General features: G+C 49.4%; 1 protein-coding gene across 1 annotated transcript; it reads right to left on the bottom strand.

The window, feature by feature from the left end:
• Positions 1-210: 210 nt before the first annotated feature.
• On the bottom strand, positions 211-88,799 carry ARK2C (arkadia (RNF111) C-terminal like ring finger ubiquitin ligase 2C; the record flags this gene model as incomplete). Its single annotated transcript, XM_084252599.1, has 8 exons — positions 88,326-88,799; positions 9,355-9,670; positions 7,695-7,805; positions 4,127-4,256; positions 3,003-3,107; positions 2,589-2,684; positions 1,185-1,291; positions 211-328 (listed from the first exon to the last, which is right to left on the bottom strand). The coding sequence occupies exons 1-8, from the start codon at positions 88,384-88,386 to the stop codon at positions 211-213; spliced, it is 1,044 nt and encodes a 347-aa protein (XP_084108725.1). The 5' UTR covers positions 88,387-88,799.
• Between the last annotated feature and the right edge of the window lie 33,097 nt (positions 88,800-121,896).

Raw genomic sequence — 121,896 nt, 5'->3', positions numbered from 1 at the left:
AAGGGGCCCTGACCATTCCCGATGGCGCGTCCTCCCCGGCCCCTCCTCTCCCTCCGACACTGACACCACCAACTCCTCTTTCCACAAAATGTGCTTGCAGGCTTTTCCTCTACATCAAATGGCTCAGAAGGCAAAGTTTGGCTGCAAGGGCTATGGCCGTGGGGGGGACCTGGTGAAGGAAAACGGGGCGTCCACTGGCTAACTCCTCCCTCAGCTGTCGGCTCCCAGTTGTGTCTCAATGTCCACTCGGCAGATGGGGCATTTCTTGCTCATGGCGAGCCACTGGTCCACGCACAGCTGGTGGAAGAGATGCATACAGGGGAGACGCCTGGAAGAGAGAAACACACTCAGAGGAACGGCATGGGGACTTCCTGGAGCTGCACCAGGAGCCAAGGGATGCTGGCTACACTGCAGCCAGGAGACACACAGCCGGGACCCCTGGGGGATCGTCCAAAGAGGATCTTGGCAAGAGTGTGGATGGGAAGGGAGCTGGTGACAGGAAGGAGGTCCCCAAGGCCCCCTCCTCCAGGAAGCCCTTTCATATCAACCTGAAACAAAGTCATGGCGATTTTAGACCCACTCAAGAAAAATACTACACTGTTCTCTATGCTTTGCATGCATAAGTTCAACTGCCTGGCCACCACACATCTAGAACATCCCATATCTCACCTCCCTAGTGCAACCAAGAAGCACACTACGGCACACTAAGCACACACACTCAGCACAGGCATACACAAGTCACAAGCACTCTCACACCAGACATATTGCTCATAAATGATTGCCAGTGGGGGCCTCCCCGGTGGCGCAGCGGTTGAGCGCTGGGTTGCGAAGCTGCCCGCGGCATCTGCGGCGCCGGTTCGATCCCCGGCTGCTCCCCGGCCACCAGAGGAGGGTCCCACATGGCGCGCAGACCTCTCCTGCCGCCCGCTGCTCCCCTCAGCAGTGTACCTCGGTCCTTCTGCCTGCTCTGCTCCCCGCTCTGGCTCTGGTGAATTCTCTCACCCTCCCATGCTTCTGACTGTACCCAGTGCATGTATAAACAAAACAAACAAACAAACAAACAAACAAACAAATAAATAAATAAATAAATAAAATGCCTCTAAAATAAATAAATAAATAAATAAATAAATGATTGCCAGTGCCTGCGAGGGAAGGGAGAGGGACCGAAGAGGCCGGCCTCCTACCTCACATCTTCTCCGTCTTCCAGCATAGACAGGCAGATCGTGCACTTCTCATCTGTGTCTGACTCCTCCCCGTCTTCCTTCTTGCCCTTGCCATCCTGCGGTCTTCGCTGGGAGAAGCAGAGGAGCATTGATCACCTGGTGGCCATGTCTTTCATCCACAGCCTCCACTCCGCCCCTTGCAGCCCCTTCCCCAATGAGTCAATCTCTTTTAAGCTCCTAATAATGCTCAGACTTCTGTGCTCTTCTCAGATCTTCTCCCTGACTCTCCCCAAGTCCTCCACATTCCAGCAGGAAAGAGAGCTTGTCAAGTGAGGAAGAGACCAACTGGACTTTATTTTTGCTTCCAAGCATAAACTTACACTTTCCCAAGGGCTAGAATTTGGGAAAGAATTGGGTACCAAAAGCAACAATCCTTTGCAAAACAATGGCTCTGCATAAACTGCTTCCCCCCACTTTTGTTCACTCTTCCTTATACCCCTTCCAGCCTAAATCCCTGCCTCCAGGCTTCTCCCTCGCTCCATTTGCAGGCCCAGGTGCTTCTTTCTGCCTTTCTGCCTCCCTCTCTCCCAGCTTTCCCCCCCTCCACTTCCTTCCTCTCAACTATTGTCTATTCATTGATTCACGCATTTTTAGATGAAGGCAAAACTCCTCAACCTGTCATTAACTTTCGTAATTTGTATCACACTGTTGCTTTATATGGTTGGATATCTCTTTCTGTCCAAAAGTTTCTTTTACGATAGGTACTAGTTCCAACATGAGGTCAGACATCAATGCAGGCACTCTGTTAATATTTATTGGTTTTAATTGTCCTGTTATAAATTCTACAATAATTATTTGAAAAGTTTACCACTATGTAGAAAGTTTCAAGTTCCATGATGGTGTGAAGTGTGGCTTACTCTTCTTTAGGGTACAAAGCACATCAGTGATGCTTAATTAGTGTTCTGGTTGGGGGTCGGAGGTTGGGGGAGAGATGGAATCAGGGAATGAAATTAGTCTACCTTTCTTGTTCCCATCTCCACACCGTGCAGAGAACAGTCTGGTGATACCCATGGGAGAGACAGTTACTTACTGTTCCCTCTTCCGGCATAAGCAGACTTAAACGTCATTTTGCTAAAAGATAACCTGAAGAGTCACAAAATGAAGACCACCAGGGAATGACCTTGACCTGAGGGCCAGCCCAACATGGAAGGTCTCCCCACTCTTGTCCCTGATCCTAAGTCCTGGAGTTCCTTGGCAGCAGCAAAGGAGAGGCCCTGGGAGGTATCCTAGCTCTGCAGCATCTAACCAGAGCAAAGCCATTCAGATTTTGGTCTGAGTCCTCAGTGGACAATGGAGCCAAGGTCAGTTAGATGGTCTGAACCCTCTAGCCCCCAACTATGCAGATTGACCTGCTGGCAGACTCACCTTCTTATACTTATGGGGGAAGGTGAACCGCTCAATGGTGTTCTGTACAGCTCCCCGAGTCACATTTCCCAACCTGTCCTCAAGCTGCAGCAGCTCCTGAAAAAGAAAAACATGGATATTCACACACACACACACACACACACACACACACACACACACACACACCCCAAAGATGAGGGACCCTGAAAGGTGTTAGCAGCAAGCATTCACAGGGCCATTGGGAAGAACTGGTCTGAGCAAAGCACCAAGATATCTCTACTCCCTGACTTTTTCTCTCTTACTGTCAACTCTGGGGCTCCCCACACCCACCTATGCTCGCCCTAGCCGTGGAGGAGGAAAATGAGCAACTCTGGTACCTCTCCCAAACAGGTGGGAACCAGGCTGGCAGGAGGAGTCCCAGACAGGGAGGCCTACCTCATAGCTCTCCCGCACAGCGGAGGTGTGTCTGCTGGGGTTCAGACCCTGGAGAGCAAGGAAGTGAAGCTGAGGGTAAGGGTAGTTTCGGATTTCATGGACGACCTGTTGGGGAGAAAATGCTTCAGGCTGGATTCAAAGTTCATAAATGTCGTTGCTTCCTCTTCTAACCACCCTGCAGCTTTCTTATCCCCATGTCTCTCTCTTTCATCCTCATCCTCAGCCCCAGAAAGAATAACAGTATCAATAAAGTAACAGCTAATCTGACTGGGCTTTCTTCCCTGGCTGGTGCTGCTCTAAGTCAATTATCTGATGTATAATGTGGGTACAACTACTATCCTCATGTTGCTGACAGGATAAATAAGACATAACTAGATTAAGCAAAGGGCTCAAGTTATACAAGCAAGTGGCAGATGCAGGATCTCAAAGCCACACTGGGTGGCAGAGTTCACTCCTTGCTCTACTCTGTGCTACCCCAGAGCTGGGGCTGGGGCCTGGATAGGGCATATGAGGGCATTAAACTAAAAGACTCAAGGTAAAGTATTTTACACAATTAAAGAAAAGATTAATGCAAATAATCCCTAACAAATAAAATATGATGATTTTTAAATAAAGTGAAGGATCTGACCTGTACTGACTAGCCTGGCCCAGACCTGGCTCTGCATCACAGGGGACAGATTTTCCCCTTTGCTCCTCAATTTACTCATTGCATGACTGAGCCAGTTAGTTAAACTTTCCATGCTTCATTTTGCAGATTCTCAAGATGAGGGTAATCATCTTTCATGTGGGGTTATGAGAAGCTTAAACGTGCATATCTTAGATATGCAAACTATTTGACAGTGCCTGGTATGCATTAAGTGCTCAATAACTGCTAACTTAATTTCTTAGGAGATGGTGCTTTATAATGCAAACCGCATACCCTTAGAGCTGATAAGAACTTCAGAGATTTCTCTCATTTTACAAATAAGGAGATGAGGGTACATGGGGGTTTGGACACAGGCACAGGGGAATAGGACACAGGGGAGCCCCGACTCGGGATTAGGAAAAAACGCAGGCCTCAGCCTGCTGTTGGCACCCAACAGGCAAAAATTGAGGAGGCTTCCTGGCAGAGCCTTTTCACTCACCATCTGCGTGGAGGAGGAGTTTCTGGGAAAGTGGTGCATTCGAGGAGTCGCTAGGTAATGCTGATAGTGCTGGGGGAGGGGCCGCACCTGGAACTGGGCAGGACTCAAGCCAGCGTCCACGCTGAGATCCCTGCAGGAACAGGCCACGTGAATCACAGGCTGAGGTGACTCAGCTGTCAACCGACAGCAGGACCTCAGGCTCCCAGCCCACACATTGGCATGAGGGTCACAGCTGCCAGTGCCTCACTGACTCGACCCCTAAGCCTCCCTGTCTTTAGAGCAAAGGAAACAGAGACTTGAAGAGATAGGCCTCTGCAAGGTCTAGGCCCCATAAAACTTCTGGAAACTACTGCACCAAAGCTCCATGCCAAGACAAAGCCCATCCCTAAAACACCGGATGGAGCGGGTCAGGAGATAGCCACCAGAGGCTAACCAGCAAGACACAGATGAGAGGAAACTGCAGAATAAACCACCCTATTTCTTCAACAAATACATTTAAATATAATTACATGGATAGAATTATGTTTATATGTTTCACAATTATATTTATGAACTATAGATCTAAATAGAGCAGTAGGGTTATATATTTCCTATTATTTATGGGAATTTCTGTTTCCAACCATGATGCCATGATATATGTATATTGCTATTTCTTAGATATGTTAACCTGAGTCCCTGAAAATACTCTGATGAGTCTGTCATTAAGGAAAGACAAAAACTCTTGAAGCCAGTTGGAAACACATCTGGAAATCCACTAGCTTAGCCCCTTGGCAGGCATAGCAGAGGCCTCCCCTTGTCCTGCCTTGGAGAAAGGACCACTGGGTGGGGGGGGGGGGCACCTGCATGTGGCAGATGCTCTGATTCTTAACATTTACTCAGGAGCCTCAGGGAAAAATTCGAAGCAAAAGAGATGTTTAAGGAACTCTTTGAAAAGCGAAGTCCCAAGGAACGTGAGCAGTGGGCCCTGAATCTAAGCATGCTGCTTTGGGAAGCAAAGCACCTTGGTCCTCAGAGGTGAGGGATGGTCTGGCCCACTGGAGGGGAGTTGGGCTCTGGGGTCACGTCTGAGCATGTCATCAGCATATTCCTTCCTGAACAAGGATCCTTACTAGGGGATGCTGCACTGAACCTAAAGAAAGAAGCCTGGGGGGTGGGGGGCGGGGTGTTGCCCCGAGGACACATTTACCCCTGGAGAAGCAGCAGCTCCCACTTGTCTGCTGTTGCCACCAACCCATGAGAACCTGGAGGAGTTTCCAAAGGGGTCACAGAAATGCTCCCCAGACCTAAAGATACAGGGTTACCCAGAACACTGCCTGGAGATTTCTCATGGATTGCCTCAGTGCACAATTTGTATCCATTGTGTCTCATCATCAAACTGAACCTGATTTTCCCCTGGCAGTGGTCTTGAAGGGGTGGGGGTCTGATTGTTCCATAGACCCTTACATTCTTCCAGGGAAGCTGGCCCCCAAAATGCCCACTGCCTTGTGGCCTTCAGCTCCATTTCTGGAACGACTTAGGACAGAATTTAGTGGTTTCCAGTGGTTCTCAAAAGAAAAGGGAGGAGGGGCACAGACACACTCTCCCCTCCCCCTTCCTCCTAGAGCTCTTTGCAGAGGGTGAGGGCAGCCCATCAGTCATGCATCCCCTGTAATCTAATTTCCAGACTGCCTGTCTCCTGGCTGAAGAGTCCTCTTTGGAAAAGAGGGGTGGGGAATAGTATGCATCATCACAATTAGAAATGTTCCCTTCCTTGTCGCTGCTAGGCTGGCCCTTGCTGGAACAGAGCTAATTACAAGGGAGGAGAAATTGTCACCTCCTCCTCTGCAAAGAGCTTCTTACTTGGAAAGTGGGGACAGGACAGGCAGGAAGGGCCCTGGGTGTACCCTGACAGGACTCAGGGTAGGGGCCTCTTAGGGTAGGGACCTCCCAGCACCCCCAGGTGGGGCACAGTCCAGTTCCTGGGGTCTCTCTGTGTAAGCAGGGGTCAGGTACACCGTGCTTGAAATGATCAAGGAGGAGGATATTGACCAAAGAAAGAAAGGTGAGGCAGGGCTAACACCGGCACCACTCCTCCTGGCATCTCTCCAGGGCGACTTTCACCTATGTCACCTGTGCAGTCCCATTTGCCGCGATGCCCGTGTTTATTCAAATCACTCAGCCGAGTGCCAGGGCCCTGGTGCTCTGATGTGCTGAACTGAATTAAATTAGATTGACTTGACTGCTGAGGGACAGATTTCAAATCCAAACCGCAATTAAATCTTCTTAATTTGAATCTGCTAATTAGAAAAAGGCTGGGCTGAAGTTGGCTGTAGTGCATTCTCTCTTTTAAGGGACTGTTCAATCTAACAGGGAGTGTACCTGAGAACCAGCAGAGGAGACATCGGAATGTGTTAAAATGGCTATTTCCCCAACTAGTAGCATCTTTAGCATCCAATCAAGCAGAACTATCCGATTGAGTCATTCCTAGGTATCCAGTCCAGGGCTGTTTCCAAAGCAATCCTCAACTAAACCAGTTGCTGAAAAATAATTGCACTGCATGTCTGTCCTCTTAAACAGTCCATCCGTTACCACTGAGGTTTTTTGTTGGTTTGTTTCTACATTCTTAAAAAAATCTGCCTGACCTCTAAGTTGCAAGGACTGCATAAAAATTCCTGGATACCCTTCACCCACAGTCCCCAAGTATAAATGTTTTCCTATTTTACTGCATTTCTATTTCCTTCTCTCTCTCTCTTTCTCCAGATACCTACACACGCACTTCCCCCCTGGATAATTTTTCTGAACTATTTAAAATTAGCTGCAGGCATGATGCCCTTTACTTCTAAACACTTCAGAAACTGGCAAGTCTTTTTCGCATGTTAGAGTGCTCACATCTGACCCTAGTTTATAGATCAGCCTCTCCCGAGCTAGAACCAGTGAGTTAGGTGGGACAAAGGGTCTAAAACCCAGCAACACTGCATCCCAGAGCACCAAAGACCTCTGCCCTGAGTGCAAGAGATTGTGGGCCTGATGCCTACAACAACACCACAACGAAACCCTCATTTTACCTCCCCAGCTGCTCTCCCGAGTCCTTACCTCCAACCCAGCCAGCTCTGTCTACATTCTTTAGGTTTCTCTTGAGGTGTTTACACTACCCCAACCCCACCTGACACTGCCCTGCCTGCATGCCCAGACTCTTCTCCGTGAACTCTTGAGATGCACCACCTCCAGGAAGCCTTCATTGACTACCCTAGCTCCTGAGGCCCTCCTGTCTGCCCTCCCCCCAGGGGCTGACCACTGGTTCCCACACCTCATTGAACTTGGGAGGTGTTTGTATACCTGTTCCCTCTCCCCTTGCAGGATCATGCATACTGAGCCACAGATTGGACACATGAGGACACCCAGACACATTTGAATTCACTGCAGGAACCACAGCCAGTAGGGGCCTTTTCGGGGCATGGGGTTTAGCTGAGGGAAGAGGCTTAAAGACTAGGCCTCTTGCACATTCAAGTGAAGGAAACAGGAACTCCATGGGTCAGGCAAGACCCTCCTCCTTTCTCCCCTCCCTTCCATAGGGACCCCATAGACTCACCAGTCAGTACCCTCAGCCAGATACCTGGGCTGAGGTGTCTGGAGTTGGTGGCCGAAGTCAAAGCTGGGGTGGAGGCGGTGGGGGTGGACAGACACACGCTCCTGACTCCGCCTGCTCAGAGAGAAGGAGGGTCCATGGGTTCAGGGGCTCCCAGGAGCACCGAACAACCCCAGCCAGTGTGAGCCCAGAGCCTACAGAGTTGTGGGTTTTGCCCCTCTTCCCAAACTCCAAAGAAGTTATGCTCCAAGATTATTGGGCAACCGCCAATAATGCATATATTCCTGCTGTCGTGGGACTGCCTCTATACTGAGGCCTCTCCCTGGTGTGTCTGCATCAGGTCTTACCCTGTGTCTTACCCAAACTGTCTCACCTGCTCTGCTCCTTCTCCTATTACTTCCCTTCTGTCCTGGGTAGACTGTCTTCAAGTCACACAGGTCTGCTGCCTGCAGGCTCTCCCACCTCTGTGCAGCCCCTCTGCTCCTACCGTGCTCGTCTCTACCTTTCTCCACACTCTTCCCAGCTTTTGTGGCTCAGTTCAAAGTCCACCTCCTCCAAGAAGACCTCCATGAACATTCCAGATCATAACTTCTCCACTCTCTGACCTACAATCCTCACCTTCTATCCCAACCTCTACAGTCATGAATGCCTAAGTCTTAGGGATTATTTAGACTGGTGATTATGAAAGTGTGCCCCAAGAACTCCTGTAAATCCCCAGGCCCCTTCATGGGGCTTGTGGGGTCAAGACTATTTCCCTAATAATACCATGGTTTTATTTGATCATTCTCTCACAAGTGAACTGTGCAGTTTTCCAGAAAAATGTGACATGTGATCTTGCAACTGACTGGCTGCAGAAGCAGGCATGAGAACTCTGTTGTCTTATTAAGCCAAGCATTAGAGATTTGCAAATGTTTTTTTTTTTTTAAGTTCCTACTGCATTTATATATAACTATTTTTTTTTTAAATGTATTATTGGTGTTAACATATAATGAGCTTATAACCATTTTAAAATGAACTGACAGATATATTTTAAATTTCTCAGTTTTAATTTCTAATAGTCATAATCCACATAAATAGAGACTACTATAGTCCTCATAATTTTTGAGAATAGAAAGAGTCCCAAGACAAAAAGTTTGAGAAGCACTGATCTAGTTCGATTTCATTTCTTGACAGTTGAGAGTCAGGGAAGTGAAGTGACTTGCTCAGGGCCCCACAGCTGCTCCAGATCCATCTGATCAGCATCAGTTTTGCCTACTTTTGTTCCCCATTTGCTTCATAGCTGGTGTCCCCAACCAGCCTGGGCTCTTTGAGGGCCGGGTGACCCACTCATGTCTTTAGTATCCCTTAGGGATCTTGGATGTTAGAACACGGTCATCAGGAGGCTAGAAAGGAGATGAGGGACCCTTTACTCAAATCTCCCACACTCTGCTAAAGTGCAGGGTGAGCATCCTAGACCGCCAGATACCCTGCCCCTTTCCTGCACTGCAGGACAGGGACTTCCCTTAGATCCGGAAAGGCCCCCTTGGGGCAAGGCAGCGCTCACTGCCTGGAAAGGGTTGTCATTAACTGGAGCAAAAGCTGCCCCCTGCAGAGACTCACTTGGTGACCGCTGACCCTGCCGCTGGACAGAGACAAGCACTGACCCCACCCTGGCCGCACTCACCTGGGGTGCGAGACAAGCCTGCGGTGCTGGGCTTCCAGGAGCTGCTGCTGCAGGAGGTATTGCTGGTGCAGGGCCTGAGGTAGGAAGGAGGGACCTGTGACATCCTGGAACTGCAGGGTGGGCAGCGGAGTCAGCGACTGGTGCAGGGTGCCGCTGTGCTGGTGGGCCGGGGCCATGTGGGCGCTGAGGCCTGGCTGCGACTGCACCGGGTGGGCCAGGGGGAAGTCGGGAGTGAGCTGCTGCGGCTGCGGGGGGCCCAGGTGGAAGTGGCGGCAGGAGGTAGCGTGAGGATGCTGAGACCTTTGAAAGGGGGCACCTGGAGAGGTAAGGGCAGAGAAGACCGCCTTGAGGACCAGCACTGCTCCCATCCCCTAAGGTCACCCCCAGGGCCCCGTCCCTGCCCCACCCTCCCTGGGTGTGTGTGTGGGGGGCAGCCAGCAGCTGCTGAAACTCAAGACCTTTCGTGGAGCATGGAAATGTTATCACTTTTATGCCTGTGGTCATCTTTACTACTGCCAAGGAAAAGCTCTGCGTCTGTGAGTGTGTGAGTGTGTGTGTGTGTGTGTTGGAGGGCAGGGAGTGATTCCTTTAATGAAAAGATAAGTTTCTTTCTTAAAAATTAACACACTTGTTGGGGGAGATTTAAGGTTCAGGAAGGCAATTTGGTTTTCTGGAGTCGGACTCCTCCCTTGCAACTTCATTGGCCCTTATCCCTGTTCATATAGATGTTTCTAGAGAAAACCGAATTCAGCCTGGCCAAGTCCTAAACTTGACTGAAGCCCTCGGTAGCCAGAACCTAGACCATAGGATAGATCCCACGCCCTAATTTCCAGAGAGAAAACAATCAGAAGGGGTTTTCTGTGAAGCTTTAAAAAAATTAATTATATAAAGTAATTTTTATTTAAATAAAAGAATAGCTTATTATAATATATATAATTATAAATTATATATAATTATATTATAATATATAATATATAAAGCAAATATTTCCAGGAATATGTTGAGCTCAGGCTAGATTTAATCTAGTCTCCACTACGTTTGGAAATAAAATTGATCTTGATGACAAGAAAGCCTTACAAATTCTCCATGAAGAAGATCCAGCTCTCAGCACTGCAGCCCTTTAATAAGGCAGGAAAGTGGACTCAGAAAATTTTGCAGGGGCTTTTTGCTAAACATGAGTGCTTCAACACATATATTCTCCTTCCCAAACCCCATCAAAATGAGGGTAAAGAAATAAGAAGATAAACAGACAAGGACAGAGAGAGAGAGCAGGAAAGGTGACATCAGCAGGCAACAGATGTCAACAGATTTTTGGAAGATGGAAAGCAGATGGAGAAATTAGCAGAGCTGAGAAATAAGAAACCAAGAGCCTGTGGAAGGGGTGGTCAACAAAAGTGGATAGACCTTGCCACACATGTTAGAAGGGTCAGGAGTTAGAGCTGCTTTGGAAGACAGGAGAGAGGGTGGAGCTGACAGCATGATCACAAGTCTATAGAAGTGATCGCGTCTGTAGAAGGAGCAATTTGCTTCTCCCCTTTCCCATTGCAGGCAGTGACTACTCCTCTCTCCCCCTGGAATTTTTGCAGGGAAACTCAGCCACAGACTCTAGTAGAGGAGGTCAGGGGTGTGACACCAGGTTCAAACAAGGGGGTTCAATCAAAGCCTGTACATGGGGCTTTGGAAATTCCTGTCACCTTTTGCCCCTTGGTTCTGAAAATGCTGTCATTCAGATGTCCTTCCCTGCATCCTACAGAGTCCTGCACTGGAAACTAACTCTGGGCAGAGCTCTTCTGTTGGGAGTCCCCCACCCCAAATGTTTAGGTGCCTGACTGGCCACTTTCTAATGAAGCCCATAAATTGAAAAGTACACACACACACACACACACACACAGACACACACAGCTTTTGGACAGCTTTGAGTGACTTGCTTTTCAATATGTACAGACAGCCCAAGGGTGACCAGTCTCTTGAGGAAGATTACAATGATGAGAGAATATACAAAGTTTTAAATAAGAAAAGAAGAAAAAGGTAATGCAAGGACCAGGAGAAAATAAGCCTCAAAGCACTATAGTTAAAACTCTCAGAGACATAAGATGTTGGATCCATGAAACAGCAAGAAACTCCTTGAAAAGGCAAGGTGAAAACACAAGAAATTGAACTCTTGGAAATATCAAAATGAAAAAGGTGAAATCTGAAATCCCCTAGAAGATTTGGAAGACAAAACTGGAGACAGTTCCCAGGAAGCAGGAAAGAAGACAAAGAGATGGAAAAGAGGGGAGAAAAAATGCAAAACACCAGACAGAAGATTCCACATTTGATGACTAAGAGAGGAAGAATGGAGGAAGCAATAGGGAGGAAATTATGGGAAAAAAAAAAGTAAAGAAATGTTTCCCATAACTGAAAGACTGAGTTTTTTTTTGGATTGAAAAGGCCCTCTGAATATGCAGCAAAATACTAGAAGGGAAGAAGCCCAAGCTGTGGCATCTCACAGTGAAATGTCCAAACACTGGGGGCAAAGAGATGATTCTGACACCTTCCAGAGAGAAAGCAGGCAGGGGCCAGCCAAGGGTCAGGACACAGAAGAGCAGCAGTTTTCTCAAGAGCGGTATCAGAAACTTGGAAACAGTAGAACAACTGCCTTCAAGGTACTGAGGGAGGAAAATGACTTTCAATCTAGTATTCTGTGCCTAGCCAAGCTATTAAGAAAGGCAGAGGACAGAAAGGGAAAAAAGGGGGCGAGGATAGGAAAAAAAAAAATTTTTAAATATGCATGCAGGGTCTCAAAAAAATGGAACTTCTCAATTCTCGTTCTCAAAGAGGCACCAACATAAACCATGAAAGAGAAAGCAAAGAAAAAGGTGGGGTTTCTCGAGCACCCCCAGTAGCCATTTTAAGAGGATCAGGAAGGTGGGTGCTGCAAGGGTATCTGGGACAAGGGTAGGGGTGGAAAAGCTGAGATTACCTATAGACTTGCCACATGACAATAGCATTTGAAGCAATTTGAAGCATTTGAACCAGTCGTCCACACTGGTTTACTCACAGCCCAGATACAGCTCTTTACTAAAAATAATTTAGTAAAGAATTTGTAAAAATGTTATAGGAAGAAAGGCAACCCCCAAAATGAGGCAATTATTACTTCCAGAAGAGTAAGTTTTGTGCAAGAATGTATAGTTATTATACACAACTTGGTTCAGTGGGGCAATATTTATACACTGCAAATAAAACACTAATAAACTATATTAGAAAAGGACACGTCTTCCATACTGAGATGAAAATAGACAATGTTATAATTGAAAAACCAACAAGTAGCAGCTTAATAATTTATTTAGAAATGTATGTGTTTCCTGAAGTACACACCCAAAGAAGAGCTGGAAATGTTGATTTGGGCGTATGATGGGAAGAGCAAAGGACAGAAAATCTGTTTCATTAAATGTGTCTTACGTTGGTGCTATTTGAATTTGTAAATGGCGTGCATGTCATTGATAATTTTTTTAATCTTCTAAGTATAAATATTTGCAAAACCAGGTGAAAATAAAGAGCGTTTCTGACTCTGTGCAGCTTGGATGCCACTAGCTACAGTGAGCCAGAAAAGAATGACCTAGAACCTCATTTCCCACAAGCATTCTGGGACGAGGCCCTCTCTGCTTGGTGAATTCTGGCTTTGATAAGTCCAGGAGCTGTGGCAAGGCAAGTGGGCCGAATTCCCCTTCTCCCTGACTGCACCACCCATGGTCACAAATGATCATAAAAAGAAAGGAGAAGGCCAGCATGGCTGAAGGCAAGAAGAGAAGAGGGAAGCCACTGAAATCTAAAAAGAAGAACAGAATGGGGTAAAAATGAGATGTTGCAAATTTTCTAAATCAGCTCTGTCCCATAGGCTTATCATGCAAGCCGCACCTGTAATTTTATTTTTTTCTAGTAGCCACCTTTAAAGAAGTGAAAAGAGAGAGGTGAAATCAATTTTCGTAAGATAGGTGGCATAACTTAATATATTCAGAATGCTATTATTTCAACACACACTCAATAAAAAAAATTATTGAGATATTTTACATTGTTTCTCTACTAGAGATAAAAAACTTTAAAGCCCACGGACCCATGGACAACACATCTCCGTGCAGACTGGCCTAGTTCCAAGTGCTTCATGGCCACCGTAGCTAGTGGCATCCAAGCTGCACAGAGCTCCTCTGCAGGGAGAAATCCAGCTTCAGACATGGAGCAAAACACATAGCTAAGTCTCAGAACTGGTGTGTCTTCCAGTGAGGTGTGCCTGTTGTTTCCAGGTGAGATGCACGCCCCTCAGCCGTTCCCCACTGACACAAACAAGCCTACCCCAGCCGTCCACGCTGGTTTACTCACAGCGCAGACACACCTCACACATTCTCACCCAGGGACCGTTGCTTGTGCCTTCCCCATCTTTAAAGGTCACCTCCCAGCTCCTCCAAAAATGTCTCCCCTGCCCACAGCCCCCAGTGGCCTTCCTCCTCTGAGTTCCTGTAGAACGGCCTGCCTCTACCGCTCATTTGGCACCTGGCAGTAGCTACCTTGAGCTGTTTCTTCACACTCGCCGCCCCCAGCTGGCAGAGCTTCGTGCCTTACTGTCTCAGGATCCCCACGCACCTCGCTGGGAGCTGAGTTCATTAAGTACCTGGCTGGTTGGCTGTCGGAAGGACTGAGGGGAAAAGAGAGGTTCAAGTGGACTGAGGCCCTGAGGCTGGTAGAAGCCGAGTTAGTTTGACATAGGGTGGCAAGGAGGGTGGCAGTTGGGCCTGGGTGAACTCTGGGTTGAAGCTGCAGTGCGGCAGGGTGGGTCAGGCAAGGCTGGCCATATCCTCCCCCTCAGCGCTGGTGGAGCCTCTCCCACCGCCAGGAATAGCATCTGTCTCCTCCCACCAGCCTCTCCTGCCACACGGTGCTCACCCTGCTGGGGGTGTGTTCAGGTTTCTATGGAAGCCTATTGGGGAGGGGACTGATGCCCTGGCCTGGGGGATTTGTGCTCTCCCACAGCCTGTGCCTCTGCTTCATGGGCTGGGTGGTTAGAGCTGGTGTCGCTCCAGAGTGGGCCTCAGAGAAAGGTGAACAATTCAGGCAGTCTCCACCACTGACTTCCGTTCTGGGGTTGTGTTGTCAATGACCCCCCAGAGGGTGCTCAGCCTCTTCTCCCCCATCCCCTCAGAAGGGAAGTGAATTCAGGAACCAGCCAGTCTGAAGCCCCCAGGCCCCTCCTCACCTTGAGGGATCTGAACATACCAGGGAATAGCCGTCTATTTGGCCTCTCGAGGGGCAGATGCATCTCAGGGTAGAATATCTGAGTGCATGACAAGTCAATGGTCAGTGATGTCTGAATGACATCTCCACACCCCAAAGGCCCGGTCAATAGAGACAACCTAAATTTTTCCCTTTAGAGTCACTCCTTTGGGTTAAAAAATAATCTCCAGATGTCCCTGATGATACTCTCCATTTATCATATGTCTCCAGAGCTGAAATGCCATCAATTGACACACTCATCATGAGCTCAGTAACAGTTTTAAGAAGTGGTGAGAATGAAGGATCTCACAGAAATGAAAAAAGAAAGCACCACTCTATTTATTTTTTTGTTTTGTTTTGTTTTAAGATTTATTTATTTGTTTATGCAAGCACTGGGTACAGTTAGAAGTGCGGGAGGGTGAGAGAATTCACCAGAGCCAGAGAGGAGAACAGAGCAGGCAGACTGGCTGAAATCCACTGCTGAGGGGAGCAGCAGGCGTGGCAGGAGAGGTCTGTCATGCCAAGTGGAACCCTTGCCGAGTGCCGGGGATGGAACCGGTGCTGCAGAGGCTGCAGGCAGCTTCGCAGCCCAGCGCTCAACCGCTGCACCACCAGGGAGGCCCGAAAACACCACTTTAAAGAAGCACAAGTGGGTCCTCCCTGGTGGCGTAAGGGGTTAAGATACAGCCTGTGAAGCTGTCTGCAGCCTCTGCAGTGGCCAGGGAGCAACCCACGTGGCACAACAGACCTTTCCTGACTTGCCCACCGCTCCCCTCAGCAGTGTACTTCAGTCGATCTGCCTGTTCTGTTCCCCCCTCTGTCTCTGGTGAATTCTCTCCCTCCCCACACCTCTGGCCTGTACCCCAGCTCTTGTATGCATAAATAAATAAATCTTAAAAAAAAACAACAACAAATAAAGAAGCACAAGTAAGGGGCCTCCTTGAGGGCACAAGAGGTTAAGTCTCAGCACTATGAAGCTATCCGCAGCCACTGCAGCACAAGTTCAATTCCTGGAGCTCACCCACATGGCACAGCAGACCTCTCCTGTCTCATTCACGGCTCCCCTCAGCAGTGTATTTCAGTGGATCTGCCTGTTCTGCTCCCCATTCTCTCTGGTGGGGAACACCTCTGGCCTATACCCCAGCTCCTGTATGCATAAATAAATAAATATTTTTAAAAAATAAAGAAGCACAAGTAAGATGAAATTAGTTTTGGAAATGGGAAGGAAAAGTGTGCATCTTGTAATCCTGGAAATCGGTGCTGTTACCCCCTGAGAGCTGACTGGGGCAGCACCTATGGACAAGGGGCTGAGGCATGAGTGGAGTGGAGCCCTGCATGGCCAGGGCAGGGGAACCCCAAGTGTGAGGCTGACCAGAGGCCCACCTGCACAAACAGGACTCACAGGTACCCCTCAAATGTGTGGGCACAGACATTCACGCCTCAAGGGTACACACAGCCCCAAACAGGCTGGTGGCCAAGAGTGGGTGGCTCGGAGTACAGAGAAACCACAGTCCTATGGGCAGGGAGACGAAAGGGATAGCAGAAGCTCAGGGGCCCTGGGCCATGGGCAGGTGACGAGGTTCTGAGTCTCTGAAAGGCTTGTTGACACCTGGTAAGTGATGGAGTGGAATTTGAGCTGACGTGGTGAGGGGAGAGCAAAGCTCAGGGAAATACAGGCTTTGGGAAGCAGACTCAGCAGTGAGGGACATTCTCAATCCCAGTCATAACACCCAGAGGACACACTGTAGATCCTCACAGCCTGAATGAAGGGAATTGAGTCCAGGGGACCTCAGGAGCTTCTCATTTTCCTAGAGTTGGGGCCTACATTTTCCTAGAGATGGGCCAGGCCACAAAGTAAGAACAGAGAGACAGCAGAGCCCTGAGGCCTAATAGGTGGGCAGCCTCCAGAGTGTGAGGAACAGTCTACCTGTAGTTCAGTCTGGTCCCACGTGGTCAACCAGAAGCAAAGGGGCTTCACCCTCCAGACTCAGAGGCTGAGATATGTGGCCTCCAAGCCCTCAGATGAAGAGGGAAGGCCAGGGTCAGCACCTGACACCCCAAACCAGTCAGGTCACCCACCAGGGCTGCCCCTGTGATAATTACCACCTCCCAGTAGACACCTTAGGCCCCAGGTCTTGCCCTGAGTCCCTATCACAGGCCCAGCATGGCCAGGACTAAATCTCCACACTCACCCCAGGGCTGTGGGCCCAGGAAAGGAGGGTGAGAACGACACCCTCCAGGTCTCCAGGGAAGCCAGTCTGGCATGCTCCAACACCCACCCCCCCCCCCCCCCCCCCGCCAGTTCCCAGGGTATCAGGTTCCCTGTGCTCAGCTCCAGGACAGCAGCCCTCTCCCTCAGAACTGGGAACAGAGCAGGCGAGGGAAGGGGGTGGGTGCTGGGCAGGGTCCACAGCAGAGTTAGAAGGAAGGGAGGGCCCCAAAGACCTCCAAAGCCCCCAGCATAGTGTTAGGAGGAAGGATGAAGGGAGGGCAGCCCGCAGGGATGGGCGGACTCAGGCTGCTCACTGCTGCGGCTTCCTCAGCGCAGGCGCTGACTAGAGTGGCTCCTTTCTGAAAAGCCAGCTCTCAAGCAGCAAACCAATAAAAATCCCGGCCCTCTGAAATACAGATTTCTGCCCACAAGAGAGTCAGGCAGGAAGGCCCCACCACCTACCGGACTTTAAAAGCCAGACAGTCAGACATAGAGGGGACACTGAGCTCTGATTCTCATTTTCCTAGAGTTGGGGCCTACATGATGACACCAGATCCCATGCACCTGCTAAAATCTCTCTTCTGGACGGGGCCTCAAATATCCGCTGATCAGACCTCTGGCCTCCCTCACAGGAAGTACACCACAAAGTCCAGGAAGATGTTTGAGAACTGATGTGACTGTCCCCAAGGTCACAGTTGGACAGCCCAGACCCAGGTGCCCTGCCCACCCCTGTTGAGACAGGCATGTGGTCATACCTCTGTGTGTGTGTGTGCGCGCACTTTCTCGTGGTGTCCAGTGTGCAGAGTGGACTGGAAGCAGAGAGAGGCAACATTGACCGTGCAGACCTTCAGAATGGTTGCCACATTAGCCTAACACCCAACTCTGGGCATTCCATTCCCAGCCCAGACTCTCCCACTGGCCTCTCTCTCTCTCTCTCTGTCTCTTAATCTCACTCTCCCTCTCTCTCTGCCCTCCCTTTCTGCCCAATGTGAAGATCCCTCTCACTTCTCCTAGATCGCCCAGGGCCTTGTCTGCCTCTGGGCCCTCGATGGCCATTCCCTGCCCCTGGCACACTACCCTACCTCATGGGCACTAGGTGGTTGGCCAGTCTCTGCCATGCAGGGCAGATGTTACCTGCCATGTCTTCTCAGCTGGATGAGCATCCCCTCTCTATTTGACTTCTGGCATTTGCCTATGATACTTGATATTTTATTATGTGCAAATTTGTCTTCAGTAATAAGCTTCAGAGTAAGTGTTTTCAGGGCAAATACCAGGCAGTAAATATCCTTTGTTCTTGGAACAAGCTCAGGAAACTTCCAAGAGAGGAAATAAGAGAAAATGAAAGAATAGGAGAAAGGAAAAGAGAAAGAGAGAAAAAGGTAGAAAGAGAGGAAAGAAAAGGTTAAGGCAGAAAAGGAAGAAAGACCTTTAAGCTCAGAAAGTTAAGTTTTAGATAATTAATTAGAAAGACATAAGGTGCTTCATGGAATTGTCAAGTATTCAAGCTGAGGGAGGCTGAGAGCTTCAGCCTTCCTTCTAGAGATGAGACCCAGAAATGCAGGTTGCATGTTGGAGGGCAGCTGCTGCAGAGCCAGGGCTGGAATTCAGGGTCCCAGACCCCCGTGCTCTCCCCCTTCAGTTTCAGAGCGCCCCTCTTCAGCACCCATATCCTCACATATGCTCCCAGAGAGGACCCACCTGCCCAGGAATGACAGGCCAAAACTCTGGTGGTCCCATCCCCTCCTCCCCCAGGGGGGAGTCTGATGCTGCCTAAGGAAGAAACAATGAAATGGCAGGGGATGGGGGCCAGGAAATCAAACCCATTGTTTCACAGGAGATGCTGAGGAATTCCCATGTGACTAAATAATGCATCCTTTTGGATGCATTTCTTAGAATGTCACTTTGTGCCCCCAAGTTTCTTATCACTGAGGATGTCCACACAGAGGTCAACTAATGGTCCAACAGAGGAATGTGAACACTGCAGCTCCTCCAGGACCCCTTCCAGCCACCCTCATAAGATGATGCCAATTCACTGCAGCATCTCCCCCTGCCCTACCCGACTTATGCCAAAAACGCATAAAAGCTGGCCTGGGAGGAAGGAGCAGGGCAGCAGGGAGGGAGATTGAATTCCCAGCAGCAAGAAGGAGTGGCAAGCCACATGGCTGGTGTCTGGAGACAGATACCCTGTTCTAGTCCACATGGTACCCCAGGAGCCACCCCTCCCTGCTGCACTGATAGTTCAGGTTCCCACTCCCTGCATCTTCAGGGTCTCCAGGTGGGCCCCACTGATTCCAGCCTGGGACATGTCAAGTTCCACGTGACTAGGCAGTGCATCCTTTGTGGTCCATTCAGAGGCAGGATGCTTGAGGAGGTGATACAGGAAAGATGGTGATACAGGAAAGATGGGGAAACTTGATTGGTAGGTCCGGGAGTCTGGGGTATACTTCAGGAGCTGACTGCTTGATTAAAACCAGATAATCATGGATGCAAAAAATGCAAATTGGGCCATGGGCACCAAACCCAACTGCCCAGGCTATTCCTTCTGGCCACCTTACCACTTACTCCATGCAAGTGGATTTAACCTCTTTTGCTCCACTATGATCACCCCCAAAAGCCTATTCCCTGGCTCAGCAACTTGGGCTGCCAGAGGTCTCTCTCTCCACAGTTTTGTTCCCTACCCAATGAGGGGCTCGGGGGCTTAGGAAGGAAATGATACACCGAAAGGGATCCTTTACAGCCGAGAGCAGCTTGGTGAATTCATCCCCAGGGTCAATCTTTGATCTCTAGTGAAATGCTCAGCCTCTTCCACTGATGGGTGGGGACTTTCTATCCTCAGGAAGCCTATTTGCTTGTGTGCGTGAGACACTTAAACAGCAAACTTGCAGCAAGCAGCAAAAGGACGAGTCTTTAGGTCCTTTTGCCCCCACAGACTGGGAGCAGGCTAGGGAGCCCAAGCGGGAGTGGTTGGCTGGAGACGGATGCAGCTGCAGAAGAAAGCCCTGTGGGAAGTGAGACAGTTTGCAGGCAACCTCCATGCCCGAAGATGCCGTTCCTCCATTTCCGGGAGACTGCTGCCCTAAAGGGAGCTGGAGATTTTTGGAGAATACCTGTTTACTCTGCATACAGAGTTCCAGGACATGTTAGAAGTTCTGCAAACAGAACTTCTTCCCAGAATTGACTCCTGCTCTCTGAGGACCTACTGGCTTGTTCACACGTTCCCCACTAACCAGGAAAACTTGTTTTCAGCAGTAACTTATTCATCTGTATAAGCAAAAACACAATTGCATGCTATTTTCTTGTTCCTTTGTTCATTTCTTCAATAAAAGCTTGGGCTGGGAGAGTGAAAGGCAGAGCTACTCTCTATGGCTCTCCCCCCAGCACCCCCCTCCACTGTAAATTCATTTAGACTCCGAGTCTTAGTTAATGGCAGAGAACTTCATCGGCTATGCTGTCTGCAGGTCTCCATCTAATGCCACGTTGGTAAGGTCGATATCAACAGGCCCTCCACCATCATAAAAGGGCATTTTGGGGGGCGTTGGAGGGGACACAGTGTGAGAAGCCCTCATTCCATGAGGACAGGTCTTGGCGCTATCTCACTCCCCTCTTTCCCTGGTGCCTGGCTTGGACCCTAAAACACAGCAAGAACTCGCTGAATGAATGAATGAATGAATGAATGAATGAATGAATGATAATGAATGGTTGGATATATAGGAAGTAGCAATTTGTCATTGCAAAACAGTTGCTCCCTGGCACTTTAGCACTGGGGGGTTTGTGTGGTGGCAGAGGAACAAAAGCAACTAGAGAAGGTGAAGTACAAGGTAGAAAGATCAGAGACTGGGGACCCTTTCAGTGAGTACAGGGGCCCGGCTGTAAGTCAACATGGACCGGGTGGCCCAGCCCCTGCTGGTGGTCATTGTGAGTCATAAACAAGTAATTCAGAAGTTTCAGACCCTGAAAAGAAAGCCTCCTCCTGCCCTCTGGCCAAGCAAGGAGGGGCCTGACTCCTGTAGCCGTTGGTTAGCGCTTGTAAACCATGAGCAGCCCCTCCTAGGCTGCGAGTTCAAATGTTGTCTTCATATTCTTGATGAGGACTCAAGTGAATAAACAAACAAGAATAACTCCCAAAGCCCAGCAACTTCCAAGCAGTGCCAGGGCAGCTACCTGGCGCCTCTCACATTGGCATTGTCTGGTGCCATAATGGGCAGACGTTCAGAAAGCTGCTGCGACAGGGACTCTCCTGGTGAGACTCAGAAGCCACACGTTCTGCTCCCACCAGGCCTGGCCCTACAAGTGGCGTGCACAGGACTGGCCACGTGTAGTTCTGTGGGTACCCAGGCCCCATCCCGCCTGGCCCTCAAGGCCCATTTCCTGTGAACTTCAAGGCCAAAGAACAGCTTGCATGAACTGGGGTCACGACTTTTCTCAGGCACAGTTGTGTTTGGGCAAGACCACATCATGAAGTTCTCCTGGTGGAATTTCAGATTGTAGTCAGTGGGCCTAGGCGCTGTGGGAGTCCCTGGCCTCCCCAGGCCCTTATAACCAAATCACAGCACTGGGTGGGTACCCACCTCCTTCAGGGGGAGCAGAGGCAATTAAATTAGATTCCCAACTGCTCATGGGCACTTCGGTCCAGCGTTTGTGTGTGTGTGTGTGTGAGACACAGAGAGAGAGAGAGAGAGACAGACAGACAGAGACAGAGAAGTTTATAAAAGAGAACGAGTAAGGAGATAAAAAGCAAGAGAGAAGAGGAAGGAGCAATAAAAGACACCTGGGAACTGGCAGATCCCAGAGGCCTAACCAGCAGTAAAGGCCCAGCTGAAGTCACCCCAAGTGACTGTCAGTCCCTTGGCTGCCCCCCGGCCTGTGACCACTCCTACCACCAGATTGGCCGTCCCCAAGCAGGCCAGGTCAAGCTGTGCCTTGCCCACTCAGCTCATCACTTGATACCCTGCAATTACCATTTCAGAGCAGTGTCCCTACAACCAGGTCACCCCAGTTGAACTGAGAGGCCCACAGGCCCAGACTGGACCTGCTCCCTAGAAGGAAGACCCTAGGCAAGCCCTCAGAAGAGCAACAGAGGCATCCCGCTTCCTAGCTCTGAGCTGCAGCTTTCTCATCTGCAAAATGAGCAGGGAGTCTCTTGCCTGGCACGTGGAGGGTGAGCCCTAGGGGAGGCAACTTTGAAGGACCCTCACAGAGAAACTCTACCCTCCACTGAGTCTGGCCCAGGTTTGGCTGTAGAGACGGGTCAGAGAAACCTACTCCTGCTCCTCCAATTCTCTTCTAATTTCATCAAGTCCCAAGGATGGGTCTATAGTGAAACTCCAGGCAGGGCAGAATGGCCAGGGCACCCAGCCACAGGCCACCCAAGGGCTCCCTGACAACTGAAACACCTTGGTTGGCATTCTACTCCTGGGGTGAGCCCAGGGCACCAGATAGTTATGATCCAGTAACTGCACTCCCACTGGAGCCAAGGCCTCCCCACCAGGGAGTCCATACTTCAGATTAAACCCTGTTCTCTCACTCCTGCTTTTATGCAGATGTCCCCAAGATGGAGATGCCGTGAGTCCTTAATGCTCAATGTTGATGAAATTGCAGGCCTCTGTCTGTCCAGGCAGTTTGGAAAGCCATGGATGAATGAGGTGGCCAGACATGAAAAGATTAACTTCACCCCTCACTGTTCTGCCCCAGCAGCCCCAAGAGTAAGGCTGGGTGGACAATACCTTTTTTCTGGGTCTGAAACTATGTGACACATAACTGCATTTGATTCAGAACTTGACTTACTCCCTCACCAAATATTCATTGCAGGCCTTTTACATGCCATGCACTGTTTTTGGTGTAAAGGATGCAGCCCTGAATAAAACAATCAAAAATCTTTGCCTTCATGGGACTGTGGCCTAGTTCTGCACTGTCCAGTGTGGTCACTATGTGTGACTGTCCAGCGTGTGGAATGGGCTGAGTTCAAGTTGATATAGGCTTCCAGGGTCAAATATATACCAGAATTTGAAGACTTAGCACAAGCAATAATAATGTAGACACTAACCATTTCTCAAATTACTTCTATGTTGAATGATAATTTTTGACATATTGGATTAAATAATATATTTTCTTAAAATTAATTTCACCAGGTTTTTTTACATTTTTAATGTGTCTGCTAAAACATTTAAATTATATATATGTGTGTGTCTTACATTACAATTCTACTGAACTGGGTTGGTCTAGACAAAAAGTAGATGTATAAAAAATAAGTCATTTATTGGTGGTGATGATGATGATGAATGAAAGCAGGGAGAGGATAAGTGGAGGAGTTTCCAGTTTTTATAGGTTGCCCAGGAGATTTCACGGAACAGGTGACTCTCACTTATAGACCTGAAGTGGGTGAACTAAATGGTAACTGAACATGAAGATATACAGGGGAACAGTTTTCTAGGTAGACAGAACTACAGGTGCAAAAGCCCTGTGGTGAGAGCATGCCTGACATTTTGAGAACCACCAGGAGGCCAGTGAGTTGGAGCAAAGTGAAATAGGGGAGACTAGGAAGACTTAGGTGAGCTAGGTATTGGGGGTGCAGGGAAACAGATCTTGTATGACCTCCCTCGCTGTGATAGGATGTTGGTTTTTACTCCAAATGAGATTAGGAGCCAAAGAGGAGAGTCTAAGTAAAGTGTCAGAATTTGAGTAGCTCTGGATGCTGTGTTGAGAACAGGCTACAGCAACAAAAGGGAAGAAACAGTGACCAAGAGGGTAGTTCCTTGGGCCAGGGTAGAAATGGGGTAGAAGGAGGAAGAGATAGTCGTATCCAGAAGATATGTGAAGGACAGTAACAACCAGATTTGCTGATGGATTGGACAGGGAACATAAGCGACAGCGGACAGGAAGGACTCCAGGTCTTTTGTCTTGAACAACTATGATGGTATGATTGACAATTTGTAAGTCACCCCAACTCCTCCCCTCCCCATATGTACACACCTTTTAAGGGCACTCTGCAGACCTCCCAATAAGAGACAGAGTCTAGTTGCCCACCCCTTGAATCTAGGCTTGGCCACGTCAACAGAACGCAGCGAAGGAGAGCATGCTGGTTCTGAGACATGACCTCCCCTTGGGTCCCTACCTCTGCATTCTGAACAAACCCAGACCAATCCACTGGAGGATGAGAGACCACTGAAGGCAGAGATAAACTGTCCTAGGTGAGATCGTCCTAGACAGGTCTGTCCCAGCTAACTGTAGATATGTGAGTGAACACAGACAAGACCAAAAGGACCTCCCAGCTGAGTCCAACCTAAATTATCAGTCCTCTGAATTGTGAGCTGACAAAATGGTGGTTGTTTTATAGCCAAATTTTGGAGTAGTGATTACATAAAAACAGCTAACCGATACAGATGAGGTTGCCATTTGTTGAATATTGAAGTGGGGATTCAGTTTTGAGTTATGCTGTAATTGTTTTGAATGTGAGTGTGGATGTTTTGAGAGCAAAATCCTGTCTTCTCTCCCTGAAACCTCCAGAACACCCTCGGGAAAGGGCAGGATATAATTTGGGGGTTCGATGCACTTACTGGGTGGATGGATGGATGAAAGATGATTTGCTAATTGGTTCCCAAAGCTCAAGCCAGCTCCCTGAGTCACCTTTCCCCTGACAAAGCCAGAAGCGCTTTAAATGCCTGCTCTGTCTCTGCCCGCTGCCCCTTGGAGAGTTAGCAGTTGAACCTCGACTTCCTAGAGCTTTCATCAGCGCTCACAACAGAGAATCGAAGTCACAGATCCATGTGTTTCCTTAAGAACACCCAGCAGTGATTTTTAGCCTCTGTTTTGACCTCCCACACCCAGCCTTTTCCCAGATGTGCTGGCAAATCGACAAATCAATTGTTTTGGGTTTTCTGCCTCTCCACCCCCATGACATGGTAATTAGCAGTGAAAATGCCAACAGCAAAGTCAAAAAGGCCGAGGACAATCCCCAGCCCTGCTAGCCAGCTGGTGCAGCGCCGGGTGTCCTGACTCTCCGTGCAAGGTTGCGACCACTTCCAGGGCCCAGGGCTTCTGGCCTGCAGGTTCTCTGCTCCCTGCTTACCTTCCCTCCAACCACAGATGCTCCAGATCCCTCAGGAACTCCATATCAGTCTCTCTGTGATGCTGACAGCAATGTCAGTGACTTGGGCATCTCTTACAAAGCATTTCCCAAGTTCAGCACTGCAGTCCTCCAGTGCAGTGAATTATGGAGACTATCCCAATTTTAGAGATGAAGAAACTGACTTTCGGGATAGAAGAGAGACTGATCCAACATCATGTGACCCAGGACTGGGAATTCAGAGCCTGTTTTCTGAGTCTAAGCCTGTCTTTCACTGTCAGCGTCATCAAAATATGTTCTAAATAAAGTGCCAAATACAAGAAGGGGCTCCCTACCCAAGTGGCTAATGGGGTTGCCATTTTAGGTGGCATTTCACTGACAGGTCATCCAAACGTAGGGGGGAGGATATTTTGAAGAAGTGCTTCTAGGTCCTAAAACTGCCCCTGCCCCCATCTCCTGGGCTCTAGCTGTCCTCTGAAGCTGGTGGGGTGTCCATGAGCGAAGTAGAAAGGCCCGTCTTGCCAAGTTCTTCAGAGGCCCCACGGGACTATGGCTCAGCTCAGGCCCTGGTGTCCCTGCATGCTCCCATTTGCAATGCTGCAACAGCACAAAAGGAAGGTACGTCTAGGGGGCCAAATGGCTCCAGTGAATCTATATGGACTCTTGCAGGCCCCTTCCCGCTCCCACTGCAACCCCTGCCCCCCACGAGGGTGAGAAGACACCATGAGGTGTTAGGAATTCCAGATGCTATGTTTACTCTCCTGGAGCGTGTGAGTATGTGTGTGAGTGTGCACATGGAAAGTAGCTGTGGCCTCTGCAGCTACAGTCTGTCCGCACCCTGCTGGGATAAGCCAGGCCTGCCTGTTAATGGTGGCTGCAGAGTCCTCACATGCCAGGTCCATTATTTTTTATGAAATCACTGCTCTAGACCCAACACAAGATGGGGGAGCTGGTGTACTTTACTTCGAGGAAGTAGTGCAATACACTTGCCTGGGGAATCAGGCAAATTGCATTCAAATCTCAGCTTCTTCACCCACTTGCTGTGTGACCTTAGGTAAGTAGCCTAGCCTCTCTGAACCTCAGCTTCCCATCCTAAAAAATTGGCATAAGGATATTGCCATCTCTACCTCCAAGAGTGCTATGGGTTCAGAGGATCCGCGCCAAAGTTAGGTGCTTTGAAAACTGTATGGAAACTTATACCTGCAAGGTCTGGTTTTAGGATGTTACCACAAACATTTATATGAGAGGAGCTCCATACAAGAATACTGCAATAGTTTGAACTAAAATGTGTTCTTTATAGCATATGGGCAGCAAAAATAAATATGCAGGTGATTTCTGGAAGGATCCATGAGGCCTGGCAATAGTAGTTTCTTATGAGGAAGGAACCTGGGTAGTTGGGGTCAGGGGAGGAGGGGAATATAGTTTTCTCTGTATAAATATTCTTTGGTACCATATGAATTTTATATAAGTGCACATATTTTGTGGGCTTTAAAATACATTGAATACTTTAAAAAATAAAATAATGAAAAATATCGGTAGAACAAAATGGCAACTGTGGAAAATGTCAGGGTTGCTGTGCCCCCTTTTCTCATACTCCCCCCACCTTCACCCCCAGTTCCCATGGCCAACTCAATGTTCCCCATGTTTCTCTGTGAATGTCAATGGTCCTTCTCCTCCCAATTAAAAGCCAAACAGACTGAAACGCAAAGAAAGTAGACAACCTGCTGTCTCCTCAGGGCAGGAGTAGCACAAAGGGATTAGGGTCCAGCCCCATTGGGTTCTGTGGGACTCCAAAGCCCAGAAATGTCTCCAACCCCACTCAGAACCTGTAACTCAGAACTGCTTAGAAAGCAAAGGTGGTTTAAGTCTGATTCTGTGGGATAGCACACACACTTTGGGGTGGAAAGGGTCTCCCCAGGGTCCCCTGAGGCCACCGCATATCTTCTCTAGATAAAGATGGCCTTGAGTGGTGCTGCTTTATAAGTGGGGCCTTGGGTATAAAGTTGATGCTCAAGCCCTTGGAGAGGGTTAGGCATCCCACCTTGTTCTAATTCCTCTCTGGAGAGAAGAGGTCCTGGCAGGGTTCCCAGCTCGCAGTGTTTTAACCCATCAAGTTTGAAAGTAGTTCAAGCCCTGTCATCTGTAGCAACAAACTTTAACAGAGTGCACAAGAGCCTAGCCTCTGGCCAAGAGGGGAAGACACTCTTCCAGCTTCTTACGGGGAGGAGGGCTGTGCAAGCTGAAGCTGCCCTTGTTCTTCCACTCCAAAAGGCTTTGCAAATTCTGGGGAGGTTTGAGGATCCTTGTGAGGGAGACAGGCCAGTGACCTTGGCCAGGGCCTCTTTGGGCCTCTGTACCCTCATCTATAACCAGGCGTCGTGATGCCCAGCCCACAGGTGTGGCATCTGCACATGCACATCTGTTAACAGCATCTCCATGTCCATGCCAGCTCCTGCCCGAGGTGGCCTTGTCTTCTCAGAGTAGGGGGGAGTCAAGACCACCAACAGCTGCCCTTCCTATCTGCCCTGCATTCTGGGGAGGAGGAACAGCCACCCTGTGGCTTGGAGGCCCCTCAACTACTGTCTGCCGCTGTTGAGGGGCCAGCCTTGGAGAGGAGCTGCAGCAAGTAAGAAGCAGCAGACACAGGAGGCAGCCTCAGCCGCAGCCTGACCGAGCACTAGCCTCCCTGGAGCCCCCCCAACACCCCCTGGTCTGTGCACAGTATGGGACTCATTTCCCAGGGGGGCCTTTGCCAGGGCTTGTCAGCTCTCTGCTGTGACTCCCGCTGTCTTGAAAGCCTGACAGGAAGCTGTGAGCAGCTACCAAGATGCAAAAAGCAGCAGACAGCAGAGTCATGTTTGCCTGCGGGCGTAGTGGTGAGCCTCGGGGGGCTGCCAGGCAACCAAGAGACCAGGGCTGCTGCGGGCTGCCAGTCCCAGCAGGATATGTCTCCTGGACCCCGCAGGCCTGGAGTCCACCGTCCCCAACCAGAACGGTGTAGCTGTGGTGGCAGCACTCAGGGGAGGTGGCCCACTGTGAGATTTGATTTGGAAGGATAGGGGTGAGGACACTAAATGTAGGGGGAAGGGGGCCCAGCTTTGATTCCCCATTCTCTCCCGCTGAGCTGGAGAGCTGCACTCGGGGAAGAGAGGGCGTTTAAAAATAGCACGACTGACTTGAATACCTCTGCTCCCTGCCTGCTCCAAGTCAGATCCAATTACTCTGCTGACAAGAGGCTTTCAGCCCAGGGAAACCAGCAACCTCATTGCTACTCCAGGGGGCTGGATGCCATGATCCCTCAGCCCCTCCTCTTCCCAGTGGACACCCCAGGGTCTGGGAGAAAGGAAACCAAGAGAAACAGGGAGATCACATTCACTTATGACCCAGCCCCAGGCCAACATCTGGGCACATTCAGCTACTGGGTGAATCTACTTCCCTTCAACATCACCCCTTCCTTTTGCTCCCCCATGGAGAACACCCTAAATATCTCACCCAGGCCTGAGATCTACTAGGAGAGCCCTGCCTTTTTGGAACATGAGGTTGTTTTCAAGATCTCCCAAGTGATATTGCCCAGATGGTTACTTGACCCCAGTTGGGGACCCACGTAGAATGTTAACTCCATGAGGCGGGCTCTGCTGCCGGGGCCACTGCTGGCACATAGTAGCTGCTTCCCAAATGTGTGTGGAAATACATGGAGGGTCTTGGTAACCAAATGCAAATGGCTCCATGCAGCCTTTCTCAGCTGCAAGGGTGAGAAATCTAGGGCTCTGGAAGCTATTAATGATGGCCACATGACATCATCACATCAGCAAAGGCCAAGTGCAGGGGGCCCTAGGAAATTTTTTTGCCTTTCTCTCTCCAGCCAAAGCCTGCTGTTACTTTTCAGCAAACTTGGCCAACCCAAAGCAACTTACCAGTGACCCTTTGAAATACGAGAGCCAAAACTCTCTTGCAAGGTCTCACCCCATCTACTCTCCCTTCATTAAACTCTCTCTCCCTTCATTAAACTCTCAAAATATTGGATGCTCAGGGAATACAAACTAGAACGCTGTCATTGCAGAGGGAAGGAGTTGCCTGAATCTGTGCAGCATGTTTTGCCTGTCTTGTCTATGACGCGTGTCACTTTCTACCTTAGGACTTGTCACAAGGAGCCCTGTCTAGGCAGATGCCCCAGGGTGGAGACAGGAACCTGGTCATCTGCCACCCATGCGCAGCCAGCACCTGGCACACACCGGTACCCAAGAGATGTTTGGTTAATGATTGTGTGGGGTGGGGGGTAGAGAAGGAGGGGTCTGTAAACATTACAAAGGCACATGCAAAGAACCCAGGGATTACTTGCTGACCATCTTCATTAGTCTTGACAATCAAAGAAATGATGCCCAAAGCACCATTTGCGGGGGGGACACACACAGCACCTCCCTTCACCAGGTCTGTTTACACTTCCTTTGTGGCGATTTTCTTTTGTCTGTTTGTCAGTTAAGCTGATGGAAGGTTATTGAGCACAGCTTTGAGTGTTTCCAGGCATGGTTCCAGGGCCCAATCAAGGTCTAAGCCCTGCCAACACCTTTCAGGGGTGCAATCACCATCAAGTATCAGGAGCCTTGGTAAGAAAAGGAATCATAATCATTCAGCTGAAGCCTGAGTGGTGAGTTTGCCCTTCTCACTGCCTGTGGGGCTCTGACCTTCACCATCACACACAAGGCTGGTTGGCCTCCTTCGCCCCCTCCACCCTGGGGGAAGCCAGGTGTGTCTACAGAGGTTGGATTGATGACAGTTGCTGTCATAGCCCAGAGAAGATGTTGAACACCTAGAACTCTCATTCATTTTCTCTCTCTCTCTCTCTCTCTCTCTCTCTCTCTCTCTCTGGGGTAGGGGCTAGCTGGAGAGCAGGGAAGCAAGACGTAAGGAAAGGAACAAGCACTTGGTGCCTTCGGAAATGGGAACAGCAACAAAGCAGGACCCTGCCACCTTGTAGCCAAGAGGTAGAAAGTGTATTGAGGGGCTCACCCGCCCACCACCCTCACCACTTGAGTGACAGGGCAGGGCCACAGCTTGGCAGTAGGATTATAATTTCGTACAACCACTATGGTGAGCGATTTGGCACAGATGATGAAATCACCAGTGCATGACCCCTCACAGCTGGCAACTCCTTTGGCATCCTGCAGGTAATGCACGGCCCATAAAGGTAAAGTGACCAAGTGTGGCCTGTAAGTGCAAAATACAGGGAACAACCAAATGTCTGTCAATAGGGGAATGTGAGTTTAAGGAATACTGTGCAATCATGAGAAACAATGACCGTGATCTCCACATTGCCTTGAAGTAAAGAAAGTGAGGAGCCTGAAAATCCCTCCCAATCCTTCATTTTGTAAATAGGGGGGCCAAGCCAGACACAGTGGAGAATGAGAAAGGCGCCCCCTGCTACTCAGAAGGTTGAGTGCTAGGACCCAGAGGTGGCTAGGACGCAGGCTACCTCCTTCCCAGCCCAGAGGCCCCTCCAGTGCATTTCTACCTCCACCCTACTCAGATGTGGCCTGGAACCAGCCATGTCCCAGTCCTTAGTAACCCAGGGGCAGACCAGTCTTCCTCTGTCCAAGCCAAGCTGCTGTAATGGCATTGCTCTCATCCATGTCCTGCTCTGTCTTTGGCTAAACTAACGGAAAGCTATCACCACCCATCACCTGAAGATGTGCCCCAAACCTCAAAGCACCCTCGAATCCTCTTCCTTCCCTCTATTGCAGAAGTTCACACCAGTTATACAGCACTTGCTTATTCCAGATCACAGTGGCTGCGCCGAGGACACCAGCCTGGATGGTCAAGACATCTCATATCACTGTGCCCTCTTTCCCCTCTTGAAGTGGAAAATAAACTTGCAGACTATCCCTTCTTTGGGCTCAGTGGAGGCATCAAAAGTCTTCTTGATCTAGGATAGGGAAACACACAGACCAGTGGGTCTGCACCTTCAGACCTTGTTGTTCGAGGGCCCGCTGCAGATATGATGATGGCTGACTTTGCATGGCACCCACAGTGTGCCAGCACTGTCAATACTTCACCCACGTTAACTCGTGAAATCCGAAGGATGACGTATTATCCTCACTTCTCCAATAAGTGAAACCCAAGCAGAGAGAGCAAGTAACTAGCCAGAGAAGGACTTGAAGTACAAGATGAATTTGGGGGCAGCCAGACAGTGAACTGGGAGCTGAGACTTGAACCAGAAACCTCAACAGGCAAGAAAGGTTGTGCAATGACTCGTAACTCAGAGGAATAGCCCCGACACGTTGAGCTCTGATTCCTTAGACAACAACTCATTCACACCCCTATGCTCCAGTGAGGCCACAGACCAAGGGATCTGCAGCGATTCCCAATAGGCATATGCATTCTAAAGATGACTTCAGATTGTTCCAGCAACCCACTAGTTTACAAAGTGTAATCAGGACCACGCTATAAGGAACACCAGCTCCTAGACGCCATAAGTACCCTTTGTCCACACCCTCTTTGAGATGCCCACACCTCCCATGACATGTGTTCTCCAGGCTGCAGCAGGCTCAGGTGTGTCATATTGTTTGGCTCCAGGGGTGTTCCAGGTGGTCTTGGCTGCTGGGCTTTACCAGGATGGAGCTGGAATCAGAGGCCACAACTCTGGGGCTGAATGAGACGTTCTGCAGTCTCCAGGGTGTCATCACAGCAACCATGAAGCAAGCTGAGATCAGCCAAACCAGCCTGAGACCCACTCTGGCTCTGGGTAGGAAGGAGGTTGAGCCAAGAGATGGCCAGCAAGAGCTGCTCCTTGGCAGGCCCCACTCCACTCAATGGCTTCTTCACTGTTCCATAGAGCAGACCTAAGATTCCTCCTGCTCACCTTCCTTCTTGGAATCAGCTGTCCTCTTGGTCCCCCACTCCCTCTAACTCAGATGCCCCCAATTCACTTCTAACTCCAGGCCAACTCCCTGCCTCCCTGAGCTGCTTCCAGACCTCCTAAGTTCCTGGGAGTTTTCCACCCACATCTCTCCAATATCTCCAGATATCACCCCAGATTGTTGCCCCAATCTGAAATATATCCCCCTCCCCAGCATGCACCTGTAAAGACTTCAAAGCTCAGCCCCCAACCATCTCCCCCAGGAAGGCTTCCCTGACCACCTCACTGGATCTTTGCCATCCGGGTTTCTAATGCATTGTTCTCTGTGTTTCTCAAGTAGCAAGTCTCCCCAAGCACTGGTGGACTTTGTGATGTAATTCTATGATGTCACCCAACTTTTTACCTGGGAAGGTAGATCTTGTCACCCCAACTGGAATGATGCTCCTTCCAAGCAGGAGTCACCTGATATGGCCCAAAGCACGAGCCCCCTGCCAGCCCCCAACCAGTGCTTCCCTGCTCTTCTTTTAAAAACCCATCTATGAATAACTACTGTGATTCGTTTTCCCCGAAGCAAGCCCCTGCTGGAACCACATGTCTGGAAATGACCTCTGCATTAGAAGAAATTAACCTTCAACTTCAAAAAAAAAAAAAAAAAGGCCCAAACTGAACAAGACCTCATCTGCTCAGAGAGAAAATCTAGAAGGAAGTACTCCAACAGGTGAGCAGGGTCTGGTGGGTGATGGGATTAGGAATAATGTTTTCCAAATTTCTTGCTATATGGCTTTTATAATGAGGGTAGAAATAAAGCCAGACAGTAATAATAAAGACAAGACGAATCCAGGAGATGAAGGCAAGAAGAACTAATGCCCTTGGTAGGCCTCTCGGGTGGCCTGTCAGGAGACCGGTTAGCAGGAGGGAAGCTATACCTTCAAAAGACTGGGTGGGTCTGACCCTCAGCGCCGAGGGCAGAGCCGGTCTCCCACCCTGTGGGATGAAGCTCACGTGGGCCCTCAAAAGAGAGGCTTTTGCCCTGTCACTGATTCCTGGAACTTCAAAGAGGTCTCAAACATAGGGAATTCAAGACAAATCAAAGCAAACGCAACTGGATGCGGTAGGATGCAGTTTATAGTCCTCTTTTTCCCCGAAGAAGAGGTAGAGGCAGAGGCGAAAGTCAGGTTGGAGAAGGTTTTAGATAACTCTTAAATAAAAGCTCCATAAATAGTCATTTTTAAAGGGAAACTAGGCTGTTCAAGGACAGAACAAGGGTGATGTCGGGAACGCCGGCTACTGGCTTCCCTCTGACTGTAGGACTAAACGGGCAGAGCCTGGAGTTGCCTGACCACACCCTCAATGCCCACTCCTGGCGCCAGCAGGACCCACCCTGGGTGGGACAGCTTCCGCTGAGACAGCACGATGTCCACGGGGCCCACAACACAATATCTGGCCTCCTTGCTGTCAGTGGATCCTCAAACCTCAGGCCTATCACCAGTGTCTCTGTGGTCACAGCATGCTGAGAGACCCGGGCCCACATCTTGGTGATGTAGCTCCAACCCACCTCCTCAGGGCAGTGACCCTGGGCTTGTCAGGTCAGCCTTGCTGGACAAGGAGCCAGAGAAATGGCTCGTTGAGTTCTAGTACTTTCTTCCACTCCAAGGACATCCTGGTCTCGTGTCTCCTGAAGCCCTGGATTTAAGAAGGACTGAGAGGCTTCAGTTCTTCAGAGAACAGGCTATCTAATCTAGTCAGCCATCCCCCGCATTAGTGGCAATTAGGGCTTAGGAGCCACGCCAAGTGTGGCCACCAGACTATGGAGACGTCACCCTAAGTGGGACATCATTCAGCAGCCACAGACCCAGGGGCTGAGAAGAGGCTGACTGTGAGCAGCAGGGGCTGTCAGTGAGTGGGAGTGGGTGACATGCCAGGTGCTTGTGTGCGTGAGTGAGCATAAGATGGTGCACAGTGTTGGAGGTGAGCATGGTGGGTGAGAGGCGTGTGCATGGTGGTGTGAGCTCATGAGTGAGGAAGGGAACAGAAACACTGCTTAACAAGATGATTCAAGAATGTGTGGTTAGGTGATTTCATTGTGATGTGAATGTCAAGAGACCCCTATGTTCTCTGTTATAAACCATAGTCCGGTGGCCCATGTATGTGTGGTCTATTGTTGACCGAGATGTTGCTAAACAGCTCACGACTGAACACACGTCTCTGTGAATGTGTATGCGTGCAAAAGTAGCCTCATGGGTGAACAGGTGTATAAGGACAGCATGTAGATATATATTGGTGAGTGTTACACCTATGTGCAAAGATGCACATGAGTGTGAATATATGTGAAGGGCGTATGTGAGTGTATATATGGGAGTGTGAGTGTGAATGTGTGAAAGGGTGCACATGATGTGTATGTGTGTGAATGTATAAGAGGGGAGTGTACCTGTGATAAGGGTGTGAGTGTGTGACTATATGCAAGTGTGTGACAGGAGTGGAGGCATATGTCAGGGTGCACATGTGTGTGCATGTCTGCATGTGCCTGTGTATATATGTGTGGGTGTATTGTGAAGGGAGTGTATAAGGGTGCACACGTCTGTGCACACCCAGGGAGACTCACTGCAGGTGGAGAAAGGGAATGCTGGTTCTGCAGGGAGGTTTATCTCAGGGAAGTTCTCACCTACAAATAACTCTAGAAAACGGCTACCCAACAGCAGCAACCCCATCTCTCCTGTCAGCCCCAGATATTAAGAAGCTCTTTACCTGAATGTCCCAAGTACACTTCTGACTCAATCTGTCCAAATCAAACATATTTCCCCTCCAACTTCCCCCACCAATTGCCTCATCCCTTGAGGGCTCATCTGGCCCTGGGGCCTGGGTCAGGACTCAGCCCTGGCACACTCCTTTGCACTCCCACCTTCACCCTGTCTGTCCTTTCTGTTGGCTGATCCTTCTTTGACCTGTTGTTTCCCCTGCCTCCTGCACCCTCTCCCAGCCTCCCACCACTGCTGCACCCTTCTGTTTAGCTGGGTCCACAGCTCTCATTTTCCTTGTCTGTCCCTGCCACCCTGTGCCCCTTACCACCCCCACCTCCTGTCTGGCCTCCAGGGACCTGCACCTTGGCATGCCAGCCCATCCTCTCCAGGGCTCTGTGGCTCCCAGAAGCTGTGCTGTCCACCACTCTGGCCTCAGCACTGCTCTTATGAACATGGAGGGGCGGTTCCTCAGAAATGACAATTGCTGACCCTGAGATTAAAAAAGGTCTTCTAGGGGATGCTCAGTCCCTCAACTTCCCTGTGTCCCAGAGAGCAACAACCCAGTCTGCCACACTGTGCACAGCAGAGGTGTGCAAAAAGAGCCAATTCATGTCAGGAATTGGCTGCATAAGGAGAAATTCTGTGATGACCCTCAAGACCCCCAGATGGGTTTGCATATCGTACTTGCTTTAGGTGTAGCTCAGTTCTGAACAGTGGAGAGAATGCAGACTTTGAAGCTAAATGGGGCCAGATGTGCATTCGGCACCAATCACACAGCCACGCCTCTGCCTGGCCCCGAGCACTTCACTTAACTTGTCTGAGCTCTGCACCCTTAGTTTCTCCTACTCAAAAGTGGAGACAATGATTGTGGTTCATCAGGTCTGGTGAAGGTGAGGGCATCATGAATACCCCAAGCATACAAAATAAGGGCATAATACTTGTTTCCTCCTGTCCCCCTTCCTCCTGCCCTTGACCTACATCCATCCAATTACTTAGTGAGAAGTCATTAGGTTATGTTAAAATGAGTAAGAGAGCCGTCCAGCACATTCGCTGAAGCCACAGCCACTCGGATGTTGAATGACAGTGGCGCCCAGGAAAGAACCCATTGTGACCCGAGGCTGCTGAGCAATTTCTCAGGAATCAAGAAGCACAGCAGAGGGATGGACATTTCCGACTGCACATTGTGTTTAAATTTTCCTTCCAGGAAAAGAGACAAAACCTGGAGACTTTAAATTGGGATATAAAACATCTTGATAATTTTTGTGGATTTTAAAATGGCTTGTGCCAAAAAGAAAAAGAAAAATACCGGATTGTCTCACTCATAGCAGGAATCTAGAAAACTTAAATAAGGGACCAGGAAAATGAATATAAGAAAGTGAAAATCAAAATCAACAAAAAACTATGAACCAGAGACACTTTTTGGGGGGTGGGGGGCGGGAGGGGAGGGATTGGGGTCAGAATGGGGCGTTCGCAATTGTATGGGGGAATATAAAAATAAAATTTATTATTTAAAAAAAAAGAATTATATTCTGTTTATACAAACAGATTTATTAGGAGAAGGTAATAAAAAGACATTTTTGAAAATAAACATTAAATAAATAAATAAATAAATAAATAAATAAATAAATAAATAAATAAATAAATAAAATGGCTTGTGGTCTCTGAGACAAGGAAAGGGAGGTATGAGAGGTGACTGATGATCACCGGGGGCCAGTAGAGTTCCCCAAAGAAGGAGCTTTTGTGGAGAGGTTACCGAGACTGGGAGATGAAGAACACTAGTGCAATGGACCTGATTTCCACCAGGCGCCTGGCACGCTGCAGGAGGAAGCATTAGCTGCAGTCGCTGAAATGAATGAATCAGACAACTGAAGAAGACTGTTATGAAATGTTTGTAGATAAAAATGAGAAGTGTCGTCTGGGTAAGAGACACCACACCGAGGTGATATGACAGACTATACGTGGCCCCACGGGTGTTGGTTAATGCCAACCTCCAGGAAGTGGGGGAGGGAGGCACGGCAGGACAGGGGCAGGCTCCGAGACACACACTAGATGTCTGTGCTCAGCCTTCACCAAGTCCGCATTTCCCCCAGTTATTTGATTAAAAATCTACACTCAGGCTCATCAGGTTTGAAAACATTCTAATCCAAGAGGGATAGACTTTTTTCTGGGTGACAGACTCTAGCTTCCATGAGATTCCAGTAGCCTAGAAGCGTGGACAAACCAGCATGATGAGATCTCACCAGCAATCTCGATAAGCCAAGGGTTAGTTCAAAACCTCTGTCTAAGGGCTGGAGGGGCGGTGAGGGCATTTCAATGGGTGTGGGCTGCAGGTTTTGAGTGTAACCAGTTCAAGAGGAAACACGGACAAGACTGGTATTAACAGTCTTGTAGTATTAACATCATGGATTTGAGACCAGAGGAGGTGCTGTCCAGCACCTTGAAATACCAGGAGGGTTCAGGGCAGGTGGGAGTGCTGAGCCTGTCTTGAACTCAGGACAGGAAGGCTGTCCCTTGGCCAGGGGAACACAGAATTCTATACAGCTCAAAAGGGTGGTGCTTGGGATTTGCAGCTAGCAGGGGGAAAAAAAAAAACAATACAGATACGTTTGAATATCAGATAAATAACAAATAATTTTTTAGTGTATGTCCACATACTATATGGGACATACTTATATGAAACAAAGAACAATGCATTCATTGTTTACCTATGATTCTAAATTAATTGAGCATCATGTATTTCATTTTGCAACCCTAGTGTAGCTGGGGTTGGAGAGTAAAATTTAGAAGAAGGCAGGTTTTAATTCAATATAGAATTATAACAGCCCATAGCATATATAGTTTGTGCTTAATAGTAGCTAATCTAATAAATGGTCCAGAGAAGTTAACCAAGAGAGAATAGATGTGTTCACAGGTATACCCATATGTCAAAACTCAGCAAATTGTACGCTGAAAATATGTGCATGAATTATACCTCAATAAATCTTTTTTATCTTTTAATGGAGGAGTGGATTGCTGCACAAACAATATAAGATGTTTCCCAGAGAACCTTCAGTCCAAGTCCTCTTGTTGGGTAGCCAGGAGAGGTTTTCTGAAGTTATATCAGATTTGTAGCTTCCAATTTCTTTTCTGTGTAAATAGGTCTTCCTCAGAGTCCCCTGTACAAAGTAGATAAAAACTGGTAGCACCCACCACAGTGGAGGAGATGTTGTCAGCTGGATGCCTGGACCCCCTGTCTGGGGCCATAGGAAGAGACTTGTCCAGGCCTCCTCAACGCCAAGGCCCCAGGATACCAGGAAGCTCCACGGAGAGGTTAGTGCTACCAGGGCTGTTGTGATGGTTTGGGTTCACCTAAAGAGCAGCCTAAAGGTGGCTAGTATTTGTTAGAGAGGTTTAGAGGAAAGGTTGAGGGCAGAATGAGGCCAGCACCCTAATTGTATGTGTTCCCTCACCCTGGCCTTTGTCCTGGATATATTCCAAGCCCAGCTCCAAGTAGTGACCATGGGTATGTCAGTCTGTCAAGAAGAGGGCAAGGGGTTTGCTAAGGTCCTTTAGCTCCCTCATGCTCTTGAATTCATTGTAGATTTTAAATACAAGGAGACTTCATTCTCCATTGAATGACTGAAATTTCTGAAGCATTCCACAATAAGAAAAAAAATGTCCTTGAATGCCATGCCTTGGTTGAAGAAAAGGTAGGTGGATGAAATGGTGTGAGACACCCTCTGACTTGAGTGTGATTTGGTCTGGGGGTCTGCGGAGTGTGGGATGGCTGCCCCAAGCTAGTGTAGCAGGTGAAATTGCTCCCTGGGATATGGACCCACGTCCCCAGGTGCCCTCTCTCAGATAGGCCCTGGTGGAACAGGCTTTGCCCTCACCTCTGAGCAGAACCCAGCAGGATGCTGAGGACCCAGGGCCAGGTCTGTGCCATCGCCACCACTCCAGGTTCCCAGCTCATGTTCCATGCCTGGGACTCCCAGCCTGGCACATCTCACCCTCATGGTCCTGTGGGCAGGTGGGGCCTCCCGGAATTTTCAGTATGAGGTTTTGCTTTGATGATGGTGGTCTTGGCCTCTTGCAGCTTCAGCCTCCCACCAGCTTCCTGTCCACCAGCCCATCTGCACTCCCCAGTAAGTCCAAAGGGAGGGAGTTCTAGGTGCCCCAAGAGCCCTCATCCTGAGCCCCTTACCTGCATATTTCATTCTAACAGAAGACCTAGGAAGCAACCATGCAAAGGGTGGGAGAGCAGGATTTAGTCCTCAGAAGCCCCATGACAGGGCTGCCGAAAAGTGGGCACAATTTGCAACGTGTTCAGACCCAAGGAGACAGCAGGACATCTAGTCCCATGCCCAGGGCACAGAGGTGCACCAGGGAGTGTCCTGAGCAGCCAGGGGCCTGTGAGATCAGGGGGAGTTCCGATGGCCTAGAAATGACATCATAAGGAGATGCTGACCCCTGATTTTCTTTCTCTACCCCTCAAAGCATTTTACATGGAAACAGAGGCAGGTCACACAATCTTACAAACTGCCCATTAGTGGACTGAGGGCCTCTGCGTGAGTCAGGGAGGACGAGGGCTGTAACACCACTTTTTTTTTTTTCATTTAATTGTTTGCTAACATTGATAGATGAAGAATTTATGAACTATGTCAGGTTGAGTAGAATGCCCTGTAGTTTCGGAATTTATTTTTTTCCCCACCACCATCTTTTATATCGCCTGCCACTTTCTCTCCCCCCCCCCCCGAGAAATGTCACTTCATGGATTAATTTAATAATGTCGTATCTATTTCTAGGAAACTCCTGGGTTCGCAGTCCTCCTGGACACAGAGAATCAGTGCCCTGACCTTTGATGCAGAAACTAGCCAAAGCCAAATACAAGCCAGCACCCACAGACTGCCCGCTGTCAGAATAATAGGCTCCAGGACAGGAGGTGGAGAGAGATAAACAGGGTGGGCGGGGGTGGGTCAGAAGGTTCCACCCATTCTTAAAAGCCAAGGAGAGCAGGACACCCTGAGCATTAGGAGTGAAACCAGGTGAAGGGAGAGAGAAGGAGAGAGGGCCCTGCCTGTGGCTGCCCGAGAGCAGAGTCCAGCCCTCCCCAAGATCAGAACCACCACCCCACATATGTGTCCCATATGGTGACTAGATACTGGTGACATGTCTCATTTGAGATGGGGATCTAAGGAGGAAAGACAGAAGCCAGAGGGAGAAAGGACAGTAAGCTCTCCACCCCACCCCGGTCCCCCTCCCTGCCCAGGAGTGCTGAGAGGCCAATATTTGGCCTCTCCTGTCACTAAGACCAGATCGAAGGTGGCAGCAGCTTCAAGGCTCAGGTCCCAAAGTGCCGGGACTGGACTCGGTGCGCTTGGTTCAACAGCAGGAGGCTGTGATGGGCACCAGCAATTCAAGGCTTGTCAGCACCACAGGGTCACCCCAGCCCAAACCCTCCTCTTCAAACTTCCCCCAAGCTCCCTCCTTGTGCCCCTCAAGTCCCTGAAGTCCCAGCCACACCACCTGACACTCCATGGGACACAGTCCACATTGCTGATCAGTTGTCTCACCTCTGCCAGATTTGTGTCCTAACCAGTGATGGGCACCTTGGGGTCGAACGGCTGAGTTTCTAGGCCTGGCCTGCCCACAGCTTGCGGCAAGGTCTCAGGCCTCCTGATGCTCACTTGACATTTAACACCTTGTCTCCTCATATCTGTTGTCCCTCTACCTGCCTCCTTCTTCCCACCCTGACGCCTCCCACACCCCTCTATTCTGCACACACACACCCTCCACACACACACATCCTTCAACACACCCTCCACATACACAACCCCTTCATACACCACACAGACTCCACACACACTCCCTCCAAACACACACAAATACTCTCTACACACACACCCTACACACAAAACACATACACACCCTACATACCACAAATACACTTTCTCTACACACACATTCCACATACCACAAACGCGCTCCACAACCTACCCCTGACTTAACATGATCAACACAGTGACCTTTGTTCTCTCACCACTGAGAACACTCACACATCTGCCTGGTATTTCCTACCTGGGAGGAATCCCTTAATCTCCTACCCCCAGACCCCTTTCCTGACCTTAGGAAAGGCTGAAGGGGAATTGAGAGAGAGGAATGCTACCTAATTGGAGCTCTTTCTCCTCCTCCAGGCCAGAGGGCAGGACAAAGGGACGCCTCCAGCACGGACCCCATTGGCCAACATGAAGCTGACTCCTGACAGAAGGCAGCTTCCTGTTTCTAAGAAACTGGGCCTTTGACAGCCTTCTCTCGTCGGGCCACCCTTACACAGACAGCATTGTGGTGAATCTCAAGCACTGTCTCAGATTTCCCTTCCAGGCGCTCCGGCTTTCAAAGGAAAAAGGAAGTCAGCAGGCTGCTGAGACACCCGCTGGATTTGGTGAAACTGAGCCAGTTGGAAAATCAGCAGAAAATCCACCCAACCCACATGGTGCCAAGAACTTGAGAAGAGTTTCCAAAGACCCAGCCTCCCCTGCGTGCTATCTTAGATAGCCCAGGGCGATGCGATACAGGTGTGGTTTGCAAGGCCAGCACTGCCACCACTGCCGGGCTCCTTCTCTGAAGTCACTCATGGACCACACCTGACCTTGGGTTTGGGGCCCTAACAACCAGGCTGAGAAATGAACAGTTTTCTGACTCATGGATTAAGAGATCAACAGACAATAGGCACTTAACAAAGACCACTGAATTCAACTTACTTTGAATTCCAGTTATTAACTGAATTTAGTTCATATTTAACAACTGTTAGCTGAGGACCTACTTGGTACCAGGCTCATGTTAGGTTCTCAGGACTCAAGGATGAACAAGGTCTATACCCTCAAGCGAATCTCCATCCTGAGAGGTGACACGTGACCTGCTCTGTCTCCAGGCAGCTGGAATCTCTCTGCAGATGTCTGAATCTACTAACCTTCCCTTTCTCTCACTCACTGATGGGACCTGGGCTTCCAGTGGCTAAGCCAGAGGTCAAACAAAAATGACCTCAGTTGTGCCCTCCTTGTCTCTATTCCTTACAATGTGGCTTTGCAGCTACCTCTCGTAAGAGGCAGAATCTGCTTCCCCACCCTTAAACCTAGGCTGGCTTTGTGACTGGTGTCGGCCAATAGAATGAGGCAGAAGGGACCATCCAGTGCCAAGTGCTTTTGCGAATTTCCTCTCTCTGTGTGTCTCTCAGCATCATGCAAGCCCATCTAACCTGCCAGACAATGAGACCACAGAGAGCAAAGCCAAGTGCAGCCAGTTGTCCTGCCCCAGCCAAGACCAGCAAAAACACACGGACACAAGTGAACCCCTGAGCCTACACAAGTCCAGACCACACTATCTGGCTTTCCTGGAGCTTCGTTAGTGATCCTGATTTTCCATCACTGGGTGTTGGTGACTTGTTTTGCAACGTGATCATCACACTAGACTTCAACGCAACTGCCAGCACCAGTCAACCTACAGTCAACCCACAGAAGGACAGCGGGTTTACCTCTCGGCTGCTTCGTCCCCTCTCCACCTGGCCGGGAGAGCCTCTGAAGGAAGCGAGTTCTCAGTTGGGACCCTGACTTGAACATGTCTGCCAAGCCCCAGCTGGGCATTTTCCCAGGAGAACGCCAGCTGAGATCCTGGGCTTCCTGGAGCCTCAGAGAGCTAATGAGAGCTCATCCTCTGTAGCAGGAGGTGTGGTGAGAATCATGGACTCTGGGGCCAGATACACTGGGAAGTGAGCCCTGGCTCTGGCCCTTTCTAAGTACAGGTATGTGACCTACTCACTCAGCCTCAGCAAATGCACCTGGGAAGTGGGGCTGGTAATGAAGTTGCTCCCTCAAAGGCCTTCTGTGAAGCTTACATGATGTGTATAAAACAGCAGTTCTCAAGTGGGAGCAATTTAGCCCCTGGGGGACAGTTGGTAATATCTGAAAGCATTTTGGCTTGTCACAGTGGTGGGCAGGGAGGGGGATATACTGCCACTCGCATCTAGTGGGGAGAGACCAGGGACTGCAAAGCATTCTACAACACACGGAATAGCCTCCACAATAACGGATTTTACAGCCCAAAATACCAATTCAGAGAAACCCTGAATTCTTTGTCCGGAGCCCCTGGCACTCAGCAAGTGGCAGAGATGGCCACACAGCCCTCCGGAAAAATGGCACCCAAGGTGCCAAGGTACCTCCCTTTCTGGGAGATTCAGGTCAAAGCAGCAATAGTGAACTGGGTGCTGACCGTAACCTTTGAGCCCATCTACCAGCTAGGGCTATGAAATGGGAGTGCAGGTTGTCCAAACTGATTTTAGATGTGAACCTGGGTTCCAACTGGGAATAGATTATATGACTTTCTGAGTTTCTGGCAGCTAAGAATTTATGACCGAAAAGTGGTCATCCCAAGTGAGGCTTTCATGGGTTTTACAGCATGCTTGGAGCAAAGCCTCACATTATAAAAGTGCACATTAATTGAATGTTGCAAGTTCACAGACTTATCCTGCATCTTCTACTAGGGTCTCTGTTTTCAAAGATTTAGCCTATAATAAAATGCACTGGGACCTTCCTTTGTTGATTCTGAAGGCCATTGGCCCCTGCAGAAACAACCAGGGTGGGAGCCCATCATCAGGACCCACGTTGACATTGTGCAGTGCTGGAGGTGTGAAGGGCAAGCTCAGGGTTCTTTGGATTTAAGGTAAGCTGTGGAGGGACTTATAGAGCCAAATTGGAAGTAATTAGGAAAAAAACTCACCAGGGTCATTAGAATATTATGAATATTCTTCAATCTGCTGAAACTGCACTCTGTTTGATCAACCTGGGTCTCAGCAGAAACCTCCCCTGTAGCTGTATGAGCAGAGGGGAGCAGAGAGCTAAATGAGAGGCTGGAGGAGAGCAGGGGCACATGGAGACTTAGGACCCACAGAACCAAGTCTCTGAGGACCACTTGGGTATCAGCCCAAGTCTGTGGGGGGAGGCAGGTGTGGCAGTGAGCATTCCAAGGTCAGAGGCACCTGGCAGGCTAGAGCGAGGGAGCGCTCCCAGCTTTGGATAGTGAGCTGGTGTCGGAGCTGGGACACAGATTCAACTTGGGATGCCCAGTCCAGGGCTCTTGCTTGTATCTCGGAAGGAGCAACTTCCATGGTGAAAACGGGACATGCACTTGATTTCTTCAGGTTCATGTCTTCGCCCTATTTAAGTCTGTCCTCCTGTAGGAGGCCCCCATCTGTCTCACCATCCCTAGTCTGTCTCAGTTGTCCCTGTGTGAGAAGGTTCTAGAGGAAGGGAATTACTGAGACCATGGTTTGTAGCTGGGGCTGCACCTTACAAGGATAGCAGGAAGGTAAAGAGAAAGTTTGAGACCTGTAAGACCAGCTCTTGCTGCTTCCCATAATGCCAGCAGCCAGCCCCCTCCGCTCAGGAGCAGCTAGATGCCTGCCAGCACTAGTTCCTTACTTCTTCTGAGCCTCGTCAGCCAAGATGCCTGAGGGTTGAGTAACTGCACAGCTATTAAGCAATGGAGACAGCTTTGAACCCAGCTCTGTCTGACTCCAGAGCCCAGCTGACAAGATGAGTTCTCATGACCTCCAGGCTCTCCAAGCTCTGAGTTTTTTCAACTCACTGCATGGTCTGTCTCCCCATGGCTTCTGCAGAATAGCCACTAGGGAAATTGCTCCCCTGGGGAGGGAGACTTTAGCATGTGGACAACATTTTGAGATTTGAGAAGCATTTGTGAGTGAGGGGACCACAGGTTGAGGACTGACACTATGATGCGTTAAGGGCGAACGCGAAGGGCCAACTGCAGTCCTGCCAGGAGCAGAGAAGTGGGGATCGTGAAGGGCAGGGCCAAGGGTTAGTGGGGAAAGATGACTTAGCTGGATGCTGTCAGGATGAAACCAGGCGGATATCCTCTTGACAAATATTAGATTCATAATGCAGTGCCCTTTCCTGGCGCTGTTTTTAAATACAACAACTCTGACTAGTGGAAAATCTGAATTTGTGAAGCCAGTACAGCAGAACAGGGCTCCCCGTGTTGTCAAGGGACTGCTCCTGCATTGGGTGACTGTACAGTGAGTCCCCAGACCCTGGGTCTCTGACCAGTGGCCTGGGAAGCCTTGTGGACTTCCACTAAGATCCGCTTGTGTTTCCAGGTTTGGAGCAGGACCCATAGGGAGGCAGGACCTGAGTCCCTCCCTAAAGGTCAAACTGCATCTGATTGCAGTTTCTTGCCTCCTACCCCCACCCCCACCCTGGGGGCTCAGTCCTAATCCTTGGCTGTGTGCCTGCAGGACACAACAAAGGATTGAATCAAAGGCCCTGGCCCCAGAAGGTAGAGAGTGACAAGCTAGGGACAGTGTCCCAGTCAGTCCTGGGCTGACTCAGCACCCACCAGCCTTGACCTCACTCTGTGATCTTCCCCGTGGCATGACTGTCATCCACACCTGGGCTCCCACAGCAGCCTCTGCTGAGGCCAGGTGCATGGAATCGGCAGCACAGGGGCACTAAGGGAGCATCACAGATGCCAGCGTGGCTCTCAAGGGCTGGCAAACAATGATCTCTGAATATTGTCCTCTCCTCCAGGTATGACAAGCAACTGCAGGAGGGTTTTAACCTAGGAGAGCTTATGGGGACACATAGGACCTTTCCAGACAGCAGAAATTGCCAAGTGCCCCACAGAGTTTGCAGGAAGGAGAGGGGTCAGCATGGGCTGGGATAATGCAAGCATCTGTAGGGGAGAGGATGGCTGACTGAAGGCCACAGAAGGTGGGGGTGAGAGAGGGAAAAGCATGGAGGGGGAGTGAGCACCAGTGGGCTTAAGTGTGACGTCTGCGTGTGAGTACTTGTGTATGTGCGCGCATGCAGTATCTTGTGGTGTCTTCGTTTGTGTGAAGTGTGTGTTGTGTGTGTGGTATCTGGTGTTTGCATGTGCTGTGCATGTGTGTGCACTATGTGTGTCATGTTAGCATGTGTGTATGGAGTATTGTAGGATGTGTATGCTGTGTGTTGGGGAGTGCAGTAGGCATATGTATTGTGTGTGTGATATCTACGTGCTGTATGTTGTGTGTGTGTGTGTATGTGTGTAATGAGGGCCAGACTTGGGCGGGGGGGTGAGCAGAGTCTGGAGATTGGCACGTTTTAAGGTCTTCACACCATGCAGCCTATAAAGAGCCCAGGTGACCGCTTGTCAGTGATGCATGAATTTACTATAACAGACCAGGCACAACAGCCTGGGTGGCTGTGCCAAGCTCTCCTATCCCTGCCCAGGGCCTGCCTCAGGGAGCCCCCAGAGCAGAGTTAAGGAAGCAAAGGGCACAGCCAACACACGTGACAAATGAGGACACTCATTTGATGAGGGTGGAGTAACGGCGATCACATCTGTATTGTCATCTGCACATAGGCTGAGAGCACACAATGAGCTAGTCCCCCTGAGTCAAGCCACTATTCTCCTGACAACTGGAAAGAACTCTAATGTCATTCAGGCCTGACAGGTAGAGAGACTCAACAGAGTGCTTAAAAGACTCAACACACGTCGGTGAAAACACTGAGTGAGAACCTTAATCTCCCTGCCAAAGACTAAATGAGATAACTCATGAGAAATATAGCCCATGGGGAAGTGCTCAGTTAAGAGTAAGCTAGAAAGGAAGAAGAGCTGGCCCCATTTATGAAGCCATGACTGGTGCCATTATGTCTTTAGCCCTAGGATGCAGGAAGGCTCACAGCCACCCAGCTGGCAAGAGCAGGGCCTGATCCAACCCAGCCTGTTTCAGATTTTTCCATTGAGCTTATGACTTTCAAGAATTTCAGGGATTACTCAGAAAGGGTGGTGGTGCAAGTCAATAAAAATCTCTTTCGGTAGAATCTTCTCTCCCAGTCACTGAGTTTCCTAAACGATTTGTATTCATTAGCTCACTTGCTGTTTTGTTTTTTTTTTTTAAGATACATTTATTTATGCACACAAGAGCTGGGATACAGCCCAGAGGTGTGGGGGGTGAGAGGATTCACCAGAGACAGAGTGGGGAACAGAACAGGCAGATTGACTGAAATACATTGAGGGGAGCAGCGGGTGAGACAGGAGAGGTCTGCTGCGCCATATAGGTAGCTCCCTGGCCCAGGATTGAACTCTTGCTGCAGTGGCTGCGGATAGCTTCATAGTGCTGCATCTTAACCCCTTGCACCACCAGGGAGGCCCTCGTTAGCTCATTTGATACCCACACCCCTATGAGGCCTTCCCAACCCCATTCTACAAAGGAGGAAAATGAGCCACCAAGACAATGGCTCATGAGTGGTGCAAGATGAAGCTGAGCCCAGGCCAGTGTGGGATTCTGAGCTCCATTTTCCCACCTTTCCTTTGTCTCTCCTTTGACTTAGATCCCACATATAAGTGCTCATGAATGGGGACTGATAGGCTCATTATCCTAGAGAGAAAACAAAAAAGAAACTGGCCTACTTCCATCACTTGGATGGGTCAGTGTCTGTTTCACAGGGAGTCGTAAGCCCACAAGCTTTGAGTTCCATGGACAATGGTTATATGCGCCAGGGCGCCTGCGAAGACAGCATGCCACCTGCAGACACAGAGCAGTGACCCATCTTCAACACCCTTCGGTGCCATCAGATCATGGATGGCTGATGGTGTGTGTTTCCTGAGAGCCCTACCCCCTGGCTTAATGTTCCACAAGCCCCGCACCTGCACCAACTCCACCCAGGAGATGGGGGAAGGAGGAAGAGAGAGTATCAGGGTCTGGATATGTTAGGTGGGCTGTGCCATTTAACCACGGCCCAGAGAGATGGCGGGGAAGGGACTTAAACTGATGGGGAAGAGGAGCAGGACTTTCTGCACAAGGGTCAGCACAGCCTGACTCCCTCCAACGGGAAGAGTCACAGGCAGTGGGGCAGGAAAGGAGCAGAAAGAGGAACCCCCTCTCCCTGCCTCCTGGAAGCTCGGCAGGGGCCAGAGAAGCTTCTGTGGTTTCTGAAGACCCAGGAGAGAAGCAGGGAACAGAGCAGCAGCCACTGCTTAGAAAGGGTTGTTTGCATCTGGTCTGAAGGAAATCTAAGAACCCAAGAAAGGTCCCTGGGTGAGCCAAGCCCTGCAGTCTGGAAGGCGACGTCTGGAGGGGCTTTGGCAGGTGTGATAATCCAGTTCCTATGGTTGCCTTGACAACAGGTGACTCCGGACCAGAATTGGGAGACTGTGCCTGCCTCTGTCCGTTTGGACCTCTTGCTCCCTCCTTCCCTTCCTCCTGCAAAAACCAGGGGCTTGAACCAGGTGACTCTGACATGCTTTGTTTCCTGTGATATCATGTGTCGGTCCCTGGGGGACTTTATCCGGTGTTTAGAACTTACGGTGATGTTTCATTTATTAGCTTTGTTGAGAAAGATTCACGTAAGTGAATTTTCCCCATAACAGAAACTTACCCATTTAATCACTGTCATTTAGTATGGAACCTTTCTACACTACTTCCTGCGCTCCTAAAAACACGGACTAAATACAACACATCCTTCCCTGCTACCTTGTGGACGTAACTACCTAGTGGTGAGTGTGACGTGGGCTAACCACGTACACACTCCCGTCTGCTGTCATTCCTGTCCCTAAGCCTCTCCTCCCCCCTCCCTGTGGTTGTTTCCAATCCATTCTGGACGAAGGGCTGATCAGTAGGACACTTTGTAAACTGAGAGTCAAACTCTGAAAGAAGCCCAAGAAACTGCTCCAGAGTTAAGTGTGCGACTGTACAATAATGACGTCAGTGTTCTGTCTTTACCCTCTGAGTTCTTCATTCTGTTTTTGAACCCCCCTCCCCTTAAGTAGGGTGTTAAACTTTCACTCACACCCACCTCTGCACAAACACATCGCGTAGAGTTCTCTAGATTTACTCCTCATGCTGGGAAATAGAACTGTCTTTGATTTAGCCTAAAATCACCTTTCAGATGAACTGCTTTTTCTTCTTGACTAGGACTGAGTGAGCAGGCCGACTCCCCACCTCCCCGCAAGCCCCTAGCACCCTCACGTGAGAAGCATAAAGCACCAGAGCAGAAAATGACCCCATGGACTCAACCGAGGGCTGCTTTCCTTAGGGCAGACCTGTGTGCAGCCCTGACCACACGGCGGCTGGGGCAACAGCGTATGGGCGGTCTTGCTGCTCAGACTCTCTGCTCATTCGGCAGGTCCCAAGGTGAGTTTCAGGAGCAAACTGCTCTATGGGAGCGAGACTCTTTCTATGCCACGAAAGAGACCTGGGACCAAATGCACGTAGGATGCAGCAGGTTGGAGTGCTCTGAGCCTGTAATCTACTCTGTGAGTGGTAAATTTCAAGGTAGAGGCAATATTCCTTACAGCATTTCTCAAACTCACATTGCCAGGAACCCACCCGCCTTGACCATGCCACCTTATGAGGAGGCTTCCTCCTCTCACCTCCCAGCTCTAATTCAAAACCATCCCTGAGCAAGTCACTTTCCCCCTCTCAGCCTCGGGGTTGTCACGTGGGAGGAGGTCGTCTATATGGAGAACGGCAGAGGGCTGTGTGGAAGTCATGTGCCAACTCCAGGCTTGGAAAGTCTCAGCCTGCGATGCTGTGTTAAGAATTCCAAGGCTGTTTCCAATGTTTGGGGGAAAAACTGCCCCAATCTCAGGAGCTGGGCTGGCAGTCTGTAGGCCCCATATTGGCTGACCCTGTCACTAACACCTAAGGTCACCCTCTGCTTCAAGAGTCAACTTTTGAGGGACCTGACTCTGGGGTTTCAGAAGTGCTTGATGGCGGGGATTGGAAACCTCTGTCCATCAGCCTTTGCCTCTGCAACTGAAGTTACCTGGTTTCTGGTCTGTTCCATAAAGTGGAATGGAACTTGCACACCTCACTCAGCTGCTTCTCTCCTCCAGGCCCCCTGTGTTTCTGTGTTCTTTCCCTGCCAGCCACCCTCCAAACCTATCCCCAAGGGAGTGTGAGGAAAGGAATGTCCACATCTCTACAGCCTTGAGACTTCGGCACCGAAGTTTGGACAAGCTTCTCCCCTGCAAGTCCTTAAATTACTGAAAGTCTGTGCTAATTCCATATCCCCATAGCTAAGTGGCATTTTTGTACAGGATTTTCCAAAGGATTCTTCTCCACTGTCTTGAGGAAGAGCTCCTAGACTTCAGGGAGGACCACAGCACTGTATCAAAATCCTGGGGGGCCAGAGAGGCAGAGGGAAGGCTTGTTTTAATGCAGGTCCTCTCCCTTCACCCCACTGTGGGGCACTCTAGGGTTGGGGCTGATTCTCTGTCTTTTTTTCACAAGTGTCTCAGCTGGACGCTGAGACGCTGGACGCTGAAATCGAGAACCACAGGTCATCAAGAAATGTGTCTGCTCAGCTGGCTAGACCAGGCCCTGTGCTAAGAAGCTGCCTTGGGATATCAGGGCTGTGAGGTCACTGCTTGCCTCTCCTGGCCTACTCTCCTGGGTCACATCACTACCCATTCCCTTGAGTAAAGTGTGAGGGAAAAATCTGATGAGAAGTGCTTGCAAGTTTTCCGATCAGCACTAGCACCCAGCAGTGACCATGAACATAAGTGTCCTTCCTCCCTTTGGCTAGTATTCAGCTGCTCCTTGACCCTTTAAATTCTGCCCACTTCTGTAGAAATCAGGAGATGAAGGACTCCAAAATTACCTAAATCTTGTCTGGTGTGGGTAGAAGGAAGGAGGAGATGGTGGGAAGGAAAACTGAATGTTCCTCTGAGAGTACCACGTCCAGGTTCCCGCTCCACACCCTGCTCTTTCTGACTCTAGAGAATACCACTTACCTGACAGTCCTGGGGGCAAAGAACTACTCTGCCCCACCCTCAAGCTTAGCATAAAATGGGCTCTTAGTAATGTGTCTGCTGGATGGATGGATGGATGGATGGATGGATGGATGGATGGATGGATGAGTGGATGGATGGGTGAATGGGTGGATGGATGGATGGATGGATAGATGGATGGATGGATGGATGGATGGATGGATGGATGGATGGATGGACAGACAGATGGAAGGATGGATGGATGGATGGGTGGATGGGTGGATGGATGGGTGGATGGATGGATATATGGGTGGGTGGGTGGATGGATGGATGGATGGATAGATGGGTGGATGGGTGGATGGGTGGGTGGATGGGTGGATGGATCTGAGATTAAGACATAAGATACCATATAATGAGACCTGGATTCTAGTTCTGGCCCCAGCATTACTGACAATAGAAGGCCATGTATAGTAACCCTTAGGACCGTTGCTTCTTTTCGAATAATGATGATCACGAATCTTCCTCAATTTCATCATTGTGGGAGTTTGTGTCTTAAACAGAATGATTACATATATGGTGATATTTGTACCATCATCAGATTGTACAGATGTCAAAGATGATGGTGATAATGAAGGTTTAATGATTAAGCAGTAGCCAGAGGTGTCCATCTTGTGCATGCCTGGGGAAGTCTTTTATTCAGCTTTCCTGGCCAGTGTGGACACTGAGGCAGCCAGAAGAAGTATGAGCCCTGGCACTGGGGACCTAGCAGCATCCCCTTATCACTCGTGCAAACATTCCTCCTGAGCTGATGGGCCAAGGCATTTGCTGCCAAGACCCATAAAACTACGGGTGGACCCCAATGCCTCCTTTTTGGCATACAACTGTAAGGGAGGTACAGATGGCCTGGAAACTGTCTCCTGTGGACATGGGTCCATGGAGCCAAGCAGCAGAGCTGGCAGACAACACCATGATGTCATCCGCCCCATCCTCTCATTTCCCTGAGACCAACATTACAGTCTTTTTGGCACATATTAATAAAAGTAACTCCTCCAGTCCCAGACACCTCGCTGGGTTCAGCTAAAACACTTATCACTTACAGAGGGAAAAAAAAAAATTTACTTTTCCAAGAGGAAGCCAAACACTGATTTATTAATTAATTGCCTCCAGGGGGTCCTGCCTGAGCTGCAGGAGTGGTGCAAGAGGCTGGGGGCTATTCAAAGGGGTGGGAATGCCTGGGAGGAGGTGGTGGGTGGGTACTCCGCTCACCCTCCGGGGGTGAGAGCTAATACTCTCAGAGGAGGGCTTGTGGGCCTGTATTTAGATTTTCTCACAGTGCATTTGAAAACAAGCCTTGGTCCTCTCCCACCCCTCAGCAGAGAGGAGCAGGATCTGGGGAACAAACCCAGGTCTCTGTCCACTCGGATCAACAGAGCCTACATGAAGGTTCCCAGTCTCAGCCTCAGGTCCTGCATATCACCTTCCTCTTCAGAACTGTACCCATGCTTGTGCGCGCACACACACACACACACACACAGAGTCTCCACGCCAGACAGTCTGTCATCAGTCATTTTGCACCCCACTGTGAAGATGTGCATCCACTTTCATCTTCCCAGACAACATACAACGTAAACCTCATTTCTGTGCAATTTGATTTAGGGCCCAGGAAACATCCCTCTAATTGGTGGCATAGAAGGAGCTTCTCCTGGCCCCTGGCATCACAGCACCTGGGTCAGCATGTCCTCCAGTTAAGAGACAAGAGCTGGCAAGAGCTTGTGAGTAGCATCAAGAAGAGCAGGTGCCGGTGTCGTTGGACTGTTACCCACCGGGACCTCAAAAGGTTTCAACCAAGAGGTTGAGGGGAGCCCTGGAAGCCATTCTAGAAATTTCTGAGGGGAAGAGAATGGGGCCATTCTATGTAGATGTGCAGTCTGTATGGGCAGGAGGGGGTGAGTGGGGCTGCAGCAGCCGTCCCTGTGCCCAGCTCAGCTGTATCTGCCAGGGGGAAGGAGAGCTATTTCTAATTCGTGTAAAGGGGCAGGGTGGGCTGACCTTGGTCCCAGGAGGAAGAGGAAGGGGGTGACAGGCCACTTTCTATCAGGCAGCTGTGCTGCTTCACCCGGCACCGGAGTGAGTGGGTGTGCTCACGGGGGAGCTGTGAGGCGTGGACCTGTGGGGTCAGAGGGAGGTTGCCCAGGTGCAAAGCTCAAGGGAAGAGGAATGGATTTAGGAGCAGACAGAAAAGAGGAGACAAGGTGTTTCAAGAAAAAGGGGTCTCCCAAGCCCCAGTCTGAAGGGGAGCACCCTGGGATGAAAAGGAAGTAGAGTGCCCCCCACACCTACACACCAGCCTGTAGGTCTGCAGGAAGACTGGGCACCTGTGGGGAGCACCAAATGTGGTCCTGGCACCCCACCCCTTTTCATACCAGAGCGCTGAGAGTCCTCTAGCTTCCCAGAGCAATACGATTGTATCTGACTAACTACTTACAGTTGGCAGAACCCAGTCTCTGTAAAGTTGTCATTAGGAAATTGATAGGGTGCAAATAATTTTTGTCCAGTGGAGAATCTAATACAAAAGTTTATATAGCTTTATTGCCCTGTTGGACATTAATCTTTTTTTTCAATCTAATTCAGCAATCCAGGATTTTTCCCCCATGAATGTGTGTGAATATATATTTTTATCCTTATTCTGATTTAGAAGCAGGTGTATATTCCGCTGGTTCCTTCATTAACAATTTCAAAAAACCTTTGCACTGCGTGTGTGAGTTACGTGTGTGTATATATATATATACACGTATGTGTATACGTGTGTGTGTATATGAATTATGTTTTTAACACTTTGAAAATTTGACTTTGAAACTAGCTTGGGAGACCCTTTGTCTTCAGCTCCTGAGACTGACTGCCTCCTGGCAGCTGGACAGGGTGTGACAGTGTCACCTCCTTGGCAGCCCCGGTCACCTGAGTCCATCTCTCCCAGTCAGCTCCCATCCTGGCCTGGATCAGATCTGAGTCCTGGCCCCAATCCAGAACATTGAGAAGAATCAGGGCAAAGCTGGGTCCTGAATCCTGGCAGGCTGGAATGTGTGTGAGGTTCCAGACCTAGGGGCCAAGGAGCAGGGACATCCCCAGCACTCCCCAGCTCTGCTGCCTCTTCACCAGGGGAAGCCTCAGGCCAGAGCTGGTGCTCCTTGAGTCTCCCTTTCTTGCCCTGCTCACAGAGGAAATCAAACCTGCGCCACCTCCAGGGGTGTAGTGGACATCAGAGGAGAAGGACAAGAGATGGAGTATGGTTGGAAAGCTGGAAACATAAGATATGCAAGTGTCAGTAAGAGCCTGCCAAGGTTCACCCACCCACCTATCCCACTTTGGGATAGGTGGAAGATTAATAGTGGAAGAGAGCTCACAGAGCATGTCCAGAGGGACAGATGTTCTAGGGGATGTGCCCTGGGCAGCTGGCTTCTAGCCCTGGCATTGACCCCCGCTGCTTAGTGGTCTTCCGCAGCCATCCATCCATCTGCTTTGTCATCTGTAGCCTGTGCTCAGGGAGAAATGATCATGGACTATGGTGTAGACTAAAACCTCACCACCCTGGAGAATGTGTGTGATCCTTATTGCATTTTTTAATACAAATTGATAAATGGCTGGGGATCCCTTGGGGGATTAATGAAGTCTGCATCAGCATCTGGCAGAGCAGTCAGCTAATTTGCAACCCCCAGGGCCATCTCCCTTTGGCCTCGTCTCTCAACTAGTGCAACTCCTCAGCTGCCGGGACCTACCACCCTCTTCCCAAACGCCTCTCGAACCTGCCTCACTTCTCCGGTCCTAAGCCATCTCTGTCCCACAGCCCATGACCTACTAGCAGCCCCAGCTCTTCATCTTGGACTCCTGGTCATGCCAAGTTTCTCACTTCTGTACTCCTTGCCCTAGATCTAGTGACCTGAAAATCATACTAAATATACTATGCATTTATTGGCGCCTGTCTCTCCCTCTGCCCAGAGTGCTGCTCTCAATCCTTGCTTGTCAAACTCCTACTCAAACCACAATACCCCACTCAAATGCCAAGCCTTCCCTGAAGCCTTTGTCTACCCCCCTCCATGCCTCTGCCCTTATGTAAAATTAACTACACCCACACCTGACCTCCCATACACTTAGTTTCTAGCCTTTTATATGCTTCTCTCAACCTGATCCTCTCTCCAACTCCCCACATCAACATCCACCCTTTCACCTGACAAAATACTGCTCTCCTTTCTAGTCACCTCCCTAACATTGCTTCTTCCTAGAAAATTTCCTCCAGCTGCTCTCAGCCCCACATCTGAGGGAAGGACACTCCTGTGATTTGGCCGCACCTCCATGCACAGACTTTTTGAGGCAATGCTGGTATTGTCTTGCTTTTTTAAATAGACATTTGTTGCATGTGGCTTTAAACACATACCAAAAGTCCAAAATCAAAGTGTCGACAGGTTGCTTCCTCCTTAGACTTTTTTAGGCTTGATATTGCTTTTTATTTGTCTGTCTCCCTCACCTCACTGAAAGCTCCTTATTCATTGTCTGTCTAGCACATAGCAGATTCCAGTAAATAACCTGGGGAAGGGAGGAGAGAGGAAAAGAGAGAGAAAGAAGGCGGGAGAGGAGGGATGACATTAACTATAAGTCTCAAATTTCCAGTGTCAATTTTTTTGAAACATGATTCTCTTCATTAAAAACTATTTACTAAAGATAGAATTAAATATGATGCATTTTATTCCTTCTCAAGATCTTTCATATAAATATATTCACAATTTAAAATAATCATTGTCAAACTGTGTGCTGATTTGGAGTTCAGCAGCAGTCACTGTGCTGCAACTTCTCTTAGTGTTTATCCAGTGTGTCGCCACCTCCTTCCCGCAGCCTCAACAGTCCCCAAGGGCAGGGACTGGGTTTTGCCTCTTTGAGTCTCTCCCACCCCTGCTCAGGAAAGATTCTTAACCAGTGTGTGCAGAATAACTTCAACTGAGCTGAATTGGGGCTCCAGAGGTCCCTTTCCAAGCCACAGGGCTATGATTTTGCAACATCTCATATTCTGGCCTAATTTTCCAGGGCACAGGTGAAAGCTGGAGTCCCACTGGGGAAGCTTCAAAAGACCCCTGACAAAATATGCCCCCAGAGGGCAGCCTCATCTGTTTCCTTCATGCCTGTGCTCCTCCTCTTCACCTGTTTGGAACAAAGTTCAGTGCTGGGCAGACCAAGGCTGGGCTGTGACTTCTACCACAGCCTGAGCGTGCTGTCCTGGGCATGCGCCTTAACTGCTTGAACCTCAGTTTTCTGAGTTTACAGTTGTCTGTAAAGTGGGTATTCTAACTAATACTGATATTCTTTTTTTTTTTTAAGATTTATTTATTTATCCAAGCACTGGGTACAGTCAGAAGTGCAGGAGGGTGAGAGAATTCACCAGAGCCAGAGCGGGGAGCAGAGCAGACAGACCGACGAAGTACACTGCTGAGCTGAGGGGAGCAGCGGGCGGCAGGAGAGGTCTGCGCGCCATGTGGGACCCTCATCCGGCGGCCAGGGATAGAACCGGGGCTACAGAGGCTGTGGGCAGCTTTGCAACCCAGCGCTCAACCGCTGCGCCACCAGGAAGGCCCTGATAGAGATTCTTGACACATAGAAATTCTTGACACCTACCTAATGTCAGTTGCCTCTTTGTGTGTTGACTTTAGAAGGACTTGAAGTGGACAGGAAGGACACACAACTGTTTTGCTGTTAAAAGCCAGGGGCCTGACAGTGGGCGCATCGAGGAGTTTGCTGGCCCTCAGCCACTGGGGCGGGGGATATTCAGAGAGGACATGTTTGCTGTGAATGTGCTTAGAATTTTAAGCACTCTACCTACTCAGTCCCCTAGGAGATATTATCATCCCATTTTCAGACAAGGAAGAAAAAAATGGAATAATTTCCCCCTCATCGCACAACCTTGGGGCCGGGGAAGAGACCTTTGAAGGCAGGGGCTCAGCCTGTTTTGTTGATCCTGGCACTTAGCCCTGGACCTGCTCATAGTGGATGATCAATACACATCTGTGTAATGTAGGTAGGGTCAAGGTTGTCATGATGTATTATGGGGCCCCCAAAAGGTCCACTACTCTATGTGCAGCTCCCACCCTAAAAAATATCACCCCCACCTTGCTTCTCATGGCGTCTGAAACTCTGTGTGTATTGGACCTTCACATAAAACTGCCAGGAGCCTAGAGTCATCAGGCAAATGCAGAACTCCCCAAAGTGCATAAACTCACGCAGCAACTAATACTGCTAAGCTGAAACTGTTAATACCGTGAATAACATTCCCAAGGCACTAAGGAAATGGAGCTCAGGACAAGCAATTTTTGATGAAAGGGGAAGGAACTTTCCAGAGCCGATATACGGAGATGAGGCTAGTGGGGTGAAGAGCTGTGTGGAGGCAACTCAAAGAGCAGGGAGAGATGGGAGAAGCAAAGAGGGGAGTGGGTGACAGTGGGAAGGGGACACCCGACTCCCAGAAGAGGCACAGATAGATGCAGATGAGCCCAGCCAGGTGAAGGCGTGTTTAATGTTCCCTGGCCCTTCGCTTGTGTTAGAAGGTGCGGGGGGTCCTGGCTGGGGCAGATAGCTGAGGTGGACATTGAGGAGGAGGCTAAGGAAGCGGGAGGGAAGTAGAGTGACAGAGGGAGGTCAGGCCCTCAGTGTCACCACAGGGACCCACCTTCAACAAAATTACTCACACCCACCCCCCACCGCCCCAGGGCTGTGCGGGTCCCCGGAGCAGAGCCCTCAGGAGCTCCCTGAAGGGTCTCCAGGGACACCAAAGTCGGATTATGGGGTCCCCAGCCCTCCTCCCAGTTCAGCCAGCACACCTCTGCTTTCGTGTGCCTTATTTACTGAACCTCTGGATAAGATTTTGTTTGGAAGGAAAGAAATTGGGAGAGGATTCCACTAATTATTTTTTTTAAGTGTAAAAACTAAAAAAAAATAGGGAAAGCATAGATTCACCTGCCCGGGGAAGGAAATTCTGACACAGGGTACACATGAAGGGACCCTGAAGACATTATTCTAGTGAAATAATCAGGACCCCAAAGGCCAAATACCGTATAATCCCACTTACATGAGATTTCTAGAATAGTCCAATTCACAGAGACAGAAGTAGAAAAAAGAGGATGCCAGGGGCTGGGAAAAGGGGGAATGAGGTGTTGGTGTTTACTGGAAGTAGTTTCAGTGGGGGAACAGATTCAGTATGGGGAGACAAAAACTTCTGGAAATAGATGGGGGCGATGGCTAAACAACAAAGTAAATGTACTTAATGCCACCAAACTATGCACCTAAAATGGTAAATTTTATGCTGTCTATTTTACCACAGTAAAAACTAACTAATTAAATAAAATAATTTTAAAAGGAAAGAAAAAGCCACCTGCCTGACCCCTGAGACTCTTAGTGACTTGCACAAGCCGCCCGGCCCTGAGCTCTTGTTTGTGAAGAGGACTCCACACGGGGACGCTTAGGTGGGGCGGGGAAGTGGGGGATGAGGAGGACAAGAAAGCCCCGGCCCGGCCCGTGTTCACAGTGCAGGAAGAAAAGAACACCAGGAGTAATTAGAAACACGAGGGGCCTAGTTTGCCATGGGAACCGCAACTCAGGCACCACACATCCCCTTTGTGGGAGCGGCTGTCCATCTGCTTCTGGGAGTGCAGGCAGCTGCCGGGAGCGCTCGAGGGCACTGGCTGGGGCTGGAGCCCAGCGAGCAGCCGGCCAGGCACCGAGCCACGGGGTCAGCTTCCCCACGTGCAGAGTGCAGACCACAGCCCCTCCCACCCCAGATCCTGGGGAGGGTCCAGGCCTGGGAAGGGCCATGAGGCCACCACGCATGTGCGGGTCTGTTCTGTCGTCACTGGCAGGCCCGCTGGAGCCTGTGGAACTTATGTGGAGGAATCCCAGCCCCTCTTTGGTGTCTGCAGGGACTTATTAAGTCTTCTGTGTCCCCAGCACTGAGCTCTCCCTTGTTACCGCATCATTTTCAATAGGATACGATCCCTAGCAAGACACCTTGGCAGTGACTAGGCCTCGGGGGCCTGGACAGAGCCCAGCACTCCTTTGACCCCCTGAACCTCACTTTCCTCCCCCACCAGTAGGCTGGCCACCTTCACAAGTAGTTGTTAGGATGAAAGAAGAATGAGCCTGAGAAAGGCCGTTTGTGACTCCGTGGACAGGGGCGTTGTTATTCCTGTCTTTAGGGATGACATTCCCTGAAGGCTGAACGTTTGCCTCTAGGCCAAGAGCAGGGATAGCTTCCATCCCTGGAGACCCTGGAGGAGAACACACCCTTGCAGAGGCCAGTGAGTGGGGCAGGAGGCTTGGGGTGCATGATGAGGAGTGGGAGCCCTGTATCTATTATTGCCTTTGGAGTTCTTAGCCCACCCTTACACACACACACACACACACACACACACGTGCACACACATGCACATGGACGTGTACACACACATGCTTCCTATTTCAGAGCAGGAGGCTCTCCCTCCCTCAGCAGGGCTCTGGTGCCACTAGGACACTGTGGGGAAAAGAAAGGAGAATTGGAGGGGGTGCAGAGGTGAGAAATCTCATTTTCCCTGTACCCCAGGAGGCTTCCTGGACACCAGGCAGTTCTTATGTAACTACACTGCAATGTGGTTTGAATAAAGGAAACATGGATTTTGTCCCTCTCCACATATGCAGGGCTTAGCAAGTGAGCATAAATCAGCCTGGCCAGAGGCAACAGAAGTGTTTGTTCTTGTAGCCAGAGCCCTATCTCCCCTCCACCTGAGTCCTTACAGGAGGAGCACCCCTTCACCCCTCAGGCGGCCCCTCCCAAGGCACCACTTGCCTGTTGCCATGGTAACGAGGGCAGGTTCTACAGATGGTGGCCCTCTCTTCCAGGCCCAAACAAGTGAGAATGTGGGATGAGCTGGGAGTGAGCAGAAGGTGGCCCCACACAGGGTATGGTAGAGATGCCAACGATCCCCTCGAAGCCACAGAGGCGGTGTCTACACTGTCCCATGCACTGTTTTATTGTGTCCTCACAGGGTTTCTGCGAGGGGCAATGGCAGGTTTGTGGCTTCCAGCAGAGGCAGGACAAAAGGAGGTGGCTTGTCTGGGGGTGCACAGCAAGCTGGCAGGGCCAGTCCTACTTAGCTCCTCCACTTCCCAACAAGGCTCTCCACAGAAAACTGTTGGTTCCTGATCACAGTGCTCTCATCCAGATGAGAGCTGACGGATGCCCAAATACCCCTGAGCTTGGCATTGCTGAGGCATGACAGACAACCCACCACCCACCACCCCTGCCCTGTGGTGCACTCTGTAGACACCAGCCACTTTGGCCTACCCCAGGGGATTTCCTTGCTCCTACCTCATCATCAGGACACCTAACATCCAGGACTCCAAACCCAGCTTTCAGAAATGTCTTGTGGCAAAGTGCCACTCATTGTGAGTCAGCATTTAATAAACACCTGTTGGCTACACAGATGTGAGTAGACAACACGAGGACATGGAGGCTCAAAGGGGTTCAGAGATGTGACCAAGGTCACACAGCCAGTGAACAGCTGAGGGGGCTGGCACCCAGGCATGCTCTCACCAGGCTGTAATCCCAACCATTGTGCTGGACTCTAAGCACAGACAGCCCACTTCTTTGTTCACTGCCAGGCCTTGATCCACAGTGAGCACTCCATGTCCCACCGTGCCACTAAAGACTCCATGGAGTTGTCCAGAAGAGACAAAAGATACAGACTTGACTTGCCTCAGGAAAGGATGCTGCTAGCTTTTCCAAAAGCTCAAGAGATAGGGACAAAGCCTGTGCCAAACATAACCAATGACACCCGGGTGCCTTTGGCCCACAAGGAATCCAGGGGCACCCATGAGCTTCTTCCTAATCCTCTACCCATGACTAAGCCTTGTCCCACCCACAGCCCTGAGGGTTCAGGGTGGTGTTGTATGTAGAGAGTGGGGGCAAGAAAGGAGGCATCTGGGGGAAGAGTGAAAGATTCAACCTACATGTTTTGTTCTGTTCAGTAGCCCACACCCCCAGTCAATCTCAGCCAACACCAGGCAGGTCCACCTACATCTCTAGGGGTGAAACTCCTAGAGCCTCCTCAGTGAACTTCCAATAATCTTCACCTAGGAAGGATTTCCTTGCACAAGGGCTCATGGAGGGTTGGGGAATGCTTCTCCACAGTTAGTGTGCACAGAATCAGCACATAAATGTTCTTTCAGTAGCTCTGGGGAGGGGCCCAGAAATCTATATGCTTAACAAGCTCCCTGAGTGAAGGAGCTGCCAAGGGGCCCACATTTGTGGCTCACTGGCCTCAGGTAGTGGTTCTCACCCTAGCTGGACAAGAGCATCACATAGGAAGGAGGCTAAAAGCATGCACGCCGGCCCCACTCCAGACCAATGCAATGAACACCAAGGAGCAGTGCCAGCGGTCTGCACTGTTTAAAACACAGGAGAAGTTCTGAAAGTCAAGAAGGCCTAAGACTCACACCCCTAATCTGATACTCAGGGAACCTGAGGTCTGATCTTGACTCAAGCACAAAGTCACAGGCCACTGGTGGGGAAACCAAGGCCAGCTTGGCAGTGAATGTTGCCAAAGGTTGCACAGGCACAGATTGTCACATGCCAGAGGCTTATGCCATGTGGATTTCAAGACCTGATAAAAGGGGCCCGCCTTTCCATGAACCTGCCTGTTTATGAATACCAGGTAATGGCTCCAGCGACCCATCTGTCCTTCAAAAACCAACTCTCCCCTGCCTCACGGTGTTGGCACAAGGCTTTGGCACAGACATATGAAAAACAAAAGGCCACTTTTCTCCCAAGTGGGAGCCCACTTCCTTCCAGGTCACTACAATGGACAAATGGCTCCCCACCACCTCCAATTTGAGTCCAGATCTTAAAATTCCTGAATTTTTGGATTTTAAGGCAGATGGAGACCTCAGGGGTCGTCTGGTCTACCCAATATCTGAGAGGACTGAACCAGTTGACTAAGAAGCTAAATCCCATAAGGCCCTTGGAAAACCTCCAAAACTCTGTGTCTGTAAGAAGAGATCCCACATCCCCTAACAGATGGGCAGCCTGGGAGGAGCCTTTCATCCACTCAACCCTGGTGTCTTCCTGTTGTGTTTGCTCTATAAGGTCTACAGTGTTGTTTTGCTTTGGTGATTTATTTCCTTTTACTTGGAAATTAAGTATATGATGAATTTCCTGTTGGTGTGAATCCCAGAAGCCCAACAGGACTGGGCCCCAAGCCAGTTTCAGAAAATCCATTCTTTCTAGTAAGACACAAAAAGGCTTTTGCTAGACTTATATTTTCACTCTTCAAAATTGTTTTGTCTGCTTACTCCCCTGGCCCTAGGAGAGCATGTGACATATAGCAGCAGACAATCCATATGCATGTTAAATAAATGAATGGTGAGTACATCAATGAATTCACCTAATTGAAGGAATAGGAAAGGTAGAGAAAGTTCTCAAAGCAGAGCTACACTTGAGCCATTCAAAAAGAAACACCCAGTTTAGAAACTTTTCAGGAACTCCATTCCTCTCAATGGTGAGTAGTGTTTAATAACCACTGTGCTATCAAGAAGTTCTGGGGCCTCCCCTGGTGGCGCAGGGGTTGAGCGCTGGGCTGCAAAGCTGCCCACAGCCTCTGCAGCTCCAGTTCAATCCCCGGCCACCAGGCAAGGGTCCCACATGGCACGCAGACCTCTCCTGCTGCCCGGTGCTCCCCTCAGCAGTGTATTTTGTCAGTCTGCCTGCTCTGCTCCCTGCTCTGGCTCTGGTGAATTCTCTCACCCTCCCGCGCTTCTGACTGTACCCAGTGCTTGTATAAATAAATAAATCTTTAAAAAAAAAAAATTACATGGGGAGCATTTAAAAAAAAAAAAAAGAAGAAGTTCCGGAGGGGCCTCCCTGGTGGTGCAAGGGGTTAAGCACAACACTGGAAGCTATCAGCAGCCTCTGCATCGAGTTCGATCCCTGGCCGGCCAAGGAACTACCCACTTGGCACAGCAGACCTCTCCTGTCTCGCCTGCTGCTCTCCTCAGCAGTGTATTTCTGTCAGTCTGCCTGTTCTGTTCCCTGCTCTGTCTCTGGTGAATCCTCTCACCCCTGCATCTCTGGCCTGTACCCCGGTTCTTGTATGCATAAATAAATAAGTCTTTAAAAAAAGAAGTTCCTCTGGAATCCCCCATAAAGCACTGCTAGGGATGCCCACTTTCTAAGGCCATAAAGAAAACCAGGGAGCAACTCTCCATGGCCCCTCACCAAGTTCTCTAGGGCTTATCATGACATGAGCTATGGCCTCTGAGGGCCGGCAGGAAAAGCAGATGTCCTCTCGTGGGGCTGGGTTAGATGTGGGCAGTAGGGGGTGACACTGGCAGTTGTCCCGTCTCCTCTCTCTCTAACCTTCCCAAGGGCTGAAGCTTGTATCACAAGCTTTCTCTCTTGATTAGGCCCCAACTTGTATTGCCCCCCCAACTTTTTGTTCAACCCTCCCCCCCACACACACATACTGTTTGTTCACAAGGTATGACATTTCCCACACAAATGACTTTAACTTCCTTTGCAGTGCCCCCTTGGCTCTGCTATCACGGTCATTCCCGCCCTGGCCACACCCTGCACACTCAGGCGAAGCCGACCACAGAGCTCAAGCTCCCGTTACTGAAGATATGGAAACCCAGAAATGAGGTGAGCTGATGAGGTCACAAAATGACAAGGTGCCCCAGCCAGAGCTCAACCTCAGAGCCCTGCTTTCTTGTGAAGGAATGACATGAATCATCCCAAACAGAACCTCTGGACGGTTGACCGCATGTGACCCTGAGTAGGGTGCGGGCTGGTGTGACATAGACAAGGACTTGGGTTTCTGAAGAGCCCACATGGGAGCCTCCAGCCCTGAGTTCAGGCCACCTGTCACCTAGGCCCTAACACCCAAGCCCCTCCCCCCACCAGGCCTGGTTCCAAAAAGCAACTCTAGCAGGGAGGCAGGAAGTTGCCTGGAAAGAACGAGACAGAAGCAAGAAGCAGATAACAGACTCACAGGCACAGGGTGTTGAAAGGGGGATCCTAGCAACCCCCAGTCCACCCACTTTTCTCTTGCTACAAGGGAAACAGACCCCCAAGGGCGTGAGGAAGACCTAGCCGGGTCAAGCTGTCCTCAGTCCCAGCCAGGGCTCTCTTCACCTGAACTGCTCCGAAGTTCCAGGAGACCCGGCCAGTCAATCAGCAGCAGCCTGCAGCCAGGAGAGGAGCTGGGAAGAATACTCTGGCCCTGGTCCTCCTGGTCCTCATGGTGCAGCTGCACTCCTGGCAGCAGTGTGGTTCTCAGCAAGAACCCCAGCCAGCACTTGAGGACTGACTGCCAGAAGGAGGCTGAGGGCAATCTTGTGAAGCCACCTAAGGAGCCCCACGGTGCCTGCAGCCTGTCTTCTGGCCCCTTTGAGCCAAACAATGCAATTGACAGCCACTCCTAAAATTAAGGCATCAAGGCTTAGGTGGAGGGGGGCTTCTTCCAAGGAAGGGTGGGGGTTGATCTGAAATCACATCCCAAATCACCTTTGTGTAAGGGGGGCATCACGAAGAGTCCTCTGGGGACCCCACGATGTAAGCCTCTCTGCAGTTGCCTTAGAGCATGTGCTCTCTGTATCTGGGGGGTTTTCCTTGACGCATTGCTAGACCTTACCAAATACATCTGGGGTAATTTGGGGGGGGGGTTTGAGTCAAGAAAACTTCTGGATAGGGAGAAAGTGTGTGGGTATGGGGGGGGAGAGTAAAAAAGATCCCAGAAGAACTTGTGTCCTTAGAAAATCAGTTCAGTGAGAGCATTGAGCCTCAGGCTGTAGAGAGGGGCATCCGGAGGCCACGCCCTCACTGGCAGCCCCTGCTATATCTGTGACCTCTTCAACTAGGCTGGGGAAGTCCAAGGAGACCTGAGACAGGCATGTTCCCTGCCCTCAAGGAGCTAGCAGCCAGGCTGGTCCAGCCTGACCCAGGATGACAATGAGAGTCATAGCTCTTCTTCCAGCCCGTTCCCCCACAGGTGAGGCTGGAAACTGCCCACCGGCTGTCCCCATGACCTCTCCCCTGGGCCTTCAACTGGGCTGCATACAGAATAGAAATCAAACAGCACGCTGTCAGGGGAAGGCAAGGGTGACTTGGGGACCAAGAGACCACAGGGTGATGCCTCAAGTCAAAGAGCAGCAGAAGCCCTGGGAAAAGCCAGGTGCAGACACCTGGAAAGAAGGAGCTTTGCAAACAGCAGCAGATCTGGCTCCGTGCTATGTTCTTTCTATATTTTTAATGTTTAGAATAGAGCCTTCTAGTCTACCAGGGTAGAAGACTTGGCCTTTGCTTTCTCTGCACCAAAATAGGTAGAAGAATTAAGAGTGCTGAATTCTAAATAAAGAACGTCGCCTCAGGATCGCAGTCAAAGGCCCTAGAAGGAGGGATTTCCTTGATTGACAGCACAGCAAAGGCACATTTACTCTGCTTTAGAATGTGCTGTAATTCCCATCCATTTGGTCAATGAATATGCATTGAGCACTTCTCGGTGTCAGCCCTGGGCCAGGCGCTGGGGATACAAAACGCATGGCCTTGTGGACTTCTGTTTTGGTAGCACTAGAAATGGACTTCGGTTTACCCCTGCACCCTTTCTGCAGGCATGGAGCTCTCTCTGTGTGCTCCACCCAAGAGCCCCAGGGTCTGGCTTGCTCTTGGCCATTATCTTCTCCTACAGTGCTTCCCCTTCCAGACTCAGTTTGCACCAATGCAAAATGTAGGGGTTGAGTGAACACATTCCTGAAGTCTTTTCAGCTCTGTGAGGCTGTGGTTCCGTAATTTAAAGCAAAGGACCAGAGGGCACTTTGAAAATCTTGTCAAGCACTTTGAACACACACACTTAAGTGCAATTGAACTCGGTATGGTTATCACAGATCCCTCTTATTTGCTCACCAAAGCAGTTTCCTGACATTTTGTTGGCCAAAGTCTAGTGACCCTGTGTCTGTAAATAGCAAAGCTTTGAGGTTTTCACAAGTTCAGATGAGGGAGACTTGGCCATGCCACCAGTGATGAGAAGGGGGGTTTCTCTGCTGCCATTCAGGGTTTTCAAGAACAGACAAGAGCTACCAAGAGGACCCCCAGAGTAGATTTCCGGGATTGCTAATGAGGGGGGACCAGACCCTGTAGGGACCTCTACAGGACCTCTTCACACACCCTTACCCCCAAAGCGCTCCCATAGGCGAGCATCTTATGAAAAGTCTGTTGTAAAGGGACTCAGGACTCACCAGCTGGCTCCGAGACAGTAACACCCAGACCGCCAATAGAAACTGACTTTCTGACAAACCTTGAAGGAGAAAGCTGGTCTCCTGGAGGTTTCTTCTACTGGGGCCCACCTTCCTGGCCAGGTGGAGAAAAGCCTGGCCTTAGAGGGGAGAGCTACTTCCCCCTGACTCCTTGTCAGCTGGGGCCTGCTCCCAAATGTACAACCTGGGGCCTCCCCACTACGCCCCCCACTTTTCAGTAGGACCTGGGTGGGAGGGGCACGCCTTAGAAAGGCCGACTTACAGCTGAATTTGAGTTCCATTTTGCTTGCAATCTACAAATGCCTTGGAAATCCTTCAGGGACATAAATGAGCTATTATCTTTATGCTGCCCTATTTCTTAATTTCTTTAAGTGGGGAAACAGGGCATGAAGTAGATAATAGGATATTAGAAATTTGAGCTAAAAGAGATCTTCGAAAGCACATCACCCAAACTCCTCATTTGCTAGTGCAAGAGTGAGGTCCAGGGAGGGTGAGATGCCCATCACCCAGGAGCCAGCAGAGGGGAAATGGAGGCAAGTCACCCCTGGTGGGGGACAGGCCTTCAAGTGGAGGCCACCCTATTCTCCAATGAATGGGGCAGGCATGCCTCCCTCCAGCTGGTCTCTTGCATGCTCTTTCAATAATTGTGTATATTTAATAACAACATTGAGAATAATGTGAACAGGGATCCAGAGGACCAAATGGAATGAGTGTAACAAGGCTTGGCAGGGTTCAGGGGACACTGTGGAGGGCCAGTGGGCACAGGGCGGAGGGACCCTATCTCACCGTGTGCACCTGCTGCCTTTTCTATATTGTACCTGGTGTTTCTAGTGCCTAGTAAATACTGACATACATATATTCATGTGTCTATTAAAAATATATACATGCAAAATGGTCTATATCATTATAAATACATCATTAATATTTTTTCTTTCTTTCTTAGAAGAGCAAGGCTAAGGGATTGAGCTGAAATTCTACTTTGCAAAGCAAACAAGGTAGTTCCTCCTTTCCTTTTGCTTTCCCCTCTGAAGCTGGGGTGCAGCCCAGCTGGGAGCATGCCAGTGCTCCCAGGAGATCAAGAAGTTGCTACCTCGTCCATCTCTGCTGCAGGCAGCCCAGGTGGAGTTTTAGGAATGCTTTATACTGAGCATCAGGAAATACACTCAGCCCTGGCTTTGCAGCCAACTAGCAGCATGGACAAGCCAATCTCCTCCTCCCAGCCCCATTCAAGTCTTCAGCTTTTTCTAGTTGCTTCTACCTTCCTTCAAATGCAATATGTGTGGAAACCCCACTTTGAAAGTCCATGGAAGGTCCCAGCTGTAGGGCTGAAGCCCTGTCCTGTCTCCTCCCACCTCCAGAATTCTGCAGTCCCCAGGGTCCCCAAAAGCAGCTTAAACACCCCCAAGCTGAATGGCCTTTTGCTTCCTCTGAGCATGGGTGCCCAGAGACCAGCCCGACTCCTCTCGTGCCTGACCCTGCCCGGCACACCCCACCACATGTCCTAGGGAAAGAACAGGGCAGGAGTCTCCCAGAGCTCCCTCATCTCCTGGCCTCCAGGCCAGCTCTGACAACTTTCCTAAGCAGGACTTATTTTCCTGGTTCTCTGGCCCTAACAGAGAGAAGGACCAGGTTGGAAAGCAGGGGTTGCCATGGAAATGTCTTTGAGACAAGGACACAAGCAACCTGGGTCTCAAGGGTTTGTTTGTAACTGAGGTGTTTGGAATTTCAATCGCATTTTCCTTAGGAACCCTGAGTTCCCAGGTTAGCCCACAGAAACAGTAAGACAGTTTTTCCAGTGCGGTCTGATCACCAATTTATTCCGTTGTCTGTAGAACACCCTCCGATCACACTGACTGGGTGATGCGCAAGTTATCCCTTCTCCTCCCAACCTAGCAGCAGGAGGGAAGATCTCACAGGCTCAGCACCCTGAGTGGAGAGTGCAGGTTCCATGGAGAAGAGGAAACCTTGAGTGAACCGTGCTGATGGAGTGGGGATGGCTGTTTGGAGGAGTCAGGTGGCAGCCTCTAGGTGGTGCATCCCAGGTTCTTCTGCCCTCATCCATTGAGATATGAATGGTAAGAACGGTAGAGGCCATGAAGTTACCTCCCAACATCCATCTTCCTCTTTCCAGAGTCATTGAACCTCTCCATCTTAGTGAGCCCTTGGTTCTCTGGGACAAAGATACTTGCCCAGCTTCCCTTGAAGCTAAGTGTGGCCTTGAGACTGAAGTCTGTCCAGTAGGATCTAAATGGATATGGTGCATGCAACTTCTAGGAGCTGCCTTAAGTTGAGAAAGGCATCCCCATCCATTTCTCCTTGGAATTTGCTGGAATAGAGAAGCAAGGGCTGGAGCTTTACCAGCCATAATGTGCCGTGCGTAAGTTGGGGAATGGAAGCCATGAATGGCAAAATGGTAAACAGAAGGAACTTGAGTCCCTGGCACTATGAGGCACCACACCAAGCCTGGATTGCTAGCTCCAGACTTCTACGCAAACGAGAGGAATAAACTAGATGGTAAACCAAATGGAATACTTACTAATTCAATGGTCCTTCAGATGGAATCTGGCTGGGCTCTCTGAGCGCCGTTCTCATACCCTCTCTGCACTCTACGCTCGAACCACACTAGACTGTCTCTATTTCTAGGACTGGTCATGCACTCTAGACTCCAAGATGCTATTCCTCTGCTGACAACACTTCTCCTACTTGCCTGGCTAACTGCTCCTCTTTGGTGTCACCTCTGCAGGAGGGCTCTGACTGACCCCTGACCCAGCTGAAATCCAGGTTATGACTCCTCAGGGCTGCCTGCACTCCCTCTATGTAGTGTTTCTCATTTTGTAAATTCTTTATGTAAGACCCTTCCTTCCCAGCCTACAGACCACAACCTCTGTGGGTGTGGAGCAGCCTGCTGCATCCACCCTGAATCTCTGGGCCTGGCCTAGCATTCAAATTGCCAAGCAGGATCTCAGATCGTGGGGCTAAATTGAATTGCATAAGTCTAGCTTCTTGAGAGCTAGCTGTTCATATTCCCCTCTTATGTAAACCCAGTGACTAGGATATTACTATGGCAGCTTTACCAAGAAGGCAGCTGAGGTCCAGGAAAGGGATAAGCCGCACCCAAGCTCCGTGTCAGTGCAGCGACAGTGGCAGGGCCTGTGCCCGGTGCTGCTGACACTAGGGTGGGCAGGAAGGGATGGGCACCTGGGTCCCTGCGGGTGTGCTTCCAGCAGTGTCTCATCCACTAGTCTTTCTTGACATCCAAGGAATATTTCTTGCATGAGGGCTCTGAATAGACCCTTCTCTAGGCACCGGGGACAGGTAATGAACAAGGTGGTGTCGCCGCACCCAGCCTCTGTCTGAGCATGTGGGAAAGGGAAGTGGCGGAAAAGAAGCTGGCTGCTGCGCTCAGAGGAGCGCGAAAGGGATGTTTCTGGTGTCTGGAGCACATCAGTAAGGACCAGAGGCTCTGGGCTTTGGGGACACACTAGCTCATCCCTGGAGCCCCAGTGACAGCCACTCCCCCACCTTCTCCGGCCTCTGAGAGCTCTGTGCCTGAAGGCCAGACATCCTGGGACAGAGAGAGCAGGAGCTGAGGGAGGTCAGAGGAAGGCTGGAAACGCCCTCGAGCCCGCACCACCTCCTCCAGAGGTTACCTTCAGGATGCGCTGCAGGTTCCCCGGCTTCGTGGCCTCACGTTACTGGACTCACCGTCTGCGGAGGTCCCTGGAGCGTCTTCCCTGTGGCTTCATGTATTCCTGCCTCTGCCCGCTTTCACCCCGTCCCTTGCTCATGGTCTGCCTCCTCCCACGTGCCTGAATCCTCCCAAGTATCGGCACCTGCCCTTCCTCAAGCCTGCCCTGCCCTGCCCTGCCTCACCCTCCCTGCCCCCAGCCTGCAAGGAGCAGCACCCCGTTCCCTGGACCTTTCAGCCCTCCCAGGGGCCTGCATGTTTGCATCCTTGCCATAGGTTGTGTCTCCCCCAAAAGATATGTTGGAGTCCTAACCCTAGTCCCTGTGAATGTGACCTTATTTGGAGAAGTTGGGCAATCACACTGGATTAGCATGGGCCCCGAGCCAGTGAGTAGTGTCTCTGTGAAAAGGCCCTGTGGGGACAGAGGGAGAAGGCAGGGCAGAAGGATGGGGTGTGGGTGGAGCCAAGGCACACCAAGGCTGGCCTGCAGCGGCCAGAAACTAGAAGATCGAGGGAAGTGACCTTCCCAAGAGCTCTCAGAGTGCGCCCACCATGCCGACTCTCGGCAGACTCCTGCCCCCAGAGCTGCAAGAGGATACATCTATTGCTTCCAGACCCCAGCTGGTGGCACTTTATTCAGGAAAGCTGTCCAACATGACTAGGGGTGATGTCCTGTCTCTCGAGCTGGATGGCAACTCCCAAGCACCAGGAGTGGTCTTGCTCCGCTCTCTGGCCCAGGCACCAAGTGAAAAAGGATGGAGAGGATCCTGAGACCCCTCTGCGGGCTCTTCAGAATCGGCAGGATTCTGGGTGGGAGGTCGGGAAGTTCTCGTTCCAGGACCGTCCACCCACATGAGGCCGTTCCTGCTGTTCCCTCTCCCCACACCCTGTTCTCTCCACACCCTTGTCACAGGTGATGATCATGTGGCTGTGGTCATTTGCTACCTCCACTCACCTCTACTAGACTATAAGCTCCCACAGGGCAGCGCAGCATTTGCTACTTAACCAGAGATGAGCAGTAGCAATGGTTGCCTCTGGGAGGGGCCTGGGGAGGGAGGGAGGTGTAGAACAAGAAGCGTCCCCTGTTCGGTGGGGAGTCTTCCGTGTTGCTGACATTTGTCCCGTGTGCCAGTGCTTTTTCAGTTCTGCATAGTTCCTGGCACCAAGTAGCACTTAATAAATATTTAAGTAATAAATAAAGGGAAAAAGGAGGGAGGAATGGTGGAGATTTGGACCAGGGGCCTGTGCTGAGCCAACCTCATGCCGGCTTCTGGCCAGGACTACGGGAACCTGGCCAAGGGCCAGCCCTGTGGCCTTGGACCTGCAGTCCCCATCACCTGGTCACACCTCCACCCGCCACAGAGGCCCTTCTGTATCATCCCTGCCATCAGATGCCCCATAGGGGGGTGAGAAAGATGCTGCACTAAGTATTTAGGTGGCGGCACATTGGGGCCATGCAAGGCTTTGGATGGGTGAGCAAAGCTGGATTGACCGAGGGGAGTGTTTGAGGGACACTTGAGCACATGGAGGTAGCAAGATGGAGGGGAAGCTGCCAGGAGGCAAGGCAGGCACTGACAGCAGGGGCAGCAGAGGCCCTAGGAGGGGACATCCCAGGTCCTGGGAGGCCGGCTGCTGGAGGAGCAGGAGAGGGATAGAGCTGGGAAGAGTCGCCTGTGTCCAGAAGGAGCTTGGACAGTTTGTTTGGGAAAACAGGGAAGGTCCAGAGAGTTTGCATTTTTTTGCCAGAATATTAACTCTGGACATAGCTGTCCTTCTAGGTTTTCAGGCAGCAAGCCTCCCCTGCCATCCTCTCTAGGCCCCCGCGAGAGAAGAGAAAGAAGGCGCTCCTTTCATTGGACCAGTGAAGAGCCCAACACCCCGAAAGAGGACGACAAGGCTGGCTGCCATCAGAAGGGGCCCAGGACTCCACGCCCTCATTCACTGACTTCTGATCCTCCCAGATGTGTTCGTTCTGCTGAGTCCTTGGGCATGAGGCTCTCAAGATGTTAAAAACAGGATGAAGGGGGATGTCTGTGGTGAGAAAGAAATCTAGATCTTATGAATCACAAAAGTGGCTCTAATGTTTGCCTCTGAGGGTGCTACAGACTTATGTGTGGCCCCCAAAACCCATGCATTAGGCTCATAAAAAAGAATGCCATATTTTACCAGCTCTACAAACACATCAACTGCACCGTGCACCATAATTTCACCAGCCACTAAAAGATTTTTCTTAAGGCATTGATGAGCTGCAGCCCAGGATCAGAGAGAGGAAATGTAGAGGTGTGTGTATCTCAGAAGCATGCCGCTGCCGGGGCTGACAGCGGTGTGTGTTCTGGGAAAACCCCAAAGAGCATTAGGCAGAGACCCGGGAGCTGCTCTGATCAACCCTGGAGACATGTAGAGATTTCTCCCCTTTGACTATAAATTACAAGGGGATCCCGTGTTGCCAGCAGCACTGACGGATCGCGGCGCCTACACTCCAGGATGGTGCTTTCCTGCCGTCCTACATCCCGCACAAGGAACCTCCTCTTGCGGCCCCGCTCACCCATGGGCCACTCACCTCCACCAGCGCAAGACGGGGTTACCTGTCAGCCCCACAACCCTCTCCCCTATTGACCTGCCAGGTTTGTCACCAGTGGAGCAAGATCCACTGCATGCTGCTCCAGAGGCCCCAGGACTGTACCCCCACTCTCAGAGGAAGACTGCCGTGGTGTGCGGAACAGAGGGTCCCTGTGACACCAAGTAGGCTTGCAGACCCTATTCCAACAAGCACCAGTAGTTTCACTGTCCACTGAGGGCTACAATGTCCGTCTGTCTGTCCTGCTTGGCAGGAAGGGTCGGCAGTCAACCAGGAGGTGGGGGGGTCGACAGTGTCGGCAGGGGATACTTTGGGGGGATGGAAAGTGTTTTCGCAAACCACCATCTTGCTCAGGATCTAGCCTCTGTAGTCAAAGCTCCTTTCTTTGCCAGGCCTGCCTGTCCCTTTCTCTTCAGATAGTCAGGGAAGAAGAGAAGCCTTTGCTCAGAGCAGGGGGACCTGGAGGGAGTCACTTCAGCCTGCCCATCGCCCAGCCTTTCCCCCTACTCTCCACTGGCCTGGGCATATACCTTCCTGAGAAAACTCCAGAGCCCACCCCCAGGGGACATGACTGTTGGGCTGAGGAAATCTGCCTTGGAACCAGCTTCCAAATTGGCCAGCGATCCCAGCTCTCTCTCCCAGCATGGGTGCTTGTGCACCCTTCTAACCCCCTGGCTCTGCAGACCCTCCACCGACCGGGACACCCCATCCCACAGGGGCCTCTAGGCAGTGCTGCCAGCGCCTTCCATGATTTATGGCCGTGACTCCCACACACATGCCAGGAGCAGGGGAACCCAGTGCACTGCTCACAAATTAAATCCAGCCCTCTTCTCCTCCCAGGTAATGGGTCCATCTGATGATAGAAGAGCTTATAAACAACTATCGTCAAATTAATCTCAATGTCAGAGAAATAATAGCGGCCGTAAATAAGACTGAGTGCGCCTGGCTCACCAGCTTGTTAGGACACTTTATAAAATGGAGCAGCTACATTAATACTGCAGGTCTCTCTCCTACTCCAGCTGCCCCGGGCGGGGGCAGAGAGCCGAGGAGTTCCTGGCATAAGACCACGGCCAGGCCGGGGCACCAGGAGGGACGGAAGATGCTGGCCACATCCTGGCCTCACCGCTTCATCTTCTGCTCCTAAACTGTCCCCATAACTGCTGCTGGGGTTCTCAAGATTATGGGGAGAGGGCCAAGGGGCGGCACTTGCCACATTTGCCCCTCCCACAACCCTCATGCTGCCTCCCCTCCCAGAGCCTTCCCCTCACGCGGTCCTACTGACATGGGCCTCACCCTTCAACCTCGGTTTCTGATCAACATCCTCCGTGAGGCCTTCCTGGCCACACAGCACCCAACATGGGTTCTATGGTGTTGCGTCCATAGTGGGCAGCTGCAGCGCACACCATGGCAAGTTAATTGTCCCTCCCTCATTAGCCCACACACAGGTCCCTTCTGGGTCCCCACAAGGGCCCTGAGGATGGTGACAACCGAGTGCCCTAGGCCAGGCTCCACAACAGGCCTGGCCCTTAACTTGGCAGTCCCGGCTCAGGCACATGCGCCAGCTCAAGCCTCAGGGCTGCGTCCTGGCTGAAGGTCTCCACCTCCTTGTAGAAGTATTAATTGTGTGACTTTGGTGATGGGGCAGGGCTCATGGGGGGCACAGGCGACACAGGTTTAAAGAAAAGAAGGGCAAGGAGGTCACACCTGGAGACACTTAAGCTTGCGTTTTGTGAGTGAATGTGTGCAGGGACCTTGGGGTGTAACTGCGAGCACATGTACATGAGCAGTAAGCGGTTGAGTGCATTTATTTGTGTCTGTGAGCAGGGTGCACAGCATTGCCTGTTCTGAGCTAACACCGATGTTAAGGCGTGTCAATGAGCGTGTATGCCGACGTTACAAATGCGTGTGGATTCCGTATGAATGTGGGGGGAATGCGTGGGAAAGGGAATGTATGGAGGGTGTGCATCAGGGTACACTCATGTGAACACCAAGTGCTACAAGGATCCACTGTGGTATGTCAGATGCAACTGGGCGCTAAGGGACGTGGGGATGCACGGCTGGACAGGGAGAAAGCCCACCCCGAGGAATTTGGGGGTAGTCAAAAACAGGAGGTGGGGGGGAAGTTCTGAGCGGGGCTGGACTTTGATGCAAGGCCTGCCCTCCAGCGGCCGAGACCTCCCTCCAGGGCCGCCCTGGCTCCCTGGCCACTGGCAGAGCCGCCCCTGTCTGAGTAACTGACCTGGTCACCACTGACCTCCCGGCCTCCTTCTCTTGAGTAGGTAAGGATGGCAGTCCTGGGAGGAGGACTTGGGGAACAAAGGACAATTGATGACCCCTTCTCTGGCCTTTCTCTCGGTCTACATTTCCCTTCAGGAAAAGGAGTTGCCTTGGGCCAGTCTTGAGCTCGATGACCCATTCCCAGGTCAGCCCTTCCCAGGTTATGATCCATACTGCACGTTCAAGGGCTTGTAGTCTGGAAAAACTGGCATAAATGTCTCCAGATGGGCCCCTTTCTTCCTCCTTTTCTCTGACATGTCATCTGTATCTCCATGAGCTCCCTCCCCCATCCCTGCATGTAGACAATTAATACAGCAACAAGGAGGTGGTGACCTTCACCCCAGATAAAACCACGAGACTTGTGCCTCGGCCAGAACAGCTGAGTTAAGGGACCCAGTCCTCCTGCATAGCCCAGGCCTGCAGACACACACACACACACAGAGTTTTGTGATCAAAGAGCTTGGGGAAATGGTACTGAAGTGAACCAAAGGGCTTTCTTCATTGCAGAATTTATCAGAGCCTTTAATGTGGTCATATGCATTGGGCATCCCCAAAACAGGGGCATTTTCCAAATTGTTCTCTTGTAAATGTTGCTCCAACTTTATCTCTTGCAGAAATAAATTTTAATGGTTCAGAGGGCCCTGTATTTGGTTGGACAGTGTGGGAAATTCTACCCTAGGGCCCTGCTTCAAGGGTCAGCTCAACCTCCAAGTCACTAGGGTTTCCCCAGCTCCACACCCCTCCTCGTTTTTCCCTCCTGTGAATTCCTCCCAGCCCTCTTAGCAGTAGGAATATTATTATTATTACTATTATTATTATTATTTTAATTTATTAAAATAATATTTTCCATCATTTCTTCTTGCCGGTCTGTTGTTTTCTAGGTCTTCAAGGACAATACCCAGGCCTTGTCCTCAGTCCTCAGCTTTACCAGACAAGAGCTCTGCGCAGATTGTGTGCACTTCACTCTTCACAAAACCCATCAACCACCAGCGATACTGACCAACAGGTAGCATTGTAATGTTGACAATTAGCAGTGACGAAGCTGAGCTCCCCACAGGACGTACGCCTCCTCCCCACACCCCCTCTGGGGTGCTCTGCTTTTCAGGTGCCCTTTGCCCTTGCAGCCCCCCTGCCTGCTCACCTTGCCCCACCTCTGTGTCTTGGTCAGCGCATGCAGCTATGAAGACTCAGCTCAGATGTCAGTCCTCTGGCCGAGACAGCACCAACACATATCCTCCCAATTGTTCACATGTGTGTGGCCCATGAGGCTGAATCTCTTTAGGGAAGAGTCTGGTTTGGAGCAAGTACTACCTGAACCTTTGTCACTGCTCTTGTTGTCATTATCCTCGCATCTCCAGTGCTGGAGGGGATCCTGGTTCAGGGCAGATACTCAGCATCTGTTAGTGCTAAACAGACCTAGGAGCCTGTTGGGAGCTGGGAGGAGCTGCTGTTTGCTGGGGTTGCTCCCATTTTACAGATGAGAACACTGGGGCTCAGAGAAAATTTGCCCCTGTCCTTTGTCTCCCTTACCAAATTCAAAGTGCCTCCTAAGAGCAGGCAGGGGGTTCTATCTGTGGCAACTACCCAGCAGGTACCCACACACAAGGGTTAAGAGGAGCCCTGGCCTCTGTGCCAGGCAGTGGGGGAGGGTGGGGGTACATCACATCCCCTGGTTCATATGATCCTCACTCAACCTGCAGGTGAGCAGACAGCAGAAGCAATTCCCCGGAAGGTGGTCCTGTTCAGAACCCCCTGCCCCCCTTGGGCAGCCTCATGCTCTGCACAGCTCTCCCAAGAGACGGCACGTGGCCCCTTGGAGGCACTCAGGCAGTTGGACTGGGCAGAGGGGCAGGAGAAGAGACAGATTACAGGGGTAATGGCCAGGGTAGGAGGGGGATGGAAGGGAGGAAGCAGAGTGGAATGGGTAGGATGACCATGAAATGAGAGAGCTCAATGCTCCAGAAAAGAAATAGAAAAATCAGACAAGGGTGACAGCCATAGGACTCTAACATTCACCTCTTGGATCAGACCTGGGCCTACGGGAGAGGGGGCAGGGGATGGGGCAGGCTAACCTGATAGCTCCCCCTGGCGGCAGAGCTATAGATCTCCCTCCTGGGGACTGTTCCAGTCCTGCCTCTCCAGTTGGCCCCTAACTTCTCCAGATCTCAGGGACCTCTTCACAGCCTGTGTGCCAACCCTGGCCACTGCCTGCAAGCTGGGCCCAGCCCTCTGTGTATCCCAGTGTGTGTATGCCCACATACTTCCAGGATGCTCAGAGGTCTGCCCAGCCAGGCTAGAGGCTGAGCTGCCCGTGCCTCGGTGGCCCAAGCCCAAGTAAATCCTCAGTCACCACTTACATAATGTACCTGAAACACGTCTGGCCCTTCCCCGTCGGCTCCCTCTGCACTTCCCTAAGATCCCCTAGACTGGCCCAGGCCCAAACAGGGATGTGTGTTCAGAGGGGACAAGAGAACCTGGGAATGACCATCTTTTGCTAAACACTTCTCAGAATTTTCTGTGCCTTCTACCTTATAGGCATCATTACTCTCTTTTCATCACCTCCTTATGACAGTGGTGTTTTCATATGTTTAGAAAAGATGTTGAGGCTCAGAAACTCCAAAGTTACCCAGCTGGTAGGTAGCAGCACCAGGAGTTGAACCCAAGACTGACAGATGCCCAAATCTGTGTGTTCCTGGCCACCATTTAGCCTCTGCCCACTGTGCCCAAGGAGACCCAGGAGATGCAGCCAAGGCCCTATCAAGGGGACCCTGAGTTTCTCTTTGGGGTAAGGAAAAAGTTTTGGAAATTGAAAGTGGTGATGGTTACCCAACATTGTGGATTTTACTTGCCCCTGAATTGTACACTATGGATGGTTCAAATAGCAAGTTGAATGCAAGGTGTATTTTATCACAGCAAAAAAAGAAAAGAGAGTCCATAGGGTCCCAGGTACCTGCCAAGTGCTCCCCGCAGGAAGGCCACCCTCATACCCTGTCTGTGGGGTTCATCCTCATCCCCTGACCTCCCACTTGACCCTGGATCCCAGTCCTGGTCTCAGCTCTTCAGACTAGCAGAGCAACATGGCTGCCACTCTGAAAGGCCACCCCACATCCCTCTGTCCAGCTAAGCCCCACATTGTCTTCAGCATCACCCGGCCGTGCTGCCGCACAAAGCATCCCTGGACCACCCCACTGGAGCTGCTGGAGCTTGTGCTGATTCCGACTGGCCTCGTGTCAAAAGGAGAGAACACTGTTCCTCAGGAGAACACTGTTCCTCAGGAAAACACTGATCCTCAGAGCCAACAGACTCCGGTCCCCATCCTGACTGAGGCTCTTGAGGGCTGGCCGTGCAACTCTAGCCACCGGACAGTCTTGGATTTCCAGTTGTGTGACGGCCTTGGCCACCCAGAAATGCCCCACTGGGGTATGAAAAGATCCCAGTTGTGGGGGCCTGGCCTGCCCAAGTGAACTGTGGCATTCATGTTCTGCTTTCACTCAAATGTACATGCAAAATTTATAACTGGTAACATGAGGTCCTTGTTTCATTTAATATTAAAATCTCCTTTTCCCTGAATTTTACCCTGAGGCTGGGAACCACACTGTGTTTATCCTGTGGTGTGGCAGGAGGAGGATTCTGCTCTCCATCTGGTGACCACCTGTCTGGTTTCCCTCTAGTCGGGATGCCCCCAGAGGGCAGGCCCAGGCCAGCACAAGGCAGGTGAGCACAGGCAGGAGCAGCCAGAGCAGTGCTGGGAAGTGGGCCTGTGACTACGGAGCACATCCCTCATTCTACCTCCCACCTTCCAGGCCTACTTACTCCTTCTCCTTCCACTGCTCTCCTAGGGGAAGCTGGCACGTACCAGGGATCCTTCAGCATGGGAAGGGGAAAGAAGAAGGAAACATCAACCCAGGCACCTGTCTGTTTTCTCTCGCTCCTCTCTCAGCATGGGATTGGGCACACACACACTCACTACTGGGCTTTGAGTGTCCACAGCGCAGGGATTCTTAACAAAGGGAAGCAGCCTGGGGACCCCAGGTTCCCCCCTGAGGCTGGGGGCTAAAAGCCTCACCTTCCCCAGTCCTAGTGTTCAGCTCTGGCCAGCAGGGCCACACCTCAGAGATAGAGCGATGGGCCCAGCAAGGCCGAGTGGCCCTCCCTGCTCAGTGTACACCAGCTCCCCCTCTAGGGAGTGCCATGAGGCTGAGGGTCCTCTCCAAGGGTCACTCTTTGGCTTAAGGAAGGCCAGTGTCTCCAGTCCTGGGTTTGGGGGCTGGAGTAGGCATATGAACCCATTAACACCCACAGATTTTGGGAGCAGAAACCATTGTTCTGGGTTGGGGGCTTCTGGAAGGAGCAGGCAGAGCAGAGTGGGCCCTTGACACTGCGGAAGGGGTGGCATGGAGTCCCTGGCAACTGGGGGGCGAGAGCTAGAACCAAGCAAGCTGGCTGCTGGGGGGAGGGGAAGATTTGAGAGGGCCTCCACCCCCTTTCCTCCCACTTGCAGCCCCAGAGGGGGAGCAGCAGCTGTTGTGAAGCTTCCTGCCCTTCCTTGAGACAGGTGTTGGCTGAATTCTCACTTCCTCCCAGCCTCAGAGAGCTCCTCCACCCCCTCTCCACACAAGCTGGTGCTGACTCAGCAGCGTGCTTCCTTTCCTAGGCTGGGGAGGACAACAGGGCATTGAGGCCTGATGGGGCCGGCCACCTGGTGGGTGACTTCCTGGAGGGGTCTCCCCTACTTCTAGCAGCACATCTCAGGAGAATGGCCTGTGGCTCAGAGGCCAAACAAAAGCAGCAGCCCTGGGAAGCAGGACTCCGGGTGCAGAGCCCACGACCAGGTGTGCACTGCCTTAGCATGAGCCCAGCCCCCAAGAGCAATGGTTGCTCCCTCTCCCTTCCAGAGCACAGCAACCTGGCCAGCAGAAGGGTGCGTGTGACGAGAGATGAAGAGGAGTGGCTGCTGCCCCATGAAAGACAAAAGGGCCATGGAAATACAAGTTATTCTCATCCAGAGGAAATCACAGCTTTTTAGAGCAGGAAGGGGCAATTAGGCCAATTATCTCCCTTGGCAGATAGGAAGTGGAGAGGCTGAGCAGTCACTCGGCCAACGCGTCACATGGGGTTATTGGCAGAGCAGGAGGCGAAGCCAGGGCTGCTTCCGCGGTAGTGCATGACCTGTCTGAGGACCCCCAAGGGAATAATGCCAGGGATTATTACTGCTGCCTTTGGCGGGCATCTGCCTTTGTTTCATAGGCGTTACTTCATGTGACAAGTCCTGGAGGACACAGTGTGCCTATCATGCCTGTTTGACTGATGGGGAAACTGAGACCTGGTAGAGGACATGAACTTGCTGAAAATCACGTATAGACATTTGCAGTAGTACAAAGACCAGAACCCAGATCTCAGAAAAGTTTATCCACATTTTCTTCCTTCCCCACGCCGTCTCTTCCCTGCCCTCCACTCCACCTACTTGGACCCACTGATGGAAGGAGCTGAGGGTACAGAGAGCCTTGGCAGGTGTCAGACCCGCTCCTCTAACCTCTCCCTTCCCACATGTCTCAAAGGAGGTAGCCAAAGGGAGGTGGTGGGTAGACCAGCTCTGGTGGGCCTGCACCCCGGGGATCTTTGAATGGGCCTGCACCCAGGGATGTTTGAATGCCATCAGAAGCCACGGCACCTGGTGCAGAGCCACCATCCAAGTGGAATAGCATGTAGCCATTAAGAGGGATGCTTGTGAAAACAATGTAGCAAAATACAACAATGCTTGTGATATGTTAAAATGAAAACCGAGAATGCAAAATTGTGTGTTGCTGTTTACATCTCTACAAAAATTATCCATATATATATATGTGAAAGGTCTTTCACTAACATGATCACAGAGGGTTAGACTCCTGAGAGATTTTTTTCCTTTAGTTCATTTTCTAAACTTTGCAAAACGTGGTTCAGCTTCTTCTATAATATAACATAATGAGTGAAGGCATCGAGATGATCTAAGAAAGGATGAAGATGTGTTCACGACTTGGGAGTCAAGCCAAAGTCCTAGGAAGGTGACACCAAATTATAAGCTGGGGTGGGAGGCAGAGGGGTGGGGAGTGTAACAAAAGCTTTCACTAACATGATCTCAGTTTCTTTCTTGGTCTCCAGTGACCCCACCCCCACCTCCGAAAGGCTGTGTTGCTGAGGAGGAAATGGGTGAACAGAAGGGAAGGAGCCTTGAATTGAGGAAATCAGCTCTCTGCAGACAGGGCCCATCCTGAGATCAGAGCCTATGCCCCATCTTTCAACACTTGTCATGACACCCCTGCCTCTTATCCCTGTCTCCGACTCTGCTATTGTGGGTGCACCTCAGCTCCTCCTCCCATGGGTAGGGATGGATTTTTTGCAGTAAGTGGAGGCAATAATCCTGGGACTTGCCTGCCTTGGGATCCCTCTTCTGAAGAAGGGAAAAATTGGTGGGCCTTCCTGGTGGTGAAGGGGTTGAGTCTCAGTGCTACCACGCTATCACTGCTAGGACCTGAGTTCAATCCCAGGCAAGGGAGCTACCCACATGGCGCAGCAGACCTCTCCTGTCTCACCTGCTGCTCCCCTCAGCAGCGTACTTCAGTGGATCTGGCTGTTCTGCTCCCCACTCTGTCTCTGGTGAATCCTCTCACCACCACCACCACCCCCCGCATCTCTGGCCTGTGCCCCAGTTCTTCTATGTATAAATAAATAAATAAATCTCTTAAAAAAGAGAGAGAGAGAAATTTGTTCACAGAGAAATTTGGGGGCACAGCTCCTGGAGGGACGGATGCGTGAGAAAGGTGAACCATGTAACTAAGGACGCACAACTGAATCTGTGAATTTCAGGCCTGAAGAGAGTCTTTTGAGAGGGTGTCATGTACATATGAAGAATTTAATCACCGAAGTTAACACCCTACCCCAAGCAGGGACAGGAAACCTCGAATCCCGGGATGTGCCACTGTCCTCTCCCCTTGGCCACCCTCGTGTTCTGCCCATGTCCACATTAGACTCATCTCTCCCTGAAGCTGAGTGTGCCTCCCATCCTGCCTGTGTGTGTTCATGGCCTACACTCGCCCCGGCCCTCCCTTACCTCGCTGCCCTCAGCCCTGACTGCCTATTCCCCTAAGGGTAAAGCCCCTCACGTGAGCCTTCCTTCTTCTCCTCCAGACCCCCGGTTTGGGCTTCCATCACCCTGGAGGCCTGCCTCTGCCTCCCGCCCCTGCCCCTGCCTGGCCTCAGTCCCCAGGGCTCAGCCCTCTGCCATCAGCTGCCAGAACAAGCTGTTGAAATGCACGCTCCCCAGAGAGTTTCCAGAGGCTAAAGAGGCAAGTCCAAACTCTGCTGGGGCCTCAAAAACTGCCTCCAAAATCTTTCCCAGCCCTTTCTCCCACATGCTCCAGACCGCGTGCAGCTTAGTCCTGGAGGATGCTCTTGGGAGAACCATTATGAGACAGGTCAGTGGTCCCAGTGCCTCCTGTAGCTGTGCAAGGCAACAGGCCTACACACATATGTCTGCACACACTTATATGCATACACACTCACACACGCACATACATAGACACACACTCACATACCCCTACACATATACATACTCACACACATACACACATGTACACATATACACATAAACTCACAGACATACCCACATAAACATGCACTCACTCATACACACTCATATATAACATACACACACACACACCCTCCTCATACCTTCTTTTCTTACCAAATCAGCACAGCTATAGGTCTTGACCAAGTCTCCTTCCCCGGCCCCACCTGACTCTCCCTCCCCTCCCCCTTCCTGTGTACACACCACCCTTTGAGGCACATCTCAACCCCACCACCTCAGTCAGGTCGTCCCCATTTTTTTTTTGATGCCTTGGGTCAGTAAACTCCTACAGTTTGGGGGAGGGCGAGCAGCCACCTAGCACACCTGAGGCCCCTGATGTGCCAGGTGTCCTGGGATGGTCTAGACACACCTTCCCAGGCAGGTATCTGGAAGTCATCATTTAGATGATAACTTGAAGTGGTAACCCAAGTTCACCCTTCCAGGTCAAGACTGGGCTGAGGCCAGTCCCCTGGAGGGACCCCGGTTCTTCCTACCTCACCAGGCAAGACGTTCTCCCATCCACTTGGGCACTTTGGCACAGAACATCCTAGACAGCATCTGATTTCCGGGGCATTCAACTCCCAGCCTCAGCATAAGCTCAGGAGGGCAGGCCCCCAGGACCTACACTTTTTTGTACACTGCTTGGCTTGGCCCCAAGTAGGTGTTGAGCAAGTTCTCCTTAACTCAATGAACACACGAGTGAGTGGCTGACAGAGTACATGAAGGCACAGGCATGGCGAGTGTTCAGCTGTGCAATTGTGATGTTTGCTCTTAGTTCTTAAATCATCCACGAAATCTGAGTTTCGAGTTTCGAAGTCCGTCCTCGCCACCCCGCTCCACCTGACTCCCATGGAAATATATCAGTTCCTTTGTGACTAAATCATACCGGAAACTAATAAATACTAATTCACATTTGTACTATGTTAAGCCGGGGATTTTTAAAGAACTCTTTAGATCCAAGAAGAAAGCACAGCATGAGTGTCCTGCACATTTGGGCAACAGCGGCTGGGTGGAACTGAGGGGTCCAGAGCAATCCAGGCAGAACACCCTGTACTGGCGTCAAGGACCTGTGTGTGTCTCCTGGTCAAGAAAGGACCCCGCGCACGGCACTTGGGCCCAGCTTGGGGCAGCTGTTTCCCTAACCAGAAAACCACTAAATTCTCGGATTTAACATGGCCCTGCAGGAAGCTTATTTAAAGATGGGGAAAGGATTGGGTAGGAGGTGAGTGAATTTCAAAAGGAAGAGAGGTAGCCCAACCTCGGTCACCTGCAGCCAGACTCTTGGTGACCTTTGCCCTGATCTGCGGTGACTCAGAGTGTTTGCCGGCTTGTGGACGAAATGGAACTTATCTGATGCTAATTTCAAGAGAGTTCTCTTATTCAAAAAAGAGTGCTATAAACAAGAGCTGTGTTCTTTTATGACAAAGGCTGTGGCATAGCATCTATGTACCAGATGGCTTTTCCAAAATCCTAGAGTCAGATTTATTAAAACAAGTATTGTCAGATGGCTGAGAGTGTAGATGGGAAGTACAGTGGCTTTGAAATGAGGGTATTGTCCTGTCCTAGGAAAGGCTCCTTCATAAGAATGGGTTTACTCGGACAGCCTGGGTGAAAATGTGGTGTGCGTTTGATAAATGCTGAAGACATGACTTCCTGTTCACCTACTAGCTCTCTCTATAATTACAAGGTTATTAACCCATCCTCAAAATGCATTGCTCAACTTTAGACAAACAAAATCTTAGAGCTGGGTAATATAAATCCAGTAAGCCCTTGCTCTGGGGGACAAAAACGAGGGGATCAAGTGATTTGTGTAGTTTTATTATTATTGAAGTAGGTTTGGGAAATGGCTTCATATGCTTTCTAAACTAGGAACAAAATCCCAAATAGGAGGAGGAAGAGTATGGGGGAGAGAGAGAAGAAGGAAGAGAAAGAAGAGAGGAGAAAAAGAAAAAGGAGGGGAAGAAACAAACCCCCCCGAAGATCTGCCTATCTCTTCTTGCACACACTCCAGCAAGAGCCTCCGCTGGGAACGTCCATGTGTGTCCATGTGTCACAGTAAATCAGCTCAGCTTTCCCACCCAGGCTAGGGAGGACAAGAACAAAGGGCCAGAGCAGAAAGGGCAGCCATGGGGGGAGAGGAGAGTCACACTAAGCCACAAAGAAGGCAAGGAAGCACTTCGGTCAGGCAGGGGTGAGCCTGCCTGGAGAAGGAACATGGGCCAGGGGCAAAGGTGAGCCCGGAGGTGGCCCAGAAGATCAAGGAGAGGCACCTCCACCAAGGAGGAGGGGCTCCAAAGTGAAGACCCTCGGAAGGAGCCATGCATTTTTTAAATCTACAGATCAGTTCAGTGTCTAAACCCTCTCATTTGGCAAGATTTGTTCTGGGATGAATTGACTATGTGTAATTGACAAATGTTAGAATTTGAATTTCATTTTTTGGGGGGGGAGTATCTCTCTGCTTGCTTCTCAAATGTAATTATGGAGAAAAAATACATTTTAAGGATTCTTCGTCCAATTCGGTACGGGGATAGGTCCTGACTTCCCTCCTGATGACCCCTTCTCTCACGCACATGCACACACGCACACAGAGACAATGGCAGAGATCTGGCTTTCTTTCTCGAGAGAGGCACTAGGACCACAGATGAGGCAGCTGTCAGGGAACTAGGCTATAATCAGCTTTAACTGGCTTGCAGCCTGCAGAGGGCACAGACCTTCTTCTTTGCTAGGGTAACAGGTCAGGTTGCTGGCCCTGGAATGAAGTGGTCTGAGTTGGTTTCTGTTTCACAAGTCTTCCTATGCAGATCTCCATGCCACACTGACAGTGCAGGTCCTAAGAATTTAAACAGGCATCTAGAAGAGGGTACTTTAAAATTCCCCATCATATGACATGTCACCCCCAGCATGACTTATAAGGACAGTAAATCAATGAGACAGTAACAGGAAAAGTTAAAACACAACTAAAAATGGGTTTTTCAGGCAAGTCTGAAATGCTACAAGATTGCTAGTTAAGAACAGTATCCCTTTTCTCAACCTATGTGTGATATCCCCTTCTCACCAGCATCATAAACTGAGTGCCCATGTAACTTGGAAACTAAGGTGAAGGGTGGAAGCTATTGGCTACACAGGTGGTCTAAGATAGGGGTTCTCTCTACAGCACTGAGTTGTTTTGGTGTGACAACGACTACCAACCCCTCCCATCCCTAGATGTCTACTGTAAAAAGATATGGACTAGATGAGATTAATGTCACCATATCTGTACCACCAAAAAAACAAAAAGGAAAGTTGAAAAAAAAGCATTCACTCAAATCTTACAATGGGAGGTGGGAGTGGTGGGTGGGTGAGGGTGGGGAGAGAAAAGCAAGGGGAGATCTAAACAGCAGGATACGACAATAAATGGGAAAACAGCAAGAGAAGAAGCACACTAGGTTAATATAGGAAAACTAGTTCTTTATTGAGAGATTGTATATTAGTATTAGTGGATTCTGTGTGTAACAATGTCATCATGCACACGATACAAAAAAAAAAAAAAAAAAAAAAAAAAAAGGCTGGGCCCACCATGCGTCGCGGGCAACAGAACAAAAGCAGCTACAATGAGCGATGGCCCGGGCTGCGAGCACAGTACGTTCAGCTGGGAAACATCTCTAACCGAGCGCTGTACATTGTCAACTGGGGGATGTAAAAAAATACAGATCATGCTTTAGTTTTAGTACAAGAAAAGGTGAAAAAGATACACAACCAAAAGGATATTTGATACAGAAAAAATTACCCACAAAATAAGAACAGGAAGTAATTCAGCACAGCAGAACACGCTATCCCTGTTTAATGGAAAACCGTTTTGCTGGGGAATCCTTTTTTTCTTCTCTGTTTTTTTCCTCTGTCTTTTCAGATGGCCAAATGGCAATCTGGGGAGGCCACTTGGGACTTTATTTTGGAAGGGCCCTCCAAGTAGAGCCTTATTCTTTCATCATTGCTGCTGTTTTGTTTCAGTTTTCAAGCAGGTCTGGCCGGCATCACAGAAGGGAGCCGGCTGTTAAAGGGGCAGCTCTGAGGGCCAGGGCGGATGTCCAAAGATGCTCTTGACATTGTACAATTAAACAATTAAGACACCGTGACCGTGGCTCTCCCTTAAGCCCGGGACCTTACTGCACCAAATTTACAGAGGCTGTAGAACAGCAGCAACTGGCATTTCATCAAAGATTTGTCATATAGTTATATTTAATCTTTTTTTTTTTTTTTTTGCCTCCGACTAAATGCAATCTCTTTGGCTCTGCCTGGGTGCTGCCAGGAAGCTAGCCGGTAGCCACCCAGAGAAGTGGGAAATAGGTGCTGCAGCCTCCAAGCCAAGGCAAAAGGAATCCACTTAACAGGGATTTACAGTGCAATGTACTCGGCTAAACAAGATGAAGATACAAAAATGGTTATTTCTCTACATCTATTCTGAAAATGGCCTACAGCCTATAGTACTACAATGGAAACTAAAAAGAACAGATTTAAGCTAGCAGGCTATCTAATAGTTTTACAAGAAGATTGTGGTTTAGGACCTTGTTGGGTTAAGCATTAGTATCCTCTATCGAAAGGTCACGAATTCTTATCACATTGTGCTAAATTTTACCCACAGCCCGACTCACCACTCAGCCCTTGAATTTCCTGTGGGCGTGTTTGCCATGAAAGTAAACTTTGACTGACGGGCAGAATTTGTTTTGTTGGGGTGTTTCTGGAGGGGAGGGGTGGTATTAAAAATAAAATTTAAAGGCAGCTGAGCAATTTGAATTTCAAAACATGGAAACAGCATCCTGCAATGGTATTTAGAGATCGGTGGTATTAATGAGGATGATAATGATTTAATCAGGATAATTATACTTTCAGGCTCAACATCCTTCTTAATCATTTTTGAATTTCTGCCTAGTGTAATGTTCCACACCCGTTTTAAGAGGAAATGCCAAGTAATGAGACATAATTGTGCATTGGGGTTGGGGGCTGGCATTTCCAGGGAGCGCTCACCCCACCTCCCCATCCTATGCCCCCCCCCCCCAAGGCTAGGCTGGCCTGAGATAGGGGATACTGCCGCTTAAATAGCAATGCCTTCCTCAGATGGAGACAGGAAATGGTTAAGAGGGGTGTCACAATACAGCTAAATGCGGAGGCAGAAGGGTCACAGCGCACACAGCAGCGAGTTGACCATTCACTGAGCTACACAATGAAGAAAAAAAAGATTTGATAAATGCAGAATGTCATCATTCTATCATCACACAAAAAACTGCGGTTCAAACAGGCCTAAAGGGGCCAACCTTGCCTTTTAGGTTCTGGGGAGAGGCATGGGGCAGGGGACAGCTGGGCTGGAAGAAAGAGGGCTGGTCTTTCATTTTCTTGCCCACACGGGCCCCTGGGGCGCACTAAAGCGCTGGCCCCGCGACCCCACCCCCCACTCGGACTTGGCGGAGCAGCCTGGTGGCAAAGGGAAGACATCATTCTGTTGGAGGGAGGGGTGATCCTCGGGGGAGGGCCTTAGCCAGCAGGGATTTAAGCAGACGTGGAGTGGGAGAGGATAGCAGAAACATTTCCAAGAAGAGAAATGTGAGTCCAGAGGCAGAATACAAAAAAGAAAAAAAAAATGAATCTAAATGCATCTCGGATTTGCTTTGGGAGGTGGGAGTTTCTGATTAAAAGAAAATGGAAGAAAATGTGGCAGGGAGGGAAGAGGGGGGATCAAGCTATTGTTGTAGCAGAATGTGAGGGGAAGGGGATGTGGGGAAGGGGAACGTGCAAACACACCCCATATATCACAGTTAAAAACAAAGCCGGCGCCGGCCTGCTGCTTTGTCAACGCCTGCCCAGGGCAGGGCCCGGCGGGGGCACTTTCCCACCTCATCCTCGCACACAGCCACAGCGCAGCACCCAAGGGCCAGACACCCTGCTCCGGCCGGGCCCAGGGCTCCAAGGCGCGCGCACACACTCACACTCACACACACACACACACACACACACCCGAGCACCTTGAAGCCATAAATGCAACTGTCATACAAAGACAACTGGGGGCGGGGGAGGCGGGAGGCAGGGCCACGGCACAGGGGCGAGACACAAAAAGGGTTAACAGGGAGGAGAGGACGGGACTGGAAATCGTGCAAGTGCCCACGAGAGGTGGGGGCTGGGGCATGGGACAGGGCAGATCCCAGATCCCAAGTAACCAGCCATCGGCATCAGGCACCGAAAAATGAAAGATACACACAAATAACACAAAACACACACACACACACCTCAAAAAAAAAAAAAAAGCAAATCACAGAAAACCATGCACACACACGCGCACACACGCGCGCACACACAGACCTTGTATCTCTCTCCTTTCGCTCATCCAGGGCTAGGAATTAGGGGGAGGGTCTGTGATTTGGGAGGAACCGCGTCCGCCGCAAAGAATTAAAAATGGGGCAGGGGAGGGAGGGACCCCAATTCGCCAAACCCTAACTTCACTCCAAAAGCTCCCACGAGGGCGGCCGCCCCCACGCTCGGGGGGCCCCCAGGAGGGAGCGGGCAGAAGTCCCCGCTCGCCCTGCGCCCTCGCGGGTGTGCCCTGCGCCCCCCGCCCGCGGCGCCCGCCCCCGCCCGGGTGCCTGCGGCGATCCACGCTCCGAAGCGGACCCCGAAAGGAAAAAGCGATACCTCTGTTTCGCACAGAGCCAAACACTGGAAGCACGAGATAGCCGACGTGGACCAGGACCATCCTGGCTCCTCGCGCGGCGGCGGCGGCTGCGCGCGGGCCCTTTGTGGCGCGGCTCCGGGGCGCGGGCGCGGGCGGCGGCGGCGGGGCTGCGGGAGCCGCCGGGGCGGGAGGCGGAGCGCGGGGCGCGGGCGGCGGCGGGGCGGCGGCTGGCGGGGAGACAGATGGCCCATGGAAAGGCTCCCTTCCCGGCCCCTCTCGACATTCAAAGGCGCTGGGGCCGCAGCTGCCGCCACACAAAGGCGCGCGCAGCCAATGGGAGCGGAGCGCGGCGCGGCGCGGCCTCGCCGGAACCGCGGGGGACAGCGGGCACCGCGGGCGCGCGGGTGGCGGGGGGAGGGGGTGCGGCTGCGAGGGAGCGGGGACCAATCGCGGTGGCCCGCGGCCGGGCGTGGGGCGGGGGGGCGCGCTCAGCCCGCGGGGCGCGTTCAGCCCAGCGCGTGTCCCCGGCCGCCCGCAGGCCCGCGAGCGCGCGCGCGCGAAGCGCCCTGCACACAGCCACGGGCGGCGTGCACACGAACGTGCACACACCGGGGGACGTGCGCCCGGACACGTGGAGGTGCGTTCGTGCGTGCGGAGAGGCAGGCACGAGCGCACCAAGTGCACACGACCCGGAGGTCCTTGCACACCGCGCGCGGGTCACTCGGGGACGTGCGCAGGGAGGCTGGCGCACGTGCAGAACCTGACTGCGGGCCCAAGTGAAGCTGGAAAGCCAGCAAGCGGCCGCACGCAGGATTCGGGCGCTGCCGCACAGGCGGGCACACACGATCGCCTCGTGAGGCAAGACAAGTGCCAAAAACGCGTTGCCAGAAACACGCAGGAGACACAACTGCAGATAGGGGCACTGTGTGACTCCCTACCTATGGCACTGCTCTGTTGCCCTTGCAGAACACAAAGCTGCAATAATTATTTGCTAAATTGAAAGTCACTCATTCCCTGAGAGTGTGGACATATTCTATAGACACATTTACACCCAGGAAACCCTGAGCCACAGGCCACTGTCTGCCACATTCTGACACCGGTGGCAGCATGTGCACAGACACACCCACCTCCACAGCAGGAGTCTCACATAGAGAGATCAGGGCTAAGAGGCGCCTCACATTCACACCTGGTGTCACAGGTGGCCTGGGGTTGGCCTGTGGGTACAAATAAGACAGAAGCAAAGAGCCTTCACCTGCAGCCCTGTTTGCAGGTGTACTGCTAAGACCACTCATGCACTCAGACCACCTGCTGTGAAACTCCCACTGGGAACCTCAAACCACACTCACAGCCCACACTCAGGTCAGAGTAAGCTTGGGGACCCCATCCATGGGCAGAAAGACCAAGGATAGTTTCTGCACTGGGGCATGTCTTTAAATCCCACTGACTCCTTTATTTAATGCGTGAGGTAAAAAAACAAACAAAAAAGCTAGATGGTAAAAGTAGAGTATGTGGAATAAGGAAGATCTAACTCAATCCAAGCTGCCCCCATTTTAGAGGGAAACAAAAGAAGGTCTGGCTGGTGAACACATGTTGGCCATGGAGGTGAGGCAGGTTTTCCTGAGATCCCAACCCTTGCAGCACAGGGAGAGTCTCAGAAACATAAACCAACCATGGAAAACCCTGCGAGGTGCAGAGATGTGCCTCAGCATAGGGTGCTGGGGAGGCGGGGGGTGGGAGGAACTCCTAGAAGGGGCACCTAACTCAGCTAGGGTTAACTCCAGAAAAGTGACTTTAAAACTGTGAGTCAAAGAATAGGAGAAGTAAGGAGAAGCAGAGAGGACAGCAGAGGGAAAACTATAGCCTGACTTTGCTGTAACCGTGTTCCCATTGGTACTGGCAGAGCAGGACTCTAGAGCACACACCTCTCTTACACAAGCTCATCGCTCCCTTAGACCTTGCTGAGTCCAGAGAATTGGGCACAAAGGCAGCCAGGAGACCTCCCAAGACTGCCAACCCTACTTTTTTTTTTAAGTTTTATTTATTCATGCATAGAGGCCAGAGGCGTGGGAGGGTGAGAGGATTCACCAGAGACAGAGCGGGGAACAGAACAGGCAGGCTGATGAAATACACTGCTGAGGGGAGCAGCAGGTGAGACACAGGAGGTCTGCCACACCATGTGGGACCCCTGCTGGCCGGCCAGGATCGAACTGGTGCTGCAAGAGGCTGCAGACAGCTTCACAGCGGCGTTCAACCGCCAGCGCCACCAGGGGAGGCCCTCCAACCCTACTCTTAATGGTCATTTCAACCCTCTTCTGCCTCCAGCTCATTCCTTTTTTTGTTACCTGTCAAATAAACATAATACCACCATTAATTTAGAAAATCTTATAAAAAAGAAAAGACTGAACAGACTTCTAACTACTAGAATTTTTTTCCTGTTCTACCTAAACTTTTGCTGATATAGGTAGGTAGGTAGACAGACAAACAGACAAATAGAAATAGATCAGATTTGCCATAATAATCTACACATTTTGTATCCTACTTCTTAAACTTACAATTTTATCAGAAACGTTTTCTCATCCTTCTATATAACTATCATCATAATCTTCATTGTAAATGTTTTCATAGTATTCCAACAAGTGAATGTACTATGATTTCATTTAATCATACTCTATTCTTGGGTACTTCATTTGCTTCCAGTTTTCCATGATTGCAAGTCATTCAATAACTTCTTTTTTTTTAAGATTTATTTATTTATTTTTATGTATACAAGAACTGGGGTACAGGCCAGAGGCACGGTGGAGGGTGGGGGGTTGTGTGTGAGAGGATTCACCAGAGGCAGAGTGGAGAACAGAACAGGCAGACTGACCGAAATATACTGCTGAGGGGAGCAGCTCCCGGCATGACTGTTTCCCATTCTCACTCTCGTTAGCTAAAGTCCACAGAAGTACAATAACTCAGATTTCTGAGACCAGAAAAGGAGAGGTCTGCTGCACCATGTGGGTAGCTCCCTGGCCAGGGATCGAGCTCATGCTGCAGTGGCTGCAGACAGCCTCATCGGTTGCATCTTAACTCCCTGCACCACCAGGGAGGCTCTCAATAACTTCTTATGCCTATTATTTGTTGCCTGTGTTTAATTATAATCTTAGAATAAACTTCCAGGGTTGGCATTCTTAAATCCACAAGGATAGAAAATCTTTATGGCTCTTGCGACACACTGCTTTATAAAAAGATTAAAGCTGTTGTCAGTGCTACCAGCAATATATGGTGTGCTAATTTAGGGTGGACATTCCTTTTTATCTTTATCTTACTTTGTACCAGACAGTTTACAAAGGCTTATAACCTTGCTAGCAGAGAGATTAGGATACGAACTCTGAAATCAGATTGCTAGGCTTCACATTCTAACCAGCTTGGACAAGTTACTTAACTTCTCTAGGGTCTTGGTTTCAATATCTGTAAAATGGACAAGATTATAGCAACCTTCCTCACAGAATTAAAGTGAGGATCAAGTAAGTGAATTCTTATCAAGAACAGAGACTCATGCCTGGCTATTCAACTATTAGTTCTTTCCCCTTTATCTGTCCATCTCTCCTGGCTGCCTACCTCTTGCCCTCCTATTACTATCAATGGCTTAATTCATGCAGTTAATGTAAATTACATCATCACATGGAGCATTCATCAGACAAAAGCAAGCATCCAGAAATAGACTGGTGCTGTAAACCTGGGGGAATCCACCTACTAACTGTACCCTTCATTCACAATCAGAGAAACATAACAGACAAATGTTCACAGTCACTAGTTTATCAACACACAGGCACGTACTTCCTGCTAAGAAGGAATTATTGCGGAGGAGGAGTATCATTATTAATGAAGTCTTGGGCAAACACCTACCACCTTCAGCCTTACACCTGCCATTCCCAAAAGTCTAGTGGAGGTACTAATAAACCCTGCTCACTTACCTGAAAGATTTATTATGTGGCTCAATTAAGAACATAGCTATGGAGTCTGTAAATAATACAGAGAATTCTAGCAGTATAATACCATAGTCTCTCCAAGAATAAAACTTGATTATACATGCTCCTCTCTTGGTTTTGTTTTTTTTTTTTTAAGATTTATTTATTTATTTGTTTGTTTATTTATTTATTTATACAAGCACTGGGTACAGTCAGATTTGCGGGAGGGTGAGAGAATTCACCAGAGCCAGAGTGGGGAGCAGAACAGGCAGACTGACGAAATACACTGCTGAGGGGAGCAACGGGCACAGCAGGAGAGGTCTGCACACCATGTGGGACCCGGTGGGACCCTCGCCGGCGGCCGAGGATCGAACCAGCTCTGCAGAGGCTGCGGGAAGCTTTGCAACCCAGCGCTCAACCGCTGCGCCACCAGGGAGGCCCTCCTCTCTTGGTTTTACAAATAAGGAAACTGAGGCTCAGACATGGGAGTTATGAGCAAGGTCACAATGATCCCCGACTGAGTTAAAACCAGGATCCATATTCTTGGCCCATGGCCTAGCGTTGCTTCTCCTGGCCTTCTTTTCCCACCACCTGGCATGACTATTTCCCGTTCTCACTCTCATTAGCTAAAGTCTACAGAAGTACAATAACTCAGATTTCTGAGACCAGGAAGATTTATAGAACTATTCCATTCATTGGGGTTATTATTTTATATGTTTGTCCCCTGCCAAATTATACACGCAGCACATTTGTAGGCTTAGCATGTAAGACTTTAAAAGAAGTATAAAAAATGAGAGATGAAGATGAATCTATAATTCCTGATCCAGTATTGAGAAGCACAGCCCTGGAGGGGGTGAATGCCCTATCGTCTTGATCTTTGAGCCACACCTCCGTCCCTCACTCTCTTTGGTCTCCACTCTGGTTACCTGAAGAAAGGATTCTTGGAACCTCATGTGACATCATGTTTAATGGGGCTCAAAAGCATCTCCTTTGAGAATTACATCTCTGGAGCCCAACATCAGTTCTGGATTATGACGACCCCTGCCCTTTATTCAACAAGCACATCCACCTCATCAGTCATGTAGACATCAAACATTTCCCAAGACTGACGACAGAATTCCTGTTCTTCTCTGCCTTGTGTTGGCTTCAGGTAGACCCAGTTTTCAAAATCTGTGCAAACCAGCTACACGCCAATCAACGTGTTTCTGCATTGGCAGGCTAGAAAGAACCCCAAAGGGCGAGTCCATTTTGAAAAGCTGAAAACAGGAGGATGGAGAGGCACTGGAGGAAAATCATGAACAAAGACCCAAAAGTAAATGCAGCAGGAGAAGGAGCTGGAAGTCAGGGGAGGGGTGATGAGCAGACATGGCATCCTTGTATTTGCAGATGATATTCAATGATATCTGAAGAGTTCTACCTCTCCCAGGGAGAGAACAGATGGAACTAGATTGACACTGAGTTGATCATGATTACAGTAGGTGAAGGCTATAGGAAGGTTCATTGTATTTCTCTTTCTGCTTTGTTAATACGGGGGTCAATTTTATATGTCAATGTGACTGGGTTAAGGGATGTCCAGAGTGCTGGAAAACATTATTTCTGGGTGTGTCTTTGGAAGAGATTAGCATTTGAATCTATACCATCATCTGATGCAGTAGGTCCCAAACACAAGGAAAAGGTGGAGAGAAGGTGGATCTGCACCTTAGGGATAGAAAGCATATCCCTGCCCCCACCCTCAGATACCAGCACTGCGGCCATGGCACCCCTGTTTCTCTGGCCTTGGGTCTGCGCTGAATTGCATCAAGAGTTTGCAGAGGGGCAGATGGTGGAACCCCTCAGTCTCCACAGTCACGGCAGCCAATTCCTCATAATAAGTCTCTTCCTCCACATCTCTGCGGGTTCTGTGGGTTCTGTGTCCCTGGAGGAGCCCGACACATACAGTTCACAAATAAAAGTAAAAATGAAAATGCAGCATGACAAGCGGCACCCATCCCTCTTCTGTGCAGACACACAAAAGATATCGCCTCTGATAGGGCAAATTAGAAAACAGCGCTTCTTCCTCATGGTCAGCACAGCCCTGGTCCAAGAGCTTGGCTTGGATGTCCACTCCCACTCACCTCCTTGACTTGGGGGGCCCGGCACACACACTACTCCAACTCGGCGCCGCCACTGCTGCGGACAGCTTTCGCGTTTCACAGCCTGGTTGCATCAAGAAATAAACTCCAAAAAAAAGGAAAAAAAAAAGAAAAAAAAAAAAAAAGAAATAAACTCCAGGGCCTCCCCGGTGGCGCAGCGGTTGAGCGCTGGGTTGCGAAGCTGCCCGCAGCCTTTGCAGCACCGGTTCGATCCCCGACTGCTCCCCGGCCACTGGAGGAGGGTCCCACATGGCGCGCAGACCTCTCCTGCCGCCCGCTGCTCCCCTCAGCAGTGTACTTCGGTCCTTCTGCCTGCTCTGCTCCCTGCTCTGGCTCTGGTGAATTCTCTCACCCTCCCGTGCTTCTGACTGTACCCAGTGCTTGTATAAATAAATAAATAAATCTTTAAGAAAAGAAAAGAAATAAACTCTACTCTTGCTTAAGTCACTGTTTCCTTGGGTCACTGCGCTCACAGCCAAGCCTCATCGCCTGGTGGGCTGACAGAGGCCCTGAAAATACTGCAGCAGTTCAGGTGCCAAAAGAGCATAGCTAGTCAAGTGCATGGGTTAGCTGTTGCTACAAAAATATCACATAATAAGTAGTTATAAAATCCACACACAGCAATAAGCGTTTATCCTTACAGACCCGCAGCCTGGCTGGGGACCGGCTGTGCTGGCCAGTCCCGTCTGTGCATTGAGGCAGCTGCGGACATTTCTGCTTTTCCCGGCGGGGCTGTGGTGGCTGTGCTCCACGTGTCTCCCGCCTCCTGCAGCTAGCCAGGACGTGTCCTCCTCTGGCAGGGCCAAGTGGAAACATGCAGAGCCTGCTAAGGTATATCAGTGGTGATAAGAGCTTTTGCACAGAGAAGCCAAGGCTTGGGGTGAGTTAAGGAAACAGTGAGTGGTTTTATTTTTACTTGACGAGAGAGAGAGGAAGCAGGGGGACTGGGAATTTACTGGGTAGGCAGTGGGGAGTATTGGGGGTTTCTGAGCACAGCAGACTGATCAAGAACACAGCACACCACGGGTGTGGTGACTGCTCAGTGCCTACCTATTGCACGTGGAGAGCCATTGGGTGACCTTGAGCAAGAGAGTGGCTTTAAAAATTTCTGCCTCTCCTGACCCTCCTGCTCTAAGATGCTGAGGGAGAATGAAAAAAGTTCCTAATCCAGAGGATTTTCTTTTTTAAAAACCTGAGAGTCTCAGGTCAGCATCTGATCCTCAATCTACTGTCCGATTTTGTGGCTGGTAGCTGATTGGCCCGGGATGGTCTCCGTGTTAGTAGAAGCTGATTCTTCCTTTTGGAGCTGAGTCTTGAGAAGATGTTGAGGGAAGAGGAAGTACCAGGGGGTGGAGGTGCGGGGTGGGGGGTGGTGGGGGCACTGGAGGCTACAGTGTCTGTCTCTGTCCTCATGCTGTGCTCTCCCCCTGCTTGGGCACAGCGACTCTACTTATGTGTATGTCACAGTGAGGAAAGTGAGGGCCCAAGAGGTTGGTCACTTTTTCAAGTCAGGGACCTGACACACACACCCAGGCCAGCGGCCTACCCTGGTTGCTCCACCTTGGAGGCTCTGGCCTTACTTTACAGTAAAACTTGAGAGTCCCCCGATTTCCTACCCCATCCACTCAACAATTCTTCCCAAATGGACAAAGTACCTCAAAATGCCACCATCCCTCACTTCTTTGGGTTAAAGCATTGCTCCTGATTTATTTATTTATTTTAAGATTTATTTATTTATGCAAGAACTGGGGTACAGTCAGAGGCATGGGAGGATGAGAATAATCACCAGAGACAGGATGACAGAAATCACCAGGGAGCAGAACAGGCAGACGGACTGAAGACACTGCTGAGGGGAGCAGCAGGCGAGGCAGGAGAGGTCTGCCGTGCCATGTGGGTTTCTCCCTGGCCCATCAGGAAACGAACCTGCATTGCGAAGGTTGCGGACAGCTTCACAGCACGGCACTCAACCTGCTGTGCTACTGGAGAGGCCCCCTTTGCTCCTGATTTAAAACACGGCCTTGGGGAAAAGCAGTAAATGGCCAAGTAAGTTTTATCCAAAAGTCCCTCCTCTGATGTGCCAACCTCCAGAATCCAAGGCTTCCTCTCCTTAATTTACCCAGACAGCTTAATGTCCCTCCAGAGACTTTCGCCTCCTCCCCTCTCTCCTGCATGTCCCTCCTGTGTCCCCACCTCTCTGGACAGCGGCAGTTACTTAGGTCAAAGACCTTTGGAGACTGGTCCTGGAGTGGGGGAGGGGAAAAGGGGAAAAGCTTAGGGCAGAGGCAGAGCCCCTCCCCGCAAGGGGCCTAGAGGGAGGTGGGGAGAGGTCAGAGGCCAGGCAGACCTTCTGGGGATGCCCCTGCAAGACAGATGTGGCCCAGGTTTCACTCCACATTGTGCTCAGTTTGCATCATTAGGGCTAAATTGATGGTTGATTACCAATAATGAAGGCTCCAAAGCAAACCAGATGGGAAGGAAATGAGCCACCATCCATAGGGAGCATGGCTTTGTGGGGGGTCTTGAACCAAGGTCTCCCAGAACCAGGAGGGATGGTTGACAAAATCCAATCTATCCCAGACCCAGAAAGAGAACCCTCCTTGTAACATCACCCTTGCAAGAATACTTCCCAATTCATGCTTCTGTCCTTCTGGGTCCCGTCTCCCCATTTGCGACTCAAGGGGTTCATCCAGATGCTCTCTGGAGTCCCTACCTGCTCCAACACACTCTGACCCTCTCATTCTTAAAACTCCTTTGGGCATCTGGCTCAGAGGCCTTGCCCTTAATGGAGGTGACAGCTTAATGGCTGAAGGGAGAATGGGTAGTGTGCGGCAGGTGTCCTGGGTGCTCCCAAACAAGGTGCAGGAGTGAGTCCCAGCTCCCTGCGCAGTCCAGGAGCTAAGTGGCCATGAGGCCCTGGGAACTCCCTGCAGTGAGAGTACAGGGCTTCGGTGGCCATTTCTGGGCCAGGTTGTCCAGGGCAGCAGAGGTGAGGGCTTTTCGTGCATGCCTGTTCAACTGGCAGAGCCCCAGTTGTGTTTGATTTCCATTTCAAAGCTCCTCACCCCGTCACATAACCCTGCTCCCTATGGTCCTGTTCCCAGCCCAGGCTCAGACGTCTCGGCTCAGACGTCTCGTATCTTCCTGCCCTTGAAGACACTTGAATTTGCCTTTCCTGGTTCATCCCTCTCCCACATGGATGCCTCTGACCCCTGCTCACCCTGGGTCACCCTCCTGTTGACCCCCAGCATGAGGCTGAGCCTCAGGTTATTATTCTGTGTATCTGTGCTCTTCCCCAAACCCAGGCCTATCGGCACCACTTCTGTTTCTCTGATGAATCAGAAAGTGTGACTATTCTCAACCTGGGCAAAATCTAAGCCTCACTAGTTTGTTCTATTGTAGTCAAATATATATAACATAAACTTGACCATGAGGGCCATTTTTAGTGAAAATTCACACAAACATGAAGTATATTCACAGTGTTGTGCAACCATCATCACTATTTCCAGAATGTGTTTATCCCCCCTCCAGAAACTCTGTCCTAGTCACCTCTAACCTATTTTCTGTCTCAACGCATTGGCCTGTTCTAGATGCCACATAAAAGTGGAATCATACAGTATTTGACCTTTTGTGACTGTCTTAAATTTCACCCAGTATAACATAACTTCTTCAAGGTTCTTTCATGTTATAGCAGGTATCAGAGCTTCACTATTTTTTAGGGCAGAATAATATTCCACTGTGTGGATAGACCACCATCTGTTTATCCATTCATCTGTGGATGGGCATTCCTATTGTTTCCACCTTCCTTCCTTCCTTTTAACGATTGTGAATTGTACTACAGTGAACATTGGGGCACACTTATCTGCTTGCATTCTGTCTTCAATTCTTTGGGAACTATATCTAAGCATGGGATTGCTGAGTCATGTGGTAACTTTATGATTAACTTTGTAAGAAAGCACCCAACTGGTTTCCTAAGACTTAACTTTTAAAGCCACCAAAAAAAAAAAATACCTCCACTGTGAAGCTGCAGTCCCCGGCTCTGTCCACAGGTCCTAAGTTAAAACCAACCAGACCCTTCTCTGTGCTCTGAGGCACCCGTGCACATGCCCAATACAGGTCTTGTCTGATTAGCCTCTGCCCTTCGGTCTGTTGGTCAATAAGCTGTGAGTATCCTGAGGGCGGGAACAGGGTCTCCTTGGGCTCACTCGCGCTTTCCCTGACTGCCTGGTACATTGACTGACCAAAGAAATGCAACCCCCTCCTGCTTCTCTCTGCCAGATCACATCCTTTTCTCATGACTGGAAGAGGGACACTTAGTCCCTACCTACCTGTGAAGTGACAAAGCGTTGGCTTGGGGATCCCATGCTTACCAGCTTTGGTACCATGGAAGTGCTTTTGCATGAGCCTCAGTTTCTTCATCTGTAAAATGAGGGTAATGCCATGGCCTACCATGAAAGGCTGGTGTGAAGATTAAACATAAACTGCTTAGCACAGAACCAGCCACATCCCTGCACGTTAACCAGCAGTAGTGGCATCGGGAGCATCCCTGCTTAGTCTCTTTCTGGTTGATCCTCCTATATCTTCCTGGTTTGGCTTTGGATTTCAAATCCAGGACCTAAATCAGTCCTGGCACAAGGCAGGCACTCAATAAATATTGAATGAATTAATTGCTAGTTTGTCTTCAACTCCAGGGAGGCATAACTTTTATTATAGACTGAATGCCTGTGCATCCCCGAATTCATGTTGAAATGCTGCTCCTCAGTGTGATGGTCTCAGGAGGCAGGGCCTTTGGGAGGTCCTGGGATTAGAAGAAGCCATGAGGGTGGAGCCCTTATCAATCAGATTCATACTACAGAAGAGGCTCGAGAGAACTTGCATCCTCTCTGCTCTGCCATGGAGGAGGCCAGAAGGGGACAACTGGAATTCAACTATGCTAGTGCTCTGATCTCCCTCCAGTCTCCAGCACCATGAGAAATTAATTCCTATTGTTTATAAGGCACACAGCCTGTAGCGTCTTGTTACAGCAGCCCAAAGGGACTACACAGCTTTTCCCAGGCACCAGAAGAAAATAAAGATCTGGTGTCAAGGTTGTAAAGCCCAAGCTAGGGAGGAGGACTAGGGAGTGGGCTTAGGGTGGGGGGCACTAGTTAATTGCCTGGCCCCAGGCTGTGCTCCATCTTCTCCAGGCTCCCACCCTGGTGGAGAAGAGGGCAGATGCACAGCGCTGTGGAGTGGGGGAGGACCTGGCTGCTTTGCTAACTTCCCCCTACTCCCAATTCTAATCCGGCACTACAAACAGCCTGTGAGTGTTGTGTCAGGCTGCCTTCAGCTGTCGTGACAGAAACCCTTGCCCACGGAGGCTTGAATCACAAGTTCACTCATTGCTGACTCAGCAAGTATCTGGCTATGCTTGGAACTCAACAGCATGGCCAGGATCCCCTCCCCCTTCTACCTTTCACTCTACTAACCCCAGTGTGTGGACTTTCATTTTTGTGTGCTTTGTCCCATGGAAGCAAGATGGCTTCCTGGCTTGGGGATCATATTCTCTCATGATAGTGTCCAAAACAGGATGGAAAGGAAGAGAGGAAACACTTCTTCTCTGTGATGCACTCCAAACATCTTTCCCGAAACTGCACCACACACTACACCAACTCCAGTCCAGACAGCGCTCATTGGCGCTAATTGGATGCCAGGCTCATCCTCCGATGGATCCTGATGCAGAAGGTGGGATTGCTAGACTGGTTTCTACCACAGCCCACCCAGGGTTGACCTGACACCGGCCACACTGTCCATATTCTGTTGGGCAGGAACAAAGCATGGCCCCTAGTTGGGCACCAACAGTGTCCTGTGAATTACACAGTCCCTCCAGGAGAGACACAGACTGCAGCAGCCAACATCTGGGGTGAAATCAACATCAGGGAGGAGGTAACCTGACAAACAGGAGTCACCCCTGATTCTGACTAAGAGACTCCAGAGCCCTGAGAATGATCACATTTCAGAAGGCAAGTTTTCGAATGCAGACCAGAAAGAATGACGAGTGTCGGCTCGTACGTGGTTCATCCTCCCTGCCATCTGCAGCACTGGCCACATGGATGAATTGTGCTACCCACCAGGCTGCTGGCTTGTGGTTGGCCACACCTGGCTGTACTGCACCCCCCTCTCACCAAAGCAGCACCCACTGCCCGTGCCTCCCTCCGTCCCAGCTCTCCGAAGGGAGCAGCAGACCTTTCTGGCTCTGAGAGACCTGGAGATGCTGGGCTTAGGGAACCTGCCTCATCTTCCTACCTGCAGCCACTTCAGATGGCCCAAGGAGCAGAGCAGTGACGCTGGCAGCACTGAGCCCTTGACGGGATCTGCTCCCTTGGTGGAATCATTAGAGCAGAAAGAGAAGGTAAAAAGGATCTGATTCGACCGCAGAATTCTCAAAGGGTTCAAGAACTGACAGTGAAGACACCCTTAGAAATGGGAGTAAGGGGGCAGTTAGCAAAGCAGCCAGGTCCTCCCCCACTCCACAGCGCTGCGCGTCTGCCCTCTTCTCCACCAGGGTGGGGGGCCTGGAAAAAATGGAGCACAGTCTGGGGCCAGGCAATAAACTAGTGCCCCCCCCACCCCAAGCCCACTCCCTAGTTCTCCCTAACTTGTGCTCTACAACCTTGGCACCAGATCTTTATTTTCCCTCCTTTGACCATCCAAAAGGAAAGACCCAAAGACATGGACCGAGGGGTTCCCCAACAAAGGCCCCACCAAGATCTACCCTCAGTGAAGCCAAAGTCAAAGAACCCTTTCAGTTCAGTTTCCAATCTGTGCTTTGCTTCCTCCCACCCATCACCACACTAATTATGAGCAGACGCCAAAGGTTACCAGACTCCCTCCAAAAGATCTAATAAGGAATACAGAGGCCAAACAACAGAGACAACAGAGATTATGCACAAAGAAGAAAATAAATTTTTAAAGATCATTAATATCCCCAGATAATTAAGAGAAGATGCTGCATACCAAGAACAGAATGTCATTTTTAAAAGAACATTTAGAAAACAAAAAAGAGTTCTTGGAAGTGAAAAATATGAGCGCAGACATGTGCAGCTGCACAGAGGGTAAGAAAATCAACTGGAGGAAAATCCCCCAGAACATAGAACAAGGAGACAAAGACATGGACACCCAGGAACTCCAGTGTCAGAATAAAGGGGGATGAAAGATGGAGGGAAACAGGGAGGGAGCGAGAGAGGGAGGATGAACACAGACAATGAAGGTGATTAAATTATTCTCAAAATAATTGAAAAATCTTTCCCCCTGGAAGAATACGAGCTACAGAGTTACTGTAAAAATGTGCCTTTCTGGAGCTAAAAAGAAACTTCTCTGAAGAGGAAATGCAAATGGCCAACAGGCATATGAAAAAATGTTCAACATCACTTGTCATCAGGGAAATGCAAATCAAAACTACCATGAGATACCATCTTACACCAGTGAGAATGGCACATATTAAAAAAACTAGCAACGACAAATGTTGGCGAGGGTGTGGAGAAAAAGGAACTCTCCTGCACTGTTGGTGGGAGTGCAAACTGGTCCAACCACTATGAAGAGCTGAGTGGAGATTTCTGGACCTACTAAACATAGAGCTTCCATATGATCCAGCAATTCCACTCCTAGGTATTTACCCAAAGGACACAGAAACAGTAATTCCAAAGAACACCTGCACCCCTATGTTTATAGCAGCACTATTTACAATAGCTAAGCTTTGGAAACAACCCAAATGCCCCAAAATAGATGACTAGATCAAGAAGATGTGGTACATATACACCATGGAATATTACTCAGCATTCAAAAAAGATAAACACATGCAATTTGCAGCCACATGGATGGCGCTGGAAGGGATCATGCTCAGCGAAATAAGCCAGAAAGAAAAAGAAAAACACCGGATGGTCTCACTCATAGCAGGAATCTAGAAAACTTAAATAAGGGACCAGGAAAATGAATAACTATAAGGAAGTGAAAATCAAAATCAACAAAAATCTATGAACCAGAGACACTCTATGTAGGGTAGGGGGTGGGAGGGGAGGGATTGGGGTCAAAATAAGGGGGTTGCAATTGTATGGGGAATATAAAAATAAAATTTATTATTAAAAATAAATAAATAAAAAATTTTTTTAAATGTGCCCTTCTGCGTCTTTACCTCTAACATGCACCACTTAAAGGAGAATTTCACTTCTCCCAGGAAGAGGTAAGGAGTAGTCCTTACTGGAGAGGCCAGGGTCTGTAAGAAGAGACATGACAAGGGGTGGGAACCCTCGAATCTTCCAGGCCAAGGCCCAGGAAGCTTCCCCGCCCCCACAGGAGGTGCTGTGGCCACAGTTGCAGACCCCGTGGGACTTCTAACCCCACAGCAAGGATATCAGTGTCCATGGTGGCTTGGAATTTGTTACCTGGCCTCCTTGAGCAGCAAAAAAAAAAAATCAGGATTCGCCTAGATCACCTTAAGAAAGGTGGAGGCGATGGTCAGGAAAAGTAGGGACTGCAACAAGAAGGGAACAGAATGGACTGGAAAGGATCCAGGGGCAGCTGGGGGTGAGGTGAGGGTACTCCTTTCTGGCATCACTCCTTCCTGCTTGTTTTTTCTGAGCGCCTCTGCTTCTTTCTGGGAAGTGGACAAGGTTGAACGTCCTGGCTTCCTTTGGGGGCACTTCCAGCCTGTGAGTCCTCCTCCCCACGGCTGAACCCAGAAACCTCACCTCTGCAGCTTCCCTGGCATCAAGCAGGTGACTGAGCTCCTACCATGGAGTGTCACCCACACCAGGGTGACCAGACCTGGGCCCGGGCAGAGGCATCCAGCTTGGGGACACTGGTGCTGACTCCCGCTGTGGTGTGACGTGGACCATCCTTCCTGGAAGCTGGTTCCCAGCCCTCCAAATGATCCCCTGTGGATGTTGGCTTAGATTCCCCCAGATTAGGGTCCTTCTGATTCGAATATTCAGGAGTAAGTATATATTGGAGTGAGCAAGACATCTGTGGAAGAGAGGAAGCAAGAGATGGAGGGAGGCTAATGGAGTATGTGCTGTCAAGTGTGGTAGGTCCTTTAAGGTCCTTATTCCTCCCAATCCAGTACCCATGCTCCTCGGTACTGTGGCTTCACTACTCTCTTCACCCAAGGGTGAGGCATATTTCTCCAGTCCTTGGATCTGGCCAGCCCTGGTAGTCCTTTTAACCAGCGGACTATGATGGTAGAGGCATTGTGTGATTCTAGAACCGAAGCTTAAAGAACCCCTGCCTGTGCCCTCGTGGAACATTGCCTGAGACCTACTGGGGTGTAAGAGCTCAAGTGGGGGAAACTGAGGCACCCATTTACCCAAAAAAAGTGACCAGACACAGTTAACATGGTTTCAGGAACATTATGAGTTAAATAGAAATTTGTGGACTGGTCTGAAAAAACCAACCACCATTTATAACTTGGTTTCTATGGGAAAATGCATTCTGAGTTTCAAACAAGTAGCTTACATAGAGATTTCTGGAACGTCGCCTGGTCACAACATTGGGAACTGTAGGTGGCTTCTCAGTATACCCAATTTACATGGTCATTGTGGGTAGTTAATATTGAAGAAGGTGTGGAATACTCTGGGCAACCTTGTGGAATACCCAGCCCCTCATTCCTTCTGGAAGCTGGAAGGACAGGGCAAGTCATCGCTTCCCACATGGTACACAGGGCAACATTCCTGAAAGTCTCTGCATACCTGCTCCCAAGGCCAAGTTGCTCACTGCTTCACAAACAGATTTTACAAGCCAACTGCCACCTTCAACAACCTTTCCTATGTTGGGCCTACCCTCCTCTCTCTCCCACCCAGATGCCACCACTACAATTTCTATTCATTCTCCAAAACTTGCTCAAGTTTTAGCTTCTCTGTGACAGCCTCCCTAGCCTTTATCTTCCTCCACATGAGTTAGAGTAATACAAGCTGCTGTGAGAAATAGTCCTCAAACATTTCAGAATCCATCTCATCTTATCAAATAATGGGTGTCTTAATTGTTTCAGGGTGTTGTAACAGAATACCACAGGCTGGTAGCTGAAGCCATAAACATTTATTTCTCACAGATCAGGGACTGGGAAGTCCCTTGATCTGGGTGCTGGCCCATTTGCTGGCTGGTGAGGACTCACTTTGTGGTTCACAGAAGGCCTCACACAGCAGAGAGGCACACACAGGGAGACAGCAGTGGTCTCCCATTTGTATGCTTATTAGGGTGCTAATCCCACCTGTGAGGACTCCACCCTTCTAGCCCAATAACCTCTCAAAGTCCCCACCTCCAAATGCCATCATCACATTAGAGTCAGGCTTTCAAAATATGAGTGGGGTGTGGAAGAGGTTCCAGGGGGAGGTACACACAAGATTGATAGAGGCCCTGAGTACTACTGTCCTGGAATGTTCTTGAAGGGCAGCAATCCCACCAATAGAGCCAGGCAGTGGACCTACAGCACTGTACACAGGTAGTAGCCACTCATTAATCATTACCCACATTTACTATTGAGAGGCCATATTTCAGGTTGGATTCCCAGGGCCCATTATAGGGTAGGTGCTTAATTGTTGAATGAATAATTGTTATACATGTACCCTGCACATGGTTCCAAAACAGCGGAACACTGCACAAGCAGACACCACGACTCAAGGAAGTGCCACATGGGAAACTTTGCCCTGAAATATCAGCTCAGTGCCCAATATTCTTCCATGGCCAGAAAGATTTCCTTAGAGGAGTGAAGCTTCATTCACAAATACCTTTTCCCCATTTATTGAGTAGCTTCTGTGTACAAGCATCCTGCTGGGGATACTCCTGGTGGAGGTGAGGGGAGGTATAGAGTGCAAGATGTGCCTTTGTCCTCAAGTTGCTCATTGTATGGGGTGGAAGGGAGTATATGCAGGGAAACCCCAAGTCATACTGGAGAGCTAATCAGCAGTTAGGAGGCGGGTGTGATCTGGCTGAGGCTGGGACAGGGGCAGATGGAGCGATTAAACAAAAGGGCTTGGGGATCAGGCCTGGAAGCCCCCTTGTCACCTCCATGAAGAGCTCTGAGTCAAGGTCATAACCAGCTTTACCTGCTAGAAATACCAGGCTGGCAGGAGGTAAGAAAACAGACCCTGGGGTCTTTAAGAGGCTATTAAGACATATTAAGAAATTAATGATATTAAGAGACAGGAGACTTGAACTTGCTTTTTTATGTGTTCAGTAGCCACGTTGCTGCCACTCTGTCACATGGTGCCCAGGAAAGCCATCTGGTCTCTGATTATACAAAGGGAGCAGTTTCCAGCTGTCACTTCATTGCCACTCTGCTTCCAGCATCTTCCATTCCTCCCTTCTCTGATCTATCACTTGACCCTGCCCCCGCCCTTAGTTTTAGGGTGACTGGCAGTAACTTCTCAGCCTCCAGGCCAGCCCCCACCACAGGCAGAGGAGGGGCTTTGAAAGACAGCTAGCTCTCTACTAGGAAATTGGGCCTGGGGCAGAGATCACAGAGAGGGGATAGACATCTGGCAGGTACCCAGTATGGAAAGTGGCCCTGCCCTCCAGGAGCACCTTGAAAGCAGCCTAAAAGTGCCCAACCATGGAGCCGTCTGGCTGAGTGACACACGGGGGCACAGGCCGTGTGGACAGGGAAGGGCAGTGTGCCCTGTGGCTCTGGCTGGGTCTCTGCTACAAGAAGTGATGAGACCAGATCCTCTCCCTCCTCATTTCTTAGTCAAAGTACCCCAGCATCTCCCCCCACCCCCTCCTGCCCAGATCCCATCCTCTACACTCAGCGGCATCCTGCGTGAAGGGTCTTTATCTGTTCCTGCTCAGTGTTTCCCGGCTGTAACCTTTGAAGCCCAGGCGTCTCTGGTTTTCTCACTGACTCCCACAGCGCTGGCCAGGCCACCCTGAGGCCCCTCCGCACACACAGCCTTTGTGCCACCCACGTGACTCTCTCCTCAGGCCTTTCTTCAAGCCCCTGACACTCCTGCCTCCTGCCCCAACCACAGGTCCCTTTACGTGTGGTCTTTGCTGGGCAACTGCGGCAGCTTCCCCGACCTCTCAGGGCCTGCATTTCCTCATTCAAAGGATGTGCTGATGACACCCACAGCTCTATTGGTTGTGAGGGCCACAGTGCCCAGCAAAAGATAGCACCAAAACCAGTACCTCTCGAGCCATGCCGCCCACCCACCCCTACACTCGGGTGCAGGGCAGCGCGGTACCCGAGATGCTGCCTCTGAAAGGGTTTGGATCTGCAGCGCCTGCTCTCCACGTTCAACAGGAAAGGGCCTGTCCTTACAAAGTGATCTGAGGATAAGGTTATTGGGGGGCAGGGAGGAGAGAGCAGAGGGCTTTCACGAGAGCTCTGGAACAAGCTGGACTTCCAGGTAGGGTCACCAGCTCCGCCATGGCTCCAGCCCACTCCCATGGGTGCAGGGTACAGGTCATCTCCCCATAAGACTTTCCTTTGGGTTTATTTCTGGCTCTTAGATCTGTGCCTGTTTTGGAACCTAAAATTTACTCATTGTGCTTGTGTCCTGAATCCCATTACAGAGCGTCAGTTCAAGGTCGGGGGTGGGGTGTGGAGTTGAGGGGGAGGGTCAGGAAGGATTTCATCACTTTTCTCTCAGTGTCCCCTCACCCCACCCCACCCCCGACTTTCTGGGGCCTTGCACTGTTTCAGGTTGTTTTTTTTTTGTTTTTGTTTTTTTTTTTAAGATTTATTTATTTATGTGCCCAAAAATAGATGACTGGATCAAGAAGATGTGGTACATATACACCATGGAATATTACTCAGCATTCAAAAAAGATAAACACATGCAATTTGCAGCAACATGGATGGCGCTGGAAGGGATCATGCTCAGCGAAATAAGCCAGAAAGAAAAAGAAAAATACCGGATGGTCTCACTCATAGCAGGAATCTAGAAAACTTAAATAAGGGACCAGGAAAATGAATAACTATAAGAAAGTGAAAATCAAAATCAACAAAAAACTATGAACCAGAGACACTTTTAGGGGGGCGGGGGCGGGAGGGGAGAGATTGGGGTCAGAATGGGGGGGCTGCAATTGTATGGGGAATATAACAATAAAATTTATTATAAAATAAATAAATAAATAAATAAAGTGGGGTAATATAAAAAAATAAAAAATAAAAACACCTGGCATATGGAATACAAAAAAAAAATTAAAAAAATAAATTTACATATTTTTTAAAAAAAGATTTATTTATTTATGCATAAAAGAGCTGGGGTGTAAGCCAGAGGTGGTGGGTGTGTGTGAGAGGATTCACCAGAGACAGAGTGGGGAGCAGAACAGGCGGATCTACTGAACTACATTGCTGAGGGGAGCAGCGGGCAAGACAGGAGAGGTCTGCTGTGCCATGTGTGTTAGCTCCCTGGCCAGGGATTGAACTCATGCTCCCCTGGCTGGTGATAGCTTGATAGCACTGTCTTTAACCCCTGAGCCACCAGAGAGGCCCCGTTGTGTCAGGTTCTTACTTACCTATGCCCTCACTGCCCTCTCCCTCAAACCCTTTGCCACACTAGCAGAAAAGAAAAAGCACCCCAGAATTTCTGTGTATGATCTTCTGAAGCTACGAAAATGAATGTCATAGAAATATTCACTGTTTATTATTGTGAAAAATGAAAAGTTACAAAGCAGTAGTTTCATGTGATCCAAGTTTTATTTTAAAAATCATGTATCTAAAAATAAAAAGCTACCATAATGCTAATAGGGTGGAATAATATTGGGGCAGTTTTGATTTTCTTTTTTGTGCTTTTTAGCTTTGAAAAAAAAAACAACATTTTCTATAGGTCTTTGTTATCAGATTTTTTTAAAAAAATCTAAAGTTTTAATTAAAACCTAAAGTTTTAATTTTACTGTGTTCACTTCTTTGTCCAAAATAACACCAAAGTTTCCACCAGACCACATAATAAAGCCTATGACTCCTCATATGCTGGAAGCATCTGGGGCAGTGATTTTTAACTCTTTGAGGCAGCCTCTCTTCCAAAAAATAGATGCAAATCTTATGTGATTTGACAGGAAGTTCATAGATCCCATGAGTTCCGTCAATGAACTTCAGGTGAAAAATCTTCTGATCTAAGTAAATCCCAGGTTTTCCAAATCAGGAAGAAGACCAGAAGGGAGAAAGCAAGTTACTGAAGGTTGCCAGCAGCCTAGTAATATCAGGATCCCTTTAAGACATTCACAGTCTGGCTCCAAGCAACCTACCCCCTTTGCCTCCACTGGTCCCTGCATAGAAGATTGGCCTCTACACAATACACTTTGGCCTTCTGCTCCAGGCTTCCTCCAGCCATGGTCTCCACCCCTCCCTTAAACATTCCTTCTCCCTCTCTCTACTTTCCAGATCCTTCTCAACAGCATCAAGCTGGGCTTTCAAGATAGCACAGCAGGGCTATCAAGATAGCACAGCAGAACAGAACACTTCCTCCCCAATAAAAAGCCTCAAACACCCAGTCCTCCCTGGTGGCACAGCGGTTGAACACTGGGCTGCGAAGCTGCCCACAGCCTCTGCAGCGCCAGTTTGATCCCCGGCTGCTGGGTGAGGGTCCCACATGGCGCGCTGACCTCTCCTGCCGCCTGCTGCTCCCCTCAGCAGTGTATTTTGGTCCTTCTGCCTGTTCTGTTCCCCGCTCTGGCTCTGGTGAATTCTCTCACCCTCCCGTGCTTCTGATTGTACCCCAGTGCTTGTATAAATAAGTAAATAAATAGCTCAAACACCCAATGGTATATCCTATCTGGATAAAGGAAGTGTAGAGGTGAGTGGTCTAGGGTAGGTATCATAACTCCAGTCTTCCGGGACCCAAGCTCCTTCTGTCTTTTTGGCTCTGCTACCCTCAGTGTACGCAGTTCATATCCAAGGTAGCCTCAAGGACCAAGGAGGATGGAAGGTGCACCTCCTCCACAAGTCACTTCTTTTTAAGAAGACTCACAGGCATCCCAAATACCACCTCTGCAGTCTCTCATGGAAAGAATCTAGCTCCTGGCCACACCTCACCACTGCAAAGGAGGCTGGGGAATTCAGTTTTTTCAAGTGGGAAATCTTCAACTTCTGCTGTGCCATCTTGAAAGCCCTATGCAAATTCTACTTTGAAAACCAAAGGTTAATTTCTCAAGATTATTGCTGCCTGTTTTGTGTACTTCATTCAGGAAACTTTGCCTGCTCATCTGCCAAATGCCAGTGGTCTCAACTTCCCGTCTGTGCAAACTTCTAGTCTGTGTCTAAGACTTTATTTTCCAATTCCAATCTCCTATTCTTTTAAGTATTTTACTACTATTTCAATGGTTTGTCCTCCAACATATCAAAGTTTGTGAGATGCAGCTAAAGTAGTGCTTTGAGAAACGTCCATAACCTAAATGCTTTTATAGGAAGGAAGCTCTCAAATTAGTTGTCTAAGTATTTAATAAACTAGAAAAAGAAGAGCAAATTCACCCATAAGAAGCAGAAGGAAGGACATAATAGAGAGCAGAAATCAATAAAATCTAACCCAGAAAAACAATAGATATAGTCAATAAAACCAAAAGCTGGCTCTTTGCAAAGATTGATAAAACTGATAGACTGTTAGCCTGACTGACTAAAGAAAAAGGAGAGAAAACACAAATTACCAAGATCGGGGTTTAAAGTGAGGACAACACTACCAATTTCAGACATGAAAGAGATAATGAGGGAATTGAGATGAATAGAACAATTTACAACACAAATTACCAAATTTACTTCAAAAGAAACTGATGAGGGCCTCCCAGGTGGCACAGCGGTTGAGTGCTGGGTTGCGAAGCTGCCTGCGGCCTCTGCGGCGCCAGTTCGATCCCGGGCTGCTCCCCGGCCACCGGAGGAGGGTCCCACATGGCTCGCAGACCTCTCCTGTCGCCCACTGCTCCCCTCCGCAGTGTACTCCTTCTGCCTGCTCTGCTCCCCGCTCTGGCTCTGGTGAATTCTCTCACCCTCCCGCGCTTCTGACTGTACCCAGTGCATGTATAAACAAAACAAAACAAACAAACAAACAAATAAATAAATAAATAAAACATGCCTCTATAAAAAAAAAAAGAAAGAAAGAAAGAAAGAAACTGATGAACTGGATAGTCCTGCATCCATTTAAGAAAGTGAACTTATAGTTTAGTGACTTCCAATAAAAATAAGTTCAGGTTTTACCAGTCTACTAAACATTCAAGAAGAAAGAATTCTGTACAGTATCTTTTAAAAATAAGAGGAACACTTTCCATATTATTTTATAATACCAGCATTACCCTAATGACAAAAATCAGACAAGAGCATTACAAGAAAAGGAAATTACAAACCAATATTTCTCATTAGCATAGCTGTGAAAATCTTTAACAAAATATTATCAAATTGAATCCAGGGATACATAAAATGGATAATACGTCAGGACCATGTGAGGTTTATCCTAGGAACGCAAAACTGGTTCCACATTTGAAGAGTCATTATGCTTCCCCATACTGGCACATGAATAAAGAAAAAGAATGTAATCATTTTATTAAATAAAAATAAAAAACATTTGACAAGATACAACTATAGAAGGAACTTCCTTAACTTGACAAATGGCATTTATAAAAAAATCCACAGCTAGAGGTGCTTCTTTTGGGATACTTTTTTTTTTTTTTGAGGTGTGATTTACAAGGGGCTACATTTTTTGGATAAGGCTACTTTTAACTAATAAAGATGTATTCTTCTAGTCTTCCAAGAAGGACCATTTTATTTTTTTAGAGTCCCTTCTAAATTCATGTGGTCTTTAAGGTCTATTTTGCAAATTAATGCAAATACAACCTTAAACCCTTATTCTTTCACCCCATGAATGTTGACAATGGAAGGATACCTTGACCTGTAGTATATATCAGGTCTAGACTGAAAAGCTAGGGAGGAAAATTTTCTTTTTCACATTAGTGAGAAAAACAGTGTGGCATTCCCTTGCCGACCTCAGCAGATGAAATGAGCTGACCGTGTTAATTCAGATTCAAGAAATTATCTGAATCTTGCTTTGTGGGGTTTGCCATCTATGTGCTATATGACTGAATCAGGCAGATTTTGCAATTTTACAGAAAGACACCCTTTCTATTAGTTATTGAACTTTGTAAACTGGCACTGAAACACTACAACAATATTTTGTTGCACCGATTTTATATATTTTTGTAGTGCCATGCATGTGATTTTTCAGAGGCAAACCATGGGCTAATTTCTCAAGGTTATTGTGCTTACTTTAATTGCATTTGTCAGAGGATCTTTTATTTTCATTTGTATTAGATGAAAAGTAAACCAGATTGCAAATCCTTGTATTTTAAAAAAGCTTAAGCCTTGTGTGGAGGTTCCTTAGAACACTAAAAATGGATCTACCATGTGATCCAGAGATTCCAATCCAAGGAATCTTCCCAAAGGACACAGAAACACTAATTCTTTTTGTTTTTTAAATAAATTTTATTTTTATTTTTATATTCCCCATACAATTGCAGCACCCTTATTTTGACCCCAATTCCTCCCCTCCCCACCCCCCACCCTCCATAGAGTGTCTCTGGTTCATAGTTTTTTGTTGATTTTGATTTTCACTTTCTTATAGTTATTCATTTTCCTGGTCCCTTATTTAAGTTTTCTAGATTCCTGCTATGAGTGAGACCATCCGGTAGTTTTCTTTTTCTTTCTGGCTTATTTCGCTGAGCATCCATCCATGTTGCTGCAACATCCATCCTTCCAGCTCCATCCATGTTGCTGCAAATTGCATGTGTTTATCGTTTTTGAATGCTGAGTAATATTCCATGGTGTATATGTACCACATCTTCTTGATCCAGTCATCTATTTTTGGGCATTTGGGTTGTTTCCAAAGCTTAGCTATTGTAAATAGTGCTGCTATAAACATAGGGGTGCAGGTGTTCTTTGGAATTGATGTCAGAAACACTAATTCTAAAGCAAAGTTGTACTGTTAATGTTTATTACAACAATAATTAAAATAGCCAAGATAAGGAAACAACACAAAAGTCTCAAAATAGGTGAATGAATCAAAAAGTTGTGGTATATTTATACAATGGAATATCACTCAGTGATCAAAAAAGAAAAACTCATCTCATTTGCAGCAACATGGATGGAACTGGAGGGATTATGCTAGCTGAAATTAGTCAGAAGGAAAAGGACAAATACCAGATGGTCTCATATGCATGTGGAATATGGAGAAATCAAACAAAAGGTCAAGAAAATGTCAAAACTAGCAAGCTGACCATAGAACTGAGGCATGCAGCAAAGAAGGGGAAGGGAGGGGCATTGAGCAGGGAAGGGATTAGCACAAGGGAATGTGGTTAACACAAGGTTGATGGCTGATATGGTGGCAGGAGAACTATGGGGACTACAATTATGTAAGAAAAAATATTTAATTAATTAATAAAAAAGTTGATTCTTAAAAAATATATCAACAGGGCCTCCCCTGTGGTGCAGCGTTTGAATGCTGGGCTGTGAAGCTGCCCACAGCCTCTGCAGCGCCGGTTCCATCCCTGGCCACCGGCGAAGGTCCCACACTGGTGCGCAGACCTCTCCTGCCGCGCCCGCTGCTCCCCTCAGCAGTGTACTTCGTCAGTCTGCCTGTTCTGCTCCCCTCTCTGGCTCTGGTGAATTCTCTCACCCTCCCGTGCTGCTGACTGTACCCAGTGCCTGTATAAATAAATAAATAAATCTTTAAAAAAGAAAATCACTAAAGTCACTTAAATGATAAATAAAATATATAAAAAAATACATCAACAACAAAAAAATAAAAGGCTTAAGTCATGTATCAAATTTTTGGATCAAATTGTATAGGACAACTTAAACTTAAATTATATTCTACTAACCATTTGGAATATATTTCTGTGAGTATAGTTACAGTGAAATAAAATCTGGGCGGGGGGTGGAGGGGAACCTACAGTGAATGTTATACTTAATGATGAAAGCCTGAATGCTTCCCCCTAAGAGAGGGTATGAAGAAAGGATATCTTCTCTCAACAGTACTGTTCAACATCATTCTGGAATTTCTGTCCAATAATAAAAAACAAAATAAAATGGTATTTTCTGGAAAGAAATAAAGCTGTCTCTGTTCACAGATAACATGGTTATTTATGCAGAAAATTCCAAGCAATTTACAAAAAACTTCCTGGAACTAAAAAGTAGTTTAGCAAGTTTGCCTCTCTATCATAAAACACGCAAAAAATCCAATTGTATTTCTATATCCCAGCAAAAAATAATTGGAATTCAAGCACATGTTAAGTATCCTTTAAAGTAACATTTAAAAAATGAGATACTTAAATATAAAACCCAGCAAATTATGTATAGGATCTTTCTCCTGAAAATCACAAAATACACAGAAATAAAAGATACAGATGTTCGTGAAAAGGAATCCTCAATATTGTTAAGCTTATTCTCCCCAAAATTTAACTGCAGATTCAATGCAATCCCAATTAAAACCTCAGCAGGATTTTTTTTTTTTTTTTTTGTCAATTGGTCTAAACAACTTGATTCTAAAACATGTAAGAAAGGAAAAGGTGGGCCTCCCTGGTGGCGCAAAGGGTTTAGTCTCAGCACTATGAAGCTATCCACAGCCACTGCAGCACCGAGTTAGATCCCAGCCAAGGAGTTAACACACATAGCACAGCAGATCTCTCCTGTATCACCTGCTGCTCCCCTCAACAGCGTATTTCAGTAGATCTGCCTGTTCAGCTCCCCACTCTGTCTCTGGTGAATCATCTCACACACCCACCACCACCCCCACCCCGCATCTCTGGCCTGCACCCCAGCTCTTGTATGTATAAGTAAATAAAATAAATCTTAAAAAAAAAAAAAAGCAAAGCATAGGAATTAGAATGGCTAAAACAATTTTGAAAAAGATCAAAGCTGTGGGACTCCCTACCTGATTGGAAGACTTCACAGTCAACACACAGGAATCAAGACAATGTGGTATTGGTGAAAGCATGGGCACATAGATTGACAAGACAGAATAAAGTCCAGAAATGGACCCCGCTAATATAGTTAACTGATTTTTTGACAAGGGTGCAAAAGCAATTCAATGGAGAAAGAAAAGTCTTTTCAACAAATGTCTGGAACAATTGGACACGCTGGTGGGAATAAAAAGTGGTGCGGCCACATTGGTAAACAATCTGGCAGTTTCTTATAAAGTTAAACATGCACTTGCCGTATGACCCTACAGCCCATTCCTAAGCACTTACCCAAGAAAAATGAGAACTCACGTGCCTATAAAACCTGTGCACAAGTGTTTGGAGCTGTTCTATTCATAACCACCCCACACTGAACAACCCAGATGTCCTCAGTTGGTGAATGGGCTAAACAGACTCTTACATCATGCCATGGAGTGCTATTCAGCAATCACAGGAACCAAGACTTAATCACACCATGGATGAATCTATAGTGCATTTGTCAAGCAAAAGAAGCAGACCCAGTAGGCTACATACACTTACTATAAACCAGTCTCTGTGTTGCTCTATCGTTTTGAAGAGAGCACAGCGAGGTAGGTATTATCACCCTCATTTTGTAGATGAGAACACCCAGAGGCTTCGAAATGTCCGGTATGTTGTGCGAAGACACATGGCTAAAGTTTGAGTCTAGGTATATTGATATCAAAATCCATCCAGTCCCTTTTCCTTCCACTATTATGACCCTCAACATTTTAAAATGCACCCTAGTAGGTGGGCATGATGTGCTCATGTACATTTGAAGAGGTAGGAACCTATATCCCTAAGATATATGCAGTGTTGTAAACCAATCCTCCCACAATAAAAAAGTTAGTTAAAAATAAGTAAATATCCCCTAATAAACAATAATGTTCCTGTCCCTGAAACCACCTCCAGGAGGGCGAGACTTAACCAGGATACCCAAGGTTCCTACTGAAACTGAGGTCAGAGTGACCCTAGTTTCCTCGGTTACGCAAACTCCAGTTTCCTAGGCTACACTAAACTCATCTAACTTTTCCCCTAAGTCTTGGCAAAGACTGCAAAACCCCATCTGCAAAACCCCATCTCCAAATGATACAGCCTAATTATGTGCAGAAGCAGCTAACCTTGAGCTGAGTCCCAATGTCGGCCAGAGCTAGGAGACTGCAAACGCAGAGGAGGGACCCCCCCAGAGACCAGGGCCCAGCACAGAAACTCAAAACTCCAATTCTCTGAAAAAGACCCTCATCCTTCTCCTCTGTGTATGAACTTCCCTGTGACTGGTCAATGAAGTTCAGCCAAGTCCATATTTCTTTACCCTGAGCCTGCTCCTTAGGCAATAAAGTTCAACGCTTTTGTGCTCAATCCAAGTCCCAAAAAACCTGTGTAATAACCTCATTCCCTTTCTTAACCAGAGAGACAGATTTGAGGTTTTCTACTGCCTCGTTGCCAATCGATTAACAATAAAGCTTCTTTTTTTCCCCTCAAAACCTGGTGTCACAGTCTTAGCCTCCATGCTCAAAAACGCCCCTCTCTAGCTGCATGACCTTGGGCCAGTCACCTCCCGTCTCTGCACTCACCTTCTCTCCTGTATACCTTCTTACACTCTGATGCCACACAATTTCTCTAAGAGCAGGGGCTAGTTCAAGGCATTCAGGGCCTATTTGGGGTGGGGGTTCACTTTCATCTGTGCATGCAACCTCACAGTGGGTGTTCTCTTGGTGGGCCAGTGGTTCCTTCACCCCCAGAGGACCTATGGGAGAGGGGGAAGCTAAGGTGCTCCTGGCTTCCTGCTGATTTGAAAGACACATTTTTATGTGCATGAAAAGAAGGCCCTTGCAGAGTCCCCATGGGCCTAATCATAATGAAGTCTGTATCCCTCGAGCTTTCACCAGCTCTGAGGCAGCTTTCGAAGCACGCAGCAAGCACTGTCACATGTAACTGCAATCCAGTGAGTTTGGAGCTCTTGCTTCCATTGTCTAGATGAGACGTTGAGGCTGAGTGGTCATAACTTGCCTGCAGTCACACAACTAAAAGGCAATAGAACTGTGATTCCAGGTGTGCAGCTGGCCAGCTCCAGAACTCTAGCGTAGGGAAAACAGGAGAGTCCTAAGAGTAAATGGTACTCAGATGGTAAATGTGCAGAAAAGGAAGGAAGTCACTGGAAATGCAAACATAAACACTTCCCAGCCATCTCTAAGTTTTTTTTTTTTTTTTTAAGATTTATTTATTTATTTATACAAGCACTGGGTATAGTCAGAAGCACGGGAGGGTGAGAGAATTCACCAGAGCCAGAGCAGGGAGCAGAACAGGCAGACTGATGAAATACACTGCTGAGGGGAGCAGCGGGGGGCAGGAGAGGTCTGCGTGCTATGTGGGACCCTCACCCAGTGGCCAGGGAGCAGCCGGGGATCGAACCGGTGCTGCAGAGGCTGCGGGCAGCTTCGCAACCCAGCACTCAACCGCTGCACCACCGGGGAGGCCCAGCCATCTCTAAGTTTTCCGGTCCCCTTGGCACCAGGCCTGGCCCAGGTGAAATGTGGAAGAAAATGAAGATTGCTTGCACTCCTTGTCTTTTCCTGCCTTCCTTCCAGGGGTCTGTATCTCCCTACAAACACACACTTGATATCCATGGAAGAAAATCAGACATTAGTCAAAAGTGTCACGAAAGTGATGTGATAGGATGGAATGGGGGCAAAGACACTGCCATAAAATGAGTCTCCAGGGACCAGCTATACTGTGCAAAATTCCACCTTAAACTGCCCCCACCCCCACATAAAGATACAAATGCCCAGGAAAGAGGAAATTCTGCAATCAAGCCCAGGCACGAACAAGTTTATTAGATTCCCTTCAAAGTAATGTAAGGGGCCAGGCTGAGTGGCGGCAGGACTGGAGTTTAGTGAAGGGGGTGCTTGGCAGAAAGATGCCCCATTATCTGGGGGAGAGACAAGGCTCACAGATGGGGAGGTTAAAGGTGGTCTGACTTTGTCCTCTCTTGCTCTCTCCATTGAGCTCCTGGCCAGTCCTACTGTCCCTGCCACAGTCTCCCCAGCTCTGGCCACGCCCCACCAGATGCCCTGTTAGAGGGAATTAGGCCTCTCTCTCCACTCACATCCTCAGCTTCATGGACAGCTGGTCCCGCCCCACATCCCTGGTCAGGGAGCACCTAGAGGCTCTAGCAGCTCAGAGCCTGGGGCAGGAAAAGCGCTTGCAGGCCTGGATCAGCAGCCTACGAGGGACACCAGGAGGCAGCAGGTGGCGGTTGACCTCTGCTACATGAGAACAATGTTATCCAGAAGTCATTGTTGGGACAAACAGAGCATCTGGGGATAGGGGTCGCCTTGTCCACTGTGTTTGTCTCCTAGGACTGCCATAACCAATTACATACACTCGGTGGCTTGAAACAACAGACATTTCATTCACCGTTCTGGAGGATAGACGTTGGAGATGAAGGACTCAAGGGGAGAATCCTTCCTTGGCTCTTCCGGCGGGGTGACTCCAGGGGCTCCTTGGCTTATGGTCACATCACTCCAGCCCCTGCCTCTGTCTTCACGTGGCCTCTCCTATTGGCTTCCTGAGTCTTCTCTCTTCTTCTAACTCTATAAAGACATTTGCCATTGGATTTCAGCACCCACCTGTCATCTCGAAATCTTTAGCCTAATCACAGCTGCAAGACTTTTGTTCCAAATAAGGTCACACTTACTCAGGGGCCCTGCCCAGGATCACCATGTGCCCTCCCCTGCCCTTCCTGCCAGCCTCCTCCCCCAGGGAATTCAGAACAAGGGGCTTGGTCCCCTGCCCCACATGGATGGAGAGGGCCAGCCATGTCCTTATAGCAAGAAGGCCAGTCCTTATAGTAAGAAGTGATACCAGGGCCTTCCCGGTGGCGCAGCGGTTGAGCACTGGGTTGAGAAGCTACCCGCGGCCTCTGCGGCGCCGGTTCGATCCCCGGCTGCTCCCCGGCCACCGGAGGAGGGTCCCACATGGCGCGCAGACCTCTCCTGCTGCCCGCTGCTCCCCTCAGCAGTGTACTTCGGTCCTTCTGCCTGCTCTGCTCCCCGCTCTGGCTCTGGTGAATTCTCTCACCCTCCCGCGCTTCTGACTGTACCCAGTGCTTGTATAAACCAAACAAACAAACAAATAATAAATAAATAAATAAGACATGCCTCTAGAAAATTAAAAAAAAAAAAAAAAAGAAGTGAATACCACCTGTGCAACAGCAAACCCAGGCATCCTCCTAAGTGGTCCTCTCCCCACCCACCACAGACAACGGGAAGCCCACTCACCATCTTTGGAGCGGATGCACCTCCTACCAGTGCCTGCTCCTGGTAACAGGTCCGTTCTACCTGTTGAGTCCGTCCCTTACTGCCCCCCACCCCGGCTAAGGCACAACCCCCAGAAAGTGCCCAGAACGTTCTTCTGTTTCTCATGCCACATTCACCGCTGTACCTCATTAGCCTGTCACACACCAGTGAGGCAGGTAGTTATTTTAAAAACGTGGTAACCAAGGGGCAGAGAAGAGACCGTTCCATGGCACTGCTGGGAGAATTGGCAAAGTGGTATCTGCTTCATGCGCTGAACATCTGGGAGAGGCAGTGTGTGAGGACAAAAGGCCTTAGGTCAGGCAGACTGGGCTCAAAGTTCTCCCCCAAATTACGGGCAGCATGACCTCAAACAAGTACTGTGACCCCACTCACCTCAGTTTCTTCATGGGTAAAGTGAGAAGAGTGAAGTTCCTGTCTCTGTGTGGGAGGATAAAATGAGATGAGTGATGAAAAGGCCTAGCACAGAACCAGAGGGCTCGTGTTATTCTTTTTAACATTTTATTTAGAAATAATTTTAAATTTATTTAGAAAAGATGCAGGACTATTTCAGCATGGATTTCCTAAGAACAAGACAAGAATATTCTTTTACATAACCACAGTATAGTTCAAATTCAGAGCATTTATACACTGCAAACATTACCTAAATCTTAACATTGATGCAATTTTTGAAAATCTAAAATCCATACTCCAGTTTTATCAATTGCTCCCAAAATATTCTTCAAGCCATTACAAAAAGCAAACTTACCGAGTGATCAGGACTATGTCTGGTTCTTTTTGTCTGTAGCTTGAGGGAGAAAGTACTGTGCTCAAAAATTTCTTGGACGACCTTTTTGTGATTTCAGTGTCATTGTCTCATTCATCTGAAATGCAGTGGAATTCCATTCCACCTGAACTCAATTGGAGGGTCCCCCCATCCTTGTGAACTTAAATACTTATTTTTAAATATAGAGGATATTAACATTATTCCAAAATTCAAAACTATATAAAAAGGTACACCCAGAAATGTCGTTCTCCTGAACTTTCCTCAGCCTCCCCCCAGCACCTCCAGTCCCTAGTAATTTTTTTTGTTTCTAGTTTATCTTTCCTGCATTTCTTTGGTAGGGGTGGGGAGGTGAGATATATGCATGTTTTCTTATTTCCCCTCCTTTCTTACATGCAAGAATATACTATATTTGGGGGGCAGAGAGGAAGGTTGACATTTCTTTTTTCACTTAAGAATGTATCTTGAAATCTTGAAAATCACTTCAGCATACTTCAGAGAAATCGTCCTCATGCATGTTCACAGCTGCCTCCACCGGTGGAGATTCCCCAAGTTCATTCAGCCAATCTCTTGTGCTTTGACACTTAGGTCATTTCCTGTTTTGCAATTACAAATCACTATGTACACTTACGTATTTCCATATGGCTGAGGTGTATCTAAAGGGTAAGTTATTACACAAGGGGATCCAAAGGTAAATGTGTACGTAGTTTTCTCACATGTTGACAAATTCTCTGCCATGGGGTTGTGCCATTTGCATTCCCACCATCATGTCTCAGACAATTTCCCCATAACCTCACCAGTAGATTGTCAAGCTATTGACTTTTCACCTATCTGATGAGTGTGAAATGGTATCTCAATGTAGCTTTAGTAAGCTTTCTCTGACCATTTTCATGTTTAAGGGATATTTTTATATCTTTGTGGATGTGTGTTGTCTGTTCATACATTTTTCCCATTTTTTCCATAGAATTTAAAATATTTTTTCTTCAGTTTTCAAATATTCTTGATGTAACCGGGTTATCTCACTTTATTATTGTGTTGGTGGCTGCCTCCTCTGGGCCAGGGACCATACCAGGGGGTAGGGATTTTGTGCCTGGGGCGGTCAGATTTAAAAGGAGAGAATAATTTGACATAATATCCTAAGAGTTGTAATATAGACATGAAAAAGGTGGGAGGGTCTTCTCGGCCTGGTGGAATCCAGGAAGCCTTCCCAGAGGAGATGACCTTTAGAAAATTGACTATCGAAACTACATAGAAAGGCAAACAGAAGAAGGTGGGGGAGATAGGGTTGGGGTTAGGCGAAGAGGGCGTGGTCTGGGTTCCAGGGTTCCAACACCTTCTGACCCATAGGCTTGGAGGCTGAGCACAGATCCCTCCCATCCAACCTCTCCCTGGACCATACCAGTGACCTTCCATGGAGTCATATTTCTGCCCGGCCTGTCATCAACCAAGGCCAGTCAGCTGCCACAACTATTCTCACTGGGTTAAACTAGTGGGGGCAGTGGATAGTTCTCTTTCCTGCTTTAGACCAAACTGCTCAGCTGTTTCATACACAACTGGCCTTGCTGTCTTGATCGTGGGTCTGAAGACGTGTGTGTGTGTGTGTGTGTGCACGTGCACTCATGCGGTGTGTACTCTCATAGGAAAGTGAGAGCACGAAGCATAGAGCACATGCCAAAAACACCCAAGAGGAATGTAATCCATTACTAAGAGGTCGTGTTTCCTCCATATGCCTGCAACCTGTGCGTTTGCAGTTAAAATTAGCTCCTGCCTTCCCTCTGCTACCTGAGACTCGGGTCTTCCCAGGCTGGGGAGGATTCACATTTCTGTCTGCCCTCCTCTCTGCCAGGGAAGGGAGGAGACTCATGCTGGACTGGGCAGGAAGGGCAAGATACCTGGCCCGAAGAGGTCAGGGAGGCTTCCAGGCAGACGTGAGGGCTGAACTAGACTGGGAGTTGAGAGGGATTCAGGAAAGCTGGAGAGGCTGTGAGGAGAGTGAGCCACCCAAGGAAAAGGTGTGGATCCAGCATCGGGCACAGTGTGCCCATTGAGGAAGGTTATAGCAGCTACGAAGACCTAAGTTGAGACTGTTGAATGGGATAAGATACATGCAGAAGGGCCTCCCTGGTGGCACAAGGGGTTAAGTCTCAGCACAATGAAGCTATCCGCAGCCACTGCAGCATGAGTTTGATCCCTGGGCAGAAGCGATGCACATTATATCCACTCACATTCTAGCAGGTGCAGGTGCCCCTCCAGGTACTCATAACCCTGAACTCTTGTCCTTCAGTGGGCCCTGCAGGGGTCTCAGACCCTTGGCTCCACTCCTGCTGACCTGAGTATGCTCTCCTGCTCGCCCATCCTGGGGTTTGCTGACCTGAATCTCCATGTTTCCTGGTGACCTAAGTGGCAAAGTTGGGCTCTCTCTGTTGGATAAATTTAGACTCTTGGACCCTTAATGTGCACATATTTGTGGGCATGTGCACAGACAAGGACCAGTCAGCTCACAAGAGGCC

The sequence above is a fragment of the Talpa europaea genome, assembly GCF_964194135.1.
Source record: "Talpa europaea genome assembly, chromosome: 13".
Classification (NCBI taxonomy): domain Eukaryota; kingdom Metazoa; phylum Chordata; class Mammalia; order Eulipotyphla; family Talpidae; genus Talpa; species Talpa europaea.
The sequence above is the reverse complement of the archived record's forward strand: the minus strand, read 5'-3'. Positions and strand labels throughout refer to the sequence as shown.